Raw genomic sequence first — 144,179 nt, forward strand, 5'->3', positions numbered from 1 at the left:
TTCACAATAAAAAATATTTTGCATCTTCAAAGTGGTAGGCATGTTGTGTAAATGAAATGATACAAACCCCCCAAAAAATCAATTTTAATTCCAGGTTGTAAGGCAACAAAATAGGAAAAATGCCAATGGGGGTGAATACTTTCGCAAGCCACTGTATATCCGGCCGAAAACTACAACCCTCTGTCCCGAGAGCCCACAGAGGAGGATCTTCAGTGGCTAAGGAACCGTATCAGAGGCAGGTTCAGTGGAATGTCTCCTTAAACCTGAGCCAGAACAACCGCTACCCTCGCCGTCATCCTTAAATGTACCGGACATTGTTAAAAAACAAGGGCACCTGGGGTATGCAGGCTTCCTGGCTGGCATGGCGCTGTCGGTGGAGCTGCAGGAGGCTATACGGCAGGCAACAGTTAGACAGTGCACCAACCCCAACTGTCACACCATGAGGAGAGGGAGGTTGACGGCCAGCAATTATGGAGCAGTGGTTAGGGCCAAGCACGTTTCTCCGTCGCTGCTAAAAGGGGTCCTTAGATCAGTCGTTGGGTGGGGTGTTGTCTGTAAAGTGGGGCACAGATAACGAAGATGATGGCATCAAGGCATTCAAAATGGCTACAGGGATGGATGTGCAGGAGTCAGGGCTTTGGGTCATGGGGTCTGGGATCCTGGGTGCCTCCCAGGATGGTCTGGTGGGCACCACAGCAGTGGTGGACGCCAAGTGTCCTTATGGTGCAAGGGACCTTACCATTGGAGGGAGCGAGGGTATTACAGCCTCCGTGAAGACCATCCTTACTGGCACCAGGTCCAAGGTCAGCTCCACATCACTGAAAGAGACACCTGCTTCTTCGTTGTGCGGACCAAAGCCTCCATCACCATCCCCATCCAGCGTGACGACCTCATATTGCTCCTCCTGTCAGTACCTGTTTTCAGGGAAGCCAATGGTCCAAAAATATTCCACATAGTTCATACACACACATTAGGCTCCCAGAATAGGTTATATTACATACAGGTTTTGCTCAAAGCAGCCCACTAAAGTAATGTAGTTAACTTTATCATGGCACAGTGGGAATTTATATCTGTGATGTTCAAATGATTTCTTACCCCCTGTGTCTTACTTGCTGAAGGCCCCAGTCATCCCTGCCTGTACCTGACATTGTTGAAAAACAAGTGAACAATGAATAAAAATCATACACAAACAATAGAATCCTAGAATAGGTTATATTACATTCAAGTTTTGCTTAAAGCAGCCAACTAAAGTAATGTAGTTAACGTAAGTTCAATCACAAAGGCTGGTCTGAGTGCATCTCCTCAGTTTCACTCAGTAGTACAACACAATTCACATTGCATTTTATCATGGGCAAAGTGGGAATTTATACAGTGGGGGAAAAAAGTATTTAGTCAGCCACCAATTGTGCAAGTTCTCCCACTTAAAAAGATGAGAGAGGCCTGTAATTTTCATCATAGGTACACGTCAACTATGACAGACAAAATGAGAAAAAAAAATCCAGAAAATCACATTGTAGGATTTTATATGAATTTATTTGCAAATTATGGTGGAAAATAAGTATTTGGTCAATAACAAAAGTTTCTCAATACTTTGTTATATACCCTTTGTTGGCAATGACACAGGTCAAACGTTTTCTGTAAGTCTTCACAAGGTTTTCACACACTGTTGCTGGTATTTTGGCCCATTCCTCCATGCAGATCTCCTCTAGAGCAGTGATGTTTTGGGGCTGTCGCTGGGCAACACGGACTTTCAACTCCCTCCAAAGATTTTCTATGGGGTTGAGATCTGGAGACTGGCTAGGCCACTCCAGGACCTTGAAATGCTTCTTACGAAGTCACTCCTTCGTTGCCCGGGCGGTGTGTTTGGGATCATTGTCATGCTGAAAGACCCAGCCACGTTTCATCTTCAATGCCCTTGCTGATGGAAGGAGGTTTTCACTCAAAATCTTTCCTTTACACGGATCAGTCGTCCTGGTCCCTTTGTAGAAAAACAGCCCAAAAGCATGAAGTTTCCACCCCCATGCTTCACAGCAGGTATGGTGTTCTTTGGATGCAACTCAGCATTATTTGTCCTCCAAACACGACGAGTTGAGTTTTTACCAAAAAGTTCTATTTTGGTTTCATCTGACCATATGACATTCTCCCAATCCTCTTCTGGATCATCCAAATGCACTCTAGCAAACTTCAGACGGGCCTGGACATGTACTGGCTTAAGCAGGGGGGACACGTCTTGCACTGCAGGATTTGAGTCCCCTGGCGGCGTAGTGTGTTACTGATGGTAGGCTTTGTTACTTTGGTCCCAGCTCTCTGCAGGTCATTTACTAGGTCCCCCCGTGTGGTTCTGGGATTTTTGCTCACCGTTCTTGTGATCATTTTGACCCCACGGGGTGAGATCTTGCGTAGAGCCCCAGATCGAGGGAGATTATCAGTGGTCTTGTATGTCTTCCATTTCCTAATCATTGCTCCCACAGTTGATTTCTTCAAACTAAGCTGCTTACCTATTGCAGATTCAGTCTTCCCAGCCTGGTGCAGGTCTACAATTTTGTTTCTGGTGTCCTTTGACAGCTCTTTGGTCTTGGCCATAGTGGAGTTTGGAGTGTGACTGTTTGAGGTTGTGGACAGGTGTCTTTTATACTGATAACAAGTTCAAACAGGTGCCATTAATACACGTAACGAGTGGAGGACAGAGGAGCCTCTTAAAGAAGAAGTTACAGGTCTGTGAGAGCCAGAAATCTTGCTTGTTTGTAGGTGACCAAATACTTATTTTCCACCATAATTTGCAAATAAATTCATTAAAAATCCTACAATGTGATTTTCTGGGTTTTATTTTTCTCAATTTGTCTGTCATAGTTGACATGTACCTATGATGAAAATTACAGGCCTCTCTCATCTTTTTAAGTGGGAGAACTTGCACAATTGGTGGCTGAATAAATACTTTTTTTCCCCACTGTATATGAGATGTTTAAATGATGACTGACCCCCAGAGTGAGAGAGTGAGAGAGTACATCACTTCCAGCAGATGTCCTTGCTGAGGGTGGCGTTGATCATGCACTGCTTCTCGTGGGTTGAGCCTGATGTTCCACATATCACGCATCATGTCTAAAAAAAAGGGGGGGAGGGGAAAGGGGACATAGTCACAATTTCAATGCATCTACAAATTCAATGTTTCACACAATATTGCATCATATTTGATGAGTTACTGATCTGTCCGTCCACAGGCTCAATGTGCTGTAGTCTCCACAACTGTTTTTCTACATTCAGGTCCTAAATCTGTGGCATACGATGTTTGTTAAGGCAACATTTCACTGCTGTGTCAGGCTAGTTTGGCACATTTTCTACTAGCCACTTCACTGCTGTGTCAGGCTAGTTTTGCACATTGTCTACTAGCCCAGTCTGAAAAGTACTAGCCTCGGTCTAGCATAATTTCTATCCCTGCTGACACGTATAACTGACTTCACAGGTCATTTGATTAGTCATGTACAACAGATGCACTCGTGGAACAAAACCGTTTGTGTTTTGTATGGGGAAAACATTGAGCCCACAAGTCCTTTTTGAGCTAGCTAGCCAACTTCAGCTAACGTAGCCAACTAGCCAACCAAGGTGCCTAACTAGCTAGTTAACATTAGCTCATGGTTCGTGTAGTCAGACTTCTCTAAGTGGTGACATGCTAGCTAATCAACTATCCTTGCCATGGGGCCGGCCTGACATTAACTAGCAAGTCTGACTACACAAACAGTGAGTTAACGTTAACTAGCTAGCTAAATATCCCTTCCCTGGTGGGCTAACGCTAGCTAGCATGTCACCATGTGAAAAAGTATGACTACACAAACCGTGAGCTAACGTTAACTAGCTAGCTAACTAACAAGAGGTCACAACAGTCATTATACTGGCCTATGCTGGTTTTATTTTGCATTGTACACGTAACTACAGTCGGTGGTTATCTATCCAATTGTCATAAGCACCTAGATAACCACAGATGTTTGACCTAACCAAAATAGCTTCTTAGCAGTTAGCGAACAGGGCTTACCTTATCACACGGCTCCAGCGATGCCTCTCAATTAAAGAGGTCGGAAAAAAAATAAAAATGCACGTGTGCTTATCGGAGTAGTGGTTACAGTCCGGTACATACCACAGAACCATCCTTGCTTCTGATCGATGGAGAGACCTATGGTTAGCTAGTTCGCTACAAAGGCCAGAGGGTAATTCAAAATAATTAGAGTAATTTAAAAATGCTAAAAGGTAGAAACTAAAAAAAGTATATAATACTTGCTAGGTTACTTAGAAATGTGCCTTGAGGGATGACATCAAAGCTTGCGACAGGATGTGTAGTTCTGTATGATAGCCACATTAACGGCTAATTATCATTTCAATTTTGGGGGGTAATTACAGGCGAATTGATAAAAGTTACCTTGTCCGAGAGAGATTTGCGCGGTTATCAAAACGTCACGCCAGGGTAAGCCTACACGAATCACAGACCTTATATGAAGTAGTTCTAAAATCCCCAATGGAAAAATTAATGGTGAGAAAACGATTGGAACCATTTCCGGGTTTTACCGCTAGGTTTTATGGGTATTATGACTCTTCTTCTTCTTCTTCTTCTTCTTCTGTGGGTTATATGGCGGACTACAACCCAAAAACCCAACTGGACAGGGTTGAAAAAACAAGGTAAAAAGAAAATCCATACGTGATAGGGAAAGATAATCCTCCCACCCAAATAAAAATAGTACATTGACAAAAAACGAAACTTCAATTTATTCCGTCCTTCAAATCTCCATATCTCCCTTTTCAGGCTCTAGGGCCTGAGAGGGTGGTACGGCTTGTAACAAAACTCCATGCAACTCCTCCGCCGAGAAGTCTTTCAGTCTCCGCATCCACAATGATATCTATTTTCCTGGACTTCCTCTCCACCTTGGCAGTGCCATTAATCACCATAGCTATAAACGCCACAAAATCAACCTTCTTAATATCTGGGTCCTGCTGGTGAAAGGCAACCCCTGCAGCCTGCAGTGAAGGCCAATCCACCACCATGGACTCTTCCGGAGCACCATTCGAACCCTCAACCCTTTTAACAGCCACTGCACATGAAATGTTCTGGACAGCCCTGCCTTTGGCCACCTTATTCTCTTTCACCCTTGTCTGGCATTCCAAAGAAGCGGCTGCATGGTTCCCACCACAATTGCAACATGTCACATTTTCATCACTTTTAATACACAATATGATATTTTCCACAACTTCGACATCTCGGCTTCTCCCTTCTGCAAACGCTTGAAACATTTCCAAAAGCTTTACAGTGATTACACTGCATTGGTCTTGGAATAAATTATCTGACTCTGTAGTTTATATACCCCAACTGCACTTGAGTAGGGAGAGACTCCATATCAAAAAACAAAAGAACAGATAGACAACTTTTTCTTCATTCACCACACGATTCATCTGACGTGCATCAATCACTCCAGGAATATTTTTCATCTCTTCAATATCGACTTCCCACGAGACGCCAGATATTAACCCCTTGAGGGGTGCCCTGTTCCGAAGAGACAAACACGACACGTCATACTTTTCAAATCGGGTGAGACGCAACACACGTTCCTTTTGATCCTCAGAAGTACAAACAATCTAATACAAGCTCGCCTCTCGTGATCCTCACAGCCTTTACTTTACCCAGCACTCTCTCCACCAGTTTGGATATCTCAAATGGATTCTTCAAGATTGGTAATCCGATCAGCTGCTCCTTATTAACAAACCATACTCCTACAAGATACAAAGGGACATTCTCAGTACTGCACGCTACTTTGCTCTGTTTTTCATTCTTTTGGACAATATTCTATTGGGGCTTACTGCCCCAATAGATCCACAGACAATGCAATCGCCATCACACTGCACACTGCCCTATCCCATCTGGACAAGAGGAATACCTATGTAAGAATGCTGTTCATTGACTATAGCTCAGCATTCAACACCATAGTCCCTCCATGCTCATCATTAAGCTCGAGGCCCTGGGTCCTGTGCAACTGGGTCCTGGACTTCCTGACGGGCTGCCCCCAGGTAGTGAAGGTAGGAAACAACATCTCCACTTCCCTGATCCTCAACACTGGGGCCCCACAAGGGTGCGTGCTCAGCCCCCTCCTGTACTCCCTGTTCACCCATGACTGCGTGGCCAAGCACGACTCCAACTCAATCATCAAGTTTGCAGATGACACAACAGTAGTAGGCTTGATTACCAACAATGACGAGACATCCTACAGGGAGAAGGTGAGGGCTCTGGGAGTGTGGTGCCAGGAAAATAACCTCTCACTCAACGTCAACAAAACAAAGGAGATGATTGTGGACTTCAGGAAAGCAGAGGGTGCACCCCCCTATCCACATTGACGGGACTGTAATGGAGAAGGTGGAAAGCTTCAAGTTCCTTGGCGTACACATCACTAATAAACTTAAATGGTCCACCTCAGGAGGCTGAAGAAATTTGGCTTGGCAACTAAAACCCTCACAAACATTTACAGATGCACAATTGAGAGCATTCTGTCGGGCTGTATCACCGCTTGGTACGGCAACTGCACCGCCCGTAACCGCAGGGCTCTCCAGAGGGTGGTGCGGTCTGCTGAACGCATTACCGGGGGCAAACTACCCGCCCTCCAGGACACCTACAGCACCCGATGTCACAGGAAGGCCAAAAAGATCATCAAGGACATCAATGACCCGAGCCACTGCCTGTTCACCCTGCTATCATCCAGAAGGCGAGGTCAGTACAGGTGAATCAAAGCTGGGACCGGTAAAAACAGCTCTATCTCAAGGCCATCAGACTGTTAAATAGCCATCACTAGCACACCAGAGGCTGCTGCTGCCTATTGAAATCACTGGCCACTTTAAGAAATGGAACACTAGTCACTTTAATAATGTTTACATATCTTGCATTACTCATCTCATATGTATATACTGTATTCTATAATATTCTACTGTACCTTAGTCCATGCCGCTCTGTCATTGCTTGTCCATATATGTATATATTCTTAAATTCCATTCCTTACTTAGATTTGTGTGTATTGAGTATATGTTGTGAAATTGTTAGATATTACTTGTTAGATATTACTGCACTGTCGGAGCTAGAAGCGCAAGCATTTCGCTTCACCCGCAATAACATCTGCTAAACACGTGTATGTGACAAATAAAATTTTATTTTATTTTATTTATTCCAATTCGCCTTGATTCCACCGCCATTAGATTCACAATCCACATCAGTATCCGCTTACGCTGTCTCCACCCCGTATTATGACCACAGACAGAACAATGAGACAGATATTTCACCGGATGTATAACTTTTTTTAAATTATAATTGTTTTTTTGTTTTTTTTATTATGAACAATAAAACAAATACAAAACAGAAATATACAAACAAAAGTACATAAACCTAAGAGATACATTTTCAATTTGTTAAAAAGTTTTATGGTAGGTGTAAAAACGGCCAACTCATCTCCTTTCCAAGACCCCAACTTTCTTTTGGTTTTCCTATTGGAATAAGGTCACGCCAATCATCATAATTTTATTAGCCAATCAGCAGACTTTTTTCCCCGGGACTTAACATAATACCAGACCAGGCCTCAGGCAGTCTGTAGTTTCCATTCTGATGACCAACCTGTTTTTCTCTCCTGCTTATTCTACCTCCTTAGATGAAATTGCTTTTTTTTCTGATGTTTATTGTGCGTGCAGCTAAACAACCACAATTAGTATCAGAGAGAGTGGTGTTGTATGTGTGTGTGTGGATCTTCATTCAACCTTGAACTGGAACTACTGCTTCCTCGTGTTCTGAATGGACACCCTGTGGTGGTTGCTACCGGCCTAAAATCCAGCGCCTACGTTTTTTATCCCTTTTTTATTGGTCCTTCGAATTCATGAACAACCCGTATTTTTCATGGTCCTTTGAGCCGGATTCAGTAACTTCCAGAGTTCAAGGCTGCCAGTCTCCAGAGAAGATCCTCCACAAGTTGTGGTTCGTCCCCGCCGTCAGACTTGCCCCCCCACATCGTCTGGTGGACTATGAGGTAAGCTACGAGTCAAGGCAGACACAACACACAACAACACAGCACTCCAACGAGGGACCACGAAGGAATTACTCTCACAACAAGACCAGCAGCAGCTACCCTCCTGTACAAGATGAGAGAGAAACCCGTTCTTCTTCCAGAACAGTCGTAACGTGCTTAAAGCTGATAGGAGAGGAAACTGAGAAGTTGATACGGAGATACTGGAGCTATCGGAAGAGCTAAATTCATCCGCTTCAATGGGTCCCCAACAGTTCAAGTCACTACCCAGGCTAACCCGCAACAGTGAGGATGGAACCTCACCTTCATCAATGGCCAACTCACCAGCCCCCCATAGCAGGCGCACCTCGACTAGAGATTGTCATCATCAAAGTCAGCCTGAGCAGGCACAGCTGGTGACAACCAGAGATGATAAACTGCAGTCACAAAGGCAGTGTGATAAGATAGAGCAGCTCATTGAAAACCTTGGGATCAGAGGGCTCTCCTTCTCAGACCAGTCATCCTCACCGTCATCATCTACTCAGTCAACCCATCGATGTCTTGAGCCATCGCACCAGCGAGACCGGTCGACTTCTCATTGCAGAACTCGTAGCCCTACAGTGCCACCTAGAGGGCTGACTTCACAGGATCGCCAACGTCATTCCTCACCTAACTGCTGCGGTCAGCCTACACCTGATCGCCGTCGTCAGCCTGCACCTGACCGTCGCCGCCACGACTACTCACCTGACCGTTACGGTCAGCCTACATCTGATCGCCGTCGTCAGCTCGCACCTGACTGTCGCCGCCGCGACTACTCACCTGACCGTTGCAAATAGTCACTGGAGTAATGGACAGACAGAACTGAGGTGTGGCTCATACTTCTTCCGCCACTTAGCTAAGTTACCACAAGACCTAAGAGCCAGCTTCAAGAGATGTGTGAACCCCATCAAGACACCCATTCCAACCCTCCTTCACCTGGCAGAGTGGCTCGAGTAAGAGGTGAGAGTGCAAGTAGAAGGCACGCAGTTCAGTAGCGACCAAAGCAGGGACCACCCTAGCTCACGCCGAGATCAGCGTAAAGACAAATCCTTCCCCAAGACCATCACCATCCTCCATGGAGTTGAGCAGAGAAAGGACGAAGCCGAACTCTCTGCACAGAACCAGTCTCCGGAGGAAAGCTCACGGGAGAAACCAAATAAGTATTGTCCGTTCTGCAACACCACGCAGCATTACATGAATCAATTTTTTTCTTTTGGAAAAGTTTTTATTTGTCAATTCCTTTAAAACAGCTCACATTTGAAATTCATTTACACACATAAAAACGGCATAAAGTGCATTAAAACCAGCATTACATTACAATTACATTTTAAAAGGTACATGTTGTTTATTTAAAACAATAAAACAATCCTACATAAAAGTACCTATTCTTGTAAAAGCCGATTACTAAAAGCCATTTAAAATGTGCATAAATGTTTTAACAAAGTAAAAACAATTTTAAGACATAAAAAGCCTGTCAAAAAGTCACTTTGTTAAAAAGCTGTCTTCGGTCCTTTGTACAAAAACGGGGTGAGTCCTTATCAAAAAAGCCTCCTCTTGCTCTTCCTGAAACGACTCCGTACCCGTCCGTCGGGGCCCAGAGGAGACTCCTCCCCTAGGCGCATCGCCCTAGGCGCCGCAGCGCTGTCAGGCCGTGGCCGCCGGGACCTTGGGTGTTGTGGGGGACCCTTCGCCTGGGGTCGAGGCCCCCTGTCGTTCGTACCACCCCAGGGCTTCCGTGGCTACCAAAGCCACTGCCTGGGGGGTGGTCTCAACCTGTTTCCCTACCAGCAGGTTGCGGGAGGACCACAGTGCGTCCTTCAGACACGTGAGGGTGGGCCAGAGTTGTGTGAAGGCCTTTGTTGTAATAGGCCTTCGGCCCACCCCATACAGCACGAGCTGGGGCGTTAGGTCCTCCCCTGCTGGCAGGCGTGGGGAGATCAGGGGGCCTGCTTCCTTCCACAGGTCCCGTGCGGCTCTGCACTCCCAGAGCAAGTGCCTCACCGACTCTTCTTGGCCGCAGCCTGGTCGGGGGCACGCGGATGTCCTCGCCATGCCCCGGGAGTGCATAACGGCCCTGACCGGGAGGATCTCGTGGGCGACCATCCAGGACAGGTCACGGTGCCGATTCAGCAGAGCAGGATGGGACACGTTGCGCCAAACCGTTGAGGGCTCGCCTATAGCAAGCCCGCGCACTGGACACACCGGTTCCCGTTCCTGCACAAGAGAGAGAAGAGAGCGGTGTTTAGTTAAAACAGTGACAGGCTCCTTTTCCAGTTTAAAATGTCTTAAAAACGTTTTGAGCTGGACGTAGTGTGTGGGGAGCAGGAAAGAGACTGGGGCTCGCAGGTCGACTGGGATCAGCCTCAGAGACCTGAGGTAAGATCCCAGCCAGAACCGTGCGAGGGCCTGGGTCTTGTTGTTGACCGGGGAGGTGGCAAGAGTAAGATGTAACGCTGTATAGCGGCTGCCCAGGAACAAGTAGAGGTCAGGCAAGCCTTTCCCCCCCTTGAACCTGGGCCTCTTTACCACCTCCCTCCTCAGTCTCTCCCACTTGCTTCCCCACAGAAAATAAAATAACATCCGGTCCAGAGCTAAAAGAGTTGTTCGTGGGGGGATAAAAACAGAACTGATCAATAAAAGGACAGGTAAAATCACAGCCTTGATGATTAAAACCTTGCCCTCCAAAGTCAGCTGTCTCAGTCCCCAAAACCCTAGTCTCTGTCTAACTGTCCCTAACGTCCCGGTCCAATTCCCACTACCACCTCCCTCCCTGTCAAATTTAACCCCTAGAACCCTAATGTCCGTCATCCTAACAGTCAGTGGTAGTCCTGTCAAGTCTGAGTCTGCCCACGGTCCGAAAAATTGGGCCTCTGTCTTGTCTCTGTTCAGTCTCGCCCCAGAGGCTCGTCCGTACCAGTCAGTCCTGTCCAGAGTCCTGTCAACAGATAAAAGGTCAGTGCATAAAATGTTGACGTCGTCCATGTAAAAAACGCACTTGGCGGTCATCCCCCCACTCCCCGGGATACCCACCCCACTGATCCGTTGGTCCCTTCTCAAGACCTGTGCCAGTGGTTCTATGCAGGCCACAAACAGGAGGGGAGATAATGGACATCCCTGACGGACGCCGCAGTGTACTCCCACTGCTCTTGACAAATGCCCATTTACAAGGATTCTGCTGGTGATGTCCCCATACAGCAATCCCACCCAAGCTAGAAACCTTTCAGGGAACCCCATTTTTTGCAGTACCTTGAAGAGGTACTGGTGCGAGACCCGATCAAAGGCTTTCTCAAAATCTAAATTTAGGACTATAAGCCGCATGTTTCTGTCTCTCGCATAACAGATGGCATCTCTGATCAGTACTAGGCTGTCCGTGATCTTCCTTCCCGGAATGGCACAGGCTTGATCCGGGTGGATCACCTCCCCTAAAACAGAAGACATTCTGAGTGTTAAAACCTTGGTAAAAAGTTTATAGTCAAAATTTAAAAGGGTGATCGGTCTCCAGTTTTTAAGGTCAGTCCTGTCGTTTTTCTTATGTAAAAGAGTCACTATCCCTGTTCTAAAACTGTCTGGTAGTTTGTCAAGATGTTCAAAGTCAGTAAAAACAGTCAGAAGTTCGTCGGCTAAAACATCCCAAAAGGTCAGATAAAACTCCAAAGGGAGGCCGTCCTCCCCCGGTGATTTTCCCCTTTTAAAATGTCTCAGTCCTTTGTCAAGTTCGGTCATTGTCAAGTCTTTAGTTAGGTTGTCTGTATTGGGTAAAATGTTGTCAATGTATGTTAAAACGTCCCCCATGGTTTCCTCGCACACGTCTTTTTCCCCAAACAGTTCCCCATAAAAATCCTCGACTACCTCTTTTATTCCCTCTGTGTCTGTTTTTAAAAACCCATCTTTGTCTTTTAACCCTACCATAACCCTACCCTTACTAACTATCTTCTTAAAAAAGTACCTCGTGCATTTCTCCCCCTCTTCTAATTCCCTTTCCTTGCTTCTTAAAATAACCCCCTTGCTCTTCTGTTCTGCTAAAAATGCCATTTCTTTCTTTACTTCTTTAATGTCTTGGTTAAAATCAAGGCCTTGTTGGTTTAGATTAAAATAACGCTCCAGTCGCTTCTGCAGTCCCAACATGCGTCTATCTTTTTCCTTGCTTTTTCTCTTTCCTATCTCTCTAAAGAAGGTCCTCGTCTTACCCTTCACCATTTCCCACCACTGTGCTCGTGTATCAAAAAAGTCCTGTAGCGTCTGCCACTGGCTGAACTGCTCCCTGTACTGGCTAACTACTCTATCATCTTCTAAAAGGGAGCAGTTCAGTTTCCAGGGCCCTCTTCCTACAGTCACACCCGAAGTTAGTGAGAGGGTGCACGTCAGCATCACGTGATCTGAGAAGAAAGCAGGGGTTATTCTAGCATCAGTTGGCGGGCAGTCGCGGGTAAACAGATAGTCAATGCGAGAGGCTCTGGTGCCGTCACCACTGGTCCAGGTGAAGCCCTCCTCTCTTGGATGCAGGGTTTTAAAACAGTCCGTTAGTTTAAAATCCCTGCACAACCCTTGCAATAAAACGCTAGACCTATCTACCTTAAAATCTTCTCCCGCTCCTCTCCTATCTGCTCTACTTAAAACACAGTTAAAATCCCCACCCACCACTAGAGGATCCCTCCCCAGCATGTGGGACTGCAGGTCCTCTAAAAGTGCGCACCGGTCATGTTTGTTATTAAAACCATACACATTTAGCACGTTAAAATCCCTCCCCATAAAAGTACATTTGGCTAAAAGAGCACGTCCCCCAACCACCACTGTGCTCCCCTTCACCACCACCTGTGGATTCTTAAATAAAATAGCAACACCATCATTTTTGTTAAAATTGGATCCACTCCAAATGGAGGGCCCATGTTGCCACTTCTCCTCCCATTTCCTGTAGGAGGTTAAAAAAGGTAGACCACACTCCTGCAATAAAAACACATCTGAATTAAAACTTTCTAAAAAGGATAAAACAGATTGTGCTCTTAAATCGGTCTTGATGCTCCTAACATTAATGGTGGTGATGTTAAAAGCCATAAAAGAGGTTAGTAAAAACAGTGCTGAAAAGAAAAGAAGGCATTAAAACAGTTTAAAAGGGGTTATTTAGAAACTTTCTCTCTCTCCCTGCGGGGTAAGGGGGGGTGGCAGGGAGAGGAGGTAAAAACAGGGTTTAAAAACGATTCTTGGTTGGGGGAGTTTGATGGGAAGACCCTGGACTCATCCTCCCCCTGGGAGCTCTCCCACTCCAACTTTCCCTTCTTCTCCTCGCCCTGTTCGGGGTCGGAGAGCTCCTCGGCGTTTCTCTTCCTTAGGGGAAGGTGTTCGCCCAGGGTCTCTCCCACCACTCCTACACTCTCCTCGCTTGACAGTGTCGTTTCCGACACTGTCATCATGCTGTCCGACCCACTTGGGGAGCTCTCACTCACCATTTCTCCAGAGCCGTCTTTCTCGGCCCTTTCTCCTTCAGAGGTCGCTTCAGTCTGGGGCGGGGGGGTTGGGGTGGGGAGGGTTTTTGCCTCCACTCCCACTTCTCCCACCACCGCACCTTCCGCGCACTCCACCTTCTCTACCACTTCCTCCACTACTGCCACCACTTCCTCCACAACCGCCACCACCTCCTCCACTACCGCCACCACCACCTCCTCCGCTACCGCCACCACCACCTCCTCTACCACCTCCTCCACTACCGCTACCTTGGCAACTGCCGCTTCCTTCTTCTGGCGCTCGGAAGCCCGGTCCGCAGCCGCCGCCTCCATCCTGCCAGCCCTGACCTTATTGGCCCAGGAGGAGGGGCAGCTGCGGATGAGGTGGGACCGCTCGCCACAGAGGTTGCACGACCTTCCGTTCGTGCACTCCTCGTAGCGATGGCCCACCTCCCGGCACTTCATACAGACCACCTTGTCACAGGCGTCTGCTAGGTGGCCATGTTCACCACACTTACGGCACAGCTTTGGCTGGTCCTGGTAGTGAACATGGCCCCTGTTCTCTCCGAGGACTATGGTGGATGGGATGGCTTTCAACCCACCATAGCCCCCGGGATCCTCCCTCTGCTGGACAGTCACTCTCCAGGCCCCTGTCCAGATCCCATCGGGATCCTTCACCTGGGTCAGGGGCCCCTTCACGTTGCAGTACCTGCCCAACCATACTGCAACGTCCTCCGGCTGTACCGTCTCATTGTACATACGGACAATAACAGTTTTCATGCTGTTGTCCGTCAGCTTGATCACCTCAAACATTGCTGCGAGGGATCCCTGCTTGTTCAGGGAGTTCTGGAGTTTCCCCAGAACTCCCTCAGAAAGCTGGCGCCGCGAAACTGACATCGAAACCTTTCCCATAAGGGAGGGTTAAAATGCAGTTCACCTGCGCAGGTAAGAAACGGAGTTCCTTTTGGAGGAATTTCCTGGAGAAATCCAATCGGGATAACTCCATTAATTTCCCTCCCTTCTCCTTTAACAGGAGGCGCACGGCGTGGTGCCTCCGCATGCCAGCCTGTGCTGCTGACATGATGGAGGCCCACTCCCTTTAACCCAACACCAGTGATAAATAAAAAGACACAATAAAATAGTGGGGGAGGCTGGCAGGCCCAGCTATGCTAAGCTAACAGGGCCTACCAATTCCCAGGACACAAAACAAACTACCTAGCACAGCACCCAACTAAACTTATCAACAATAGGGAAAGACTGTGGGGGAAGGGGTTTAAACTAAACACAAAAGGACACGAGGGGAGGATGGGAAAAATAATAAAAAACACACCAAACAAACAAATTTACAGGGGCTAGGAGGCTAGCAGGCCGCACTAGCAAGTCAGACTAAACTGACAAGCTAGCAGGCCGGGTGCTAAAACCTCCCAGTTGACAAAACAAACAAACAAACAAGCAAACAAGAGGGACACGAGGGAAGGATGGGAAATATAATACAAAAAACACACCAAACAAACAATGTACAAGGGCTAGGAGGCTAGCAGGCCGTGCTAGCAAGTCAGTCTAAGCTAACAAGCTAGCAGGCCGGATGCCAAACCTCCCAGATGACAAAACAAACAAGAGGGAAAAAAAGGGTATAAAACGAGGGAACTAATGTGGATGGGGTGACAGGACACAGAAAAAACAAACAAATACTCACAAGACAAGCCAAATTGAGGGGCGAGGAAGGCTAGCAGGCCTCACCAGCAGGCCAGACTAAGCTAACCAGCTAGCAGGCCGGCCAGCCAACAAAATGGCCCCCCAAGTGAACACAAAAGTCAATAGACAAAAAACCAAGACAAGGGAAAGTTCAGGGGATGGAAATACAATTTGAGGGGGGTATGGATGGGTTACAGGGGAGGTACAATACGAACAGAAAGGGACAAACAATGCCTGCCAAGCCTAAGGGGCGAGGAGGCTAGCAGGCCAGCCAAGCTAAAAGCTAGACAGGCCGGCTAGCCAGCAAGCCAACCAAGCTAGCAAACACAAACAGAAAACAAAGGGATAAAACTGAAGGGAAACTAGGGCTACAAGAGGATGGGGAAACACAAAGAACAAAAAAGAAAGATAAGAATAACAAAAGAAACAACAACGAGCAAACACAGAACAGATAATATTTTTTTTTTTTAAAGTAAACACAAAAAACACACAACAACAACAACAAGCTAACACAAAGAAAAAGAATAAATAAAGAAAGGAAGAAAACACTTAACTCACCCTACAGATGCTGGTGCACCTGTAGTCCACCACCAAACCACCACCTACCAGGACAAAAAACAATAGTGAAACAGAAAAAACAATTTTTAACAAAAGCACAATTTTCCGATCGCTTCTCAAAATCAAGCCCAGTAAGATACTACACTTGATCTTAGCCAAAAGGCCGAGAATCAATGCACCAACTTTCAGCTCCTTTCCAAAGAACAGAAAGAATCCTGGATCAAGACAAATGAAAGATGTTGGAAGTGTGGACGTGAACACCAAGCAGGGGGTGTGGCATATGGCCAATATACCATGGCTAAGAGCTGTTCTTAAGCACGACGCAACGTGGAGTGCCTGGATACAGCCCTTAGCCGTGGTATATTGGCCATATACCACAAACCCCAGAGGTGCCTTATTGCTGTTATAAACTGGTTACCAACGTAATTAGAGCAGTAAAAATAAATGTCCTGTCATACCCATGGTATACGGCCGGTATATTGGCTGTCAGCCAATCAGCATTCAGGGCACGAACCACCCAATTTATAAATATATACAGTACCAGTCAAAAGGTTGGACACACCTACTCATTCCAGGGTTTTCTTTATTTTTACTATTTTTTACATTGTAGAAATAGTGAAGACATCAAAACTATGAAATAACAGATATGGTATCATGTAGTAACCAAAAAAGTGTTAAACAAATCTAAATATATTTTATATTTGAGATTCTTCAAATAGCCACCCGTTGCCTTGATTACAGCTTTGCACACTCTTGGCGTTCTCTGGCTATTTGAAGAATCTAAAATCTAAAATATATTTTGATTTGTTTAACACTTTTTTGGTTACTACATGATTCCATATGTGTTATTTCATAGTTTGATGTCTTCACTATTATTCTACAAGGTATGACAAAACATGTATTTTTACTGCTCTAATTACGTTGGTAACCAGTTTATAACAGCAATAAGGCACCTCGGGGGTTTGTGGTATATGGCCAATATACCACGGCTAAGGGCTGTATCCAGGCACTCCGCGTTGCGTCGTGCTTAAGAACAGCTCTTAGCCATGGTATATTGGCCATATGTCACACCCCCTCGGGCCTTATTGCTTAAATTGGCCAATACTACTATCCACCTAACAATTTTATGAAGTTGGCTTCATATTATTTCTGATGGGAGTAGTTCTGGGGTTAAAGCCCCAAATTATCCTTTATTATTCTTAACCAATAAATAAACATTTTAAAAAGCAAGAACATTTTAAAAAGCACTCTTTTGTATGATTTTTACTAAGACTACCACATTATTTTCTTATAATACACTGCTTCAATCTACTGGATTGAAATGGGATGAGCATAAATTACATCCACGAGTGGTATCCACGAGCTCATCTGATTTTGGGGAAGTAGATAAAGGACCTCATTGCCAAAATTCCCGAACTATCCCTTTACTGACCAATCATAGCTGTCCTGATTTGCATATTCCCAGGATGCTTCACTCTAGTTTGTCTGATTCTGCTATAGGAACAGAAACAAACACAGACAACTGTACGTAGGTGGGATTTTTAATAGAAATAATATATATGAAAAATATATACTATACTCATGGTTCGTTATAAAAGGTCATTTTAAACGTACTTATAAAACCGTAATAGAGATTGTCGGGGCTGATGTCACACTATATAATAACACCCACTCTTCCTTACTATTGTGGGTGGAAGCTCATTGTAGAGGTCACGTGCAGAGTGCTAGTCACTCAACCAATCACCTTGGGGAAGGTCTGAGACAAGAGCCAATCACTGCCCTAGCAGGGTATCACCTGATCTGGGTGAGTGAGTGCACAGAGAATGTGGGCCATTGTGAGTTGTCTTCACATAAGAAACCAGCTAGTGCAGCTCTCCAGCACTACTGGTGGATGTGACCTCACTGGCTTGGAAACACTCATGGCTGGCATATGAGTGCGATGTGTGAGTTGGAGTATACCTCCAGAACCCAATTCAGACTACTCTCCCCCCACACTTTTACTCTCTTTAAATAAACAAGCACTTTTACATTACATTTATATTTATGTCATTTAGCAGATGCTCTTATCCAGAGTGAGTGCATACATTTTTCATACTGGCCCCCCATGGGAATCGAACCCAAAACCTTTTACTATCAAACTCTCTCCTGATAGTTACTATTAGACTTTCATTACTATACCGCCCCATACACTTTTACTATCAAACTACTCTCCCCCTGTCATAGTGTTTTTCAGCAATCTTGTAGTTAATTAGTGACTGGACTACAACTAACGTCTCTGTCTGTGTGTGCGAGACTGAATCAGATATGAAGGCAACATAATGTATTCACAAATAACACACAGTACAGACTGTAAACACACATATGTCTTATAAGATCGCTTGGTTGAGGTCATGTGACATAAATAAAGAGCGACCTTCGGCTGAATAACAGGTTGTGTACTCCCACAGCCTTTTATAGCGTCAGATAGAAATGACCTCCAAAAAGGATTCACAAACGGACGAGAGGCCAGACTACCACCACCCCTGAGATCTGGACTGAGCTGAAGGAGCTGAGAGACATGGTGTGCAACATGGGAGCCACTTTGGTGGAGCAGAGTGGAGCTGGGGAACATGGAGGACAGACTGAAAGACAGTAAGGACCAGACAGCGGAGCAACAATTGCTCTTGCTTGCTTGTTTCACTTCTGTGAGAGCATATTGATTATGATTAGCATCTGAACAGGGGGGTAAACATCAAATATCTCTTGGCCTGAGTTACACCATCTATTTCAATGAGCCTAGAAATCAAATTCACTGTTTATTACATGCCACAGAAATGTGAGAAATGTCACATTTGATTCCTGGGAGAGAGCGACCTCTACTAGCATTTCTTGGATGACAACCGCCGTTAAACCTAATCAAAGAAGATCTCTACAGTCGTGGTCAAAAGTTTTGACAATGACACAAATATTAATTTTCACAAAGTCTGCTGCCTCAGTTTTTATGATGGCAATTTGCATATACTCCAGAATGTTATGAAGAGTGATCAGATGAATTGCAATTAATTGCAAAGTCCCTCTTTGCCATGAAAATGAACTTAAACCCCCAAAAACATTTCCACTGCATTTCAGCCCTGCCACAAAAGGACCAGCTGCCATCATGTCAGTGACTCTCGTTAACACAGGTGAGAGTGTTGACGAGGACAAGGCTGGAGATCACTCTGTCATGCTGATTGAGTTAGAATAACAGACTGGAAGCTTTAAAAGGAGGGTGGTGCTTGAAATCATTGTTCTTCCTCTGTTAACCATGGTTACCTGCAAGGAAACACGTGCTGTCATCATTGCTTTGCACAAAAAGGGCTTCACAGGCAAGGATATTGCTGCTAATAAGATTGCACCTAAATCAACCATTTCTCGGATCATCAAGAACTTCAAGGAGAGAGGTTCAATTGTTGTGAAGAAGGCTTCAGGGCGCCCAAGAAGGTCCAGCAAGCGCCAGTACCGTCTCCTAAAGTTGATTCAGCTGCGGGATCGGGGCACCACCAGTGCAGAGTTTGCTCAGGAATGGCAGCAGGCAGGTGTGAGTGCATCTGCACGCACAGTGAGGCGAAGACTTTTGGAGGATGGCCTGGTGTCAAGAATAATAATATAATATATAATAATAATATAATATGCCATTTAGCAGACGCTTTTATCCAAAGCGACTTACAGTCATGTGTGCATACATTTTTACGTATGGGTGGTCCCGGGGATCGAACCCACTACCCTGGAAGGGCAGCGAGGAAGCCACTTCTCTCCAGGAAAAACATCAGGGACAGACTGATATTCTGTAAAAGGTACAGGGATTGGACTCCTGAGGACTGGGGTAAAGTCATTTTCTCTGATGAATCCCCTTTCTGATTGTTTGGGGCATCCGGAAAAAAGCTTGTCCGGAGAAGACAAGGTGAGCGCTACCATCAGTCCTGTGTCATGCCAACAGTAAAGCATCCTGAGACCATTCATGTGTGGGGTTGCTTCTCAGCCAAGGGAGTGGGCTCACTCACAATTTTGCCTAAGAACACAGCCATGAATAAAGAATGGTATCAACACATCCTCTGAGAGCAACTTCTCCCAACCATCCAGTTTGGTGACGAACAATGCCTTTTCCAGCATGATGGAGCACCTTGCCATAAGGAAAACGTGATAACTAAGTGGCTCGGGGAACAAAAGATCGACATTTTGGGTCCATGGCCGGGAAACTCCCCAGACCTTAATCACATTGAGAACTTGTGGTCAATCCTCAAGAGGCAGGTGGACAAACAAAAACCCATAAATTCTGACAAACTCCAAGCATTGATTATGCAAGAATGGGCTGCCATCAGTTAGGTTGTGGCCCAGAAGTTAATTGACAGCATGCCAGGGCAGATTGCAGAGGTCTTGAAAAAGAAGGGTCAACACTGCAAATATTGACTCTTTGCATAAACTTAATGTAATTGTCAATAAAAGCCTTTGACACTTATGAAATGTTTGTAATTATACTTCAGTATACCATAGTAACATCTGACAAAAATATAACACTGAAGCAGCAAACTTTGTGAAGACCAATTATTGTGGCATTCTCAAAACTTTTGCCCGCGACTGTACTAGCTACATCGCTGCAGGACTTTCACAGTGCGCATGCGCTTTTTTTTTGGCTATTCACGCTGACAACATGGCGGCGAAACGAATCGAGATGTTTATTTGAGTTTATAAAACGCATTCGACGAGGATAGCAACTAATTGGCTATATTTCTGAAAATAATTCTGAAATAGAGAGGTAATTGTTTATATATATATTTGTTTGTACTATTTTGTGAAAAAATGAATTGTACAACGAACGTAGTGCAGGTGACGAACGTGTCGCCAAGCACAACATCCGAGCAGATGCGAATGCTGTTCGGGTTTCTTGGAACCATTGAAGAACTCAAATTGTTTCCACCAGAGTAAGTAGCTGCTTCATATTTGTTTAACGGTTGTCGCTAGCTAGATACAGTTGTTAATTTAGTTAATCACTTCCTACCAGTTTGTGATTTGATTTTTTTCAATGTAGTATTATTAACAATGCTAACGTTAGCATCAGGAGGCCCCATTTCTGGCGGTCTAAGGCGAAACATTAACTAATGTTAGTTGGCTAACAATAGGTTGGTTAGATACTTCGGGGATGTTTTGCTATATACAATCGACTATGCTGTCGCTAGCGAACTAACTAGTTAACTACAGAAACGTTTTTTATTGCAGTGAATCGCCTCTGCCAGTGACGTCGCGTGTGTGTTTTGTGAAGTTTCAAGAATCAGAGTCGGTGGGGGTGTCTCAACATCTGACCAACACCGTCTTCGTGGACAGGGCGCTGATCGTCGTCCCTTTTGCCGAAGGTTGGTGTTTTGTTCTCCCGCTTCTGTATGAATGATCCTTGATTGTATGGATTGTATGACGTAGTGATGGGAGAGTGAAGCCTGACGCCCCATTGATTTCAGGATGGAGTTCTATGAGCCTGTGGTTTTAACCACTATTAAGCATGTATCCTAACTATTTCAGATTATATTTATTTCACTTGCTTTGGCAATGTAAACATATGTTTCCCATGCCAATAAAGCCCATTGAATTGAATAGTATCCATTTTTTATCTGACAAGCCTATCTGATTCTGTGATCAATGATGCCATGCCACTCTCCTTGTCCTATCTTGTACGATCCTTCTGTTAATTGCAATGAGAGAGGTGTCTATACCGGCTCTCTCAACCCAGACCCTTGATATACTGTGGAACTAAAGACCAAACCTATAACCATACACATATTATGTCATGTATAAAGCTTCTGCCACACTGTAAGGTCATAATGCCATCCATGATGCATTATTAATCCTTGTAGTAATCACCAGAGCCAATTCTTTGTACCCCCTCCACCAGTAAGCACAGTATACCAAGGTCTGCTTTAGGGACTGGGACTTGCTCCGAAAGAGAGGGCTGAACAAGCCCAGACCACGGGCAGACAGACGCACCTCCTCAAAAGAAAGCTGAGATTAACTTACATGTATATAAAAACTTAACCATGCTTTTTATTTTCTCCCCCATATTGGACTATCCTCTAAACTTCTCTCTGTTATTTGTGTGTGTGATTTGTTGTAGTGGAGAAGGCAAAAGCAGAGCCCCCTCCTTGATGGCTGAAAGTGGTCCTCTGCCTGCCAACAGGGGATTGTAGACATTTACAAAAGGCCAGCAAGCGTTCAAGCAGCCCCCCCAGACCCTTCTCTTTCTCTTTTTTCCTGTGTCTTTTCTTCTCTCTTTCTCTCTCATTTTCTCTTCTCTAGGGTATTTTAGTTTACATTTAATGCGGTAGCATAGATATTACTGTTAATGCTATAATGCATATCACATGTATTACACAACATTTTACTTGACTGCTCACAAGTACATATTTATCAAAATAGGTGTGTTAATAATCTGACCTGTATAATGTCCAATCTGGTTTTCTCATTTTATCCAAGTGGTAAGAAGAAAACCATAGCAGAATAACTGAACAGTAAAGTATACACATCTCAATAACACAGCTATTGGTATACCTACATTTCCTACTTTTTTCACCTTTAGCGTTAAGGCACTTCCTGGTTTTGGGAATTGGGTGACCAATATAGTATCCAATTTAAATTGAGCAAAAATTACATGCACTCACTCACCACGCTGTCCCTGAAATTGGCATATTCAAATAGCTAGTCTGTGTGTTTTCAATGTTGACCAGTGATACTGTACTTTAAGGTTCCTGACTGTATCTAGTTGTTAAGATATCCACCCCACATGGCAATGGCAACTGGTTCAGTGCTCTCTCTTTAACAGTGGTCTTTCTTTTTTGTTGTTGTGTTTTACAGTTATTTTTCCTGGCTCAGCCAGTCCTGTATACCAGGCCCCGCTGAAAATACCACCCAACCGTTTTGTCTCCTGCAGCTAAATTCTCTCCCCCATGTGCCCTTTTTAAATGATTGTTTGTGTGTGTGTGTATATGTATGTATGTGTGTGTGTCTTCTGTAAAAAATGTTACTTTTGCCATTGTGTCTTGATTAAGATATTGTATGTTTTCTTTTTTAGGTAGCAATGGCAACATTGAGATCTGAAACCATATATATGTATATATTTTTTTTTTCTGAGCCCTATGTTAGGCAAACAAGCTAATATAATGTTGCCAAGTTGATTTTACACTTAATCAAAAGGCATTGGTTCATTTGTTGCATATTTGATACAGTGACAGGTAAGGTTATTGGGGAGCGTAGATATCACCTACCCAAAATGTTAATGCTAGCTAGGTTATTTTTCTACTTATTACTGTATTGCTGGTAAGTAGTAGAAACTGTCAGACTGTGCAGTATTCACTGTTGATCTCCAACTCTCTGAAACTCTTTTTGTTTTGTGTATCTCGATTTTTCTCTGTGTGCTCCTTAGTAGTGAAGCCGCCAACGTGAGTCGCTTGTTCAATCTATATGAAAATTGAGAGCACACCCCACTGGAGAAGCCGCTGTGCTAGCTAACGTTTGGTTCATGACTTAAAAAACACGTTCAGGTGATACAATCTTGGCAGTGTTCACTGGAGTAGTGTGTATTGTGATATACTAGTTTCCCAATCTTAGTTATTGTTCTATCTACAATGATTAAAAGAATAAAGGGAACAAACCTTCTCAAATCTAGCAGCTATCAAAGGTAACAGTATTGAAACCTGTACAAATGTTTGTTTGAAGAATACTTGAGCAAGTCATCTTTGTTTTTTTTGTTTTGTTTTTCAAAATGTCTCCTTTTTAGTAGAGTCTAGACGTAGACGTTCCCTTCTTCCCCTAATGCCTGTTTGGTTTTTCTGTAGGTGTTATCCCGGAGGAGGCTAAAGCTTTGTCACTGCTGGCGCCAGCAAATGCTGTTGCAGGGATTCTGCCCGGGGGAGGTCTCCTTCCAACACCAAACCCCATGTCTAATCCACAGGTAGGACTTCTCCCAACACCAAACCCCATGTCCTATCCACAGGTAGGTCCTCAGCACAGAGATACAATGTGTAATTGTTCTATTTAAATTCTGTGATCCTTAAGTTAATAAAATTAAACATCTGTCTTAATGACTATATCGACAATGAAAGGGTTAATGATGTGCTGTTGTTTTTTTAGATGGGTGGCAATCCTTTCGGTGGTCCCTCCATGGATGCGATGGCAGCGTTCGGGTTTCCAAACCCCAATATGAATATGAACCCCCAGGTGAGTGTTGGCTTGAAATCTGGTGATATTTTTGTGTGTACACACAAATGCTGGTGTTGAAGGGAGATGTTTAAATTATATCAGATTTCTAACTTGTATATTATATATTTCACACTTCTTCCCCACAGTCTTTTCCTACTGACCAGCTTCTGAAGTTTATGTCGCAGGTGGATCCAAAGTAAGTCATCATGCCTCTAGAAAATTACCATTACAAGACATCAAACTAGCTGGCATCCCGTGTGTTCTAATTAAGCAATAAGGCCTGAGGAGGTGTGGTATAGAGCCAATATACCATGCCTAAGGGCTGTTCTTATGCATGGAGTGCCTAGATACAGCCCTTAGCAGTGGTATATTGGCCATATACCACAAACCCGGGGTGCCTTATTGCTATTGTAAACCGGTTACCAACATAAATATGACAGTAAACAAGTACTTTTGTGTCATACCCATAGTATATGGTCTGATATACACACGGCTGGAATGCCTATCAGCATCTAGGACCCAAACTACCCGCTTTATAATCACCACTAAATAATGTCCTCTTCTTCAGAATGAACCACATGGGTGTAGGGATGAACATGAACATAAACATGAATCCGGGCCTGAAGGCAGACTCCTCCAACAAAGAGATAGAAGAGGCCATGAAGAGGGTCAGAGAGGCCCAGTCACTAATCTCTGCTGCCATCGAGCCTGGGAGTGAGTAGTCAAAGCATTGCATCTCCAAAAGACACATTACATCTCTGATAAATTACTGGTAGCCCTAGCTAAAAGCTATTATTTGCTGTACCAAAGTAATTTAATGTTTTGTTTATGCAGACAAGGAGAGCAAGAGGAAGCACTCACGTTCCAGGTCCAGGTCTAGACGCAGAAGGTCCCGCTCTCGCTCCAGACACAGGTGAACACAAACTCTGTTCTGACAAATCATTTGGATTGTGTTAAAAATAGAGTACGTATTTTTTAATAAATGTTTCATATTGAGGGTAGAGATTGATGTTGTGTTTGTGTGATCTGCAGGCGTTCAAAGAGCAGGTCAAGGAGACGCTCGCACTCCAGGAGCAGGAGACGCTCCAAGAGCCCCCGAAGGAGGAGTGGGAGGTCCCACTCCAAAGACAGGAGCAGACCATCACCAAGCAAATCCAGGTGAGCCACAGAGCACAGACTTGACCCATTCTTAATCCTAAAGCTGCACAATCAGAACTTCCGAGACAGCCCTGCGATTACTGTCTACCTCCTAATCACAACTCTAATCCCAATATATACAATAACAAATATTGATCAGATGTAACTAACTTGTGTCTCTGATCCACAGGGATAGGAAGAAAGAGGAGCGGGATAAAAAGCGCTCTAAAACACCTCCGAAAAGCTACAGTACTGCCAGGAGGTCTCGCAGTATCGATCGGTTAGTGCAGCTTTCATTGGTCAGAGCCACATGTCTGACTTGTGGCTCTGTTTCACCATGCTGTCCCAACATGTTGTTGATTGGTCAGATATTTACAAAAATGTTTCATGCTGTTGAGTATAGAAGGCGGAGAAGGAGTCGCAGTGCCAGCCGATCTCCTAAGAAATCCCCCAAGAGGAAAGTCTCCAGGACTCCCTCTCCTAGAAGGTTGGTGTTTTGGTGATCTCGATCCTCGTGATTCTCATAGAACGAGGATTTCCTAAGTCAACACATTTTCAATATAATGTCAGTAGTATTTTATTGCTATTTTGAGACTGAAACTGATAAGACATTTTGTTTACAAAGTGTAACTGTAAATGCCCTCAGAACAATCAAATAAATACTTTTTTAGATTTTAATTTCAAGTTTTTTTAAAAAGTAACCTGGAAATAAGCCATTTTAGACTGTCTACTACTACACTTATCTTTGGATTTGGAGACTTTGTTTCAGAAGCTTTTAACTCTACTCTCCCTACAGACATAAGAAGGAGAAGAAGAGGGACAAGGAAAGAGAGAAGGACCGTGAGCGCAGGAGCGATAAAGACCGCAGTCGGGATGAACGGAAGGAAAAGAAAGAAAGGTGTAAAGACAAGGAAAGAGAAAGGGAGAAAACTGATGGAGAGAAAGGAGATGTGAAGGTCAGCACCAATGACTGAAAATGATTTGTCTTATGTTATACAAGTTATGTAAGATGTGTAGGATGTCCATGTTGATTTTTACTCCCGCTTTCTTCCTTCTGTATTTTCACCTCTGTTAGAGATCTAGCGTTTACTCGCTGTATTTGAAAGAATAACAAGTCATATGAAATGAGTTTCCAAAATAGTAAACTTAGTCATTTCAAATTTCCTTAGATGTCTTTGCAGGTCACCAGAGACTATGATGAGGAAGAGCAGGGCTACGACAGTGAGAAGGAGAGGGAGAGGCTGGACAAGAAGGATTCCGACCAGGACTCCGGAGCCCAGTCTACTCACTCGGTGGAAGGCAATGGCACTGGGTTTTCCAAAGTCAATGGAGACGATCATCGCGAAGAGGACGACATGGATGTCAGTGATTGAGTCACCCAATAATAGAGACATATGCATAGATCTCTATGTACCCAACCCTCCATTGTACCAAACCCTCCATGCCCCATTGAGCTTACTGTATACATGCTTCAATCAACTCAACTCCATCCCTCTTTATCTCAATTTAATTGTTTGTTTTTCTTTTGGATTGACTAGACAAAATAGATCAATTAGAAGATTAACTGAAAGAGTAACCTTAAGATTTTTCTGTTTTGTCATAATTTTCTGTATGTATTATAATTATTTTGTCCTATTTTGTTGGTGAAAAAAGTATGGTTGGTTGAAAGGTTGATTGCTGTAATTTGAAAGTGGATACTATTTGATGTGTGCAACCTGCAACTTGATTTTCTTTTTTTAAGCATATGGCTTACATGATGATAATGACATTTGCGTATCTAGTTTCTACACATTGCTAGGAGCAGAATCAGCCAGTTACACTGCTTGACATTCACTATGTCCATTTTCATCAGACAACATGGCTGCTATATAGAACAGTTTGCTGTGGACTTAGCTTTTTATTCTTGAGCGTCTGTACTGAAGTCGCCTCAATAAATTCACCATCTACTATTTTCTGTTACTCCTATACGTGGTATATTGTGTTTATATCCCATCCGTTATTATACGGAAGATGTATACTTATACTGAGTCTTGTGGTGCTATAATAACCTGTCCATATCTCACCTATTCACAATACCCAGTAGATCTAATGCTTGTTGCTATTCTTATAAGTTTGTATTGTTTTATCAGTGATGTTCTTTTTTATGTACAATAAAAACCTGGGAAAGATTTGATTTATTTTGTTTAAAATTCAGGTGCTCTGTCCATTTAGGTTTAGGGCGAAGTTTTAACATGGGCCCTTGTATGACCCAGTATCAAATGCTGAGCTTTCTGTGGCCTGAATAGTATGATTGATCAATAGAGAATTAGGCCAGGGGCTCTATTCAATCCGTTTGTGGAAGTTCAGCGTGATTTAATTTTAAAGGTGATGTTCCTGCGTTGGTGGAGACTGCATTCACGGTGAACACTACATATGTTGGCTGATCAGAAATTACCTTTACATTTTTATCGCGCTTCAGTGATAGATTGAATAGAGCCCCAGGATTCAATCAGATCAGCAGTAACCGATATATGCATAGTGTATCATTGCTTTTATTTAGGCCGTGTCACAGAGGTGCAACTGCATTGGTGCTGTCAAATTCACAAGCAGCTCCCTGCGTTACACCGATCACAGACATTGCACACTGGATGCGCCGAGTCGCATTAGTAGAAATCCCATGCAGCCGTGTTACAAGTTCAAACACTGGAATGTGTGTAATCTACACCTCGATAAGGCTGATATAAATGATTATTTTCAATTTGAGTGTCATTTCTATATAGCCTACATTTTCTAGTTGTGAACTTCTAACACGGGTGGGGTATAAGGACCACAAGAGCAGCGGTTCACCAATTTCACAGCTCCAACGTAGTTACACCACAGACACAAGTATTAAGGTATGCATATGTCGGCTACCGTGGGTTAACGCTGATCTGATTGAATCCTGGCCTTAGTCACAAATTATACTCCATTGGATTCCCATTATGGCCAATATCTTGGAGGCTTGACTCCATGGATTCAGAGACACCAAGCTACAGTCTGCTGGAGACTACAATTCAAATTCCACTGAATAAAAGACAAAGAAGCTGAGACATGATGGTGCTTTATTTAAAGGGATGGGAAAGCTGCAATACATTTATAAATACCAGTAGGCCCAAGCCAGATACACATCCTTATGAGCCAAACTGTTACCCACTGCTGGTCACATCTAATTTCAAAAACCATATGGATTTTACAGGTTGATAGTCCAACTGTATAAGCTCATTGAAATGTAATGTAGTTGAGTCTGTAGTGTAATATGGACAGGGGAAATGAAGTATATACTCAATGAAAGAATGTTGCAGTTAAAGCACCTAAGTACATTTAGGTTTTAGTGCGATTACAATATTTATACGTTAGAAGTTGGTCTTCCTGAATAATCAGAAAGGATAGGGAGATGGTAGCATGTATAACAAGTGTAGGAAATATACGCTCAAGAGTACACAAGTAATCCAATTGGGTCAACATAGCATGCGATTAAATATACTTAATGTCAGTGCAGTATCAAACTAGAACAGCTTTCCTGATACCCATTTGGGTTACACACACACACACACACACACACACACACACACACACACCAACAACCCTTTAAAGTCCTCTCTCGCACACAAAACAGATTAAATTCATACTATCACTTGAAACAGACAGTGATAGCCAGGAGGTAAGATAGATGAGCTAACCTGAAAATACAGGAGTTTGCATCCTGCACTAGAGAGAAAAGGCTTGGGCGTTGATATCTTTGTAAGAATGGAGTTTTACACCATACTTTCTCCCAGCAGGTTTAAAAAAACATTCTTATGTACTGGAAATGTATTGCTACACAGTGTTGCTCCTTTGACTATATATATTGTACATTTGGTACATTATTTTCTCAGTTCAGTTATGACATCTTTATATTTCTAACACTTCATTTATACCATAGTCATTTACAGGCAATGAATGTCAGTGCACTTCTTCCAAGGGTACTTAAACATGTTGAGAAAAGGGCAATCCCCAAAGGGCAGACGCTAGATAAACTGGGTGCAGTGAGTGCTAAACCTGGAGAAGTGCACGCTGAAGACGTCACAGATGAAGCCAACTCCATAACGTTTCACAGGAGCTGGTTTGCAGTGATCACGTAGTTGGTGAACAATAAGCTGTTACGGAGATGACATAAAATATTTTTCTATATCTCATCAATTCTTCTCTTCTGGAGTTTGACCTTGTGCTGTTGTTGCTACACATCTGAAAATTGTTGTGGTGCACTATGATTCTTGTTGGCTATAAAGGAAATATCTACAAAAGGAACAAACTCAGGGCCAAGAGACAATTCCCTTTTTTCATCAGAACACACAGACAGACATCAAATAATAAGATGGCATCCTCTTATTTAATCTCAACTGTCTTTAGTTGGTTATTTTCCTTTTAATAGTGTAGGTAGGTAGAGTTCGTTTCTCTGTCAGTTTCCGAGTGTGCGTTGCCGGGGCACCTCTGGTTGCTACGACAACCAGGTCAGAGGTCAGGGAAGCGGCTGGGATCCTCCTTGTATTCCGCTGGGATGGAGAAGATGGACTCGTCAAAGTCTTCGTAGCGGAACTCCTGGAAGGTGACCGTTGCTGTGATAGTGGGGAACACAGGGATGTCTGGAACACAGAAATAGGAGGGGTTATTTAGAGCGTTTAATATTTGTCAGTTTCTTCATTATTTCACAATATTTCACTTTATTTTTAACTTAAAAATAAAATTGCCATGTGGCCACACAATGTACAGTAGATGCATACCAAGCTTGACTGGGAACCCAGGAGGAAGCTTCATTTGAACGAATTCTCGGAGTTTGTTGAAGTGCTTAAATGGGGCTATGACCTCCAACACATTCAATAACCTGGAAGAAGACCGAAAAAAAAAAGGGTCAGTGCTAAATCATTAGGGTCAGGGTAAATCAAAAATGTTCTTACAGTACATTATTTGATGAGGTACCATTTAAACAATAAAACCAATAAGTAATACAAAAAAAAATCAAGAGGCCTTTGAAAAGCATTAGCTAGACACGAATCTGCAACAGCCTAATGTACATTTAATTAGAACCTGTGTGCACAACAATGATCAATACATGGACGTTTCCAATAGCACTGCAGTCAGTGATGAGACTGACGAGAGACTATTAGCCAATAAGAGGAGGGATTCTACTCACGACTCAATGCCCAGAGGGAAATCCTGGCTCATGGCTACGGTCGCTTTGAAGTTCTTCTTGCTCTCCTTACACACAAGCTCTCTCCCAAGATGAGGTGCCCTGGGGATGAACACACACGGGCTAAGTCAGCATCATTGGCGTATACGTTTGGAGGGTTAAGAGTAAGCCACTGCTAGTAATGAGCTTCAATGCACTGACATGTCAATAACTCAATAATAAACACAGTGGCTTGAAATTCATCAGGATAGTAGTGTCATCTGTGACCTTTCCTAAAAGGAATAAAGCAGGGCTTACTTTCCGTGCTCTGCAGAGATGTACTCCTCCCAGGAGATAGTGTTGGGATCTGGAGCCAAGAGGGACAGCCTTCTCTGAGGCTGAGGGAAAGACAGAGAGGGAGATGATCACATGTAGGCTTACTTTTATATCCATATAATGTGCACCACACCCACCACTGAAGAAGAGACTAAAGACCCAAAGCCTCCCTCCATCCTAGTCCCTCCCTCCCTTCCATTCCTCACCTCATAGTTCTGCTCCACCAGGTTGCCTCCTTTGCTCAAGCTCTCCATGACTGCCTTGTTCCTCAGGATGTCCTCCTCACTCAGGTGCTCCCGGCGCTTCCTGGACTCCAGCACCAGGCCGTTCACAGAGTAAAAGTCCGCCAGGAAGTTACCAACCCTCTCCTTCAGGGACAGACACAAGCCAGACGTATAATAAACACTGGTGGCTGAGTTATGACACCCTATTCCCAATACAGTGCACAGATTATGATCAGAGACCCATTGTATTATTTGCTTTATATTCCAGTGACTGGCCTAATTTGACAACAGGGTCGTGTTCAGTAGGACACACCATGGGAAAATGTTTTGCAACCGGTAAAACAAATCTGCGCTCTTATTGGACAACTCCAGGTAGAACCCCATTTCAACACATTTTGTCCCTACTGAACAGCACCCAGGACAGGGTGGGGTGCTTACTGTCTTGTCCTCTCTGAAGAGCCAGCCGATCTGACTGCGGGAGAAGGTGATGGACTTGGTGGACAGGGTGGCAGAATAGACGTCACTGCTCATCAGGATGTCCACCTCTTCCTCAGTCTCCATCTCAGACTCCTGCAGGGACACAACAACAGTCAGTCAGATATTATCATGCTGGATGGTGACATGACTTCTGCACAATATAGAATCTATGCAAATGTTTATTTTACTGTGACAATGGCAGAGCTTTCAGTCAATACAAGCATTTGCAATAAAAGCATTTCTGTAAGAGCGGTTGGCTTGGAGGATGGTGATGATGTTAAATGTAAACCAGATAGCTCACCTCGTGATGTATACGCTGGTACACCTTCTGCTCATTGTCCAGAACATAAAAGGACTTAGCGGGCGGAGCGTCTCCGTTGAAGATGAAGTTGAGGTCTCCTCTCTGACACTTCATATCCGTGAAGTCTACCAGAGTGGTGTCCAGTCTGTCAGAGGAGAGAAAGAGTGTAATGAGTTAACTCGGAAGGTGAGTGGTTGCAGACGCCAGCTATACTCCTCACAACCTGTGAGGAGTATAGCTGGTGTCTGTGTCAGACGTGTATTTGATGCCTTACCTGATGTTGATCCCCTGCTTGTAGATCTTGCAGTTATCAGATGGCAGAATCCGGGAGAGCAAGGGCACTATGAGACAGGAAAATATAACAATGTAATGATCCACAGTTGATGAATAAGATGAACTAAGAAACTGCAGAGATAATACGTGGTATCATTATGTGGTATATAAATGAACACGGCCGTGGCTAGGCCCTGAATCCCTGAGCTGAGAGACAGAGAGCCCCAAACCCACTAAGCAATTAACACATCACACTCACAGCCAGGATAGAATGGGAACAGAACACTAATTATATTGGAGAATGAAACTACTTGGCTAAGGTGTCCTCCACTAAGAATAACAATGAATGGAGACAGAGCGTGTGAAAGGAGATGTTGGCTCATCGTTGTAGCTTGTTATTTTACTGTATTGCATATGATGTAGAGTCGACTCACCCCAACTTTGAAAGTCCCAGTGAAGCTCCAAGTAGAAGTCACCAAGCTATGAAGAAACAAAACGTGACACATTATTATCTTGTCATGCAAGCCACATAACACCAAACTAAATCCATCAATACTTTTTCTTTATAGCTGGAGGCATAACTTGTTAGACCATTTTAATTAGGGAAAGAGTGTGTTTTGGTGAGAGGTAGGGGCTGTTACATTGGACAGATGCTGATGTTTGAGAGAAGGGGTAAAGGTATCGCAAGATAGTGGTTGTAAACTGAAACTTGTTATGGAGTGGACCAGACCTGGGTCAAATGCATATCAAATCCGTCCAAATACATTTGGGACTATTCAATTTATTCCACTGTACCAGGCAAACTAAATCAAGCGCAGCTCAAGTATTTGACATATGTATAGAGTGCACAGATCCTATTTCTAACCAGACACTGTAGTAGTCCCTAGTCTAGTTGGCTGTCAGAACCTCACCTCTTTCAGTGCTCTCAGCAGCTTGGGCCTCTTGTCCTCCACACTCTCTCTGGACTGCTGTTTCAACTTCCGCAGCAGAGCCGTAACTGAGGAGGGGAGAGGAGGGAGTTTAAAACAAAGCCTTAGCAAGGCACTACACCACACAAAACAGCGAATATATTCTATAGCCCTAGATATTCTACGTGTGTACGTTTCTCCATACACAGCAGAAGGGATTCCAAGGGCAGATGATCTTGTAAAAAAGCAATATGCAGTAAACCTAAAAGTGAAAAACGAGCTTTGCAAACCCACACTTCAATAACAGTGAAAGTCATGAGCCAGAGAAGAAAAGGGAGAGGAGAGATACCCAGCCAGTCAATGAGCGATAAATCAGTCAACCAAGTGATATACTGTAACAGTAATCCGATGGGGTTTAGGCTGATACTACTCTGACAGTGTAAGTGAGAGTTAAGGTGACCTCAGATCTTCACTCTAAAGCGTGTCACGTCACTGCATGTCATCATGAAACACCCGTGTGTGACTGTTACATGACATGAATGCTCAACACTGATGCAGCCAGCAATCCGGGCCGTGGATTCTTGGTGCAGCAGAGTATTCAGGGGAGGCTGCGCATACTCGTTCTAATATGCAATTTAATACAGGCTGAACCTCAGTTATATAACCCCACTCAGGCCTTATGAGTTTTTGGATGGATTGCTAAATGTGCGCTATCTTGCAATGAATTATAATTGGGGTGATAGCTCTATCTTCTATCCAGTAATCTTGACCAGTGAGAAACATTAGAATGGGGATTTTGAGTGTGAGGAAGTGCTGACAAAGCAAGCGCTCGCTGCAGGGGCAGAGCAGTGTTGCACGGTGGATATGGACATCTAGAGTGAGCTGCTGTCGCAGGGCGTGTGTGTGAGAGAGATGAAAGCCTAGTTACTATGACATTATTTGATCTTATGCAATTGAAATAGGAAAAATCAATAGGCTCCATCTATACAAGATTACTTTCTTTCTCTCCCTCTCTCAATAATAAGCCCTAGTACAGTGGTTCCCAACTCCAGTCCTCCAGTACCCCCAACAGCACACATTTTTGTTGTAGCCCCAGACAAAAAACACCAGATTCAACTGGTTGAGGGCCTGGTGATTAGTTGACAAGTAGAATCAGGTGTGCTTGTCCGGGGCTACAATAAAAATGTGTACTGTTGGGGGCACTCTAGGACTGGAGTTGGGAACCACTGCCCTAGTATACGCTGCATTATTTTTATTTTACCACTACTAGTACTGCCCCAGTCACTGGCCAGAGTTTGGCTGCCTTTGCGTGTCCTTGCTGTACTGTGTGGCTGGAGCCATGCTGTCCTTTCCTCCGATCCCTGCCCCCACACCGCGATCTGACCTTCCCATGCCTGACCTCTGTGTCCCCAGTCTGCCAAATCATCCCTACTGCTGGACTGGAGCCGCATACTAATACATGCTGGGGTGACAGGGTCATAGCGCTAACCCGCTCAACATATAACAGGGAATTTAATAGGCGGGAAATAAAGATTTGTATACTGAACAAAAATATAAAACATGTAAAGTGTTGGTCCCATGTTTCGTGAGCTGAAATACAAGATCCCAGAAATGTTCCATATGCAAAAAAAAGTATTTCTCTCAAATTGTGTGCACAAATTAGTTTACATCCATGTTAATGAGCATTTCTCCTTTGCCAAGATAATCCATCCATCCACCTGACAGGTGTGGTATATCAAGAAGCTGATTAAACAGCATGATCATTACACAGGTACACCTTGTGCTGGGGACAATAAAATGCCACTCTAAAATGTGCAGTTTCTCACACAACACAATGCCACAGATGTCTCAAGTTGAGGGAGCGTGCAATTGGCATGCTGACTGCTGGATTGCACTGATGCCAGAGAATTGAATGTTAATTTCTCTACCATAAGCCGCCTCCAATGTTGTTTTAGAGAATATGACAATACGCGCAGACCACGTGTAACCACGCCAGCCCAGGACCACCACATTCGGCTTCTTCACCTGCGGGATCGTGTGAGAACAGCCACCTGGACAGCTGATAAAACTGAGGAGTATATGTCTGTAATAAAGCCCTTTTGTGGGGAAAAACTCATTCTGATTGGCTGGGCCTGGCTCCCCAGTGTCTATGCCCTCCCATGGCTGCGCCCCTAACCTGTCATGTGAAATCCATAGATTAGGGCATAATTTATTTATTTAAATTTACAGATTTCCTTACATGAACTGTAATTCCGTAAAATCTTTGAAATTGTTGCATATTGCGTTTATATTTTTGTTCAGTATACATTATCAGTATCTTTGGGTATTTTTTGAGTAAATTGATTTGCCTAACGTAACAATTACTTGCATGGAATTTTTTATGAACTAGCCTATTTATAATATTATTTTAATTTATGCAGCTTATGATTTCTTTGCTAACAAGGCATTAAAACAGAAAAAAAACAGAGCAAGCTAGTAAAGCCCATGGGGAAAACATGGCATTTGATTCAATCCTCTACACTACTCCCACCATTTCAAAAAGGACACTCCACAACTGGCATTCCTAACAAACATTCAAATAATCAATACACATAAAACATATATTGAGGCCTCTAGTGTTCAGTGTTAAAAGCATTAGGATGGGGCATTAAATGTGAACAGAGAGAGGAAGCCAGCCAGCTGTAAAGCTGCTCAGTGCCCTCGCAGTCATACTAAGCCCTGGGCCAGGCTGGGTTCCGTATGAATGTGGATAGAGCGCTCAGAGAAAATCCCCTGCATGGCTTTGGCTGGCTGGGACAACCTACAACCCAACCTCTCATCAGCATCAGAGAGCAATCAGAGTTAGTCTACAGCCGGACAGCCCAGGAAGGATCCAATTAGGACAGAGACAAACAAATACAGTACAAATAGAGGGAGGACCATGACATGAGAGAACCTGAGTGTAAATGTGTACTCAAATACAGGATAAACTCAAATCTATGTAAAGAAAACTCAGGGACGGAACATGACTGTTCAATGATACATTATCTATAATATAAAATAATAGCCTTCCGGTACCGTGTATAAAAAAGGATATAAAATACCCCATATCCTTACTCATCTGTCGGTCTCCATAGCTGATGGCCTCTGCCAGGGGGCTCCAGCCCTGTGCATTCTTCACCTTCACAGGGGCATTATGGGCCAGGAGCAGGAGGGCACACTCTATAGCACAACAAAAAAAACACACAAACAGAATTTAACAAACATCAAGCTGCTTTTAGATGAATTGTTTTTGTTTTCAAGCCTACTACCTGTCTCCATGGTCTTTGTACTTGGACAGTGAATTCTCATTACCATCCTTAATTATGTTACCAGTACATTACATTTTGACAGTTAATTTACTGTGTATGACCTTCACATAAGAGAGATGCTGCTTTGCATTTGAGTCAGACTAATCAATGGGATTAGGGGATCATGTGGACCTGTCCCACCCATGGGACAGCCACTGCCATGCTGCTATGAGACTACTAGACTATGTAACACACTGCAGTCTGCAGAGGTCAGCCAGGATAAGCTCAGTACAGCAGGACAGAAAGGGGACTTATCCCAGAAAAAAAGCCACATGGAGGACTTATTAGAGGAGAGCTAGAAAACATGGTGATTATGTTATGTGAATGGCTGGGCTTAGGTTTAGGCCAGAGATGAGAATATGAGGCAAACCATCCTGTCAAACTCTGGTGCTATGTGATGTTTAGAGAAAAGTAGTACAGATGTACTGGTCATTCTGCTCCCAATGGGAAACAACGCTGTTTGCATGTCTCTGTCCCGTTCAAGTAGGCCTATGTATCTGTTATTCTCCATATCAGATATTCTTGATTACAAAAGTCAAAGCCCTTACCTTTGTGGCCCATCATCACAGCTAAGTGAAGAGGTGTGTTTCCTGGAAAGATAGACAGAGAACTGTTATGAGATAATTGATGTCACAGCAGGTGCACATGGACAATGTTTGTTTAATTCAACATACGTTTTGTGAGCAAGCACTGGTTGGTCACATGATTGTCAGCTAATATTTAATGGATCCAGAAGTAGAAGTGATAGCCTAGTTATGTGATTTTCTAGCTCAATTACATGTACTACGTTTGGGTTCCCTAGCTCTTGAAAACCCTTATTATCCGTAGCAGTTTCAGTAGTTCTCATCGCCCACGGTTGGCTGCATGTAAACTACAATTCTGAGGCTGTGTTTTAACGTTTAGAAACATCAATCATTGCTTGCAAAACGGTTTTCAAAACATATGCCCTTTATCTTTCATATCAGCTAGAAATAATCATTTACTGTAGCAGTGTTGCACAGATCCATACCCTGTGTGCCTCCAGCTGACAAGCTACACTTCCTCCCCAGTTATGCTTACACACAGGTGTTCAGCAGTGTTGCCAATTTAGCGACTTTGTCGCTATATTTAGCGAGTATTCAGACCCCTCTAGCTACACATTTTCAAAAAAGCGACTAGCGACTTTTTCTGGTGTTATTTGAGACTGACGTGAAAGCACGTATCGTTCTTACTCTTCTCAACGAGCAGCGGGTGCAGCGGGTCCCACCCCCTCCCAAAGCACTCAAAGGCGGCCCAGTCATCGCGCAGCTTTTTACTCACGTTTTGTCTCACCCACGACGTTATTCCTCTCTCCTACAGCGTCCATCACACTTACATGCACATTGGCAATTATGCAAGTTATTAAACTTCTAGCGACTTTTAGGACAGCCAATAGTTACTTTCCTTACTGAGGAGTTGGCAACACTTCAGAGCATGCAAGATAGCTGAAGCCCAGGTGGTGGTCTTCCATAAACAAGTGCTGTAACATGGAGATATGGCTGTGTGGGAACACTAACCTTATTAAAAAGGTGTGTAGTAATTGATCCTTTTGTTTTTTGACAATCATATATTGCTGACATGAAAGATAAGTTACTTATGTTTCCAAAACCACACAGCAAGCGATGCATTTTAACGATCACAACGAGCGTTCGGGCCTCTTAACAAAACTCCCCTGGACAGAAGATACTTTCTATCATCAATAGGCGCTAAAGGTAGTTAGCGTCTATGAATGGGTAAGGGTTACCATGCACACTCACCATGTACATCTTTCTGGGAGATGTTCTGGGTCCGAATGAGTGAGGACAAGCGACGCACATCTCCTTTGAACACACATTCGTGAACAGGGAATTCCAAATTCAAGTCCTCATTGCCATTGGTCAGAATGATGGGGTTCTTGTTATTGTCATCGATGATGGCGACAACTGATTGATTGCCATTGATGTTGTTTGCATTGATATTCGACAGCTGCTGCAGTACCAAAGGTTTCACCGTCTTGTTATGGTTCTTGTTTGATTTGTACATGATGATGGTACCGTTGGGGGTTGGAGATGACATTGTCACATTTGTAGATTCATCATAGGTTTCCATTATATCCCCATCCTTAATACTAGGCTTGTTATGGTCTTTCCGTAACGTGCGAATCTTTTCCCCGGTCATGATTTAACGTAACTAACCAACAAACAGACTACCTAAAATAAATTTTGTATTAATGATGTGTTCTGATTGTCAACGACACCTGCAATTGCTACCTTACTAACAGTTACTATTTAGCTAACCTAGTTAGCAGTTTTGCTAGCATAGAATGGATGTGGGTAGAGGTGCGGTGTTAACAACAACAGAAACAACACAGACGTAAAAACAAAGCAGATGAAAAATATACTCTCACGATTGTAACAATCGATTAAGAATGGAAATACCAAATATTTCGGCTACATCCTTGAAAATACTCCTTTCAAAAATGTTCCCGTTGCAGCTTGCACTGCGGTTGTTTGCTTGCTAAAAAGCAAGATGACCGAGTGAAAAGACCATCTGCCATTTTCCGCTTAGTATCTCGCGAGAATGACAAACATCAAACCACATTCCCCTCGCTATTGCGATAATTAGTTGTGCATCATCTATTTAGAAAAGCGAAATACATATTTAAGGCACACAAAATATATTGTTGTAAACTCATGATACATGCAATGTGAAAGGACCAGCGTTGGGTATAATTTACAGTATTTGTTCTCACATTTTAATCTGGCAATATTTTCGACGCCTACTAGGGGTCTTGAAAAAACACATCTACATGTTCCGTGTTTTACTTCTTTCCCAAGCTTTCAGTAATTTTGTTTTGAAACTCAATTAAAGAATGCCTCCAAAAAATAAGCAGAAGAAAGTGATACATCAAGATGAACTGCGACGGTTAATGAGAGCGAAACAAAGGCAAACGATAGATAAGAATCGTGTCGAATCCCCATACGCCAAGTACAACAGTCTCGATCACCTTAGCTGCGTACTCTGCAACGAGCGGGTAAAGAATGAACTATTGTGGCAGACTCACATTCTTGGAAAACAGCACAAGGAGAAAGTTGCCGAGCTCAAGGGGTCTAAACAAAGTTCTACAAGTCAAGGACCCCAGCCCCCGCTGAAAAGGAAAGCATTTGATTCTGAAGACACGAATGGGAAGAAGTCTAAACCAGTGGCAGGTACAGAGAAGTCATCTACGTCAAGGCTGCCTGATGATTTCTTTGCGAAACCTGCCCCGCCAGGGCCGAAGAAACTAACTGGAATTTTGAAAAAAACGACATCTGCTGGATTGAGTCTGCTGGCCGGAGTCTATGATGAGGACGACAATGATGAAGATGAGGCTGGTGACCAGGGGGCAGCCTCTAGCTTGGTTGTGCAGAAGGGGGCACCTGCCCCAGGACTCCCACCTGATTTCTTTGACAACAGCACCATTCCAGCAGTCCCAGCTGCTTCTCATTCGGGGTCTATCCTCAAACCAGATGAAACTGAGAAGAGTGTGGAGAAGAAGGGAAATACACCTGAAGCACTACCAGAAGGCTTCTTTGACGACCCAGTGAGAGATGCCAAAGTCCGTAATGTGGATGCCCCCAAAGATCAAATGGATAAGGAGTGGGAAGAGTTCCAAAAGGAAATGCGGCAGGTGAACACCAAATCAGAGGCCATTGTAGCTGAGGATGACGAGGAGGGTCGTCTTGAGCGTCAGATTGATGAAATTGATGAGCAAATCGAATGTTACCGGAGGGTTGAGGTATTGAGAGATAAGCAAGATATGGTGAAGAAGGTTGTGAAGGAGAAAACAGAAAACCAGGAAGACTCCAGCGGAAGCGATGAGGACGAAGAAAAACTTCTCCACTTGTTGTCAAGGGACTGGCGGGCCAAAGGGGCCCTTGCTTAAAATCCCCGGGGCCTTTCGACCCTAACTTGGTCAAAAGGTTTCTTCAGATTATAAATAAAAAAGTGAAGTTGCAAAGGAAGCCACTTCTTTCCTCCCTCCATGTCAATGATAAACCTTTGTTGAGGATATTGAATGTCTAAAAGTGTTGTCTAATACAGTTTTTATGTATATAACTTGCTTTTGTGGTAAATGGTATTTTTCTACTGTCAGACTGTCGCACATTTGCAGAAATCTTAATCTGTATGTGAAATACTGTACTATCAGCACTCATTAAAAAAATAATTGGGAGCCAAATCCTCAATTCTCATTCCTGGAGCCCTTACACACAGCTCAACACAAATCAACCCCATAATTAAATGCACACTCATTTAGTTTCCGCCATGGTTGCACAACGAATATACAATCACAGCTAATTCCAAAAAAAAAAACGTATTCGATTTACACCCATCTGTTCCTCCTTATCGGAACCTGGTGCATACTGGTACTTGATACACTGCATTCCAAAACAAAAACTACAGAGTCCTCCTTTATGAGAACCTTGACTTAAATACCATCTAACGTTTGAAAAAGTATGGAAACTACAGATTGTCAAATCCTGTTAATCCACATTTTCATTTATTCATTAGTGCTCACACAAAACATAAAATTCCCAAAGCACACATCTTTATAGGGACAATATTCCTGTCGGAAATCTAAATGACAATTCAAAATCAGTTTGACCTAATTGAGTTCCAGAATTCCACACCATTACCCTGCAAAACTAAATTACTCTCAAACAGTCCTTTGTTAAATTACACATTTATTCATGTTACATTAAGAGAAACATGCAAAGCACAACTTCATAAAATCATTTCCATTACCATGTACAATGCTGAGGATTTTCTACAGTCCTCTAGCTATATAAAACAGCCCCCCCCAAACAAGTCAATCTTACAGGATGCCATATAAAACAATTGTACCATATTTACATCATACAACAGTGTTGAGTGATTTGACATGTCCTGATTTGTACATTTGCATTTAATGTAAAGGCCCACACAAAATGACAGAATCAAGTAAAGAGGAATCAGTGCTTCTCTCACTACCTGTTACATCATCACAGCCAGGTGTGCCTACTTATGTATTTTTTCATCTGTACTACACACAACACTTATATACTGCAAATTGAAGTTAACACTATACTCCGCTAGTATAAGCTCATTTACATTGTATTATTGCTACATATGCTTCAGGACAATCAAGGTGATTCATTCTGAACTAGTCAAAAGTGTGTCTTTATAGCCCTTCAAATCTTGCAGATTTAAAAAATAAAACAAAAATCTACAGTGTTACATTAAAATCCAAATAAAAATGCAGACAATAACTCAAGACTTACCACAAAACATGTATAAAGAAAATACAGAAAATAAGCAAAGACAAACTGAAGTGTGTGGTAGGTACTACATTATGATAAGTGATATTTGGGTGAAGTCATGATGTCCCTATTCAATGATTCATTTGACATCAACTGGTCATAAATAAAAATATTTCTGAAAAGTACAATTTGTCAACTTATAAGAAATATCAAAGCTTGGATATGTGTTGCTTACTGTAGCTTAGGTGTGTAGGACCAGTGAGGTGTGCAGGGGGGGCATGCCAGTGCCACGGTTCCACATTCAGCTTATTAAATATTCAGTTCAATAAAAGTGCAACCATCATTACTGTGAGGCACTCCACACACACCAGAGACTTCCTCTCCTTCCACTGCTGCCTCTGCCACTCCTCTTCTCACAGACCTGCAGCAGCTTTCATTTCAGCCAGTGAGAACCTCTGGTCCCCATCTTTGTCGTAGCATTCCAGGCTACGGGGGTCTGGTGTTGCTGTGTCAAAGAGTTTCCTCAAGACTTGGTAAGACATTCCCTGAGAGGCGGGGTCGGTCCCTGAGCGCTCAAAGAGCTCTTTGAGATCTATTGGAAGTAGAAGAGGTTTCAAGTAATTGTTAATTGGCCACAGAATAAAATGCAATCTGACTTTTACGTCTGCATTTCTCCTTGTATATGCAGGATACTCTGTAAAGAAGTACATTTCCATACACAGTTTTTATGTGAGTAAAGTCATGCAGTATAAAACAAAATCACAACAGGTGTGATGGAAACAGGAAGTGTTGGTACGATGTCAAATGTCGAGAGACAATTTGTTCGTTCAACATGGTGGGATCTTTTTGTGTCTGTAAAATCATTATGCATCAATTGTCGTGGAAACTCCTTTAGGTGCAAATATTGATATAATAAACCATCATGTTGAAGTAAACTTGGGAGTCACAGGATGAAATACTATGTTGTACTACCACTAAGACGTGAAACGCATTAAGAGTTTATAGACAGATTAAATACGTTTTGATGAACTTAATAGTGGTTAAGTGATGCACGGCGATGAACTTTTGTTTTTAATGCTGGTGACATGATCAATGTTTGGCTGCCAATGATCAAATAAAAATGATATTGCTCTTGTCCATATCTCATATAACCTACCCTGTCCACTTTATCAGCGAACTGTTGTCTAGAGAGCATGCGCCAAAACCAGATTGGGCAAGTTATCACAACAGTTTTTGTGAAAAAAACATCGGTAGAGTTGAAAATGCGATGGAAACACATTGAACCTGCTTTTTATTCGGTACATGAAACTTAAGCCCAAAAATGCTTTTTATGTTCACTTTATCATTACGCACAGCATTTTATCCACAATTAGTCAGTTTGATGGAAACATACATTGGGAAAATGTGCATTCTGTTAATGCAGATTTTAGGATATTCGCATGAAAATGTGTTGCCAATCTTATGACCAGTGGTGTAAAATACTTAAGTAAAAGTACTACTTACACTGAACAAAAATATAAGCGCAACATGCAACAATTTCAAAGATTTTACTGAGTTACAGTTCATATAAGGAAATCAGTCAATTGAAATAAATTCATTAGGCCCTAATCTATGGATTTCACGTGACTGGGAATACAGATATGGATCTGTTGGTCGCAGATACCTTTAAAAAAAAGGTAGGGGTGTGGATCAGAAAACCAGTTAGTATTTAGTGTGACCACCATTTGCCTCATGTAGCGCGACATCTCCTTCGCATATAGTTGATCAAGCTGTTGATTGTGGCCTGTGGAATGCTGTCCCACTCTTCAATGGCTGTGCAAAGTTGCTGGATATTGGCAGGAACTTGAACACGTCGATCCAGAACATCCCAAACATGCTCAATAGGTGGGTGACATGTCTGGAGAGTATGCAGGCTATGGAAGAACTGGGACATTTTCAGCTTCTAGGAATTGTGTACAGATCATTGCAACACATGGGGCCGTGCATTATCATGCTGAAACATGAGGTGATGGCAGCGGATGAATGTCACAGCAATGGGCCTCAGGATCTCATCACTGTATCTCTGTGCATTTAAATTGCCATAGATAAAATACAATTGTGTTCATTGTCCGTAGCTTATGCCTGCTTGCCCATACCATAAACCCATCGCCACCATGGGACACACTGTTCACAACATTGACAAACCACTCGCCCACACGATGCCATACACGCAGTCTGCCATCTGCCCGGTACAGTTGAAACCAGGATTAATCTGTGAAGAGCACACTTCTCCAGTGTGCCAGTGGCCATCGAAGGCGAGCATTTGCCCACTGAAGTCAGTTACGACCCCGAACTGCAGTCAGGTCAAGACCTTGGTGAGGACGACGAGCACGCAGATGAGCTTCCCTGAGACGGATTCTGACAGTTTGTGCAGAAGTTCTTCGGTTGTTCAAACCCACAAGGTTTCATCAGCTGTCTGGTGGCTGGTCTCAGATGATGCCGCTGGTGAAGAAGCCGGATGTGGAGGTAGGTCCTGGGCTAGCGTAGTTACACGTGGTCTGTGGTTGTGAGGCCAGGTTGGACGTACTGCCAAATTCTCTAAAATGACGGAGGCGGCTTATAGTAGAGAAATTAACATTAAATTCTCTGGCAACATTTCTGGTGGACATTCTTGCAGTCAGCATGCCAACTGCACTCTCCCTCAAAACTTGAGACATCTGTGGCATTGTATTGTGTGACAAAACTGCACATGTTAGAGTGGCCTTTAATTCTCCCCAGCACAAGGTGCACCTGTGTAATGATAATGCTGTTTAATCAACTTCTTAATATGCCACACCGGTCAGGTGAATTATCTTGTACTTTTCACGCCATACATTTTCCTTCAACACCCAAAAGTACTCGTTTCATTTTGAATGCTTAGCAGGTTAGGAAAATGCAACTTACACACTTATCTAGAGAACATCCCTGGTCATGCCTCTGATCTGGCAGACTTACTAAACACATACTTTGTTTGTAAATTATGTCTGAGTGTTGGAGTGTGCCCTGGCTAAAAAACAACAACATTGTGCCATCTGGTTTGCTTAATATAAGGAATTTGAAATGATTTATACTTTTACTTTTGACACTTAAGTATATTTCAAACCAAATACTTTGACTTTTACTCAAGTAGTATTTTACTGGGTGACTTCCACTTGAATCATTTATTAAAAACCCATAGCAGTCTAAGCCTACTAATAAGCTACATATAATTATTTTAAGAAAGTCATAACAAGGACCATTTTGCTATTTTATTTAAAATATTTTTTGCAGTAGCCCATACAAACGCATTGAATAACAGATCCACTACATGGAACAGATAGTCCCCCCCCAAGAAAAAATTACTTCAAGTGGAAGTCACCCAGTAAAATACTACTTGAGTAAAAGTCAAAGTATTTGGTTTGAAATATACTTAAGTGTCAAAAGTAAAAGTATAAATCATTTCAAATTCCTTATATTAAGCAAACCAGATGGCACAATGTTGTTGTTTTTTAGCCAGGGCACACTCCAACACTCAGACATAATTTACAAACAAAGTATGTGTTTAGTAAGTCTGCCAGATCAGAGGCATGACCAGGGATGTTCTCTAGATAAGTGTGTAAGTTGCATTTTCCTAACCTGCTAAGCATTCAAAATGAAACGAGTACTTTTTCTGAAGTGTCTGTCCTATATCTGAGAGATCCACTATATACAGTGCATTAGGAAAGTATTCAGACCCCTTGACTTTTTCCACTTTGTGATGTTACAGCCTTATTCTAAAATAGATTAAATAGTTTCCCCCCCCTCATCAATCAACACACGATACCCCATAATGACAAAGCAAAAACAGATTTACATAAGTATTCAGACCCTTTACTCAGTACTTTGTTGAAGCACCTTTGGCTGCGATTACAGCCTCAAGTCTTCTTGGGTATGACGCTACAAGCTTGGCACATGTATTTGGGGAGTTTCTCCCATTCTTCTCTGCAGATCCTCTCAAGCTCTGTCAGGTTGGATGGGGAGCGTCACTGCACAGCTATTTTCAGGTCTCTCCAGAGATGTTCGATCGGGTTCAAGTCTGGGCTCTGGCTGGGCCACTCAATGACATTCAGAGACTTGTCCCGAAGCCAAGTCTGGGCTCTGGCTGTGTGCGTACGGTTGTTGTCCTGTTGGAAGGTGAACCTTTGCCCCAGTCTGAGGTCCTGAGCGCTCTGGAGCAGGTTTTCATCAATGATTTCTCTGTACTTTGCTCTGTTCATCTTACCCCTCGATCCTGACTAGTCTCCCAGTCCCTGCCGCTGAAAAACATCCCCACAGAATGATGCTGCCACCACCATGCTTCACTGTAGGGATGGTGCCAGGTTTCCTCCAGACGTGAAGCTTGGCGTTCAGGCCAAAGAGTTCAATCTTGGTTTCATCAGACCAGAGAATCTTGTTTTTCATGGTCTGAGAGTCTTTAGGTGCCTCTTGGCAAACTCAGAGGGCTGTCATGTGCCTTTTACTGAGGAGTGGCTCCCATCTGGCCACTCTACCATAAATGCCTGATTGGTGGAGTGCTGCAGAGATGACTGTCCTTCTAGAAGGTTCTTCCATCTCCACAGAGGAACTCTGGAGCTCTGTCAGAGTGACCATCAGGTTCTTGGTCACCTCCTTGACCAAGGCCCTTCTCCCCTGATTGCTCAGTTTGGCCGGGCGGCCAGCTCTAGGAAGAGTCTTGGTGGTTACAAACTTCTTGCATTTAAGAATGATGGAGGCCACTGTGTTCTTGGGGACCTTCACCAGATCTGTGCCTCGACACAATCCTGTCTCGGAGCTCTACGGACAATTCCTTCGACCTAATGGCTTGGTTTATGCTCTGACATGCACTGTCAACTGTGGGACCTTATATAGACAGGTGTGTGCCTTTCCAAATCATGTCCACCAATCAATTGAATTTACCACAGGTGGACTCTAATCAAGTTGTAGAAACTTATGTATGTATGTCGCACATGCAGCTAACAAAAACATATGGAGATGTCTGCTCTACCCAAAATTACAACCAAATAATTGCAGCCTTACCGCAAAAGTGGAAGAGGAAAGTGGAAGGGGGAGAAAGTAAGGAACTTGTCTGTCGGCCTTGCATTAAAGAACATAATTGGTTAAGGAAAACTGTGATAAATAAAAAACTATATCAGTTTCACTTCAGGACCAAAGGATTGACAGCCGTCCCATATAAATTGCAAAATAGTTGGGAAGAGATTTTTGACGTACCGATCCCATGGCATAGTGTTTATGAACTGACACGCAAAACGACACCGGATTCAAAAATTTGAATTTTTCAATTTAAATTATTATATAAAATTCTTGCTACCAATAGAATGTTATTTATATGGGGGATACAATCTTCCCAGCTCTGCAGATTTTGCTGTGAAGAGACAGAATCATTAGATCATTTGTTTTGGTTCTGTCCATTTGTAGCTTGTTTTTGGACACAGGTCCAGGAATGGCTAAAGGATTGCAATATTTACCTGGAGCTAACCTTGCAGATAGCATTACTGGGTGATCTGAAAAGTCATAGTCAATCGATCAATAATATAATAATACTTTTAGCAAAAATGTTTATTTTTAATTCACAATCTGTAGAAGCAATGAGAATAGAAAGGTTCAGAACATTTGTAAAACATCACAGTACGGTTGAAATATATATGGCAAATAGAAATCCTATATGGATGGTGTTAAAAGATAGATGGGAGGTATTGAATAGAGTTGAAGGATGGGACTAATAACAAATAACAACAAATAATAAGATAACTAATAATGTAAGCATACTGTGTCCATAATAAGTATATAGGTTGTATGTTGGGAGCTTTTGGGAAAGAGCACAGTTAGAAAGATATGGCATATAGAAGCAAACCGGATGGACATCATGAAAATGATCGGAGAGGTTGAGAGTAGAAGATGTTCAGGAGCAAAAACAAATAAAATAGAATTATTGTAAAATTGACTGTGTCCATAAGGTGTAGATAGTAAGTATAGGCTGGAAGTAGAGGCCTGGGCATTGTTGTTCACTAATTTACCCCAAGTAGGGAAAGGATGGCGGGGTTGAAAAGTAATAAAGGGGAGTATATATATAAAAAACATGGGGGATTGGAAGTGATGCAGACAATTACATTGATGGAAGTTACAATCTATCTTTAATATTAAGCTGATCTATCCCCCCCCCCCCCAAAAATAAATAAAAATAAAAAATAAAAACTTTCAGGGACCATCAATGGAAACAGGATACACCTGAGCTCAATTTCGAGTCTCATAGCAAAAGGTCTGAATACTTTTTATTTCTTATAAATTTGCAAACATTTCTAAAAACCTGTTTTCGCTTTGTCATTATGGGGTATTGTGTGTAGGTTGATGAGGACATTTTTATTTAATCCATTTTAGAATAAGGCTGTAACGTAACAAAATGTGGAAAAAGTCAAGGTGTCTGAATACTTTCTGAATGCACTGTTTACATAAGTATGTGGACACCCCTTCAAATTAGTGGATTCGGCTATTTCAGCCACACCCATTGCTGACAGGTGTATAAAATCGAACACAGCCATGCAATCTCCATAGACAAACATTGGCAGTAGAATGGCTTTACTGAAGAGCGCAGTGACTTTCAATTTGGCACCGTCATAGGATGCCACCTTTCCAACAAGTCATTTAGTCAAATGTCTGTCCTGCTAAAGCTGCCTGGTCAACTGTAAGTATTGTTATTGTGAAGTGGAAACATCTAGGTGCAACAACGCCTCAGCCGCAAAATGGTAGGCCACAAGCTCACAGAATGGGACTGCCGAGTGCTGAAGCGCGTATCGCGTAAAAATCGTCAGCACAAGAACGGTTTGTCGGGAGCTTCAGTAAATGGGTTTTGCAGAGCAGCCGCACACCAGCTTAAGATCACCATGTGCAATGCCAAGCGTCGACAGGAGTGGTGTAAAGCTCGCCGCCATTGGACTCTGGAGCAGTGGAAACTCGTTCTCTGGAGTGATGAATCACGCTTCACCATCTAGCAGTCCGACGGACAAATCTGGGTTTGGCGGATGCCAGGAGAACGCTACCTGCCCCAATGCATAGTGCCAACTGTAAAGTTTGGTGGAGGAGGAATAATGGTCTGGGGCTGTTTTTCATGGTTCGGGCTAGGCCCCTTAGTTCCAGTGAAGGGAAATCTTAATGCTACAGCATACAATGACATTCTAGATGATTCTGTGCTTCCAACTTTGTGGCAACAGTTTGGGGAAGGCCCTTTCCTGTTTCAGCATGACAATGCCCCCGTGCACAAAGCGAGGTCCATACAGAAATGGTTTGTCGAGATTGGTGTGAAAGAACTTGACTGGCCTGCACAGAGCCCTGACCTCAACCCCATCTAACACCTTTGGGATGAATTGTTACGCCGACTGCGAGCCAGGTCTAAATCACCCAACATCAGTGCCAGACCTCACTAATGCTCGTGGCTGAATGGAAGCAAGTCCCCGCAACAATGTTCCAACATCTAGTGGAAAGCCTTCCCAGAAGAGTGGAGACTGTTATAGCAGCAAAGGGGGGTACAACTCTATATTAATGCCCATGATTTTGGAATGAGATGTTCGACAAGCAGATGTCCACATACTTTTGGTCATGTGGTGTATTATTATTTTTGGCACTAAACTATCTCCATATATATGTCCATTAATTATTCAACTGGTACCGGGGGACCTTCAGACAAGTCTTGTGAGGCCTGTGGGCGTCCTAGAGCAAAACAACCGACATGTACGTGTTCGTAGCCCAAACTGTTCGGACACTACAGACAGAAGTTGTCAGATCGGCTGTACCGGCTTCAAACAAGTGCCAAGGTGCTTGTGGGGGTCGTAGAGCAAAACGGAGAACACCATCTTGTTCGTGAGCGTCTTATCTTTCCATAGAGTGGGCATAATAAACTCAGCAAAAAAATTAACGTCCCTTTTTCACGACCCTGTCTTTCAAAGATAATTCGTAAAAATCCACAGATCTTCATTGTAAAGAGTTTAAACACTGTTTCCCATGCTTGTTCAATGAACCATAAACAATTAATGAACATGCACCTGTGGAACGGTCATTAAGATACTAACAGCTTAGAGGGTAGGCAATTACGGTCACAGTTATGAAAACTTAGGACACTAAAGAGGCCTTTCTATTGACTCTGAAAAACACCAAAGGAAAGATGCCCAGGGTCCCTGCTCATCTGTGTGAACGTGCCTTAGGCATGCTGCAAGGAGGCATGAGGACTGCAGATGTGGCCAGGGCAATAAATTGCAATGTCCTTACTGTGAGACGCCTATGACAGAGCTACAGGGAGACAGGACGGACAGCTGATCGTCCTCGCAGTGGCACACTACGTGTAACAACACCTGCAAAGGATCAGTACATCCGAACATCACACCTGCGGGACAGGTACAGGATGGCAACGACAACTGCCCGAGTTACACCAGGAATGCACAAACCCTCCATCAGTACTCAGACTGTCCGCAATAGGCTGAGAGAGGCTGGACTGATGGCTTGTAGGCCTGTTGTAAGGCAAGTCCTCACCAGACATCACCGGCAACAACGTCGCCTATGTGCACAAACCCACTGTCGCTGGACCAGACAGGACTGGCAAAAAGTGCACTTCACAGACGAGTCGCGGTTTTGTCTCACCAGGGGTGATGGTCGGATTCGCGTTTATCGTCGAAGGAATGAGCGTTACACCGAGGCCTGTACTCTGGAGCGGGATCGATTTGGAGGTGGAGGGTCCCTCATGGTCTGGGGCGGTGTGTCCCAGCATCATCGGACTGAGCTTGTTGTCATTGCAGGCAATCTCAACGCTGTGCTTTACAGGGAAGACATCCTCCTCCCTCATGTGGTACCCTTCCTGCAGGCTCATCCTGACATGACCCTCCAGCATGACAATGCCACCAGCCATACTGCTCGTTCTGTGCGTGATTTCCTGCAAGACAGGAATGTCAGTGTTCTGCCATGGCCAGCGAAGAGCCCGGATCTCAATCCAATTGAGCACGTCTGGGACCTGTTGGATCGGAGGGTGAGGGCTAGGGCCATTCCCCCCAGAAATGTCCGGGAACTTGCAGGTGCCTTGGTGGAAGAGTGGGGTAACATCTCACAGCAAGAACAGGCAAATCTGGTGCAGTCCATGAGGAGATGCACTGCAGTACTTAATGCAGCTGGTGGCCACACCAGATACTGACTGTAACTTTTGATTTTGACCCACCCTTTGTTCAGGCACACATTATTCAATTTGTTAGTCACATGTCTGTGGAACTTGTTCAGTTTATGTCTCAGTTGTTGAATCTTGTTATGTTCATACAAATATTTACACATGTTAAGTTTGCTGAAAATAAACGCAGTTGACAGTGAGATGACGTTTCTTTTTGTGCCGAGTTTAGTTTGTAGCTAAACCGTTCGGACACTACAGACGATTTTGTGAGAAGACCTATTTGTGATGTGTCATGGTCTGACAAACACCGCTCTAGTTCTGTCACCTTTCACCCCAGATAAGGAAGAGCGACATTGGCGGATGCAGTGGATTTAGACGCATCCAGTGAAAGACCCCAGATATCTCTAGCTTAAACATATTTATCTGGATTGTTGTATTATGCTAATTCGACTTTCACAGGACATTGACTCTAGGGGGTTAAGGTATGTTTACTTTTATTCAAGTACAGTGGTGAAAGTAGATTTAACTTCTTAGCGGTACGGGACACCCAAGTGCGCGCACACTTTCTTTTTATACTGCAAAAATTACAGGGTAGCTTACTCTGCTGACTGACAAACAGATCAATAAAAACGATGTCTGATCCATATAATCGGCCTATGAAAATGGGAGACACAAATACAATATGACTTCCATCTAACCTGGAGGAGGAAATTATTGTCCAAAAACAAAAGTTGCACTGACCCACTGATAAAGACAGTAAATGTGCACACTCACCAAGGATATGGCAAATGTTCTCCGCTGGTGCTAATAAGATAGGCTACTGTTCGCTCAATTAAGTTAAGAATTTGGATAACTAAAAGACAGATTGGAGTGTTTTCATTGTCATCTCTTCTCAGCAATAGCCATTTGCTTTCCAAACAGTTTCTCCGCGATTGTATTTTTAAATATTGCTATATGCCTGGCTGGGTCTCTGCTTTTCACTGATGGTTGCAACTCAACAATCTAATTGGTATTTGCAGCGCTGCCCAAATTGCGGGCCCTTCCGACTGTAGGCTATGTGATTTAAAACAATCCACAGCTTTTTTTTTTTTAAGCTAATGATCCTTTGTGGTCAAATCATGCTTTCTGGTGTAGTAGCCTATTTTGAATGATTTATTTCTGTATAGACAGGAGTAAGCCAATTAGGCTATATAATTTTGTTAATTTAATTTACTTCAGGGAAAGCTTCCCCTAGCCTTATGGACACGCCACCTATGCCTTTTAATGTGGCATAAACACAACCAGTCATTATGTTTTCATCTGATTGTCAAACAATCACTTAAAGGTACTCATGTAGGCTACTCCTGTTGGCTACATTCTGCGATTGTCATTAGGCCTACATTTGTAACCTCAATCGATGCATCCACTGTTGTCCACGCGCGCCTCGGTCTTCGCCACTCATCTCCGCCTTAACAAAATGTAAGTGTTCTCCTCGAACCACAACACAATTTGGAGCGTATACCACCCGGTTTCCAGTCAATTCGCGAATTTTTCCATGCAGCTGACATGCAGTAATGTTAAATAATGGTGTAATAGCCTATAGTTTTTTGGGCATGTTGTATTAATTGTGATAGGCTCACGTTTTACTGGTACGGCGTACCCCCACTATTTATGTTGCCCGGACGCCATACCGGACCGCCTTACTATCACCCCTGCTCAAGTATGACAATTGGGTACTTTTTCCACCACTACTTATGACTAAGATTTTTATGTATGATCACAGATATGAAACTTCATAACTAAAAAAAATGTATCCAATACCTTTCAGAGAGCTGACTCCAGGGAATGACACAGTCTTTGGGCTTTCTGTTCCAGACTCTCTCTTGGTTCGGTTTGGAGTCAAAAACCGTGGACGTCTCGTTGGCTTTGAACCTGTGGATTTTTCTGGAGAAAGAACAGGAAAAAGTCATCCAAAGGTAACATTGTACATCACTGTACTTATTTTTTATGAAAATGTAATAGACAATTACGTTTTCTTGTCTTATTTATACCATGTGTAGCTTCTGAAGTTGTTGCTTTAAGTCCATCTGAATTGGTGTCACTCTCTGTGACCGGGTCCTTTACTGGTACATCTCCACTGACAGGCACTGGTTCAACTACCTCCACAAGGTCCTTAAAGAGGTTGAAATTTAACTTAATTTTTTATATACAGTGCATTGCCCTTTTCCACATTTTGTTACGTTATAGACTTATTCTAAAATTTATTAAATAAATGTTTTTCCTCATCAATCTACACACAATACCCCATAATGACAAAGTGAAAACTGGTTTTTAGAAATTGTTGCAAATCTATTAAAAATTAAAAACTGAAATACCTTATTTACATTAGTATTCAGACCCTTTGCTATGAGACTCGAAATTGAGCTCCGGTGCATCCTGTTTCCATTGATCTGGGGAAGGGTACCAAAACATTTCTGCAGCATTGAAGGTCCCCAAGAACACAGTGGCGTCCATCATTCTTAAATGGAAGAAGTTTGGAACCACCAAGACACTTCCTAGAGCTAGCCGCCTGGCCAAACGAAGCAATCGGGGGAGAAGGGCCTTGGTCAGGTAGGTGACCAAGAACCCAATGGTCACTCTGACAGAGCTCCAGAGTTCCTCTGTGGAGATGGGATAATCTTCTAGAAGGACAACCATCTCTGCAGGACTCCACCAATCAGGCCTTTATGTGAGAGTGGCCAGACGGAAGCCACTCCTCAGTAAAAGGCACATGACAGCCCGCTTGGAGTTTGCCAAAAGGCACCTAAAGGACTCTCAGACCACGAGAAACAAGATTCTCTGGTCTGATGAAACCAAGATTGAAGTCGTTGACCTGAATGCCAAGCGTCACGTCTGGAGGAAACCTGGCACAATCCTTACCGTGAAGCATGGCGGCAGCATCATGCTGTGGGGATGTTTTTCAGCGGCAGGGACTGGGAGACTAGTCAGGATCGAGGGAAAGATGAACGGAGCAAATACAGAGAGATGCTTCAGAGTGCTCAGGACCTCAGACTGGGGCGAAGGTTCACCTTCCAACAGGACAACGACCCTAAGCACACAGCCAAGACATCGCAGGAGTGGCTTTGGGACACATCACTGAATGTCCTTGAGTGGCCCAGCCAGAGCCCGGACTTGAACCCGATCGAATATCTCTGGAGAGACCTGAAAATAGCTGTGCAGCGACGCTCCCCATCCAACCTGACAGAGCTTGAAAGGATCTGCAGAGAAGAATTTGAGAAACTCCCCAAATACAGGTGTGCCAAGCATGTAGCGTCATACCCAAGAAGACTCGAAGCTGTAATCGCTGCCAAAGGTGCTTCAACAAAGTACTCAGTAAAGGGTCTGAATACTTATGTAAATGTGATATTTCCGTTTAATTTTTATTTTATACATTCGCTAAAATGTCTAAATAACTATTTTTGCTTTGTCATTATGGGGTATTGTGTGTAGATTGAGGTTGAAAAACAATTGAATCCATTTTAGAATAAGGCTGTAACGTAACAAAATGTGGAAAAAGTAAAGGGGTCTGAATACTTTCCAAATGCACTGTATATATTTTTTTTACAATTAAGTGATCATAGCATAATTGACGGTATTGTAATACATGCGAGCACAACTATAAATCATGAACGGCCCAATTTGAAATGCATCTCAACTCCAGTGCAGTAAGAACAGTACTTATCATCTGGGCAAAAAGCCACTGAGCGTCAAGCAGCTCTTGCTACATCTCATCGGTCTGTGTGCCATTACGTGACTTTCCAGGTGAACCAAAAGGAGAGTAATCATTGATAAACTCAATCAGAAATAAAATCAGGTTTATTACAAGTTGCAACAGGGAGACAACTCGAGAACAGAACCAGAGAAAATGTCTAACGGGCCTTTATATTCTAATCAGAAAGTGACAAATGTCCTCTAAACCTCAGCCTGAGAGGCTTGTACCTTGTACAAAGTCAAAACAAAAGACAATGACTTTGCCAGCTGCTACAGAATCAGTGTTCATAATGTCATCAATACAATAATCAGTGTGTCCTCGGTCCATTGTACCTTCAGTAACTCTGTCAATAAATATCAAACGATTTGGGGCGATTCCACAGCAGGAAGGCCCAAAAATATTTTAGCCATCTCAGAGTGTTGTGGCAAGTCTCACATTGGGAGGAAGGCGGTTTGATATGCTTTTTACATTTGTATCACAAACTATTTGAGAGAACCATGATGAAAGTGGCCATTTTAGGCCCCTTTTAATACCTATACATGCCTCCTATAAGACCCTGTGATCCGTGAACCGTACATGATACAGACATCTTGGTGTCATTAAAATATAGAGTATGTCTAGATTCTGAAATAAAAATGTATATTAATATCTCAAAATTACCCTTTATGATTTTGTAAATTTTTTGACATATTGTAGTAAAAAATACTCCACAAGTACATCACATTTCCAGAGTGGGTGCTCTGTTACAGTACTTCTGAAGTTATGATACATTTATGAGCACCACCACAGTGAATGGGAAAATGGATTCAAAGAGAACTCCCTCTGCTGGTGATTTGTTGAATGTGACTGGTTAATGACCTATAATGTCAATTTCTATGTGAAGAGTTTCTTTCCAAAACGCTATATATCCATGTTCAGAAATGTTTTTACTATCTAATCATGGCATGGGGTTGCTCAATGACAGACATGTATTTGTTTGAAATCTATCACTTCATAGTTTCATTTCAGAGACAAATATTCATTTTTATTTTTTGCAAAACACTATATATATCCACCTCATTTTCAGATAAATAAGTAGTACTGCTAGGTTTTACAGTCAAATGTAACAAATAACTACACCTTTAATAAAGATCTGTACAAATGATACATTTGACATCAATATTATTAGAAATGTTTTATTATTATCATCAATACAGTAATATGAGGAATTTTAGTCATTTAGCAGATGCTCTTATCCAAAGCGACTTAGTTTGTGCATTCATCTTAAGATAGCTAGGTGAGACAACCACATATCAATCAAATATACAAAATTTATATTCCAGCTAAACAATGGATATATAGCGTTTTGCAAAATAATATTGTAATACACACCTAAAATCTATGAATGAAATATCAGAAAACAGTAATATTTTACACCTACATGAAGGTAAACATAAGCAATCATTTCTGGTCAAAAAACACTAATGTGAAAAATGTGTGGATATAGCGTTTTAGAAATAAACTCGTCATGTATCAAATGGGCCACATCTTCAAAAGTTGCAGAGCACCCACTCTGAAAACGTGACATATTCGAAGAGTATATTGTTCCAAACAATACATTTAAAAAAAATAAGCTAAACCAAAAAGGGTACTTTTGAGATATTCATATAAATATTTTTCATGTTGAATACATTTTTGAAGTGTTAATGACTGAATATGAACTTTATTAATCGTAACGATTCCCATTACACCATCCATCTGATTACTCACTCTGTGTGGTGTTGTCTGGGGAGAGCCCTGCTCCATAGGAAACACCCTCTGAGTGAGGTTGGACACAGCGTTTTGGAGACTCTGGATCTGGTCACCGGTCCAGGAGTGGTACAGCTCTTGGGTCTTGTTAACCTCGCTCACAACCTCTCTCAGGTGAGTTACGTCCTGTAAGAATACAACACGAATAAACAAATATATATTATTTCTTCATCTGATTGATGGACATGTGTGAAAAAGGAATATTTGATCAAGGAATTGATCAGCACAGCATATATATATATATATATATATATATATATATATATATATATATATATATATATATATATCATAATGGGTGAGAGGCTACCACCAGTCCATTTTCATTAGATACAGATGTAAGAAACTGACTTTATGAATTCCTGATTTATCGAAAAATTTAAATCACATGAAATGAACCACCCTCTATTTAAACCCAACAAAGTACTTTTGTGTGAGAAAATAAATCCATATAAAGATTCCATATCAAATATTCAGTATTCCATCCTTCATAAATGGAATGCTTTGAAAGGGTATGAGAATGGAATTTATCAACAGTAAGAGTAGTGTACCAGTACCTGGTTTTGAGCTAATGTTGATGAGCAGTTGCTTGTTTCTTTTTCAAATGAGGCTGTCGATTTCACATTTGATTCTTTAGCCTCAGCATTCTATTTTGCCCAAAGAGAATAAAACAGCAAGTCTTTAGTTGATCTGACAGAAACTGACCCAGATTCACTTTGCAGGCTGGCCTGTTTTATATGCCAAAAAAGGGATCAGCACTTGTGCGGATACTGTTAGATTGTTTCATGTAATGTGGATGACGCACGCACACATAATCCCATCCATGTTACATATTATACATAGGGACCCATGTTTATTTCACCTATAATCTGCTAAAACATTCAAAAGGTGCACAATAAATCTGTGGGCAGAATTGCTAGTTCTGGAAGCTAAAAAAAAACAACTAAAAACTGTAGCTAGTTCAATGATAGATTAGTGTACTGACCTCAGTTACTTCTTTCTATTGGTCTAGATGTTGTATAATCTGTCATCTAGATCATTCTGCAGCTCATGCATTTGGACACAGGTACTGCTAACTGGCTCAGATTAACTAAAGGCAGGCATAGGATCAAGCTGAAAAGAGTTGAGTGTAAAGAAAGTTGTGTCCTCCTCCCAGAGTGCAAAGAGCCTTGGCGTGACCCTGGACAACACCCTGTCGTTCTCCGCTAACATCAAGGCGGTGACCCGATCCTGTAGGTTCATGCTCTACAACATTCGCAGAGTACAACCCTGCCTTACACAGGAAGCGGCACAGGTCCTAATCCAGGCACTTGTCATCTCCCGTCTGGATTACTGCAACTCGCTGTTGGCTGGGCTCCCTGCCTGTGCCATTAAAGCCCTACAACTCATCCAGAACGCCGCAGCCAGTCTGGTGTTCAACCTTCCCAAGTTCTCTCACGTCACCCCGCTCCTCCGCACACTCCACTTGCTTCCAGTTGAAGCTCGCATCTGCTACAAGACCATGGTGCTTGCCTACGGAGCTGTAGGGGAACGGCATCTCCGTACCTTCAGGCTCTGATCAGTCCCTACACCCAAACGAGGGCATTGCGTTCATCCACCTCTGGCCTGCTGGCCCCCCTACCTCTGCGGAAGCACAGTTCCCGCTCAGCCCAGTCAAAACTGTTCGCTGCTCTGGCACCCCAATGGTGGAACAAGCCAGGACAGCGGAGTCACTCACCACCTTCCGGAGACACTTAACCCCACCTCTTTAAGGAATACCTGGGATAGGATAAAGTAATCCTTCTACCCCCCCTTACCCCACCCCCCAAAAAAACAAAAACAAATATTGTAAAGTGGTTGTCCCACTGGCTATCATAAGGTGAATGCACCAATTTGTAAGTCGCTCTGGATAAGAGCGTCTGCTAAATGACTAAAATGTAAATGTAAATGTAAAGCTAGTATTTCTATGTTTTTTACCATGATCTTCTTTAGATTGTCTGTTTCTTTCTTCTGGTCCTCAAGGGCTGTCTGCATTGTCTTGACATCATGCTGCACACTGGTTAAAGTGCTGCCGATTGTAGCCACACTCTGCAAATGAAAACATTGAAGCCTTACTTTCCAGATGCATACATTTTTTTTTATGGCAATTTGACAACCCAATAGAGACTGTGGGTGAATACTGGGCAATATTGATGGCAATAATTGCAAACAAACATGGCAAATACTTCTGAATATACATTTGAGAAACCTTACTTGTCTCTCTTTTGTGTCTCAATTATGCTTCAAATGCTTGCATTCTGTATATCTCACAGAAGTGATTAAAGTTTAGACCTACTTTTTGGAGCTCTTCAACTGTAGTTGGAAAGTTGATTAAGTCTGAGGCTGATTTGATGTTGGCCTTTAGATGGTTCACTACAGTGTCCAGAAAACTGATCTAATGGGAGAGAAGCATTCCAGAACACAGAACATTCAATTACACTTGGCAAACATACTTCCCTTTCACTCTACAATCATAACCTTGATTTAACCTGCCATGGTGAGGTTTCATAACAACTGGACAGATGACAAAACAAGATAGTTCCACAGATAACATCACTTTCCCTTTAACACTTTACCTTTCTGTTAATCTCTGTAAGGTTGGACCACAGTTTGTTCAGACCCTTGTCTCCACTTTCAATATCCTCCAGCTTTCTCTGCTTTGTCTTCAGATCTTCACTTAGTTTTGGTATTTCATGTGATGACACCTTCTGGCCGGATTCCACTGTAGAGATAAGATACATGAATAAGCATACAACGTACTAAAACTGTAGTCACTGGGCTGTATGATTGTAAAACTCAGCCATAAGCAATGGATGTGCAAAGATTAGCCTACTATTTATTGCAAAGTAAAGTGGGATAGTGTGTACTCTTGTGGCTGAATGTATGCTTGAACCTGAAGGCCTTTTCTAAAGGTTGACAGGGGATAGATGACAGGTTGCGGTTTGTCTGATGGCTTACTTGTATGCAGCTTTTCTTTGAGGGAGTCTAGATCTTCTTTCAGGGCAATCTGCATCCATATCAGTCCGGCACAAGCCATAACACAGGCAGCCAGTATGATGAACAGGAACAAGGGATAGCAGACATTGCAGCACCGCACATAACTTATTCTATGATGAATGAGAAACAGAGTTTGTATTAATATTTTATATTCACAAGCTTTATGCATCATAGGCCAATAATGAACTAAAGGAGCCTAACGTTACTCCTTATAGTCCAAGGACCTTACACGTTCTGTTCAGAGGTGAATTGGCTCCATCAGCCAAAACAGCCAAATACTCCATCTAAACGTGAATGGATGCTCAATTCTGATACAGTTCTAGAAACATAAATCCCTCTAATTTCATATCACATTAAATAATTTCACAAATGCAAAATACACACTTACTGTACACTGTTTTAACACAGTTGCAGCCGACAGTATTTTGCAGTGACAACATGTTTGTGGTGTCTGTCTTCCACTCGAAGACGCAGATAGCTAATTAGCACAGTATATGCCTCATGTCCACCAGATAAATCAAACTCTTTGAATTCCGACGGAAGTCATGCATTGTCAATGGAGCAATCCGCCAACGCTACATTGGGGGTGCCGCACTATGCCATGTCTACCAGATGCGCATGCGTTTTGCCGTATGCTGTTTTTGCCAGATGTCTAGCCTGCATTTTTGCTTCGCAAGACTGCAGAACGGTTTGCCGCATGGAGAAGATCATTTTCACCCTCTTCGACCAAAGCTAATAATTAGAACAGATTAAAGTTATTCTCCTATTGACCTATTGGTTTCATAGACCGGCAGAACTACCAACAGACTGGTGCGCACAAGGGCGCATTACAACAATTCATCTAGTTTGTTTCTATTCTTCTGTCACCCATCTCAAGCAACATCAATACATTGAACTGGTTATTCCCATATAGAGTACGGATTTCAAATCACTAGCTTGCTAAATTACACACAGAACAGTTTTGTGCGTATTAATTTTGCACGCCATTCTGTTGGCTGGTTTCGTGAAAACTGTGTAGTAATGATGAATTGTCCTAGTGTCATTCTTACCGGAGACACATTTCCAGTCGTTCAGCCGGTATCTTCTCGACTCTAACTACACAATAGTCATCATACATTTGGCCTCTGTATGGTGCCACCCCATGGGAACTTTTACGAACTTCCGTTTGTACCACCGCATGGTAATGCAACGCACAACCGCCAAAAGAAAACGCATATGGTGGACATCGAGCATAGTCCACTCTGCCCTCCGTCTGTTTTCCGTAAACAAGCGCTATAACATGTGCATGTGGGAACCATAGCCCTATAAAAAGGTGTGTATCAATTTAGCCTTTTTAAACATTTGTTTGATTATTTCTCACTGATATGAAAAATAAGTTCCGCAAGCAATACGTGTTAATGTTCAGACCGAGCATCAGGGCTCTTAACAAAACTTCCCCGTACAGAAGAAGCCTACGTCCAATGACTTGTGTAATGTAAATGTAACTAAGAGTCATGATCAAGGAGTGCTTCATGCATCATTGATAGAGATATGTGACCCGTTTCAAGAAGCAAGGCGTATGTCGCACGTCACTACTTCAGGAGAGGCATTTGAACTAAATGTGTTTTTAGGCAAAAATGCCTTCTGGAACATGTTAACTTTCATGTGTTTTAATAACAAACTTGTATGCCATCTGTTAATACGAATAAAACATGACAATTATGAGCCTAGTTGGTTTAGCCACGGAAAAAGACGGGAATCTTCCCGCTAGCCATGATTAGCTGAGATAATGGATGGGCTGGACTTGCCGAGCGATTAGTTTGGATTGGTCTGCCACGTAGCACGCTTCTGTCTATAACATGAGCTGCTCAGTATGTGTAGATAATCCTTGCCACTGTGGCTCTTTTGAAAGATATAACGTTAGCCATGGAGAACTGCAAAAGTGTTGCTACTGCTAAACAACATTGCTGCCCAGAATTTAGCAGGCGCTATCGACAAAGATCAGCGGGGAAAAGTTGTGATGGACTACTTTCTGCACATGGTCAGTGTGAACATGAGTGACTTGACACAACAGGCCAAACAAGCTGTAGCTAACTGAAAACTGAAAGACACACTGCCGTGGAGCGTTCATCCTTGTATACGGTTAAGAGTTTAGTTACATTTTCAGATATTATACGTTTCTAATTTTATCAGAACATTTTTTTCATTGCAAGTTAAAGTGTACAGTTAGCTAACTAGGGAATGTTAGGTAGCCTCCTTGCTCGCTAGCTAATGTTACGTGTATGGTCTGTGTAGTAATATTATTTGTATCTCAGAAATCCATTTGCATTGCTAGTTATAGCCTAATGTTAGCTAGCTAGCTAACATTAAACCTAGTTGGTTAGCTTTAGCAACCTGCAGATTCATACTACAGCATTTCATGTGGCTAGCTATGAAAATCAGTTTGTATTGCTAGCAGTATGGGTTGTGATTATGGTTAATTGTTTAGCTAGCTAGCTACATGTCTAAACAAAAGACTCCACTTCGCCAGATGATTACATGACCCATCAAGTTAACCAGGTGTGTCTGGGGGTGATTACGGCCATTATTGTATTTCATGAACATGTGTACATGTCTAGACAAAAGTGAACCATCCACTTAGCTAGATGTGGCTGGGGGTTGGTTATAGAATTTCCTTCACATTACCCATCAATTTAGACAAGTGTGTCTGGTAGGGGTGTGCCGACATGGCCATTTTCATAATCATGTCCGTAAATTGACAGTTGATAGTCGGATAAGATGGTAGTCGTGATTGGAAAAAACTGAAGTGTTTTAATATGCGTAAATAGATGTTGGCAAAATACCTCCCTGCATGCTCACTGCAAAAAGGTTACAGATTAGGAGCAGCGCGTGGATGGGTGTGTGTGTCCTCAATTTGCAGCGGGCAGCCAGGTTTACTGTCACTCAGTCAGAATGCGCATTAGAGTTATCTTTTTTCCCTACCCTTGCCACACTTGTTAGATATTATGCACATTGACAGCTTGATAGCAAACGTTCTCGCAATGTGATTTATCATAGTAACAGGCAGCAGCAATCTAAATGATCAGACCGAAAACAAGCGAGGAAAAGTGATTGGGTGAAATTATGAAGCGAGTAGCCAGGACAAATACAGCTACACTCTATCCAATCGGAGCAGCAGGATCAACGTACAGCCACCCCTTCTCTTTACAGACAGGCAAACTAACCAGTTGAGTTATTTCGACCACGCACATGACTGACTCAGACAGTACAGTATGGTTTACTGGACTGACACGAGAAACATGCTTGCTGGCACCCATTTTAATTATTTTCCCCGATCATAGATAATTACAAAAAATACTCTGATCATAATCGTATCCAGAAAATTGCCCACATTCGTTACGATACTCGTTTTGTCCGACTACTCGGCACACCCCTAGTGTCTGGGTAAGCATAATCTAATAATGATACAATATTTTTATCTGGACAATTTCTATTTTTGATATTGCTACTATGCAAATAACCATTTCACTGTACTGTTTACACCTTACCTTCTGTATCCTGTGCATGTGACAAATAAACTTTGATTTTATTTGATAGTGTGTTTATGGCGTTAATGTGAAGAACAACATGACCTGCACCAAAGTCAGATTAGGATATTGGACTAGATAGTGTATTTTTACCAGGAGTTGTTCCTTATTGTAGGCTACTACTTTCACCACTTTTAGTCTTGAAATCTTCGGTTGTTTACACTACCTTACTCCCTCTATTTAGCACATGGCCTCACATGTGAATCCTTAAAGTTAGAGTTCATCAATGATCTTGACGCCTTGATAAGTTCCTTTCCTGAGGATGGCTCACCCCTCACAGTTCTGGGTGACTTTAACCTCCCTACGTCTGCCTTTGACTCATTTCTCTCTGCCTCCTTCTTTCCACTCCTTTCCTCTTTTGACCTCACCCTCTCACCGTCCACCCCTACTCACAATGCAGGCAATACGCTTGACCTCATCTTTACTAGATGCTGTTGTTCTACTAATCTCACTACAACTCCCCTCCAAGTCTCCGACCACTACTTTGTATCCTTTTCTCTCTCGCTCTCCTCCAACACTACTCACTCTGCCCCTACTCAGATGGTAATGTGCCGTCGCAACCTTCGCTCTCTCTCTCCCGCTACTCTCTCCTCTTCCATCCTATCATCTCTTCCCTCTGCTAAATCCTTCTCCCTCCGATCTCCTGATTCTGCCTCCTCAACCCTCCTCTCCTCCCTTTCTGCATCTTTTGACTCTCTATGTCCCCTATCCTCCCGGCCGGCTCGGTCCTCCCCTCCTGCTCCGTGGCTTGACGACTCATTGCGAGCTCACAGAAGAGGGCTCCGGGCAGCCGAGCGGAAATGGAGGAAAACTAGACCTGTCATCTTTTCACTCCCTCCTCTCTACATTCTCTTCCTCTGTTTCCGCTGCTAAAGCCACTTTATACCACTCTAAATTTCAAGCCTCTGCCTCTAACCCTAGGAAGCTCTTTGCCACCTTCTCCTCCCTGCTGAATCCTCCTCCTCCTCCTCCCTCCTCGTGGAGGACTTCATCAATGAAGGTTGACGACATCCGATCCTCATTTATTAAGTCAAATGACACCGGTGGTCCTGCTCACACTGCCCTACCCTATGCTTTGACTTCTTTCTCCCCTCTCTCTCCAGATGAAATCTTGCGACTTGACCCGCTTGACCCTATCCCCTCCTCTCTTCTCCAGACCATTTCCGGAGACCTCCCTTACCTCACCTCGCTCATCAACTCATCCTTGACCGCTGGCCATGTCCCTTCCGTCTTCAAGAGAGCGAGAGTTGCACCCCTCCTCAAAAAACCTACACTCGATCCCTCCGATGTCAACAACTACAGACCAGTATCCCTTCTATCTTTTCTCTCCAAAATTCGAGCGTGCCGTCTCTAGCCAACTCTCCTGCTATCTCTCTCAGAATGACCTTCTTGATCCAAACCAGTCAGGTTTCAAGACTGGTCATTCAACTGAGACTGCTCTTCTCTGTGTCACGGAGGCTCTCCGCACTGCTAAAGCTAACTCTCTCTCCTCTGCTCTTATCCTTCTAGACCTATCCGCTGCCTTTGATACTGTGAACCATCAGATCCTCCTCTCCACCCTCTCCGAGTTGGGCATCTCCGGCGCTGCTCACTCTTGGATTGCGTCCTACCTGACAGGTCGCTCCTACCAAGTGGCGTGGCGAGAATCTGTCTCCGCACCACGTGCTCTCACCACTGGTGTCCCCCAGGGCTCAGTTCTAGGCCCTCTCCTATTCTCTCTATACACCAAGTCACTTGGCTCTGTCATAGCCTCACATGGTCTCTCCTATCATTGCTACGCAGACGACACACAATTCATTTTCTGATAACCAGGTGGCGAATCGCATCTCTGCATGTCTGGCAGACATATCAGTGTGGATGTCAGATCACCACCTCAAGCTGAACCTCGGCAAGACGGAGCTGCTCTTCCTCCCTGGGAAGGACTGCCCGCTCCATGATCTCGCCATCACGGTTGACAACTCCATTGTGTCCTCCTCCCAGAGTGCAAAGAGCCTTGGCGTGACCCTGGACAACACCCTGTCGTTCTCTGCTAACATCAAAGCGGTGACCCGATCCTGCAGGTTCATGCTCTACAACATTCGCAGAGTACGACCCTACCTTACACAGAAAGCGGCACAGGTCCTAATCCAGGCACTTGTCATCTCCCGTCTGGATTACTGCATCTCGCTGTTGGCTGGGCTCCCTGCCTGTGCCATTAAACCCCTACAACTTATCCAGAACGCCGCAGCCCGTCTGGTGTTCGACCTTCCCAAGTTCTCTCATGTCACCCCGCTCCTCCGCACACTCCACTGGCTTCCAGTTGAGGCTCGCATCTACTACAAGACCATGGTGCTTGCCTACGGAGCTGTGAGGGGAACGGCACCTCCTTACCTTCAGGCTCTGATCAGACCCTACACCCAAACGAGGGCACTACGTTCATCCACCTCTGGCCTGCTAGCTCCCCTACCTCTACAGAAGCACAGCTCCCGCTCAAAGCTATTTGCTGCTCTGGCACCCCAATGGTGGAACAAGCTCCCCCACGATGCCAGGACAGCGGAGTCACTGACCACCTTCCGGAGACACTTGAAACCCTACCTCTTTAAGGAATACCTGGAATAGTATAAAGCAATCCTTCTACCCCCCCTCCCCCACAAAAAAAAAGTGGTTGTCCCACTTGCTATCATAGGTTGAATGCACCAATTTGTAAGTCGCTCTGGATAAGAGCGTCTGCTAAATGATGTAAATGTTAATGTTAAAGAGATGGGTGGGGCTAAGGCTTAAGAGGGTGTGAACATGCTGAATAGGTGTAGTCAAAGCAGAGCTCTCTAGTAGGTGTACCAAAACATTCAAGGGCCATTTTCTCATAAGTGGGGTTACAAGTTTATCAACTTTCAAAGCGGAATTACTTTCCCATTGTTCCCCAACTGCAGTGTATGATATACCACGTTGTAGCTCTGAGTCGCTACTTTTATCCTATGTAAACATATAAACAAATGTTGCTACATAAGACCGAATCGAGGCAGTCAGTCACATATTTGGAATATACATTGTGTCAGCAGGGAATACAGTACAGGTTTACTGAGGCTAAGTAGCTAGATCGATCACTTACTTTCCAAAAGCAGCGACTGTGCTGAATTCATCATCATCATCTGAGCTTGATTCGGATTCGGAGTCTAGTGGAGGTTCGGTTCGGAGGAGCCTGTGACCGGACCCCTTTTTGGTTTTCTTCCTTTTACTGTCCCCAAGTCCGATCAATGCATTGAGTTCCTTCCTCTTTTTCATCTTCTTTTGTGGGGTCAGCGAACCCGCTGAGCCCGACTTAAACCCAACCAAATCCAACGTTTTGTCCAGTTTGGTTGTTGTAAATAAAGTATTCTAGGTAGCTAGCCAATACTACTAATAGCTACAGTTGATTATCTGATTGGCTTGTTGTTAGCCAACTAGCTAGTAGCCTGGCTATCTAGCTACCTGGCTAAACTTAACGAGCTAACTTCGTAATTTGAAACAGGCTAGCTACCATGAACTACCAAGCATGTAGCTATGCTTGTTAGACAGCTAGCATGCTATTTTGAAAGCTTGTTGTACTGGGTCAACGTCTAAAATAGTGAGCTACCCAGAGGTTAGCTAATAGTTAGCAGCTACTTGACACTGGTCTCGCACCAACCGCCCCAGGCACAACCAGAAGTTAAAATGGCGATTTCGAGATAGCTACTGAGCGAAAGACGGTGTACAGTGTAAGCTATAGATCAGGTTACTTTTAGTATCACGATCAAGATAGTATAAATCTAACCAAAATGGTTTAAACGTCTGTGCAGTCGTAAATGCATCTGACGCGCTAATAATTTTGTTCTGATGGTGAACATCTGACAAGGCGTCCCAGATAAGCACCTGCTTTGATTTTCTTTGGTATCATGATGGCGTTCGCACATTTGTTTGTGCATGTCGCCACCTACTGTGCAGGAGTGTGTGGTCGATCACGTTACATTTTGTGATAAAAAAATAGTAAGTAACGGGGAAAGGAATAAATTGCACCACCAACCAACCCTACACCTATACACCACTAATATTTTTTTTTTCTAAGAGCAAACACTACCCCATACCACTACTTTGAGCCTTTTCTGATTGCCATGGTTATCAATTGTACCGCAGATATGGAATGTAAATCACAGAAAATAGATGGTGGCAGCTGGCAGAGAAGTACATGGGTGTACTAGGTTTTACTGCAGAAGAGTTAGAAGGTGTGTTGAACGAAAGAGTTGTACACCCAAGTGCTTCTCTGCAGCTGCCACCACAACATCTACTTCCCTGCAGCTGCCACCACAACATCTATTTTCTTTGATTTACGTTCCATATCTGCGGTACAGTTGATAAACATGGCAATGAATGCTAACCTTACTGAAGCACAAATTTGTATCACTCTGTATTGGCCGAGGCCTACTACTCACCCTTGACCCATCATCCTCTACTCTCTTCACTGCCTCAGCATACGACACCTTCTGTTCTACTCTGACCCTGGCAACCTCAACCTGTCTCTCTTGCACCGGGCACTTCTGATCCCCAGCAACATGGGCATCCCCACAATTGACACACACAGTTTTTTCCACCGATACTACACATTCCTTTGTCCCATGCCCTCCTGCACACTTCTTACATCTCGGACACAGGGAATCTTCAATTTCAGTTGTGCCACCATCACTTAACACCACCCCAGTAATCACTCCTTTCAAAGGCTCACTGCTCCGAAGAGTAAAGCATGTCACAGGTCTTGTCCCCAGGCGCGTGACACGAAGTGCCCGCTCCCTCTGGGTGGAAGAAACACAGAAAATCATCAGAAGTCCACTTCGAGCTACCTTCACCAATTTAACAGTTCCCAGTTTTTTTTACACAGTGTTATGATTTAACTGGATAAGAACCCAAATGCAGACAAGTACACCAAGCCAGAGAAGTTTTAACAGGTTTATTTACAATGTTCAAAGTCCAGGTTTCCAAATATATGGGAAGAGCAAGTCCAGGTACAGGGAGGGTAACAGATCCAGATCAGGGCAGGTGTGGTACCGTAATGTCCTAGTGTCCGTGGTGAGTCCAAAAGAGAGGTCCGGTAATGGAGAGCAGGATGGTGGTGGCAGGAGTGAAGCGGAGGCAGGAGTCAGGTTCCAAATATCTGTGGCACAGGAGAAAAAGTAAATAGAACAGACCAAAAACACAAAGAGCAAAAATAACCAGGTTGAGTCGGCAGCGAGACTAACATGGTCGTCTTGACTATGATCTGACGATGAGTGGTAAGTTTGACCGGGTCTTAAAGGCTGAGGTGATATGGTGAATGAGCTGCAGCTGGAACCCTGACTCCCGCACACCAGACTTCACTCCTGCAATCAAGGACAGACAGAGGGGAGGGAGAGAGCAGAGAGAGCTACCTATCAGCAGTAGGCCTAACAGTACCCCCCCCTCTACGGACGCCACCTGGCGGCCGACGGGGTTTATCGGGATGTAACCTATGAAACTCTCGGACCAGATCAGGATCCACAATGAAGCTCCTGGGCACCCAGGAACGTTCCTCGGGACCATAACCCTCCCAATCCACCAGGTACTGGAAACCACGACCTCGGCGGCGAACATCCAGAAGTCGCCGGACAGTGTAGACCGGACCCCCACCCACGATCTTGGGCGGAGGAGGGGGACGAGAGGGCGGGCACAAAGGGCTAACCGACACAGGCTTAATCTGGGAAACATGAAAGGTGGAATGAACCCGTAGGGAGGCAGGAAGCTGTAGCTTAACCGCGCAGGGGTTAACAATAGACAGTATCTTGAATGGTCCTATAAAACGAGGCGCCATCTTCTTAGACTCCACCTTCAATGGAAGGTCCCGTGACTTCAGCCATACCTCTTGACCAGGAGAGTAACCGGGGAGCCTGGGACCGGTGACGGTTGGCTTGCCTCTGCATGTACGCCGAAGCTCGGGACAGAGCTACCCTGGCCTTCCTCCAGACCTTGAAGCAGCGGCGCATGTGGGACTGCACCGAGGGTACCGCAAGTTCCCTCTCTTGGGAAGGGAACAGGGGAGGTTGATAACCCAGAGCACACAGAAAAGGAGACAAACCAGAGGAAGCGTTAGTCAAGGTGTTATGAGCATATTCCACCCAGGGAGCATGGAGCTCCATGACCCAGGGTTAGACCCAGTGACACAGCGAAGTGCGGTCTCCATCTCCTGGTTCGCTCTCTCGGCTTGCCCGTTGGTCTGGGGGGTGATATCCAGAGGACAGGCTAGATGTAATGCCCAAAGCTTTACAGAAAGCTTTCCACACCTGGGAGACAAACTGGGGACCCCTGTCAGAGACAATATCCGTGGGTAGACCATGAGAGCGGAACACATGTTCAACCAAAATATCAGCCGTCTCTCTGGCAGTGGGCAGTTTAGGTAGGGCCAAAAAATGAGCGAACTTAGAAAAACGATCAATCACCGTAAGAATGACAGTCTTACCAGATGAGGGGGGAAGTCCAGTGACAAAATCCATAGCGATATGCGACCAGGGCCGGCTGGGTATAGGTAGAGGTCGTAGATGACCAGCGCTGGCCTGGGTGGAGTTTTTACTTCGTGCACATACCGTACAAGCAGCAATGAAGGCTCGAGTGTCCGCCTCCATCGTGGCCCACCAGAACTTCCGTCGCACAAAGTCAAGGGTCCGCGAAACTCCAGGGTGACAGGTAAGGGGAGACGAGTGAGCCCACTGAAGTACCTGGGAGCGAGCAGACTCAGGGACAAACATCCGGTTAGGAGGACCCCTCCCAGGGTCAGCTTGATGATGTTGAGCCTGTCTAACAATCCCCTCGATGTCACATGTGATGACTGCAATACTGCAGGTAGGAGGCAAAATGGGTTCAGGGTTACTACCAGTATCAACAGCCGAATGAACACGAGACAGGGCGTCAGGCTTGACGTTGCGTGACCCAGGACGGTAAGACAGAGAAAAAATTGAATCTCCCAAAAAATAGTGCCCACCTGGCTTGACGGGGGTTGAGCTGCTTCGCTGACTGGAGGTAAGCCAGATTCTTATGATCCGTCCAAACGATGAAGGGTTGTTCCGCCCTCAACCAATGTCGCCACTCCTCGAGAGCCAGCTTAACGAGCGAGCAGTTCACGATTTCCAACATCATAATTCCTCTCTGCCTGAGAAAGTTTCCTTGAGAGAAAAGCACAGGGATGCAGTTTGTTATCTTCAGGAGAACGTTGTGACAACACTGCACCTACCCCAGTGTCGGATGCATCCACCTCCACGACAAACTGGCGGTCGGGGTCCGGCTGCATCAGAATGGGAGCCGAGGCGAAGCGATGTTTCAGTTCTTCGAACGCTGATTCGGCCCCTTCATTCCAAGCGAACGGTCGTGAGATGGAGGTGAGAGCGGTGAGTGGCGCCGCAATGCGGCTGTAGTCCTTGATGAACCTCCTATAGAAGTTCGCAAACCCCAGGAATCGTTGAAGTTGTTTTGCGGGTAGAGGGAGCTGGCCAGTCCGTGACAGCAGAGATCTTAGCTGGGTCCATCCGCAGCTCCCCCTGAGCTATGATGTAACCCAAAAAAGAGGTCTCAGACACATGAAATTCACATTTCTCCATCTTCACAAACAGTTTGTTCTCCAACAACCTTTGCAACACCTGGCGCACATGCAGTTCATGTTCCTGGGAGGACTCTGAGAAAATCAAGATATCATCCAGATAGACAAAAACAAACCGATTCAACATGTCCCGAAGGACATCATTGACTAGTGCCTGAAAAACAGCAGGGGCATTAGACAACCCAAAAGGCATAACCCGATACTCAAAATGTCCCAAGGGTGTGTTGAAGGCAGTCTTCCATTCATCACCCTTACGAATGCGCACCAGGTGATACGCATTTCGTAGATCCAGTTTCGTAAAGATGGTAGCACCATGAAGGAGGGGAAAAGCAGAATTAATCAAAGGCAGAGAATACTTGTTCTTAATGGTGTTGTTAAGTCCACGGTAATCAATACAGGGTCTGAGGGTCTTATCCTTCTTAGCAACAAAAAAGAATCCCGCTCCTACAGGTGACGAGGAAGGACGCATAATACCTGCCGCCAAGGAGTCCCGAATGTAGTTCTCCATAGCCTCCGTCTCCGGCCGGGAGAGATTGTAGCAGGCGACTGCTGGGGAGCGGGGCTCCTGGCTGGAGGTCAATGGCGCAGTCGTAAGGCCGGTGAGGAGGAAGAGAAGTAGCTCTGTGTTTGCAGAAAACGGATGCCAGGTCATGATACACGTCAGGAACAGCAGAAAGATCCATGGACTCCAGTGGAGGTTGAGGCACAGTACTGGCAGGAGTCTGAGCAGAACACAAACAATTCACATGACAAAATGTGCTCCATGAAACAATGCTACCTGTCACCCAATCAATGTGTGGATTGTGTTTTATGAGCCAGGGGATACCAAGGACCAGGGGAGTCTGTGGGCAGTCAATAATATGGAATTGAATGTTCTCCTGATGATTTCCCGACACTCTAAGACAAACAGGAACAGTCTGATGGGTAATGCGGGTCAACAATTGTCCATTTAGACCCTTAGCCTGCAGCGGACAGTCCATAGGAACAGTCTCCAAATCCATTTGTTGAGCCCACTCTCTATCCAAAAAGCTTTCGTCGGCACCAGAGTCAATCAGCGCACTAACAGAGAAATTCTGGGACTGCCACTGGAGGGATGCCTGGAGCAGAATGCGGGGAGAAGAGGAAGAATCCGCTGCTCGGCTCACCAAAACTTCTCCCATTAATGATGAGCCGGCCCTTTTCCCGGACGAACTGGGCAGGAAGGAACGAAATGACCAGCTTCTCCACAATACAGGCAGACCCGAGCCTGAATACGACGTGCACGCTCCTCTGAGGACAACCGTGCACGACCCACCTCCATGGCTTCGGGTTCAGTGCTCCTCGTATCGACTCGGGAAGACACGGCTCTCTCCGTAGGGGACGATGCAGGGAGGAGTTTGTTGATGACAGACAGGTTGCTTGGAACTAACACTCCTCTCCCGGCGGCGCTCCCGAATCCGATTATCCAACCTGATAGTGAGTGAAATAAGATTATCCAGCGTAGGCGATTCATCATATGACACCAATTCATCTTTTAAGGTCTCAGACAAAGCATTGATGAACACTCCTTGTAATGCCTCGTCATTCCAACCACTCACTGCTGCTAAAGTCCGAAACTCCACTGCCATCTCCGCCACACTACGAGCCCCCTGCCGAAGAGAAAACAGCCGTTTCGCAGCCTCCTTGCCTCGTACGGGGTGGTCAAAAACCTTCCTCATCTCCGTGGTGAAGGCAACGTAAGCGTTGCAAATGTCCGACTGACTCTCCCAGACCGCGGATCCCCAGGCACGAGCGGAACCGCTAGTAGAGTTGATAAGGTAGGCAATACGGGCTCTTTCTGAGGCGTAGGTGAGGGGCTGTTGTTCAAACACTAACGAGCATTGAGTCAAAAAATCGCCACAGGTTCCCATGTTCCCGTCATAGCGCTCTGGAGCAGGAACAAAAGGCTCTCTGATCTGGGCTGAAGGGGTAGTAAGGGCAGATACTTGATTGGAGAGTAATTGAACCTGATTAAGCAGCACCTGACTGTCCTCAGCAATCGTTTTAAACAGGGTATCATGTTGGCCAAGTAAAATGCCCTGATTGGCTATGGCAGTCCAAATTTGAGTGCACTCTGGGGTGGTATCCGAGCTACTGTCTGCTGGGTTCATGTTGGTCAGATCATACTGTTATGATTTAACTGGATAAGAACCCAAATGCAGACAAGTACACCAAGCCAGAGAAGTTTTAACAGGTTTATTTACAATGTTCAAAGTCCAGGTTTCCAAATATATGGGAAGAGCAAGTCCAGGTACAGGGAGGGTAACAGATCCAGATCAGGGCAGGTGTGGTACCGTAATGTCCTAGTGTCCGTGGTGAGTCCAAAAGAGAGGTCCGGTAATGGAGAGCAGGATGGTGGTGGCAGGAGTGAAGCGGAGGCAGGAGTCAGGTTCCAAATATCTGTGGCACAGGAGAAAAAGTAAATAGAACAGACCAAAAACACAAAGAGCAAAAATAACCAGGTTGAGTCGGCAGCGAGACTAACATGGTCGTCTTGACTATGATCTGACGATGAGTGGTAAGTTTGACCGGGTCTTAAAGGCTGAGGTGATATGGTGAATGAGCTGCAGCTGGAACCCTGACTCCCGCACACCAGACTTCACTCCTGCAATCAAGGACAGACAGAGGGGAGGGAGAGAGCAGAGAGAGCTACCTATCAGCAGTAGGCCTAACACACAGCTTGAGACTACATATGGGTCAGCCAAAAGGCAAGGATCCACTTTCTCAAAAAATGTCACTCCTACTGGGCCAGAATCATCCTTTGCATAACCATCAGGGCGAGACTCGAACTCGGAGGTCTTCACCACACCTGCCACCGCAAGTAATTCATCCTCACTCTTGATCAGCTTCAATTTCTGAGCCATCAGAGACAGCAGAGTACGGTTTGTAGTACTTGGCTCCATTCTTCCTCAAGACACATCTTCCCTCTGCACTCTGCTCTTCTCCTTCTTCCTCGCTTTCCATAACCACGTCTATCCGTTCACCACGCTCATGCCGCACCTTCATCCGCTGTACTGTTTACAGAACATGCACTGATGGCCTTTCTCCAATACCCAGCTTCTGTTCCTTAGCCCAATGTACTAGTCTAGCTATATCTGGCCCCTCCATGCTCTCAAATCGTCGGTAGTCACTCGGCTGGCACCTTCTTCTTCTTCTCTGGTATAATGGCATTCGCAACGCTACTCGTTCACGCGAATGCTCCTACCACTGTCTCTCCCAAGCATCTTCGACCGGTATTTTGGCTTACTGCCCCGCATACTGCTTGTATCCACAGCACTAACTTGCGAGTTGGTGATCTCCCTCTCACTTAGTAAAGTGCAGCCAGGATCCATACAGTAAGTAAGTTCTCCGCCTTCTCTCTGTTTATCGTACTGGTGCATGTTTGATCAAGTCTGTGTTGCTTGTGTTTGCCATTTCCCTGGCGGAGCTTGTTTTCGGGAGGCGGGGTGTGGGTTGTGTTTGCAAACTCATTTTAGCTCACATTAAGCTTGTAGCATGGCTAATACTAGACAGAAAAACACAGCAAAGCTCAATGCGGAAGAGGAATACGTATCAAGCACTACACTCCATGAACTACTCGATCAAGAAAAATAGTTATATAAAGATTGAATAGATCTGCAGGAAAATAACTTTAAGTCCTTCCTGTAACTCTTTATGGATTATACCAACAAAATGGTTGATGATCTGTTTAAGGATGTAATGGAATTTAAGCACAGTTTGGAATTTATGCAGTCAGAGGTAGGGGAGCTAAAGGGCGCAAATGTCACCAGCCAGACTGCATTCAAAACCATGTCTGAGGATTTTGAAATTTTCCAAATATCACTTGACAAGCACTCTTCCAAAGGAGACTAGCTTGAAAATCAATCGAGGTGCAATAACATTTTAATCAATGGAATTGAGGACGTAAAGACTGAAACTTGGCATGACACAGAAGTCAAGGCCAAGAAACTCCTGGCAGATCAACTCAAACTGGACCCTAAACTCATGGTTTTCAGAACCCTTTACTTTTTCCACATTTTGTAACGTTACAGCCTTATTCTAAAAATAATTTAAAAAAACATGTTCTCATCAATGTATACCCAATACCCCATAATGACAAAGTGAAAACAGGTTTTTAGATTTTTTTGCAAATGTATTAAAAATAAAAAACGTAAATACTTTATTTACATATGTATTCAGACCCTTTGCAATGAGACTTGAAATTGAGCTCAGGTGCAACCTGTTTCCATTGATCATCCTTAAAATGTTTCTACAACTTGATTGGCCAAACTGAGCAATCGGGGGAGAAGGGCCATGGTCAGGGAGGTGACCAAGAACCCGATGGTCACTGACAGAGCTCCAGAGTTCCTCTTTGGAGATGGGGGAACCTTCCAGAAGGACAACCATCTCTGAAGCACTCCACCAATCAGGCCTTTATGGTAGAGTGGCCAGACAGAAGCCACTCCTCAGTAAAAGGCACATGACAGCCCGCTTGGAGTTTGCCGAAAGGCACCTAAAGTCTCTCAGACCATGAGAAACAAGATTCTCTGGTCTGATGAAACCAAGATTTAATTATTTGGCCTGAATGCCAAACGTCACATCTGGAGGAAACCTGGCACCATCCCTACGGTGAAGCATGTTGGTGACAGCATCATGCTGTGGGGATGTTTTTCAGTGGCAGGGACTGGGAGACTAGTCAGGATCGAGGGAAAGATGAATGGAGCAAAGTACAGAGAGATCCTTGATGAAAACCTTCTCCAGAGCACTCAGGACCTCAGATTTGGGTGAAGGTTCACCTTCTAACAGGACAATGACCCTAAGCACACAGCCAAGACAACGCAGGAGTGGCTTCGGAACAAGTTTCTGAATGTCCTTGAGTGGCCCAGCCAGAGCCTGGACTTGAACCCGGTCGAACATCTCTGGAGAGACGCTCCCCATCCAACCTGACAGAGCTTGAGAGGATCTGCAGAGAAGAATGGGAGAAACTCCCCAAATACAGGTGTGCCAAGCTTGTAGCGTCATACCCAGGAAGACTCGAGGCGGTAATCGCTGCCATAGGTGTTTCAACAAAGTACTGAGTAAAAGGTCTGAATACTTATGTAAATGTGATATTTCCGTTTTTTTTACTCACCTACTTCGGATAAAAGCCTGTTTTTGCTTTGTCATTATGGGGTATTGTGCGTAGATTGATGAGGGGAAAAAAACAATTTAATCAATTTTAGAATTTTTATTTATTAATTTTATTTCACCTTTATTTAACCAGGTAAACCAGTTGAGAACAAGTTCTCATTTACAACTGCGACCTGGCCAAGATAAAGCAAAGCAGTGCGATAAAAACAACAACACAGAGTTACATATGGGGTAAAACAAAACAAAGTCAAAAAAATACAACAGAAATACATATATATACAGTGTGTGCAAATTTAGCAAGTTATGGAGGTAAGGCAATAAAATAGGCTATAGTGCAAAATAATTACAATTAGTATTAACACTGGAATGATAGATGTGCAAGAGATGATGTGCAAATAGAGATACTGGGGTACAAATGAGCAAAATAAATAACAATATAGGGATGAGGTAGTTGGGCGGGCTAATTTCAGATGGGCTGTGTGCAGGTGCCGTGATCGGTAAGGTGCTCTGACAACTGATGCTTAAAGTTAGTGAGGGAGATAAGTGTCTCCAGCTTCAGAGATTTTTGCAATTTGTTCCAGTCATTGGCAGCAGAGAACTGGAAGGAATTGCGGCCAAAGGAGGTGTTGGCTTTGGGGATGACCAGTGAGATATACCCGCTGGAGCGCAGACTACGGGTGGGTGTTGCTATGGTGACCAATGAGCTAAGATAAGGCGGGGATTTGCCTAGCAGTGATTTATAGATGGCCTGGAGCCAGTGGGTTTGGCGACGAATATGTAGTGAGGACCAGCCAACAAGAGCGTACAGGTCACAGTGGTGGGTATTATATGGGGCTTTGGAGACAAAACGGATGGCACTGTGATAGACTACATCCAATTTGCTTAGTAGAGTGTTGGAGGCTATTTTGTAAATGACATCGCCGAAGTCAAGGATCGGTAGGATAGTCAGTTTTACGAGGGCATGTTTGGCAGCATGAGTGAAGGAGGCTTTGTTGCGAAATAGGAAACCGATTCTAGATTTAACTTTGGATTGGAGATTCTTAATGTGAGTCTGGAAGGAGAGTTTACAGTCTAACCAGACACCTAGATATTTGTAGTTGTCCACATACTCTAGGTCAGACCCGTCGAGAGTAGTGATTCTAGTCGGGTGGGCGGGTGCAAGCAGCGTTCGGTTGAAGAGCATGCATTTAGTTTTACTAGTGTTTAAGAGCAGTTGGAGGCTACTGAAGGAGTGTTGTATGGAATTGAAGCTCGTTTGGAGGTTTGTTAACACAGCGTCCAATGAAGGGCCAGATGTATACAAAATGGTGTCGTCTGCGTGAGAGGTGGATCTGAGAGTCACCAGCAGCAAGAGCGACGTCATTGATATACACAGAGAAAAGAGTCGGCCCAAGAATTGAACCCTGTGGCACCCCCATAGAGACTGACATAGGTCCAGACAACAGGCCCTCCGATTTGACACATTGAACTCTATCTGAGAAGTAGTTGGTGAACCAGGCGAGGCAGTCATTTGAGAAACCAAGGCTATTTAGTCTGCCAATAAGAATGCGGTGCCAATTTAGTCTGCCAATAAGAATAAAGCTGCAACGTAACAAAATGTGGAAAAAGTAAAAGGTTCTGAATACTTTCTGAATGCACTGTTAATTGACAGTGGCTTGCGAAAGTATTCACCCCCCTTAGCATTTTTCCTGTTTTGTTGCCTTACAACCTGGAATTAAAATGGATTTTTGGGGGGTTTGTATCATTTGATTTACACAACATGCCTACCACTTTGAAGATGCAAAATATTTTTTCTTGTGAAACAAACAAGAAATAAGACAAAAAAAAACAGAAAACTTGAGCGTGCATAACTATTCACCCCTTCAAAGTCAATACTTTTGTCAAAGTGCGACGTGAATGCGGTAGGCGAAGTCAAACGCAGGACAGCGAGCTACTGGAAACGTACTTTTACTAACAAAGTAACCAGAGTACAAAACAACCTCCAAACAGGGAGGAGAATACCCGCACAATAGCAACTGCCGAAAATGACGAGAACAATCACACACAACACACAATGAACGACAGAGGGTTATATAGGGAATACAATACAACGTAATAGGAAACAGGTGTACACAATCAAGACAAAACAAGTCAAACACAGAAACATAGATCGGTAGCAGCTAGTACTCCGGGGACGACGAACGCCGAAGCCTGCCCGAGCAAGGAGGAGGAGCAGCCTCGGCTGATTCCGTGACAACTTTGTAGAGCCACCTTTTGCAGCAATTACAGCTGCAAGTCTCTTGGGGTATGTCTCTATAAGCTTGGCACATCTAGCCACTGGGATTTTTGCCCATTCTTCAAGGCAAAACTGCTCCAGCTCCTTCAAGTTGGATGGGTTCCGCTGGTGTACAGCAATCTTTAAGTCATACCACAGATTCTCAATTGGATTGAGGTCTGGGTTTTGACTAGGCCATTCCAAGACATTTAAACGTTTCCCCTTAAACCACTCGAGTGTTGCTTTAGCAGTATGCTTAGGGTCATTGTCCTGCTGGAAGGTGAACCTCCGTCCCAGTCTCAAATCTCTGGAAGACTGAAACAGGTTTCCCTCAAGAATTTCCCTGTATTTAGCGCCATCCATCATTCCTTCAATTCTGTCCAGTTTCTCAGTCCCTGCCGATGAAAAACATCCCCACAGCATGATGCTGCCACCACAGTGCTTCACTGTGGGGATGGTGTTCTCGGGGTGATGACAGGTGTTGGGTTTGCGCCAGACATAACGTTTTCCTTGATGGCCAAAAAGCTCAATTTTAGTCTCATCTGACCAGAGTACCTTCTTCCATTTGTTTGGGGAGTCTCCCACATGCCTTTTGGCGAACACCAAACGTGTTTGCTTATTTTTTTCTTTAAGCAATGGCTTTTTTCTGGCCACTCTTCCGTAAAGCCCAGCTCTGTGGAGTGTACGGCTTAAAGTGGTCCTATGGACAGATACTTCAATCTCCACTGTGGAGCTTTGTAGCTCCTTCAGGGTTATCTTTGGTCTCTTTGTTGCCTCTGATTAATGCCCTCCTTGCCTGGTCTGTGAGTTTTGGTGGGCGGCCTTCTCTTGGCAGGTTTGTTGTGGTGCCATATTCTTTCCATTTTTTAATAATGGTGCTCCGTGGGATGTTCAAGTTTCGGAAATTGTTTTATAACCCAACCCTTGATCTGTACTTTTCCACAACTTTGTCCCTGACCTGTTTGGAGAGCTCCTTGGTCTTCATGGTGCCGCTTGCTTGGTGGTGCCCCTTGCTTAGTGGTGTTGCAGACTCTGGGGCCTTTCAGAACAGGTGTATATATACTGAGATCATGTGACAGATCATATGACACTTACATTGCACACAGGTGGACTTTATTTAAAACTAATTATGTGACTTCTGAAGGTACTTGGTTGCGCCAGATCTTATTTAGGGGCTTCATAGCAAAGGGCGTGAATACATATGCACACAACACTTTTCCGTTATTTATTTTTTTGAATTTTTTGAAACAAGTTATTTTTTTCATTTCACTTGACCAATTTGGACAATTTTGTGTATGTCCATTACATGAAATCCCAATAAAAATCAATTTAAATTACAGGTTGTAATGCAACATAATAGTAAAATGCCAAGGGGGATGAATACTTTTGCAAGGAACTGTATATAAAAGTTAGAAACACTCTGTCACGCGTGCAGTAGGTGGGTGTAGTGGTGGAATCAAACGCAGGACACCGAAGTATAGTCCAACAGACTTTAGTAACTCTCCAACAAGGAAATACGAGAACACTTGCCCGAAGGCGAAATAACGCACGAAGGCGCACAAAACAAATGCGCACTACACAGGTGCGTAAAACACTCCACGCAGTGGAGGGAAGCTCAACCGAGCGAAATAGCGAACATCAGCCCTACACACGACAGACAAAAATCAATAACACACAACACCTGACAAACACAACGAGAACTAAATAGGACACTAATGACACTAAATGAAAACAGGTGTGACAACAATCAGACAAAAGCAAACGAACATGAAACATACAACGGTGGCAGCTAGTATTCCGGAGACAACGAACGCCGAAGCCTGCCCGAACAAGGGAGAGAGGCAGCCTCGGCCGAAACCGTGACAGTACCCCCCCCTTGACGCGCGGCTCCAGACGTGCGCCGACTCCGGCCTCGGGGACGACCCGGAGGACGCGGAGCAGGGTGCGTCGGGTGCCCACGATGGAATTCCGTCAGGAGAGACGGGTCCAAAATGTCTCTCCTCGGCACCCAGCACCGCTCCTCCGGACCGTACCCCTCCCACTCCACTAGATACTGGAGACCCCCCATCCGACGTCTCGAATCCAAGATGGACCTCACGGAGTACGCCGGTGCCCCTCGATGTCCAATGGGGGCGGAGGAGTCTCCCTGATCTCACTTTCTTGGAGTGGGCCAGCTACCACCGGCCTGAGAAGGGACACATGGAACGAGGGGTTAATACTTTTATATTCAACAGGTAGCTGTAATTTATAACAGACCTCGTTCAACCTTCCCAGGACTTTAAATGGCCCTACAAACCGCCGACCCAGTTTCCGACAGGGCAGGCGGAGGGGCAGGTTCCTGGTAGAGAGCCAGACTCGATCACCAGGTGCGTACACCGGTCCCTCACTGCGGTGGAGATCGGCGCTCGCCTTATGACGTCGGAGGGCCCGCTGCAGGTGGACGTGTGCAGCGTTCCATGTCTCCTCCGAGCGCCTCGCCCACTCATCCACCGCAGGAGCCTCGATCTGGCTCTGCTGCCAGGGTGCCAGAACCGGCTGGTAACCTAACACACATTGGAAAGGGGTTAGGTTAGTGGAGGAATGGCGTAGGGAATTCTGGGCCATTTCGGCCCAGGGAACGTACCTTGCCCACTCCTCCGGTCGGTCCTGGCAGTATGTTCTAAGAAACCTGCCCACATCCTGGTTTACACGTTCCACCTGCCCATTACTCTCCGGGTGGTAACCCGAGGTGAGGCTCACCGAGACCCCCAACCGCTCCATAAAGGCCCTCCAGACTCTGGAGGTAAATTGGGGACCTCGATCAGACACAATATCCTCGGGTACCCCGTAGTGCCGGAACACATGGGTGAATAGGGCTTCGGCAGTTTGCAGGGCGGTAGGAAGGCCCGGCATGGGGAGCAAACGACAGGCCTTAGAAAACCGGTCCACAACGACCAGTATAGTGGTATTCCCCTGTGAAGGAGGAAGGTCAGTAAGGAAATCCACCGAGAGGTGGGACCATGGTCGTTGTGGCACGGGCAGGGGTAGTAACTTACCCCTAGGCAGATGTCTAGGCGCCTTACACTGGGCGCACACAGAGCAGGAGGAAACATAAACCCTCACATCCCTTGCCAACGTGGGCCACCAGTACTTGGCACTAAGACAGTGCACTGTCCGGCCGATACCCGGATGTCCAGAGGAGGGTGACGTGTGAGCCCAATAGATAAATCGATCCCGAACCTCGAGCGGAACGTACTTCCGACCCTCCGGGCACTGTGGTGGACTAGGGTCGGTGCGTAACGCCCGCTCGAGCTCAGCATCGACCTCCCACACTACCGGTGCCACCAGACACGACTCCGGCAGTATGGGAGTGGGCTCCACGGACCTCTCTTCCGTATCATACCGCAGAGACAGCGCATCTGCCTTACCGTTCTGGGACCCAGGGATGTACGTGATCTTAAACGTAAACCGGGTCAAAAACATATTCCATCTAGCCTGCCGAGGGTTTAGCCTCCTCGCTGCCCGGATGTACTCCAGGTTACGGTGGTCCGTCAAAATGAGGAAAGGGTGTTGAGCCCCCTCAAGCCAGTGCCTCCACACCTTTAGGGCCTGTACCACGGCTAACAGCTCCCTGTCCCCTACGTCATAGTTTCGCTCCGCCGGACTGAGGCTTCTTGGAATAAAAAGCACAGGGGCGGAGTTTAGGTGGCGCGCCTGATCTTTGTGAAAGCACGGCTCCTATACCGGCCTCAGACGCGTCCACCTCTACCTGAAATGGTAAAGAGGGATCCGGATGCGCCAGCACTGGAGCCGAGGTAAACAGGTCCTTCAGACTCCCAAATGCCCTGTCCGCCTCGGCAGACCACTGCAGACGCACCGGGCCCCCCTTCAAGAGAGACGTGATGGGAGCTGCCACCTGTCCAAAACCCCGGATAAACCTCCGGTAGTAATTCGCAAACCCCAAAAACTGCTGCACCTCCTTCACAGTGGTTGGTGTTTGCCAATTACGCATGGCTGACACCCGGTCTACCTCCATCTTCACCCCTGACGCAGACAACTGATACCCCAAAAAGGAGACCGACTCCTGGAAAAATAGACACTTCTCTGCCTTAACATACAGGTCGTGCTCCACCAGCCTCCGCAACACTCTGCGCACCAGGGCCACATGCTCGACACGGGTCGGCGAGTACACGAGAATGTCATCTATGTACACCACGACCCCCTGCCCCTGCATGTCCCTGAAGATCTCATCCACGAATGATTGGAAAACTGACGGAGCGTTCATCAACCCGTATGGCATGACAAGATACTCGTAATGGCCCGAGGTGGTACTAAAGGCTGTCTTCCATTCATCGCCCTCCCTGATGCGCACCAAGTTGTACGCGCTCCTGAGATCTAATTTAGTGAAGAAACGCGCCCCATGCAAGGACTCAGTCATGGTCGCAATCAGCGGGAGTGGATAACTGTACTTCACCGTGATCTGATTGAGACCACGGTAATCGATGCATGGGCGCAAACCACCATCCTTCTTCTTCACAAAAAAGAAACTTGAGGACGCAGGGGAAGTGGAAGGCCGTATGTATCCTTGTCTCAGAGATTCGTCTATGTAAGTCTCCATAGCTTTCTTCTCCTCCTGAGACAGAGGATACACATGGCTCCGTGGGAGCGCAGCTCCTGCCTGGAGGTCTATCGCACAATCTCCCTGCCTATGGGGCGGCAATTGCGTTGCCCTCGACTTACTAAACGCAATAGCCAAATCCCCATACTCAGGGGGAACGTGCAATGCGGGCACCTGGTTTGGACTCTCCACCGAGGTAGCCCCTACGGAAACGCCTAAACATCTACCCACACACTGGGCAGACCACTCCATCAGAGCCCTCTCCTGCCATGAAATAGATGGGTTATGGGTACTCAACCAGGGCATGCCCAGCACCACCGGATACGCAGGAGAGTCAATCAGAAATAGCTGAATCATCTCCTGATGACCCCCCTGCGCACACATCCTAAGTGGCGCAGTGACCTCCCTGATCAAGCCCGCACCCAACGGACGGCTATCTAGGGCATGAACGGGAAAGGGACATCAACAGGAAGAAGGGGAATCCCTAAAGCTAAACAAAATTTCTTATCAATAAAATTCCCAGCCGCGCCTGAATCTACCAGCGCCTTATGCTGGGAATGAGGTGCTACCTGTGGAAAACTCACAGGCAAACAGAAATGTGCAATAGAGAGCTCTGGGTGAGTGGGGGCGCCTACTCACCTGGAAGGAATCCCCAGTGCGGGACCTGTCGTCCTCTCCCCTAGGAGGCCATCCCCAGCACCTAGCCGCGGTGTGTCCTCCCCGACCACAGTTGGTGCAGGGGATGGACCCCCTAGTAAGCCGACCCCTCCTCTCTCTAGCGCCAGCACCCCCGAGCTCCATGGGACACGGCTCGGAGGCGCTGGAGGGTGAAATGGACGGACCCCCTCGGAACGTCCGCGGGTAGCTAGTAGGTTATCCAGCCTGATGGACATGTCGACCAACTGGTCGAACGAGAGGCTGGTGTCCCTACAAGCCAGCTCCCGACGGACGTCCTCTCGTAGACTACACCTGTAGTGATCGACGAGAGCCCGATCATTCCACCCTGCATCTGCCGCTAGAGTCACGGAATTCGAGGGCGAACTCTTGCGCACTCCTCCTCCCCTGCCGGAGGAAGACCAGACGCTCCCCCGCCGCTCCCCTCCGGGGGGATGGTCAAACACCGCCCTGAAGCGGCGGGAGAACTCGTCGTACGTGATGGTGTCCGCGTCGATCTTCCTCCACTCCGCGTTGGCCCATTCCAATGCCTTCCCGGAAAGGCAGGAGATCAGGGCGGACACGCTCTCATGTCCCGAGGCGCCCGGGTGCACGGTGGCCAGGTACAGCTCCACCTGGAGAAGGAATCCCTGACACCCGGCCGCGGTTCCATCGTAGGACCTCGGGAGCGAGAGTCGGACTCCTCGGGGTTCCGGTGCTGGAATGGGCGGACTGGCCGATGGTGCTGGCAAGGAGGGTGGCGGTGGAGGCGTTCCCCAGCCTCGAATGGTGGTGATCACCTCCTGCAGTGCGGTCCCCATCTGCAGGATCTGGTCCCGTTGTTCCCGAACCTGGTCCTCCAGCGTCGTCTGGGCTGCTGCGGCTCCTGCTGATTCCATTTTAAGGTGTATTTTTCTGTCACGCGTGCAGTAGGTGGGTGTAGTGGTGGAATCAAACGCAGGACACCGAAGTATAGTCCAACAGACTTTAGTAACTCTCCAACAAGGAAATACGAGAACACTTGCCCGAAGGCGAAATAACGCACGAAGGCGCACAAAACAAATGCGCACTACACAGGTGCGTAAAACACTCCACGCAGTGGAGGGAAGCTCAACCGAGCGAAATAGCGAACATCAGCCCTACACACGACAGACAAAAATCAATAACACACAACACCTGACAAACACAACGAGAACTAAATAGGACACTAATGACACTAAATGAAAACAGGTGTGACAACAATCAGACAAAAGCAAACGAACATGAAACATACAACGGTGGCAGCTAGTATTCCGGAGACAACGAACGCCGATGCCTGCCCGAACAAGGGAGAGAGGCAGCCTCGGCCGAAACCGTGACACACTCACTGACATCTGACTTTTTGATTAGTATATGCTCCAGCTATCTGTATCCCCTCATCTATAAGCCCACAGGAGTGACCAGTTCATCTGTCACCCTTATTGATAATATTTTTACACATTCTTTGAATAATGTGCTTAATACAAGTGTACTTTATACTGACATTTCTGACCACTTTCCAATGTTCCACTTCTCTTTGGCAGCTGGAAATAAACAGATGGGAATGATTAGTAGCATTAAATGTAGAATATTTAACAAAAGTAATTGTGAGCGCTTTAAGATGTTGATTGATGATATATCATGGGAAACTGTTTATAATCAGGCTGATGTGGAGTCTGCTTACCAGACTTTTCTCACCTTTCAACTCTGTATTTCACCACTGCTTTCCCTTAGTTAAACCACGTAAGCGAGCAGCAGAAGGGTTATGGAAACCTTGGTTTACAACCGGTCAAAGAAAAATCCTCAGTTTAAAAAAAAAAGTTCTATAAAAGGTTTCTCACAAATCCCTCTCCCCTGAATTCTGCAAATTACAAAAAGTATAATAACAAATTTACTCACCTACTTCGGCTATCCCAAAAAATATATTTTACTAACACATTCCAAGAATCCTTAAATAATATAAAGTCAACTTGGAAAATCATCAATCAACTGTTGAATTAGAAAAAGGCATCTACAACTATCCCATCTCAATTTATTGTTGGAAATAAGACCTATAGTGATCCTGATGTTATTTCATGTGAAATAAAATTTAGAAAACTGGTAGAATTCCCTTGGTTTACATTAAGGGACATTTCCTTCTCTGCTTCAGTTTGATCCTCCTGATGTAATGGAGGTGATGGAGGTAATGATGAGATTGGTGCCTCTTTGGTGAAATCAGTGTCTTCCTCGATCACTGAGCCTCTAACGTATATCTTCACCAAATCTATGCAAACTGGTATTGTTCCTAAAGATTTGAAAATTGCCAAAGTTATCGCCCTCTATAAATCTGGGGATCCAAGATCTTTTACAAATTATCGCCCAGTATCTGTACTACTGTCACACCCTGGCTCTGGGGACTCTATATGTTGAGCCAGGGTGTGTAGATTCTATGTGTTTATGTTCTGTGTGGGAGTTCTAGTTTGTGTATTTCTATGTTGGCCAGAGTGGCTCCCAATCAGAGGCAACGAGTGTCAGCTGTTGCTGGTTGTCTCTGATTGGGAGCCATATTTAAACAGTCTGTTTTCCTTCGTGTTTGTGGGATCTTGTTTCCGTTTGGTTTGTTTCCGTGTTAACCGTAGGACTGCACGTTTCGTTTATTGTTTTGTTGTTTTATTATCACTAAAGATAATAAAGTTAAGTATGTTTGCAACTAACGCTGCGCATTGGTCTACTCCGTATAACGATCGTGACAGAAGATCCCACCATACCAGGACCAAGCAGCGTGTCCAGGAGCAGGCAGCCTGGACGTGGGAGCAAATATTGGACGGGCAGGGGTCCTGGACCTGGGAGGAAATCCAGGCCGGGATGGATCGCCGTCCATGGAGTGAGACGGTAGAGGCGCGACGGAGAGAGGAGCAACGGCGTCAACAATGTCGTCGTCGGACGGACGAGAGGCAACCCCAAAACATTTTTAGGGGGGGGCATACGGCATGGGCGACGGGGCAGCAGGAGGCAGCTACAGGGCATAGTAGGAGGTTAGGTGAGGAGGCCACCAGGTTAAGGGGGCTATTGGCGCAGAGGGAGCAGGAGTTAGTGGTGCAGAGGGTGGAGCTATTGGAGGCGATAAGGGAGAAGGTGAGAATTGAGGCACGGCGAGAGGAACTCGGTAGGCAGCTGAGGGAGCGGAGGGTTATGACGAAACCCAGTCCCGCTCCTCACACCAAGCAAGTGGTGTGCATCACCAGTCCGGTCCGGCCCGTTCCTTCTCCCCGCACTAAGTGGATGGTGCGCGTCTCCAGCCCGGCCCGGCCTGTTCCTGCCCCTCGCACCAAGCCTACGGTGCGCGTCGCCAGCCCGGCCGTCCTGCTCACCTGCCGGTGGGGCGCCAGCCCCCACAGCCAGGGCGTCGCAGCCCGTGACGCACAATCGCCGAGCCCGGTCGGCCCGTTCCTGCTCCACGCACCAAGCCAGGGGTGCGCATCGTCGCCGTCCGCCCGTTCCTGCTCCACGCCGCCAGGTCGCGTCGCCACGCCAAGCCAGGGGTGCGCATCGTCAGTCCGGTCCGCCCGTTACTGCTCCCACGCTGCGGCCAGGGGTGCGCATCGTCAGTCGGTCCGGCCCGTTACTGCTCCACGCACCAAGCCAGGGGTGTGCGTCGTCAGTCCGGCACAACCCGTGCCTGGGTCACCGGTGCCTGGTCAGGTGCCTGGTCAGCTGCTCCACACCGGAGCTGAAGCAATCCGCTCCTACGATGTCCAGTCCAGCTCCAGCCAGCGGGGCGAGTCCGGACCAGGGGCGCTACGGGGGGATTATTAGAGGGTGGTGGTCAAGCCCGGAGCCGGAACCGCCTCCGAGGAGGAATGCCCACCCAGCCCTTCCCTGGTTTATTTATGTGGAGGCGCGGTCGCAGTCCGCGCCTTTGGGGGGGGGGGTACTGTCACACCCTGGCTCTGGGGACTCTATATGTTGAGCCAGGGTGTGTAGATTCTATGTGTTTATGTTCTGTGTGGGAGTTCTAGTTTGTGTATTTCTATGTTGGCCAGAGTGGCTCCCAATCAGAGGCAACGAGTGTCAGCTGTTGCTGGTTGTCTCTGATTGGGAGCCATATTTAAACAGTCTGTTTTCCTTAGTGTTTGTGGGATCTTGTTTCCGTTTGGTTTGTTTCCGTGTTAACCGTAGGACTGCACGTTTCGTTTATTGTTTTGTTGTTTTATTATCACTAAAGATAATAAAGTTAAGTATGTTTGCAACTAACGCTGCGCATTGGTCTACTCCGTATAACGATCGTGACAACTACCATGTTTTATATCTGTACTACCATGTTTTATATCTGTACTACCATGTTTTATATCTGTACTACCATGTTTTATATCTGTACTACCATGTTTTATATCTGTACTACCATGTTTTATATCTGTACTACTATGTTTTTCTAAAATCCTAGAAAAGATGGTGTATAAGAGAATGTCGAAACATTTAAATCAACATTGTATTCTATATGAGCACCAATAGTAAAAACTATTCCGCAGATATGGCTTTTTTGCAACTTGTGGAGAAAATATTTACAGACCTTAACAACAATGAATATGCTCTTGGCATCCTTTTAGATTAATCCAAAGCGTTTGACAGGGTTGATCATGAAATATTTATTTCTAAATTGCATTATTACGGTTTTTGAGGAGTTTTGACTGATTTCATGTCAATGCTTATGAGGCAAAAATTCGCTAGCTAGCTAACCAACAACTAACGATGTATTTGAGAGACAACAAGTGCTCATAGTGCAAATGTATATAGCGTACATGTTGTCAACAATCTAAGCCAACCTTGTCTGTTTTGCCCCATAGTTGTGCACGCGTCGGTTTTGTTGCTAAACAATCAACCTGTCTATGTGACCATGTATGGAAATTGTCTTTCTGGGCCGGGCATCAGTTAAACTGCAGTACCGAAGCAAAACTGTATGAGCAGTCAAAATTGTACTTCCAGACCAGAACCATGGCCCCTTGATGGTAACTAGTGACGACCATCAAGGTCGCCCGTCGTCTTGTTTCAGCATTAAAGACTGGCGCCTGATTGGATGAATTCACTTTCCTGTCTTCTTCTTCTTCTTTTTCTTGTTCAGCTTCTTCTTCGGTGGAGTTTTACAGCAGACTAGATCCTATAATGGTGTATTGCCATCACTTACTGGGTGGGGTGGTAACTGAGAAACTTTAACGCAAGGGTGAAAACATACTCATAATATTTCCCTAAAAACCTCAATCAAAGAGCCAACAAAAAATTATTCATGTCTACTCAGATCCCTACAAAGGCTCTGGGGCCTGAGAGAGGGGGAACTTCTTCGGAGAGTATTCCCTGCAATGTTTTTCGGCCATGAAGTCCTGGAGATCCAAAACCCTTTTAGCTGCCTTCACAATGATATCCAGTTTCTTAGACTTCTTGTTAGTTTGGCCAGTATAATTTATCATCTGCGCAATAAATGCAAAAAGTCCACTTTCTTTACGATCAGTGTTTCAGGATTCCTCAACTGCTGAACAACATTCTCAGCATGCTGCAGGGACATCCACTGCAATGTCTTCCTCATCTCCATTCGGTCCTTCAACTATTTCCACTGCTTACATCTTACACTTGCGACATTGTAGTGGGTTTTGCACATACACTCTCACCCCGTATCTCACATACCCCAGCATTACGTGTCGGGAGAACATCATGAAACATCACTAAAACCAATAGGCTTTCATTCCTTTTCCATCCACCATACGAGTCAAACGTCACTTCCCTGTGTTGATTCCAGGGATACTTTAAGTAACTTCTTAAAGTATCCCTGTTGGTACTGCCCCCAAAAGGTCTGGCAAATCACAGAATTATGGCCATCTGTACATTGTTCATAATTTCTCTGCATGAGGAAGCATCACTCCTCTCAATGAATACGAAAGATTGTAAATTTACTACCATCTCTTTGAATACTTTCTCTGACATAAACAATTTCTTAAACTAAAAAATGTCTTAAACAATTTCTTGAATTTGAAATCATATGGTTTTGGGCACACGTTTAGCAATTACACTGGAACATCTATGGTTGAAGTCTTCTTCACTTTTCTTCTGGTACTTAAATGGTTTAACACTTTTGCTGTTTCATGCTACTGCCTCTGAAATTAGTGAGTTGATAGAATGAAGACATGCATTGGGTCTATATGATCTAATTAGCACAAGTGCACTGTAGCCTATAGTGCAGTAGTCCATAGAGGCCGAAGGGTCAAGTGCAAAAAGGTCAGGGCAATTCCAGCCAGGAGGTTCACAGTGGGGTTCCACTCTAGAGGAGATAGGTACAGGCAAAGCTCAAAGTTCACTCAACAGGGCCTTGGCAGCTTCGGCTCAGCTCTGTCAGTTCCTGACCCTGTTCAACATGCCCAGAATCAGAACTGTTGGCTCCCCACTGATGCTATGTCGGGGAAGATAAACAGAGAAGAGAAAATGCATAGCCTGCACGAAATGCAAATACGGGTACATCACTCACATTCCAACTTAAGTGATTGATACCGCTACCACACTGTTCTCTCTGTACACCAAACCTGCAAAGGTCGGGGGTAAGAGGTCAATCAAACATCTATTGGAGCTCAGCAGATATGGGTGTTAAGGATCATCAAACTGAGGGGTATGGTAATGCTGCTTTCATCAATTTAGAAGTTGACCTTCAGGCCATGGAAGGTCATAATGCCATCCTTTCAGTATATATCTCGCCGCCATTGGACTCTGGAGCAGTGATGAATCATGCTTCACCATCTGGCAGTCCGACGGACTAATGTGGGTTTGGTGGATGCCAGGAGAATGCTACCTGCCCCAATGCATAGTGGCAACTGTAAAGTTTGGTGGAGGAGGAATAATAGTCTGGGGCTGTTTTTCATGGTTCAGGCTGCTTAGTTCCAGTGAAGGGAAATCTTAATGCTACAGCATACAATGACATTCTAGACGATTCTGTGCTTCCAACTTTGTGGAAACAGTTTGGGGAAGGCCCTTTCCTGTTTCAGCATGACAATGCCCCTGTACACAAAGTGAGGTCCATACAGAAAATGGTTTGTCGAGATTGGTGTGGAAGAACTTGACTGACCTGCACAGAGCCCTGACCTCAACCCCATCGAACACCTTTGGAATGAATTGGATCGCCGACTGCGAGCCAGGCATAATCGCCCAACATCAGTGCCCGACCTCACTAATGCTCTTGTGGCTGAATGGAAGCAAGTCCCCGCAGCAATGTTCCAACATCTAGTGGAAAGCCTTCCTAGAAGAGTGGAGGCTGTTATAGCAGCAAATGGGGGACCAACTCCATATTAATGCCCATGAATTTAGAATGAGATGTTCGACAAGCAGATGTCCACATACTCTTGGTCATGTAGTGTACTATGATACTGTGCCTTTGTGCAGCAATGGGAATGAACAGGATAGAAAATATTGTGCGCAAGCAAATACATCCAGTATAGCAGTAGAGACATGTAGGTGGTAGAGTAAACATTTAATCAGAGGCTCACCTCTACTTAGAACACCTGGTGAGGGGACATGCGTCACGCTGTGGGTCTTTGCTAAACCCCCAGCATGATGCTCCAATTCAAAGCATCTGGGAATGTTTAATCTCTTCGCCAGATTTTTCACTTTTTCATCTCGGGTTAAGACTGAAAAGGATGGCATTTTAACATGCCGTCTAGTCACAGCCACGAAGCAGGGATTGGGGGGTATTACCAGTCTACCGTACTCTTGATTACAATAAAACACTTGTTTTCACACTTTGTTCACAGTAGGGGTCCCCCTATTCTCACAAGGACTGATCCCCACCAACGCAACTGTCTGTCTGGCATTGATCTCTCTGGTGCGATGAGAGAGAATGTAAATTGTTGGCATGATGGGAGATACTGCATAGAATTGACTACTAATTGAATGCTTTCATCTGACATGACAGACTGTTTGAATACAGATTAACAGCGTCGGTTGGTGGAAGGGCCGCTCCTGGAATACTGATTCTGCTCACTCGGGGCTATGTTACCCATTTATTGTGGTCCACGGACCATTATGTTTAATAGCTGTATTCATACATCTCCATCAGGAATTATATTCGAGCCTGTCTTATTGTCTGTGATGCAAGGCCTAAGGCTAAAACAGTATGTGGTACTCAGTTGAAGAAGAGCTACACTGAACAAAAATATAAATGCAACATGCAACAATTTCTAAGATTTTACTGAGTTACAGTTCATATAAGAAAATCAGTCAATTGAAATAAATTCATTAGGCCCTAATCTATGGATTTCACATGACTGGGAATACAGATATGCATCTGTTGGTCACAGATACTTTAAAAAACAGTAGGGGCATGGATCAGAAAACCAGTCAGTATCTGGTGTGACCACCATTTGCCTCATGCAGCGCAACACATCTCCTTCACATAGAGTTGATCAGGCTATTGATTGTGGCCTGTGGAATGTTGTCCCGCTCCTCTTCAATGGCTGTGTGAAGTTGCTGGATATTGGCGGGAACTGGAACACGCTGTCGTACACGTCGATCCAGAGCATCCCAAACATGCTCAATGGGTGACATGTCTGGTGAGCATGCAGGCCATGGAAGAGCTGGGAAATGTTCAGCTTCCAGGAATTGTGTACAGATCCTTTCGACATGGGGCCGTGCATTATCATGCTGAAATATTAGGTGATGGCGGCGGATGAATGGCACGACAATTGGCCTCAGGATCTCGTCAAGGTATCTCTGTGCATTCCAATTGCCATCGATAAAATGCTAATTGCGTTCATTGTCCGTAGCTTATGCCTGCTCTACCATAACCCCACCACCACCATGGGGCACTCTGTTCACAATGTTGACATCAGCAAACCGCACGTACACACGACACCATACACCTGTCTGCCATCTACCCGGTACAGTTGAAACCAGGATTCATCCGTGAAGAGTACACTTCTCCAGCGTGCCAACGGCCATCGAAGGTGAGCATTTGCACACGGAAGTCGGTTACGACGCCGAACTGCAGTTGGGTCAAGATCCTAGTGAGGACGACGAGCACGCAGATGAGCTTCCCTGAGACGGTTTCTGACAGTTTGTGCAAAAATCCTTCGGTTGTGCAATCCCACAGTTTCATCAGCTGTCTGGGTGGCTCGTCTCAGACCATCCCGCAGGTGAAGAAGCCGGATGTGGAGGTCCTGGGCTGGCGTGGTTACACGTGGTCTGCGGTTGTGAGGCCAGTTGGACGTACTGCCAAATTCTCTAAAACGACAGTGAAGGTGGCTTATGGTAGAGAAATTAACATTAAATTATCTGGCAACAGCTCTGTTGGACATTCATGCAGTCAGCATGCCAATTGCACACTCCCTCAAAACTTCAGACATCTTTAGCATTGTGTTAGAGTGGCCTTTTATTGTCCCCAGCACAAGCTGCACCTGTGTAACGATCATGCTGTTTAATCCTTAAGAGTCTATTGACACACCCGTGCATCAATTTAAGTAACATAATAAAAAAATCCCCATCAAAATCCGTCAGTTTAAGGTAGAGATATCCCCTCCACCCCTACTATCCCCTCCACCGGATAGTAGGGGTGGAGGGGATAGTAGGGGTGGAGGAGATATTGCTAGATTTATTGCATGGGCTGTGTCTCAATCTGCCGCATCCGCCTATGGCGACCTTCCACATCTGCGGTGGAAGGTGGCCGAGCTACAGCAGTGTCTGTCAGACCATGAGAAATCCCGAAAATCGTTCTTCTCACAAAAACGTCTGTAGCGTCCCAACGGTTTGGCCTACCAACTAATATGACCCCACGAACACGATGGTGTTCTCCACAAGTGCCACGGGACTCATCTGAAGGTAACCCATACAAATTAATAGAAGTATGGAGTTAGTTTTGTGCCAACAAAAATAAGGGGTTAAATATGTGTAAAAAATATATATATATATATATATATATATATATATATACGCTGCTCAAAAAAATAAAGGGAACAATAAAATAACACATCCTAGATCTGAATGAATGAAATAATCTTATTAAATACTTTTTTATTTACATAGTTGAATGTGCTGACAACAAAATCACACAACAATTATCAATGGAAATCAAATGTATCAACCCATGGAGGTCTGGATTTGGAGTCACCCTCAAAATTAAAGTGGAAAACCACACTACAGGCTGATCCAACTTTGATGTAATGTCCTTAAAACAAGTCAAAATGAGGCTCAGTAGTGTGTGTGGCCTCCACGTGCCTGTATGACCTCCCTACAACGCCTGGGCATGCTCCTGATGAGGTGGCGGATGGTCTCCTGAGGGATCTCCTCCCAGACCTGGACTAAAGCATCCGCCAACTCCTGGACAGTCTGTGGTGCAACGTGGCGTTGGTGGATGGAGCGAGACATGATGTCCCAGATGTGCTCAATTGGATTCAGGTCTGGGGAACGGGCGGGCCAGTCCATAGCATCAATGCCTTCCTCTTGCAGGAACTGCTGACACACTCCAGCCACATGAGGTCTAGCATTGTCTTCCATTAGGAGGAACCCAGGGCCAACCGCACCAGCATATGGTCTCACAAGGGGTCTGAGGATCTCATCTCGGTACCTAATGGCAGTCAGGCTACCTCTGGCGAGCACATGGAGGGCTGTGCGGCACCCAAAGAAATGCCACCCCACACCATGACTGACCCACCGCCAAACCGGTCATGCTGGAGGATGTTGCAGGCAGCAGAACGTTCTCCACGGCGTCTCCAGACTTTGTCACGTCTGTCACGTGCTCAGTGTGAACCTGCTTTCATATGTGAAGAGCACAGGGCGCCAGTGGCGAATTTGCCAATCTTGGTGTTCTCTGGCAAATGCCAAACGTCCTGCACGGTGTTAGGCTGTAAGCACAACCCCCACCTGTGGACGTCGGGCCCTCATACCACCCTCATGGAGTCTGTTTCTGACCGTTTGAGCAGACACATGCACATTTGTGGCCGGCTGGAGGTCATTTTGCAGGGCTCTGGCAGTGCTCCTCCTGCTCCTCCTTGCACAAAGGCGGAGGTAGCAGTCCTGCTGCTGGGTTGTTGCCCTCCTACGGCCTCCTCCACGTCTCCTGATGTACTGGCCTGTCTCCTGGTAGCGCCTCCAATCTCTGGACACTACGCTGACAGACACAGCAAACCTTCTTGCCACAGCTTGCATTGATGTGCCATCCTGGATGAGCTGCACTACCTGAGCCACTTGTGTGGGTTGTAGACTCCGTCTCATGCTACCACTAGAGTGAAAGCACCGCCAGCATTCAAAAGTGACCAAAACATCAGCCAGGAAGCATAGGAACTGAGAAGTGGTCTGTGGTCACCACCTGCAAACCAGTCCTTTATTGGGGGTGTCTTGCTAATTGCCTATAATTTCCACCTGTTGTCTATTCCATTTGCACAACAGCATGTGAAATGTATTGTCAATCAGTGTTGCTTCCTAAGTGGACAGTTTGATTTCACAGAAGTGTGATTGACTTGGAGTTACATTGTGTTGTTTAAGTGTTCCCTTTATACACACACACACACACACATCTCCTGAGCTTTCTTATATCTCCTAGATATAGGACATGATTCATTTTTTGACTGTCTTTTTTTCCATTTATGGATGTGTTATTCAATGCGTTTCTATTTTTTTTATATACCTAAAGGGGTCCTATAATTCAAAATCAAATAGCTAAATGATCCATGGTATGACCATCTTAAAACAATTCCATATGTTAGCTTAGTACCCTTAAGGATTAAACAGCATGATCATTACACAGGTGCAGCTTGTGCTGGGGACAATAAAAGGCCACTCTAAAATGTGCAGTTTTGTCACACAACACAATGCTAAAGATGTCTTAAGTTTTGAGGGAGATATTTTTGTTCAGTATATGTTGGGTCTATAAGAAATATATCTATTAAGATCATTGGTCTCTACACAGTATGCTTCAAGCTACTGGTGTATATGCTGTTGATCATTCATTGACATTCATCTTGTACTGCACATTGTTTGGTTCATGGAAGATTTAGCCTCATGAGACATTTGAGACATCCAATTGGAGTTTACTAAATGGAATATTAGAAACCAGTACATGGGTATTTCGTCCTATACCGGCGCTATTCAATCACAACCTTGGAGGACCACATCACTGCTGGTTTTTATTATTTCCTTAAGGTTCCACAATGTGGAATAATGCTGCGTTGATAACCAAGTGGAAAGTGGTAATTACCAGTTGCGAAATATGAGTTGTGTGCATTCAAGTTTTGAACTGGGAAATACCATCCAATATGGAGGTAATTTGAAGGCCTGTGATGAACAAAATCAATTTTGTATCAACAATTTGTATTGTGTTCTTACCATAAACAACAACTGCTGAAGATGCTTGCTGTCTTTTTGTTGACAAATGACATCAGAGAGGTGCAAGTAGGAAACTCGGACCACAGGGATTATAGACGGGTTTCCCACAAGTAATTACCAATTGGAGGGGCATTTAAGTACATTTTTCCCAGTGGTATGCTGGTTTTTACAAAATTACGAGATGTTGTGAACGTAGCATAAGTCCAAGGATCTTTGATAGGGCCTAGGATTTGATCAGCCAATCAGAAATTTTTTGTAATGTTATTTACTCTTCTGTTTTTAATAGTATTTGCTGGTGTATATCAGCAGGGGGCAATGTTCTCATATAATACAACTGACTCCTGCCATGCCTGTCATATAGAGCATGGCAGAGTTAGTGTGCAGTGCAGAGTTGACTACCCAGCAAAAAAAGGTCAAGCTTGCAGATGGAAGTATTGTTATTGAGGTGTCAGCAAAATCATATGGCAGTTTGATATTGATTTCATTTGAATCATGTGATCATCAATAATGAATTAGCATATTTGTTGATGATCAATGGCAGGCATATTGATCATCAAATATTTACATATCTGTCAGTGTGTCTGTAGTTTGAACATATGTGAATAAATTCACACATACTTGTGTACACATGAGTATACGTTTGTTTTACAAAGTGTTAGGAGAGTAAAAGAGTAAAATATAGATCTAAACAAAGAGAATTACAGAAAGACCATGTTGTGTGTAAACAATGTTGGCCATATCATTTTATTAAATCATGAGACTGGAATATCTTTACTACAGTAAGTATATAATGTAGAATGCAAAGTTAGTCTCTGGAAGTTACAAATATTCTATAATCATTCACATACATGGGTGATTCTCATGAAACCAACTAAAACCATGTCTGTGATGAATTCAGCTATATAGCCTCTAAAAAACATGACTAATTTACTATCATATTATCACTATGCTTAGTTTCTGGCTATTTAACTTGTTTTGGGCTTAAATCTTATTTGTGTGTTTTTTACTCACAATCTCATTACTGTAATATGTCCCGATCAATTTTGTAGGACTTTACATGCATTTAATTGATTAAAATAACTAACATACACTGAACAAAAATATAAACGCAACATGTAAAGTGTTTGTCCCATGTTTGATGAGCTGAAATAAAAGATCCCAGAAATGTTCCATACACACAAAAAACGTGTTTCTCTCAAATTCTGTGCACAAATTTGTTTACATCCCTGTTAGTGAGCATTTCTCCTTTGCCAAGGTAATCCATCCACCTGACAGGTGTGGCATATCAACAAGCTAATTAAACAGAATGATCATTACACAGGTACACCTTGTGCTGGGGACAATAAAAGGCCACTCTAAAATGCGCAGTTTTGTCACACAACACAATGCCACAAATGGCTCAAGTTTTGAGGGAGTGTGCAATTGGCATGCTGACTGCAGGAATGTCCACCAGAGCTTTTGCCAGGGAAATTAATATTAATTTCTCTACCACCATCGTTTTAGAAAATGTGGCACTATGTCCAACCGGCCTCATAACCGCAGACCAAGTGTATGGTGTCGTGTGGGCTAGCGGTTTGCTAATGTCAATGTTGTGAACAGAGTACCCTATGGTGGCGGTAGGGTTATGGTATGGGCACGCAAAAGCCATGGACAACGAACACAATTGTATTTTATCGATGGCAATTTGAATGCAATACCGTGACGAGATCCTTAGGCCTATTGTTGTGTCATTCATCTGCTGCCATCACCTCATGTTTCAACATGATAATGCACAGCCCATTTTTTAAAGGTATCCATGACCAACAGATGCATATCTGTATTCCCAGTATGTGAAATCCATAGATTAGGGCCTAATTTATTTATTTCAGTTGACTGATTTCCTTATATGAACTGTAACTCAGTAAAATATTTTTATTTGTTGCATGTTGCGTTTATATTTTTGTTCAGTATATTTAATTAAAACCAATTAAATATTGTTTAAAGTGTTGCATATTTAAAGACAGTTATCATTTCTGGGTATTCACATTACAAACTGGTCATATTTTAGACAAAAAACGTGTCTAAAATATGACCATTACCGTAGCACGTGTTTCTCATTACCGTAGCATTTCTTCAAGTTCCTGTACAAAGTACAGTGTTTTTTAAAATAATGTTAAAAAAAAAAACATAACACATTTCTAACAAGATCAAATATGGCTACAAGGTAAGCTAGTGTTTTCTCTTTTATTATGTTTAAATTGAATAATTGTCCTTGTACACCCCATTTACCCATTTTAGATTATCATTACTATAACTGTGTAATACTTGATCTTTGAGCAAAATTATTGATTTAACTATTTACAGTATAATAGATTAGAAAGAGCATGAACTGATTATGTATTATTTTTCTGCTAAATCATAATGGCATCTGCCATTGTTATCTAAATTTGCTAAGGGATTCTCATTACCATAATGCCAATTTCTCATTACCATGCCATATGGTTGTCTGTCACGGTAATTAGAAGTTCAGTTACGGTAATGATAAAAACTGTTTCTGATACAATGTAACTCCATCACACCGCTAACCAAAGAACAGTGCTAAGTGCATGCACACCTGAATTAAAGGGTAACTACACTACAAAATATATATTTTTATGTATTTGTCCCAGACCGCAAAAATTGTCTCCTGATGTGGTTTAAGCATTTAAATTTTTTTTTTTAGAAAGGTGTGACAGAGTGAACACCTGAAGAAAATAAATCTGAACAACCACCACCCATTCCCCGACCCTTTCGTGTACCACCACTGCTAGCAAAAATATATAGGGGAAACACTGAGCTACCGTTTATAATTAGGCTTTTTAAAGGCACATTACACTTAAATATCTAAAGTTTATTTACAGAACTCAAAAGTGGTCTTCTGTTAACAAATGTCCCCATCCTAGACCATCTGTTTTGTAGATCCAGCTGTATGCAAACAATCCAAAATGAAAGGAAAATATGAGCACCAAATAATTTCCAGACTTGTGGTGCTTATCTTTTTCACTAAAGACTAAACTTCTTGGTGTTATATTAGATTGTACACTGTCATGTTCAAAGCATATTGATTCTATTGTTGTAAAGATGGGGAGAGGTTTGTCTGTGATAAAGAGATGCTCTGCTTTTTTAACATCACATGCAACCAAACAAGTCCTGCAAGCTCTGGTTTTGTCGCATCTTGACTATTGCCAAGTTGTATGGTCAGGTGTGGCAAAAAAGGACTTAGAAAAGCTGCAGCTGGCCCAGAACAGAGCAGCACGTCTGGCCCTCAAATGTACACAGAGGGCCAATGTCAATCACTGGCCACTTTAAGAAATGGAACACTAGTCACTTTAATAATGTTTACATATCTTGCACTACTCATCTCATATGTATATACTGCATTCTATTATATAATATTCTACTGTATCTTAGTCCATGCCACTCTGTCATTGCTTGTCCATATATGTATATATTCTTAAATCCCATTCCTTACTAGTTTTGTGTGTATTGGGTATATGTTGTGAAATTGTTAGATATTACTTGTTAGATATTACTGCACTGTCGGAGCTAGAAGCACAAGCATTTCGCTACACCCGCTATAACATCTGCTAAACACGTGTATGTGACAAATAACATTTGATTTGATTTGAATAACATGCAGGTCAGTCTCTCCTGGTTTAGGGTGGAGGAGAGATAGACTGCATCACTATTGGTCTTTGTAATAAGTATTGACATGCTGAAAGTACCAAATTGTCTGTTCAGCCAGTTAACACACAGGTCAAAAACGTATACATACCCCACAAGACAAGCAATCAGGGGTCTCTTCACAGTCCCGTCCTCAAGTCCAGAACAGAGGCTGGGAGATGCACATTACTATATAGAGCAATGACTAGATGGAATTCTCTTCCACCTCAGGCAAGCAATAAAATCTGTTTAAAAAAACATAAAATAACACCTCAAGGAACAATGTGGACTGTTGACACACACACACACTTCTTAGTGTTATTCATTTATTTATTTTAATTTTATTTATTTTATCTTTCTTATTAATATTAATATTAATATTTAAAATAGTATTGTTCTTTAGTCGTAGTGTTCTCATGTTGCTGTTCCTGTCCATTAGTGTTCTGTATTTTGTCTTGTTCTATGTTTTGTGTGGACCCAAGAAGAATAGCTGCTGCTTCTTCAACAGCTAATGGGGATCCGAATAAAAATAAATAAAATCAGTCATTTGGGGTTGAGGCATATAGCATGATGTTCTAATTGTTTGCATGTGAAGTGGACTCTTGACATTACACTACTTTTTAGGTCTGAAAACATCTAACAAACTTTGATATAAACTGTTAAAGGGGCATTACACTCAAAAATTCAAAGATGAATTGTCAAGATGAATACAAGATGATGCCGAAACGTTGGTGGTTTACTCATAGACATTACTGGGAGCTTATACATAGAGTGTGCGACTATCTTTATTTTTAAAGCCTACAGCTTACTCATCGTTAATCAGCACCTCTACTAACTGTTTTGGGTGTGTGCCAGCTCATGCTTTTTACAAGATAAATACACACCCCATACCATTGATTGCGTAGAGCCAGCTGTATGCCTCAAAACCAACAGGAAAAGATGAACATCATATGATTTCCAGATCATATTGGGTGCTTTTCTTTTTTTATTCATTTTGGGGTTTTGCATATAGGTGTATCTACACAATTAATGGCCTGGGATGTGGACTTAAAGGGATAGTTCTCACAAATTACAAAATTACGTATTGGTTTCCTTACCTTGTAAGCAGTCTATGAACAGGATAAGACTGCAAGCCATGCTTGGGTTTTGTTTACCTTGTCACTGTCTCCAGCTTTTTAGCATTTATAGCACAAAACCAATGTAAGTGAATATCCCTGATATTAGCATTTTTCGCTTTTCAATTCCAAATCATCTTCAAGTAACTTTATTGAGCTATACAATCAATTGTTGACACTTTGGGATGATTTGGACATGGAACGTGAAAATGCTTATATCGAGGATACCCCTTGCATTGGTTTTGTGCTATGAAATGCTAAACAAATCCAAAGCATAGAATGAGGTCTTACCTTGTCCAATGACTGCTTACAGGCTAAGGAAACCAATGTACCAATGATGCAATTTGGGTGAACTATCCCCATAAGACTACTTTTGAGATATCAAAACATCTGACAGACTTAAAATGTTTCGAGTATAATACCCCGTTAGGGGTTGTGTAATAATGTAGGAGTCTAATAAACAGAACAATTTGATTAATCTAAACTTCTTGTTATTAAGACTGGCATATAAGGAAAGAGGGCTGCATCAAAAACTAGGGTGGAGAAATCCAGAGCTGCTTGAGGAGTACAGAAGAAAGGAAAGAGGTATATAGAGAGGAAAGTTGCAGACAAGAGTGTTTTTGATGACTCACTTGTCCTTACAGAAATGTTTGGTAACAATGCACGACATCGCTTTTATACCTGTGTTGTAACCAGGGCTCTTTTAAAAATGTTCATCGGTAGCACTGTTTTTCATTGGTAGAAAAGTTAGGAGCACCACATACAATTTAGAAGCACCAGAGAAATAGATTTTTTAATTGATTGAGATATAGCCTACATTGGGTCTATGTGAATCCTACTTACTTTTGAAGCTCATCTCCTGAAGAAGATAGCCATTTTCCTTTCTTTCTGTGCCACCAAAAGTTTGCATATACTGTTAAAGTTACCAGGTTGTTAGTAGGGCTGCATGATATGGGCAAAAAATCTAAGTGCGATTTTTCAACCAAAGATTGCGATTTGACTTGCGATATAGATCAGAACACTTGGGTGAACTGTTGTAATCATAGAAATATATTGATTATTCTAATTTTATGGTTGGTGTTGTTTGGCATTACAACAAATGAAAAAGCCACCTAGGGGTAATGATAGGGTAGGTACCAAAGTGTTGGCCGGTGTTTCACAGGGGACCCTAATCACATTTGAATAGCATTTAGACAAAGATTTTAGAATAGGCTATCTGATTCAAAACATGCCATTGCATAAACAACATGCTGATCGACACCACCACTGGTAGCAAACTGTATTAGAGCTAATGTTTGCTTCGCCCTAGCTAGTGCAGCTAGCTAGTTAGCGATTAGGATTATTTTAGGCACTGGTTGTAACACTTTAAGCCTACACTAGTAAAACTGTAATCATGTTATTGCATTGTAATTGCATTCTAATGGAGTTTAGCTGTTTATGTAATTACACATGAGTAATAGGGAGGGACTGTTCATAAAAAAAGAGAGTGGCTATCATTAAATTTAATTAGATTAATTTCCATATTTTCACAGATATCAAAAACGAAAGAGAAATGGACTTCTTAAGGCTGTGGTGGTAGACTTGACTCCTAAAGAACACAAAAAACATGAAATACTGGGAGGGAGGGTGGGATGTGGTGGAGCTGGGCAGTGGTGGGGAGTTAATGATTAATTTGTTGTGATGATTAAAGCATCGCTTAATGCTTCAGATGGTTAATATGTTTCAAAATTATATATTTTTGGCTCTTGATGAGGTACTGTTTGCTCATTTGCTTATTTCCATAATGTGGTCTCTCATCTACTGTAACATGGATCTCATTACCGAAATGCAACATCAATGACAAAATATTCCTATAATAATATTACATAATTCAACATATTTGAGCTGTGCATAAAATGTGTAATTTGCTCTTTATATTTGTGTACTTTTAAAATAATAATAAATAATAATAATAATAGTTTAAAACAAAATAATAAAAAATCCAGGTTATGAACATGCCACACGTTACAGTAATGAGATCTGATTAAAATGGAAATATACTTAAAACCAAGATGTCATTTAAAAAAAAATGAAATATTGTTTTAATGACTCTCCAGTATCTTAGGCAATTAAGAAGATTACTACATTTTCACCTTGCTATGTTTTTTTTCTAACTTTACAAGTGTTACGGTAAAGAGATTTTCTTGTGCATGGTCTTGGAAAATGTGTAAAAAAAAATCATTAAATCTGAACAGTTAAGATGATTAATTTAACATGGACAATAACAGATGGTATTTAATCCATGACAAAAGATGCAATTTTTGTCTTTGTCTTTTCAAAATGTACCAAGAGTAATATCAAGTTCGTGAGAATCACTCACAAAGTATAATAAAGACCATCGATGGAGTTTTAGGAGTAGGTGACCACAGCACGGTGACACTTTCTGTAGACAGCAATTACACTGATACAGCAAAGGTTGGATAACATCTCAGATGGTTGAAAGAGAATAGATTAATACATTTAGTAAATGAAAGAGGAGAGGGAGATAGAGCGAGAGGCATTTGATTCATGGCAAATAAAATAATTTAATAAGCCTATCAGCCCCCTGATGTATTGCATTTAAACTTTTATTGGTGAATAATTTCATAGATTATGCTCTTAATTCATCACTCAGTTAGACATTTAAATATACAAGACATTTAATACACATAGCGAAGAGCCTGCTGAGAAGCAACCCCATGGTCATTTTGTATGGTGCTAATTCAAAGGTATGCTTGAGCATCCACAGGTAAAACACACAGAGAGCGTCAAACACTGAGCATGTGTAATCAATATAGAGATAATAAATAGTTATTAGAAATACAGGTGTTATAAAGTGAGACATCTTCTACCAATTAATATTTACTTAATAATCTTGACAATAATACATTCATTTGAAAATAAATGAATTCTTATGCAATGGTAAAAAAAAATTTGACATTCATTCTGACGTTTTAGATGCAATCTGCAAGCCACTGCAAGAAAAAGAACCAGGAAAAAGGAGTATTAATACTTGCTATTAGGTGCGAGGTTTATTTTTTCCTTATAGCTCACGCCTTGTTGAATGTGATTTGTAATTCTATTGTTGTGGTAGAGAAAGTGGCATCCCTGTTTGGGTCTTCCTGTGTTTGACTGTATTCATGTACTGAGGTTGATCAGGGATTCTCTTTGTATAGGCTTCTCTCCCCGCACAGCTTAACAGGCCAGACACAAAGAGAGAGAGAAAGAAAGAAAGAAAGAAAGAAAGAAAGAAAGAAAGAAAGAAAGAAAGAAAGAAAGAAAGAAAGAAAGAAAGAAAGAAAGAAAGAAAGAAAGAGAAAGAGAGAACCCTTGATGAGGTGCAGAAGAGGGAAACCAGCACATGTGGGTATAACCAATGTTTTTCAAAGCATTCTCAGTGAACTGAACAGCTAGAGGCACAGAAAACAGCCACACTGCACGTTGGGAAAGTGAAATGCCATATTTTGTCATCGTATTTTGTGTGTTAGGACTCTAAGGTCTAGTGTTACTCTCAACAACATGAGTGTGAAACTGCGGCAGAGTGCCAATATAAATAGAAGAATATATATGCTGCTAATGAGATCAAGAGCAAAGGGGAAAGGCATATTTACAGGATAAAAGGAGGAAGAGAGGATTAGGAGTGGATGTATATGTAGCCTCCCACTAAGACAAGCATGTCCTGCTGGGGAGTGCCCTGTAGATGGCAGGGCAGGGGGTGGAGAGTGCTGGGGAGTGCCCTGTGGATGGCAGGGCAGGGGGTGGAGAGTGCTGGGGAGTGCCCTGTAGATGGCAGGGCAGGGGGTGGAGAGTGCTGGGGAGTGCCCTGTAGATGGCAGGGCAGGGGGTGGAGAGTGCTGGGGAGTGCCCTGTGGATGGCAGGGCAGGGGGTGGAGAGTGCTGGGGAGTGCCCTGTAGATGGCAGGGCAGGGGGTGGAGAGTGCTGGGGAGTGCCCTGTAGATGGCAGGGCAGGGGGTGGAGAGTGCTGGGGAGTGCCCTGTAGATGGCAGGGCAGGGGGTGGAGAGTGCTGGGGAGTGCCCTGTAGATGGCAGGGCAGGGGGTGGAGAGTGCTGGGGAGTGCCCTGTGGATGGCAGGGCAGGGGGTGGAGAGTGCTGGGGAGTGCCCTGTAGATGGCAGGGCAGGGGGTGGAGAGTGCTGGGGAGTGCCCTGTGGATGGCAGGGCAGGGGTGGAGAGTGCTGGGGGAGTGCCCTGTGGATGGCAGGGCAGGGGGTGGAGAGTGCTGGGGAGTGCCCTGTAGATGGCAGGGCAGGGGGTGGAGAGTGCTGGGGAGTGCCCTGTAGATGGCAGGGCAGGGGGTGGAGAGTGCTGGGGAGTGCCCTGTAGATGGCAGGGCAGGGGGTGGAGAGTGCTGGGGAGTGCCCTGTAGATGGCAGGGCAGGGGGTGGAGAGTGCTGGGGAGTGCCCTGTAGATGGCAGGGCAGGGGGTGGAGAGTGCTGGGGAGTGCCCTGTAGATGGCAGGGCAGGGGGTGGAGAGTGCTGGGGAGTGCCCTGTAGATGGCAGGGCAGGGGGTGGAGAGTGCTGGGGAGTGCCCTGTAGATGGCAGGGCAGGGGGTGGAGAGTGCTGGGGAGTGCCCTGTAGATGGCAGGGCAGGGGGTGGAGAGTGCTGGGGAGTGCCCTGTGGATGGCAGGGCAGGGGGTGGAGAGTGCTGGGGAGTGCCCTGTAGATGGCAGGGCAGGGGGTGGAGAGTGCTGGGGAGTGCCCTGTAGATGGCAGGGCAGGGGGTGGAGAGTGCTGGGGAGTGCCCTGTAGATGGCAGGGCAGGGGGTGGAGAGTGCTGGGGAGTGCCCTGTAGATGGCAGGGCAGGGGGTGGAGAGTGCTGGGGAGTGCCCTGTGGATGGCAGGGCAGGGGGTGGAGAGTGCTGGGGAGTGCCCTGTAGATGGCAGGGCAGGGGGTGGAGAGTGCTGGGGAGTGCCCTGTGGATGGCAGGGCAGGGGGTGGAGAGTGCTGGGGAGTGCCCTGTAGATGGCAGGGCAGGGGGTGGAGAGTGCTGGGGAGTGCCCTGTAGATGGCAGGGCAGGGGACAAGGGATTAATCTAACGTTGGGCTGTTTAGAATGGAAGTGATTGACAGGCAAAGACAAAAAGCTGTAGAACACATGCAAAATGTCAACTATTGTTGTGATGGCGACAGTGATGTTGATGGATAGGGGTGATGGTAATGATAGTAGTGAGGGTGAGGGGCTGTCTTTATGCTGCTGGAGGCTAACTACTGAAAGTGTACCATGTGTTCTATTTAACCTGTGTTTGTGTGTCACAGGAAAACATTTATTATGAGATGCTCCATTCCATATTCTGAAAACAATTGGCTTTGATGTTCAACAGAATAACACTCAAGGCAGTTCAGACGGTTCTTTTAACTCTCACTAATAAGAGATGATGAAGTTAAGACTTTGCCCTTCTGGGATATTGCCGCAATGAAACCTAGCAGCAGCCTCATGCATATTCATGAGATGTTGATGGTTATCAATTCATCACAATCAAAACAAACATCCAGGGCCATCGTTTTTGGTTTCTAAATTACACTGCACCAGGAAATGGGACCAAAACAACTTAGCACCAGATGGAATCCTCAAAGCACTGTGAAATTTGACAAGGAAAACCATGTTGTGTTTTTATTCGGGGAACTATCCATTGGTCTGTATTGATCAGAAAAATATATTTCTGATGAAATCTCACATAATCTATGCAGAATGTGTTGTTTAGGGGTCCAAATGTGTTGTTTAGAGATGATAGCAAGTATTTTTTCTCAGCATGGCAATTGAAATGAATCGAGTTAATGGGATAACAAATAGATCAAAAACAACTCAAATATCAAGAAAACTGAATCTGAAAATTTAAATGACTAAATAGCAGTGTATTTCAAGGGTTTGACTTGCATCAACATTGGTCTAAATTTGACCAATTGGACCCCAAAAGTATGATTTGAAAGGTCACTGTTATTATAATGGTTACAGATAATGCCACACATGAACCAGAAACGAGCATAAATGTTTAACTTACAGTGCACCCCAACATTCCTCCTACTGAACTAGTAGGTGTTTAGATCTAAAGTTTATGTCCAACTTTCCTAATTGGAGCAATTACTATGCTGAAGGAAAAGCATTTTGGCTGACTTTGAAACAGGTCCAGAGATGTAAAACCATATCCTTATTATTAAATCAAGGTAATAATAGGCTTGATTGATATTGGCAATGCGAAAATTAACAATTTTATGGAAAATAATGATAGTATACGATACACTGTATATTGCCTATAAAAATAGGCAATTGAAAGTGCAGTTACTTATTAAAAGTACACTTACTGATTTTGGCCAAGACCAGTACTGCTGTCCGGAAATAGTACAGTGGATAAATAAATAAATAAAATGACTGAAAATCCATTATTTCTGTGTAGGGAGGTTTTACAGCGGAATAACGGTGACATCATTGTTCCAACATATTGTAAAATCTCCCTCACCATGCCTCAAACAGTTCCTTAAATCGTATCAAATCAGACCATTTCAGTTTTTCCTGCAGTCTTCAAATGCTTATCGGGTTGACCACCCTACCAATTACTGCTCAGCCATGCTGCAGGGCCTCATACACCAACACCACACAGAACACATCATAGAGTCAGAAATACATTCAGAAATACACACTCCACTCAAAACATAGTGACAGGTTCTTTACTAACACAGGTCTTACATGACAGTTCCATTTGGATTACACAAAATTATCATAAATGGACTTCACTGTATGTAATATAATCACGTCTTCATTGGTAGTTGTTAGTGAAGGGAAGTGGCTCATCCAGGTTAAAAGTATGCTAAATATATTCAACACATTCATTTTCTACTTATAAAGTCAGAGCTATTTAATCGGGCAAAAATATGAAACGGAGTGATTCTGCACAGTGTATATAGTGAGTAGGAAGATACTTCTCATGATAAAATATGCCATTTTCAATTAACCAAAACCACCTGTTAAACAGTCTGTTTGGCTGGATAATGAAACAAATCGCCATGGTGACACAGAGGCAATGAGGATGAAGGAGGAGGATGTACCCTGTTTCCCTCAGTGTCTACCAGTGTGTGTGGGTTTCAGTGTGTGGGTTTCAGTGTATGTACAGTCTCCTCAGTTACCCAGAGGGATTACCAAGGGAGAGGAACGCTTATGCCATCCAATACATGTTTCATAAATTACTGCTTCTTGGGTCATTTCCAGGGGGAAAAGTGGGCCTGTGGCGTGTCTAATTCTCCTATAGTACCTCCAGAAATAGAGACTCTCTTCCCAGGCAGGATCCCAGCTCGCCTTTGTTTGACATTCTGTAAGGAAAATTACTAGAAAACGTTTAACAACTTCCACACTGGGCCATTTTCAATCAAACTTGCACTGCAGAAAAATCATATAATTTACATCTAAATGTGTTTTGTTTTATTTTAAAATTGCCTGAGCTCCACAAGTTCGATTGAAACCTAGTCTGTAAGTGGCTCAATTAAATCCAACTTGTATTGCGGTTTTGACACAGTAGCTCAACCTTCATCACAGATTGGTTTTTGGTTATATAAAACTGTAACAGGTGTATATTTCAAATTATGAAGACTGTGTTTTGCTCATTAAGATTCGTTTTTAAATTACATTCAAATAAAAGAAGTGTCATGAATATTAGCTTAAAGGGAAATTTCAGAATTGTTCAACTTCATATTCATCATCTCCAGCACCACCACATCAACATATTTGAAAATGGCACGTTTCTATGTTTTGTGGAAGATTGAAGTGTTTCCAATGACATCGGTATGCATCAAGTAATTTTAAGCAATTATGAGTAGGCACTGCCTACTAATTGGTTGATGATGTCATTAGAAACACTTATCTTCCTCAATCTTTTTGACTACAAAACATAGAAACGCGTTATTTTCATATATGTTGATGTTGGGGTGGTGCTGGAGATGATGAATATGAAGTTTCTCTTTAAATATAAAAGCTGTGGATGGATTATTTAATGATGGATTTTAATGTATTTAATGTGTCCTTGATTATTCCAGTCACAACACAATAAGTTGACTCCAGATTTATCATAACCTAATGTAAAAAAGTTTGTTGATGCTGAAATGTAATTCCTCTGAATTTGTCAATCACTTTCCAATGTCTTTGAGCTATTCTTAGAGTCATGTGACAATTCTCTTTAGCTTGATACTCTTAGAATTGAGAGCCCAACCTTCTCACATAACATGGTTTATATAAGGGATGTGAGGTCACTTTCTCATCCTTGAACTATACCCAAAGGGATTTTTTGTAAAACTCTGTAGGAAGGCTGCATGGAAAGACAGTCTCTCAGGTGTCATGTCAATCATAGCAGGGATCATGGTCTGACATCCATTTGACATGTGTTTGCATTTTCTCAATTTCCCTCCATTTTGGAGAGCAGATCTACTTAATGATAATGTCCTGGAGTCAAACTCTAATACCCTTGATGCCCATAGATTCATCCTGTGATTCCTCCTGTGAACTACAATGTATATATAGTATGACAGGTAATTTCTTATTTATTTTTGTCCAATAGCTATGCATGGTTGAAGCACACACTAATAATAGTATTAATAAAAAACTAACTTCATTAATATTATTTCAGTAATTATAACACCAACACTAAGAGTCCAGATTAATTTGGGCAAAACTTTTAAATTATAGAGGCATTATAAGGGAAAGGATTTATGTAATTACAATGCACCAGGTATCTTATAATAGTCTGTGGCATAATACCTGGCTAATGTCTAACTAAATGCAAACATATGAGATCAAAAGTGATAAGTACAGCCACAACTGTAAGTTATTACTAGCTTGTTACAGTAATTACAAAGGTTATTAATCTGCAGTTACTCAGCTATAAGTCAACATAGTTGAACTCTGCCTCATTTTTTCTAAATATTCAGATCAACAACAAATATTTTATTTTATCAGTTGGTCAGAGAGCCATGTGAAGTGCTTGAATGTTTCATATTGATATTTCATATGGAATTCCTATTCATATCGAGAGGTTTAAGGTCTGAACATTGCTTCAGCATACACTCAGTAGATAAATGTGTATCCTTCACACAGGAGATGCTCTCAATGGTAGGAGTCATTACCTTCCCATTCCCATACAGTTGTCTCCTCTACAGAGGCCAACATATGATATATTTCGCACTCTGCTTTGATTCCCTGTAAGCATTGAAGGTTGTAATAATTTATTGCCCATTTTAATTCTTATAAGGCAGAAAATAAGAAAACACAACCGTGGTAAGCCAGCCAAAGGAAGGAACACACTATCTGTCTGAAAGTGACACACTAGAGACAATTGAAAACAATTATTTTCTGACAGAACACCATTGGGAATATCAGGTAATATCAAGACCCTTATTTGTGAGACCATATGGTTTTGATATATCATCATGGCTTAAAAATATTTTTTATAGGATGTCATGTATGACATTTATATAAAGCAATTATGTTATAATGTACTGTATACCGTCATAGGATGTCACCTTTCCAACAAGTCAGTTCGTCAAATTTCTGCCCTGATAGAGCTGCCCCTGTCAACTGTAAGTGCTGTTATTTTGAAGTGGAAACGTCTAGGAGCGTCTCAGCCACGAAGTGGTAGGCCACACAAGCTCACAGAACGGGACCGCCGAGTGCTGAAGCACGTAGTGCGTAAAAATAATCTGTCCTCGGTTGCAACACTCACTACCGAGTTCCAAACTGCCTCTGGAAGCAACGTCAGCACAATAACTGTTCGTCGGGAGCTTCATGAAATGGGTTTCCATGGCCGAGCAGCCGCACACAAGCCTAAGATCACCAAGCATTCTCTGGAGTGATGAATCACACTTCACCGTCTAGCAGTCCGACGGATGAATCTGGGTTTGGCGGATACCAGGAGAACGCTACCTGCCCCAATGCATAGTGCCAACTGTAGGTATAATGGTCTGGGGCTGTTTTTCATGGTTCGGGCTAGGCCCCTTAGTTCCAGTGAAGGGAAATCTTAACGCTACAGCATACAATTACTATCTAGACGATTCTGTGCTTCTAACTTTGTGGCAACAGTTTGGGGAAGGCCCTTTCCTGTTCCAGCATGACAATGCCCCCGTGCACAAAGTGAGGTCCATACAGAAACGGTTTGTTGAGATCGGTGTGGAAGAACTGGACTGGCCTGCACAGAGCCCTGACCTCTACCCCATCGAACACCTTTGGGATGAATTGGAACGCCGACTGCGAGCCAGGCATAATCGCCCAACATCAGTGCCCGACTTCACTAACGCTCTTGTGGCTGAATGGAATTAAGTCCCCACAGCAATGTTCCAACATCTAGTGGAAAGCCTTCCCAGAAGAGTGGAGACTGTTATAGCAGCAAAGGGGGGACCAACTCCATATTAATGCACATGATTATTGGATTGAGATGTTCGACGAGCAGGTGTCCACATACTTCTGGTCATGTAGTGTATGTTGTATGCACACAAAAACAAGGGGAATTATATTATTTTATACCAATACAAGTATTTTTCTTCTAAAAAGGTAGGGCTCAAATTATTGATTTTGTTGCCAATGAACAATTTTTTGTGGATTTTGATGTGTGCTTGGGGTGATTGTTTTGCTGGAAGATCCACTTTTTCTAAAACACCCTGCGGGGCTAATCAGGATGGCCTACTTTTCCTGTCTTCATTTTTAAGCCCTCTTAATGGATTTTTATATTTTATTCTAATCCTCTGATTTTTCAGGAGTGAGGACGAGATCCAACTGTCACTGTGAGACCGAGACAGGTCTTTAAATTAAGGTATATTTTGGCAACAATGTGCATATTTTAAGGAACTCACACTGAGATTTACGTATACAACCAGTAAGAAGTTGTATGATCTCATGAACAAGCTGGGAAATGTAGATACATTTGTTTTTCAGGGGGAAGTCGAGGACATATTTTGTCATGCTTTTTAATTATTTGGTCTGTTTGGGTGGGCAAACCAAACCTATATTATCTATAATCTGGGGGGCACTGATGTCTGTCTTATAAATCTTGTTGATCCCAATTCTGGAATTCTGTGGAATCCAAATGTTTATGCAATTGTGTCAATAATTTGCATAACATAGTAAGGTAATAAGATCCCTGGGAGCTATTGCAACAGTGACCAAACCACAATAATTGTGACTCAAATCCTTTTTGACACTTGTCTTGTGTTTAAGGCCAGTCCCAGAAAGCATATTCCTTGGGTGTATAATTCTCCCTACACTCTGCCAGCACAATGTTCTGTGTCATGCTCATCACGACACAACGCATTTGTCAGACACTCTCCACCTCGATTCCTCCATCCATCAGCCTGTGTTCGTATAAACATTCAGAGTGGCCAGGCACATGGAAATACAGCTGTCAATGGACTACAATTACAGTTTCAGCATACACAACAGCAGTTTACACAATGACAACACCACTCAAAACAGAACAAGTTTGCCAAGCCAAGAGAGAAACTGTTGCCACTGGGAAGTTGGACAGTAAAACGAAAGGAGGATGCCATAACAACATATCCAATTGACTGACATTAGTGTCAGGTCGTATGTGAAGGCTTTTGGGTACACAGTTACAGAAATGTCAAGTAGTGCACACTACTTTACATGGTTACATGGTGCCAGAACATGTCCAGTACACAAGAGCAGAATTTGTATAATAGCTGCTAGCTCTGGGTGACTGGTGCCCTGACTCTGACCATTGATAAATGGCTTCAAATCAAATCAAATTGTATGTCACATGCACCGAATACAACTAGTATAGAAATTACAGTGAAACGCTTGCTTACGAGCCCTTCCCAACAATGCAGAGCTTAAAATAAAAAAATAGTAACACAAGAGGAATAAAATAAAATACACAAGAGGAATAAAATAAAATACACAAGAAAGGAGCGATATACAGGGAGTGCCCGTGTGATGATGAGATGTCGAAGGAGTCAGGCGCAGGAGGGTAAATCACAGAATAACAGGCTTTATTCCGCAAATAAAGAGTCACGCAGAAATGCGTCAAACACTCTAGTGCGCAAAACAGGCAAATACCCCGGCGATACAAAATACACGGCGCTCCACCGAACTTAGCTATCCTCCACAATAAACAATCACACACAAAGACAAGGGGGCAGAGGGAACACTTATCCAGGTACTGATGAGGGGATATGAACCAGGTGTGTGTAAAAACAAGACAAAACAAATGGAATGATGAGACGGCTAGAAGGCCGGTGACGACGAACGCCCAAGCCTGCCCAAACAAGGAGAGGAGGCAGCTTCGGTGGAAGTCGTGACAACCAGTACCAGGCTTGTCCTTATGTCAACACTTCTAACGGAGTTCCGATAGTTAATTTGGAATTCTATCAAATCCATGTTGACTGAAGGATCACTTATTCAGAAACACAAAATACTGGAAAAAGCCATACTATGGAACTAACTTATCATATAATCATATTTGTATACACTATGCCAATAGAAATAGACAGACCATCACCATCATTGTCAACGTTCTTGCTTGTGACAACAGGACAATGTGAATTTAGAAACATGACCAACTACTGAGCTGCTGTCTTGGGGAATATGACATAATAGGAAGGTACAGGGCTGGCGTTATGGGCAGCCCTTAGGGGGCCTGGCCCACCCTACCGTTCCTCCTTGCCCATCCAAATAAAATATTGATTTTGACTGAGACACACGCTGACAGAAAGACGCATCAATCTCCGATAAAGTATCCGAGCAAGCGCAACAGTGCCACTCTGTCTCAGTATGTGTAGACCATGGCTGTGTTCCAAAATGGCCACTTGGATTCTCCCGTTCTTTCAAGGATGATCTTCTAAGAACATCTGAGAGAGTATATCGTCTAGTATGGGAGAATGCAGAGCGCTTAAAATCAGATAAATTTGAAACGTACTTCGACATTACCTATACCCTAAACAGGAAACTGCATCATCACGCAGCCGGCATCAACAAAGTTAGCTTTTATCCTAGCTAGCTAGCTACGTCTGTTTACATGGTACCAATGAGCAGCGTGAGCAACTAGTGCTAGCAATTCAGTGAACAACTATCCCAGAATGGAAATATTTAACACAAATAACAATTAACATAATCAATTTTCTCAGTACCTGTCAGTGAATTAAGCTGACACCGAATATAATGGTTTTACGTAGGGTCCTCCTCTCGCAAATTGCTTCATCTGCTGCTACATCATTGTGGTCTTATGACAGGTAAGCCTTCATGCATTGTACAAAAGCTGAAGCTAAAAAATAAATATAGCGAAATAAGCTATTTTGCTTACTGTTTAATAATGATAAATAGCCAGAATAGTGGTGTTTCACTGTGAAGCTAATATTGTGTTGCATTAGGACTGCTGGTGTTTTATTTCCAATGAGCAGGCTTGCATTGTGATAAAATCATACAACTATAACACCCATGCATATTATTAAATGACACTGATGTTCAAGATAGCTTGGTTTTATATTCACATTATGCATTGACAACTAATTGATAGGCGATATGATGCAACTAGATTAGAAGGCCTAGACTACTTCATCCTAATGTAAGCTAAATGCATTGGATACAAAACAAACACTGGCATATTATAAAGGAGAACATATCCAATTTAATTATATGCATTCATGTCAAACAGGAATATACAGTGCATTCGGAAAGTATTCAGACTCCTTCACTTTTTCCACATTTTGTTACGTTACAGCCTTATTCTAAAATAGATTAAATTGTGTTTTTTTCATAATCAGTATTCAGACCCTTTGCTATGAGACTCGAAATTGAGCTCAAGTGCTTCCTGTTTCCATTGATCATCCTTGAGATGTTTCTACAACTTGATTGGAGTCCACCTGTGGTAAATTCAATTGATTGGACATGATTTATAAAGGCACAAACCGGTCTATATAAGGTCCCACAGTTGAAAGTGCATGTCAGAGCAAAAACCAAGCCATGAGGTCGAAGGAATTGCATAGCTCCGAGACAGGATTGTGTTGAGGCACAGATCTGGGGAAGAGTACCAAAAAATATCTGCAGCATTGAAGGTCCCCGAGAACACAGTGGCCTCCATCATTCTTAAATGGAAGAAATTTGGAACCACCAAGACTCTTCCTAGAGCTGGCCGCCCAGCCAAACTGAGCAATCGGGGGAGCAGGGCCTTGGTCAGGGAGGTGACCAAGAACCCGATGGTCACTCTGACAGAGCTCTAGAGTTCCTCTGTGGAGATGGGAGAACCTTCCAGAAGGACAACCATCTCTGCAGCACTCCACCAATCAGGCCTTCATGGTAGAGTGGCCAGACTGAAGCTACTCCTCAGTAAAAGGCACGACAGCCCGCTTGGAGTTTGCCAAAAGGCACCTAAAGACTCTCAGACCATGAGAAACAAGACTCTCTGGTCTGATGAAACCAAGATTGAACTCTTTGGCCTGAATGCCAAGCGTCACATCTGGAGGAAACATGGCACCATCCCTACGGTGAAGCATGGTGGCGGCAGCATCATGCTGTGGTGATGTTTTTCAGCAGCAGGGACTGGGAGACTAGTCAGGATCGAGGGAAAGATGAACGGAGCAAAGTACAGAAAAATCCTTGATGAAAAACCTGCTCCAGAGTGCTCAGGACCGCAGACTGGGGAGAAGGTTCACCTTCCAACAGGACAATGACCCTAAGTACACAGCCAAGACTACGTAGGAGTAGCTTCGGGACAACTCTCTGAATGTCCTTGTGTGGCCCGGCCAGAGACCGGACTTGAACCCAACGAACATCTCTGGAGAGACCTGAAAATAGCTGTGCAGCAACGCTCCCCATCCAACCTGACAGAGCTTGAGAGGATCTGCAGAGAAGAATGGGAGAAACTCCCCAAGTACAGGTGTGTCAAGCTTGTAGCGTCATACCCAAGAAGACTCAAGACTGTAAATGTGATAATTCAGTTTTTTATTTGTAATACATTTGCAAACATTTCTAACAACCTGTTTTTGCTTTGTCATTATGGGGTATTGTATGTAGACTGATGAGGGGAAAAAAGCAATTTAATCCATTTTAGAATAAGGCCGTAACGTAACAAAATGTGGAAAATGTCAAGGGGTCTGAATACTTTCCGAAATGCACTGTATATTAAATTAAATGAATACACAATGTAATATTATGAATGCCTTTTTCTCTCGTTGCAGGGGATTAGACAGATGAACTGCAGCCCCGAGATGCCCAAGTATCAAAACCAGAACCCTGGGGAGACATCAACACTTCTCATTTTTTATAAATATTAACCCTTTTATTGTTTTTCCTGTATCTGTGCATTAATCCTTAACACAGTCCATTGTACAAAATAAGTCAAGTTTCAAGTTTAGTTAGTCGTATGTACAGGATACACATGGTCCAACGAAATGCTTACTTGCAGGTTTCTTCTTGACAATGCAACAACAAAAATAAATAATAAAACATAAGAATACGAACATAAAGTAAATGGGTCAGTAGAATAAACCTTTTAGTATCTCCAAGTGAGGGACATCAAGGAGATTAAGATTCAAAAGCTTGTTCAGTACATGAGGGCAAATGTTGTCATGACAGCCACAGGTTTTTACACACAGGACAGGAGCTCACATGTTTTTGTTCCAGCCTTTTACTAACACCTCATTCAACTAATTGTGGTCTAAATTGTAGACAATTAATATTTGATCATGGTGTTTGCTGGGAAGGAATAATGTCACGAGAATTTTGTTATCTCAATGTTTGAAGTCAACTACTTCTCAAGCTTTGAATAATTCCCAGAGGTTGTAAGGCTCTAGTTAATAATGAATTAAACAAAGTCCCATTCTGCAAATAATCAGTTCTTTATTCATGAGAGCTATGGCCTCTCAAGTTATACACACACGTCAGACGAAAATCCCACCCCACTTTAGGCAGGCTGTATTTTTCCACTGTACACATATATTGTTATCATATTCTGCAACATGTTTCATAATCTTCTCCGAGCCTAACAGTTTCTCCCTTCCCTGAGTTGGAAGGCCTATTTCCTATTATTGGTTTAACAGTTGTCACAAGTTGTCTGTCGACAGTTCTCCTTCTCCTTTGTTGTCTGACTATCTCCTGCTTATTTTGCTAAATAGTAACACAATGTCATAATCTTAACTTGTCCTACGCACACACATTATTGGATTATAGTCTTATAATTCTAATATATTTCACACCATTATACAGTTTCAGGGTGGAATACTTTAGTCACTACTTTTACCATTTAAATCTTCTATCAAATAAAAATTGCACAGCGCAGTACCCTGGGGCAGAAATCACCCACGTCTATTTTATAATGAGCTACAATAAACTGACAATTCTGCATGATAGAGAATAACGTGTGGATCTACTTCTAACATTATGATGTTGCACACTGCTGAATAAACTCCTGGGATAGGGTGATTTTCCTGGTTCTTACATCTGTCTGGTTGATAGGGTGGGATATGCTTCAACCTGAGGAGAACAGAGCCGAAACATAAGGCCAAGGGAGGAGAAATTAACCTCACTGCTCAAAAAGTACCTTTGTTAACGTGCAATGGTTTTGTAAACAGTTTTGCATATTCATAGGCTTCAAGTTGACTGATTTACTTTTAATTGTCATTTCATTATTCAAAAACATTTCTTTATATGCAGTGGTGAAACACGAAGTGAGGGGAAAGTGACAAGAAGGAAGTTAACTAACGTTAGATACACAGACACTGAATGCATGTATTGACTGATCATGTAAGAATGCACAAATAACTTGGCTGCCTAGCAAGCCCAGATTGAGCAGAACACAGCTACAGTGAGGGAAAAAAGTATTTGATCCCCTGCTGATTTTATACGTTTGCCCACTGACAAAGAAATGATCAGTCTATAATTTTAATGGTAGGTTTATTTGAACAGTGAGAGACAGAATAACAACAACAAAATCCAGAAAAACGCATGTCAAAAATGTTATAAATTGATTTGCATTTTAATGAGGGAAATAAGTATTTGACCCCCTCTCAATCAGAAAGATTTCTGGCTCCCAGGTGTCTTTTATACAGGTAACAAGCTGAGATTAGGAGCACACTCTTAAAGGGAGTGCTCCTAATCTCAGTTTGTTACCTGTATAAAAGACACCTGTCCACAGAAGCAATCAATCAATCAGATTTCAAACTCTCCACCATGGCCAAGACCAAAGAGCTCTCCAAGGATGTCAGGGACAAGATTGTAGACCTACACAAGGCTGGAATGGGCTACAAGACCATCGCCAAGCAGCTTGGTGAGAAGGTGACAACAGTTATTCGCAAATGGAAGAAACACAAAATAACTGTCAATCTCCCTCGGCCTGGGGCTCCATGCAAAATCTCACCTCATGGAGTTGCAATGATCATGAGAACGGTGAGGAATCAGCCCAGAACTACACGGGAGGATCTTGTCAATGATCTCAAGGCAGCTGGGACCATAGTCACCAAGAAAACAATTGGTAACACACTACGCCATGAAGGACTGAAATCCTGCAGCGCCCGCAAGGTCCCCCTGCTCAAGAAAGCACATATACAGGGCCGTCTGAAGTTTGCCAATGAACATCTGAATGATTCAGAGGAGAACTGGGTGAAAGTGTTGTGGTCAGATGAGACCAAAATGGAGCTCTTTGGCATCAACTCAACTCGCCGTGTTTGGAGGAGGATGAATGCTGCCTATGCAACACCATCCCCACCGTCAAACATGGAGGTGGAAACATTATGCTTTGTGGGTGTTTTTCTGCTAAGGGGACAAGACAACTTCACCTCATCAAAGGGACGATGGACGGGGCCATGTACCGTCAAGTCTTGGGTGAGAACCTCCTTCCCTCAGCCAGGGCATTGAAAATGGGTCGTGGATGGGTATTCCAGCATGACAATGACCCAAAACACACAGCCAAGGCAACAAAGGAGTGGCTCAAGAAGAAGCACATTAAGGTCCTGGAGTGGCCTAGCCAGTCTCCAGACCTTAATCCCATAGAAAATCTGTGGAGGGAGCTGAAGGTTCGAGTTGACAAACGTCAGCCTCGAAACCTTAATGACTTGGAGAAGATCTGCAAAGAGGAGTGGAACAAAATCCCTCCTGAGATGTGTGCAAACCTGGTGGCCAACTACAAGAAACGTCTGACCTCTGTGATTGCCAACAAGGGTTTTGCCACCAAGTACTAAGTCATGTTTTGCAGAGGGGTCAAATACTTATTTCCCTCATTAAAATGCAAATCAATTCATAACATGTTTGACATGCGTTTTTCTGGATTTTGTTGTTGTTATTCTGTCTCTCACTGTTCAAATAAACCTACCATTAAAATTATAGACTGATCATGTCTTTGTCAGTGGGCAAACGTATAAAATCAGCAGGGGATCAAATACTTTTTTCCCTTACTGTAGCTGCATTTCCTATGTTTTTAATAAGATGTTGTTAAAATGTCTTACCTCCAAACCAGTTGGGCATTACTATTTTGTCCTGCCAAGCCAATGCCATGGAGTGAAATGAACGCATCAGTTGCCATATGTTCTTGAAAACAAATAATTGAAAAAACCCTGATTTGCTACATTTGTCATTTGCTGGCTAGCAAAGTTCACCAATTCAGGATTAAAAAACTGTCTGGGTCTTCACAATTGACACTGCTGATTTTACAATTAGTTAGTTTAGTTGTTCATCCCTAAACAGCTGATAACCAGCAGGACGAGATCGCCTGCTAGGTAGCCATCATCGCGTCCGATGAGCTAACTTAGCTTGGCTAGTGGGCAGATAAACAGCAGTGAATCAACATTTGAATTCAAAATTCATATGAAAGTAATTTGTTGATCATTTTAACATAATTTGGTGAATAAATAAACATAATACTTACATTTTACAAAGTTATTCCTTTGGAAAATGTTCTCCCAAGCAGGGACAGTCTGACATTAATTCAGAAGTTTTAGGAATTTTCGCTGTGTCGCAAGGTGTTATGGGATAGCCTCCCCGGCGAAGGGAACAAAAAGGTTTGCTCCCATGCGTGCTTTGTTTTCCCGACCTCCCAAGTACACTTATAGAACTTCCGGTAAACTTTGTACATACTTGCCTTTTCGCGTTCTTATGTTTGGAATCGCACTTGAAAAATGACAGTTGACTTCTGTACTCGCTATACGCTCTAGATAGAACACAAGTATGCATTTTGGAAGACAGCCAATGTATCTGACGCTGTCTGGACCAAAAAGGTATGGCATGGCATAATATTTCTGGCCAGACAGCATCAGATACATGGGCTACATATAGTAAGACAGATGGGCGCTGTTTCGTGCACTTGGATGCTTTCTCCAGTGAGAGAGTTTTATGGAGCGAGATACCTGCCAAAAGGTTGAACATATGTATTGTTAGGATCGTAAGAAAATCCATACATAAATTGTTAGGATAGTAAGAAAAACCATGTGTGAAACATGAAACGTAAATGTGAAATTTCATCTGTGAACATACAAACACCATGTTACGATTACGGACTCAGGAGGCGTGCACACCATCCACCGCTTCTGAGTATATTACTCGCTAATGTTCAATCCCTGGACAATAAAGTAGATTAACTCAGGGCGAGGATCTCCTTCCAGAGAGACATCAGGGACTGTAACATACTCTGTTTCACAAAATCATGGCTCTCTCCGGATATACTGTCCCTGTCCATACAGCCAGCTGGGTTCTCAGTACATCGCGCAGACAGGAATAAATAACTTTCCGGGAAGAAGAAAGGCAGTGGTGTTTGTTTCATGATTAACTACTCATGGTGTGATTGTGATAACATGCAGGAAATCAAGTCATTTTGTTCACCCGACCTAGAATACCTCACTATCAAATGCAGACCGTATTACCTCCCAAGATAATTCTCTTTGGTTATAGTAATAGCCGTGTATATTCCCCCTCAAGCCGATACCATAACGGCCCTCAAGGAACTACATTGGACTTTGTGCAAACTGGAAACCACATATCCTGAGGCCGCATTTATTGTAGCTGGGGATTTTAGCAAAGCAAATTTGAGGAAAACGCTACCGACATATTGCCTGTAGTACTCCCGCTTCAAAAACTCTCTACCATTGTTACTCTCCCTTCCAGGATGGCTACAAGGCCCTCCCGCGCTCTCCCTTAGTCAAATCGGATCATGACTCCATTCTACTCCTCCCTTCCTATAGGCAGAAGCTCAAACAGGAAGTACCTGTGCCAATGGTCTATTCAACGCTGGTCTGACCAATCGAAATCCATGTTTCAAGATTGTTTTGATCACGTGGACTGATATATGTTCCAGGTTGCCTCTGAGAATAACATTAACATATACACGGACACGGTGACTGAGTTCATCAGGAAGTGTATAGGGGATGTTGTTCCCACTGTGACTACTAAAACCTACAGAAACCAAAAACCGTGGATAGATGGCAGCATTCGCGCAAAACTGAAAGCGTGATCCACCGCATTTCACCACGGCAAGGTGACTGGGAATATGGTTGAATACAAACAGTGTAGTTATTCCCTCTGTAAGGCAATGAAACAGGCAAAACATCAGTACAGAGACAAAGTGGAGTCGCAATTCAACGGCTCAGACACGAGATGTATGTGGCAGGGTCTACAGACAATCACGGATTACAAAGGGACAACCAGCCACGTCGCAGATACCAACGTCTTGCACCTGGACAAGCTAAACACCTTCTTCGCCCGCTTTGACGAAAACACAGTGCCACCGAATCGGCCCGCTCCCAAAGACTGTGGGCTCTCGTTCTCTGTGGCCGATGCGAGTAAGACATTTAAGCGTGTTAACCCTCGCAAGGCTGCTGGCCCAGACGGCATCTCTAGAGGCGTCCTAAGAGCATGCGCAGACCAGCTGGCTGGAGTGTTTACGGACATATTCAATCTCTCCCTCTCTCAGTCTGCTGTTCCCACTTGCTTCAAGATGTCCACTATTGTTCCTGTACCCAAGAAAGCAAAGGTAACTTAACTAAATGACTATCGCCCCGTAGCACTCACTTCTGTCATCATGAAGTGCTTTGAGAGGCTAGTTAAGGATCATAACACCTTCACCTTACCTGACACCCTAGACCCACTTCAATTTACATACCGTCCCAATAGATCCACAGGTGATGCAATCGCAATCGCAATGCACACTGCCCTATCCCATCTGGACAAGAGGAATACCTATGTAAGAATGTTGTTCATTGACTATAGCTCAGCTTTCAACACCATAGTACCCTCCGAGCTCATTATTAAGCTCGGGGCCCTGGGTCTGAACCCCTCCCTGTGCAACTGGGTACTGGACTTCCTGATGGGCCACCCCCAGGTGGTGAAGGTAGGAAACAACACCTCCACTACGCTGATCCTCAACACAGGGGCCCCACAAGGGTGCGTGCTCAGCCCCCTCCTGTACTCAATCAATCAATCAATCAATTTTATTTTATATAGCCCTTCTTACATCAGCTAATATCTCGAAGTGCTGTACAGAAACCCAGCCTAAAACCCCAAACAGCTAGTAATGCAGGTGTAGAAGCACGGTGGCTAGGAAAAACTCCTAGAAAGGCGAAAACCTAGGAAGAAACCTAGAGAGGAACCAGGCTATGAGGGGTGGCCAGTCCTCTTCTGGCTGTGCCGGGTGAAGATTATAACAGAACCATGCCAAGATGTTCAAAAATGTTCATAAGTGACAAGCATGGTCAAATAATAATCAGGAATAAATCTCAGTTGGCTTTTCATAGCCGATCATTAAGAGTTGAAAACAGCAGGTCTGGGACAGGTAGGGGGTTCCATAACCGCAGGCAGAACAGTTGAAACTGGAATAGCAGCAAGGCCAGGCGGACTGGGGACAGCAAGGAGTCACCACGGCCGGTAGTCCCGACGTATGGTCCTAGGGCTCAGGTCTCTCAGTTGGCTTTTCATAGCCGATCATTAGGAGTTGAAAACAGCAGGTCTGGGACAGGTAGGGGTTTCGGAACCGCAGGCAGAACAGTTGAAACTGGAATAGCAGCAAGGCCAGGCGGACTGGGGACAGCAAGGTGTCATCATGCCCGGTAGTCCTGACGTATGGTCCTAGGGCTCAGGTTCTCAGAGAGAAAGAGAGAACGAGAGAATTAGAGAGAGCATACTTAAATTCACACAGGACACTGGATAAGACAGGAGAAGTACTCCAGGTATAACCAACTAACCCCAGCCCCCGACACATAAACTACTGCAGCATAAATACTGGAGGCTGAGACAGGAGCGGTCCGAGACACTGTGGCCCCATCCGGAGAAACCCCGGACAGGGCCAAACAGGAAGGATATAACCCCACCCACTCTGCCAAAGCACAGCCCCCGCACCACTAGAGGGATATCCTCAACCACCAACTTACAATCCTGAGACAAGGCCGAGTATAGCCCACAGAGGTCTCCACCACAGCACAAACCAAGGGCGCCAACCCAGACAGGAAGATCACGTCAGTAACTCAACCCACTCAAGTGACGCACCCCTCCCAGGGACGGCATGAAAGAGCACCAGCAAGCCAGTGACTCAGCCCCTGCAACAGGGCTAGAGGCAGAGAACCCCAGTGGAGAGGGGAACCGGCCTGGCAGAGACAGCAAGGGGCTGTTCGTTGCTCCAGAGCCTTTCCGTTCACCTTCACACTCCTGGGCCAGACTACACTCAATCATATGACCTACTGAAGAGATAAGTCTTCAGTAAAGACTTAAAGGTTGAGACCGAGTCTGCGTCTCTCACATGGGTAGGCAGACTGTTCCATAAAAATGGAGATCTATAGGAGAAAGCCCTGCCTCCCCGCTGTTTGCTTAGGAAATTCTAGGGACAATTAGGAGGCCTGCGTCTTGTGACCGTAGCGTACGTATTGGTATGTACGGCAGGACCAACTCGGAAAGATAGGTAGGAGCAAGCCCATGTAACGCTTTATAGGTTAACAGTAAAACCTTGAAATCAGCCCTTGCCTTAACAGGAAGCCAGTGTAGGGAAGCTAGCACTGGAGTAATATGATCAAATTTCTTGGTTCTAGTCAGGATTCTAGCAGCCGTATTTAGCACTAACTGAAGTTTATTTAGTGCTTTATCCGGTAGCCGGAAAATAGAGCATTGCAGTAGTCTAACCTAGAAGTAACAAATGCATGGATTAATTTTTCTGCATCATTTTTGGACAGAAAATTTCTGATTTTTGCAATGTTACGTAGATGGAAAAAAGCTGTCCTTGAAACAGTCTTGATATGTTCGTCAAAAGAGAGATCAGGGTCAAGAGTAACGCCGAGGTCCTTCACAGTTTTATTTGAGACGACTTTACAACCATCAAGATGAATTGTCAGATTTAACAGAAGATCTCTTTGTTTCTTGGGACCTAGAACAAGCATCTCTGTTTTGTCCGAGTTTAAAAGTAAAAAGTTTTCAGCCATCCACTTCCTTATGTCTGAAACACAGGCTTCTAGCGAGGGCAATTTTGGGGCTTCACCATGTTTCATTGAAATGTACAGCTGTGTGTCATCCGCATAGCAGTGAAAGTTAACATTATGTTTTCGAATAACATCCCCAAGAGGTAAAATATATAGTGAAAACAATAGTGGTCCTAAAACGGAACCTTGAGGAACACCGAAATGTACAGTTGATTTGTCGGAGGACAGACCATTCACAGAGACAAACTGATATCTTTCCGACAGGTAAGATCTAAACCAGGCCAGAACTTGTCCGTGTAGACCAATTTGGGTTTCCAGTCTCTCCAAAAGAATGTGGTGATCGATGGTGTCAAAGGCAGCACTAAGGTCTAGTAGCACGAGGACAGATGCAGAGCCTCGGTCTGACGCCATTAAAAGGTCATTTACCACCTTCACAAGTGCAGTCTCAGTGCTATGATGGGGTCTAAAACCAGACTGAAGCATTTCATGTACATTGTTTGTCTTCAGAAAGGCAGTGAGTTGCTGCGCAACAGCTTTTTCTAAAATTTTTGAGAGGAATGGAAGATTCGATATAGGCCGATAGTTTTTTATATTTTCCGGGTCAAGGTTTGGCTTTTCAAGAGAGGCTTTATCACTGCCACTTTTAGTGAGTTTGGTACACATCCGGTGGATAGAGAGCTGTTTATTATGTTCAACATAGGAGGGCCAAGCACAGGAAGCAGCTCCTTCAGCAGTTTAGTAGGAATAGGATCCAGTATGCAGCTTGAAGGTTTAGAGGCCATGATTATTTTCATCATTGTGTCAAGAGATATAGTACTAAAACACTTAAGTGTCTCTCCCGATCCCAGGCCCTCGCAGAGCTGTGCAGATCCAGGACAGCTAAGCCCTGGAGGAATACGCAGATTCAAAGAGGAGTCCGTAATTTGCTTTCTAATGGTCATGATCTTTTCCTCAAAGAAGTTCATGAATTTATTACTGCTGAAGTGAAAGCCATCCTCTCTTGGGGAATGCTGCTTTTTAGTTAGCTTTGCAACAGTATCAAAAAGAAATTTTGGATTATTCTTATTTTCCTCGATTAAGTTGGAAAAGTAGGATGATCGAGCAGCAGTGAGGGCTCTTCGGTACTGCACGGTACTGTCTTTCCAAGCTAGTCGGAAGACTTCCAGTTTGGTGTGGCGCCATTTCCGTTCCAATTTCCTGGAAGCTTGCTTCAAAGCTCGGGTATTTTCTGTATACCAGGGAGCTAGTTTCTTATGACAAATGTTTTTCGTTTTTAGGGGTGCAACTGCATCTAGGGTATTGCGCAAGGTTAAATTGAGTTCCTCAGTTAAGTGGTTAACTGATTTTTGTCCTCTGACGTCCTTGGGTAGGCAGAAGGAGTCTGGAAGGGCATCAAGGAATTTTTGTGTTGTCTGAGAATTTATAGCACGACTTTTGATGCTCCTTGGTTGGGGTCTGAGCAGATTATTTGTTGCGATTGCAAACGTAATAAAATGGTGGTCCGATAGTCCAGGATTTTGTGGAAAAACATTAAGATCTACAACATTTATTCCATGGGACAAAACTAGGTCCAGAGTATGACTGTGGCAGTGAGTAGGTCCAGAGACATGTTGGACAAAACCCACTGAGTCGATGATGGCTCCGAAAGACTTTTGGAGTGGGTCTGTGGACTTCTCCATGTGAATATTAAAATCACCAAAAATTAGAATATGATCTGCTATGACTACAAGGTCTGATAGGAATTCAGGAAACTCAGAGAGGAACGCTGTATATGGCCCAGGAGGCCTGTAAACAGTAGCTATAAAAAGTGATTGAGTAGGCTGCATAGATTTCATGACTAGAAGCTCAAAAGATGAAAACGCCATTTTTTTTTGTAAATTTAAATTTGCTATCGTAAATGTTAGCAACACCTCCGCCCTTGCGGGATGCACGGGAATATGGTCACTAGTGTAACCAGGAGGTGAGGCCTCATTTAACACAGCAAATTCATCAGGCTTAAGCCATGTTTCAGTCAGGCCAATCACATCAAGATTATGATCAGTGATTAGTTCATTGACTATGACTGCCTTTGAAGTGAGGGATCTAACATTAAGTAACCCTATTTTGAGATGTGAGGTATCACGATCTCTTTCAATAATGGCAGGAATGGAGGAGGTCTTTATCCTAATAAGATTGCTAGGGTGAACACCGCCATGTTTAGTTTTGCCCAACCTAGGTCGAGGCACAGACACAGTCTCAATGGGTATGGCTGAGCTGACTACACTGACTATGCTATTGGCAGACTCCACTAAGCTGGCAGGTTGGCTAACAGCCTGCTGCCTGGCCTGCACCCTATTTCACTGTGGGGCTAGAGGAGTTAGAGCCCTATCTATGTTGGTAGATAAGAGGAGAGCACCCCTCCAGCTAGGATGGAGTCCGTCACTCCTCAGCAGGTCAGGCTTGGTCCTGTTTGTGGGTGAGTCCCAGAAAGAGGGCCAATTATCCACAAATGTTATCTTTTGGGAGGGGCAGAAAACAGTTTTCAACCAGCGATTGAGTGCTGAGACTCTGCTGTAGAGCTCGGCCACTTCCCCTAACTGGGAGGGGGCCAGAGACAATTACTCGATGCCGACACATCTTTCTAGCTAATTTACACACTGAAGCTATGTTGCACTTGGTGACCTCTGACTGTTTCATCCTAACATCGTTGGTGCCGACGTGGATAACAATATCTCTATACTCTCTACACTCGCCAGTTTTAGCTTTAGCCAGCACCATCTTTAGATTAGCCTTAACGTCGGTAGCCCTGCCCCCTGGTAAACAGTGTATGATCGCTGGGTGATTCGTTTTAAGTCTAATACTGCGGGTAATGGAGTCGCCAATGACTAGGGTTTTCAATTTGTCAGAGCTAATGGTGGGAGCCTTCGGCGTCTCAGACCCCGTAACGGGAGGAGTAGAGACAAGAGAAGACTCAGACTCAGACTCCGACTCGCTACATAATGGGGAAAACCGGTTGAAGGTTTCTGTCGGCTGAATGAGCGACACCGGTTGAGCATTCCAACAGTATTTCCCTCCAGAAGCCATGAGAAAGTTGTCCGGCCGCGGGGACTGTGCGGGGGGATTTATACTAACGTTACTGTCTGTACTTACTGGTGGCACAGACGCTGTTTCTTCCTTTCCTACACTGAAATTACCCTTGCCTAACGATTGCGTCTGAAGCTGGGCTTGTAGCACAGCTATTCTCGCCGTAAGGCGATCGTTCTCCTGTATATTATGAGTACAGCGACTGCAATTAGAAGACATCATGTTAATGTTACTACTTAGCTTCGGCTGTTGAAGATGTTGACGAACCATGTCCAGATAAAGCGTCCGGAGTGAAAAAGTTGAATAAGGGAAAAAAAAGTTGCGATGGAAAAATGGAAAATAAAGTAAAATTGGCAGCTAAAACGCACAGGAAAATGACTCTTCTGTCTCGGGATAAAACGGGATAAAACGTCCGGGGTGAAAAAGTTTAACGAAAAAAGATGAGTGAGGACAAAACTAAAAAGTTGGTAAATTTGTTGAACACAGATATTGATTAAACGTTTATTAAAAGTAAAACGTGAATAGTTTGGCAGGTAGCCAAGTAGCAACAAACAGCACAGCAGCACGGAGACAATGCGGAAGCGAGACGGAAGTCCCTGTTCACCCATGACTGTGTGGCCACGCACACCTCCAACTCAATCATCAAGTTTGCAGATGACACAACAGTAGTAGGCCTGATTACCAACAATGACGAGACAGCCTACAGGGAGGAGGTGAGGGCCCTGGCGGAGTGGTGCCAGGAAAATAACCTCTCCCTCAATATCAACAAAACGAAGGAGCTGATTGTGGACCGCAGTGGAGAAGGTAAAAAGCTTCAAGTTCCTCAACGTACACATCATTGGCAATCTGAAATGGTCCACCCACATAGACAGTGTGGTGAAGAAGGCGCAACAGCACCTCTTCAACCTCAGGAGGCTGAAGAAATTTAGCTTGGCCCCTAAGACCCTCACAAACTTTTACAGATGCACAATTGAGAGCATCCTGTCACTGACACTGCCTGCCCTCCATGACACCTACAGCACCCGATGTCACAGGAAGGCCAAAAATATCATCAAGGACATCAACTACCCAAGCCACGGCCTATTCACCCTGCTATCATCCAGAAGGCAAGGTCAGTACAGGTGCATCAAAGCTGTGACAGAGAGACTGAAAAACAGTTTCTATCTCAAGGCCATCAGACTGTTAAATAACCATCACTAGCCGGCTACCACCCGGTTACTCAACCCTGTACCTTGAAGGCTGCTTCCCTATGTACAGTGCCTTCGGAAAGTATTCAGACCCGTTTACTTTTTCTACATTTTGTTAGGTTACAGCCTTATTCTAAAATGGATTAAATCATTTTTCCCCTCATCAATCTACACACAATACCCCTTAATGACAAAGCAAAAAGAGGATTTGAGAACATTTTGTTAATTTATTACAAATAAAAAATGGAAATATTAAAATGTACATAAGTATTCAGGCCCTTTACTCAGTACTTTGTTGAAGTACCTTTGTCAGTGATTACAGCCTCGAGTCTTCATGGGTATTCTTCTCTGCAGATCCTCTCAAGCTCTGTCAGGTTGGATGGGGAGCGTTGCTGCACAGCTATTTTCAGGTCTCTCCACAGATGTTCGATCGGGTTCAAGTCCGGGCTCTGGCTGGGCCACTCAAGGACATTCAGAGACTTGTCCCGAAGCCACTCCTGCGTTGTCTTGGCTGTGTGCTCAGGGTCGTTGTCCTGTTGAAAGGTGAACCTTCACCCCAGTCTGAGGTCCTGAGTGCTCTCGAGCAGGTTTTCATCAATGATCTCTCTGTACTTTGCTCCGTTCATCTTTGCCTCGATCCTGACTAGTCTCCCAGTCCTTGCCGCTGAAATTCATCCCCACAGCATAATGCTGCCACCACCTTGCTTCACCATAGGGATGGTGCAAGGTTTCCTCCTTGTACCATCCCTATGGTGCCACGACCACTAGAAGTGACGCTTGGCATTCAGGCCAAAGAGTTCAATCTTGGTTTCATCAGACCAGATAATCTTGTTTCTCATGGTCTGAGACTCTTTAGGTGTCTTTTGGCAAACTCGCTGTCTGTCATGTGCCTTTTACTGAGGAGTGGCTTCCGTCTGGCCACTCTACCATAAAGGCCTGATTGGTGGAGTGCTGAAGAGATGGTTGGCTTCTGGAAGGTTCTCCCATCTCCACAAAGGAACTCTAGAGCTCTGTCAGAGTGACCATCGGGTTCTTGGTCACCTCCCTGAACAAGACCCTTCTCCCCCGATTGCTCAGTTTGGCTGGGCGGCCAGCTCTAGGAAGAATCTTGGTGGTTCCAAACTTCTTCCATTTAAGAATGAGGGAAGCCACTGTGTTCTTGGGGACCTTCAATTTTGCAGACATTTTTTGGTACCCTTCCCCAGATCTGTGCAATTCCTTCGACCTCATGGCTTGGTTTTTGCTCTGACATGCACTGTCATCTGTGGGACCTTATATAGACAGGTGTGTGCCTTTCCAAATCATGTCCAATCAATTGAATTTACCACAGGTGGACTCCAATCAAGTTGTAGAAACATCTCTCAAGGATGATCAATGGAAACAGGATGCACCTGAGCTCAATTTCGAGTCTCATAGCAAAGGGTCTGAATATTTATGTAAATAAGGTATTTCTGTTTTTCTTTTTAATACATTTGCAAACATTTCTAAAAACCTGTTTTCTCTTTGTCATTATGGGGTATCGTCTGTAGATTGATGAGAAAAAATAATAATTTAATCAATTTTAGAATAAGGCTGTAACATAACAAAATGGGGAAAAAGGGAATGTCACACCCTGGCTCTGGGGACTCTATATTTTGAGCCAGGGTGTGTAGTTTCTATGTGTTTGTGTTTCTATGTCGTGTTCTAGTATTGTATTTCTATGTTGGCCAGTGTGGTTCTCAATCAGAGGCAACGAGTGTCAGCTGTGGCTGGTTGTCTCTGATTGGGAACCATATTTAAACAGTCTGTTTTCCCATCGTGTTTGTGGGATCTTGTTTCCGTTTGGTTTGTTCCGTGTCGGTTGTGTTAAACCGTAGGACTGCACGTATCGTTTGTTGTTTTGTTTATTGTCCGTATTTATCACTAAAGATAAATAAACATGTTCGTTCATCACGCTGCGCCTTGGTCTACTCCGTTTCACGATCGTGACAGAAGATCCCACCATACCAGGACCAAGCAGCGTGTCCAGGAGCAGGCAGCCTGGACGTGGGAACAAATATTGGACGGGCAGGGGTCCTGGACCTGGGAGGAAATCCAGGCCGGGATGTATCGCCGTCCATGGAGTGAGACGGTAGAGGGGCGACGGAGAGAGGAGCAACGGCGTCAACAGGGTCGTCGTCGGACGGATGAGAGGCAACCCCAAAAATTTTTTAGGGGGGGGCATACGGCATGGCCGACGGGGCAGCAGGAGGCAGCTACAGGGCGTAGTAGGAGGTTAGGTGAGGAGGCCACCAGGTTAAGGGGGCTATTGGCGCAGAGGGAGCAGGAGTTAGTGGTGCAGAGGGTGGAGCTATTGGAGGCGATAAGGGAGAAGGTGAGAATTGAGGCACGGCGAGAGGAACTCGGTAGGCAGCTGAGGGAGCGGAGGGTTATGACGAAACCCAGTCCCACTCCTCACACCAAGCAAGTGGTGTGCGTCACCAGTCCGGTCCGGCCCGTTCCTGCTCCCCGCACTAAGTGGATGGTGCGCGTCGCCGGCCCGGCCTGTTCCTGCTCCTCGCACCAAGCCTACGGTGTGCGTCGCCAGCCCGGCCCGGCCTGTTCCTGCCCCTCGCACCAAGCCTACGGTGCACGTCGCCAGCCCAGCCCGGCCTGTTCCTGCTCCCCGCACCAGGCCTACGGTGTGCATCGCCAGCCCGGCCCGGCCTGTTCCTGCTCCCCGCACCAGGCCTACGGTGTGCGTCGCCAGCCCGGCCCGGCCTGTTCCTGCCACTCGCACCAAGCCTACGGTGCGCGTCGCCAGCCCGGCCCGGCCTGTTCCTGCTACTCGCACCAAGCCAGGGGTGCGAGTCGTCAGCCTGGTAAGGCCTGTTCCTGCTCCCCGCACCAAGCCTACGGTGTGCGTCGCCAGCCCGGCCCGGCTTGTTCCTGCCACTCGCACCAAGCCTACGGTGCGCGTCGCCAGCCCGGCCCGGCCTGTTCCTGCCACTCGCACCAAACCTACGGTGCGGCGTCGCCAGCCCGGCCCGGCCTGTTCCTGCCACTCGCACCAAGCCTACGGTGCGCGTCGCCAGCCCGGCCCGGCCTGTTCCTGCCACTCGCACCAAACCTACGGTGCGCGTCGCCAGCCCGGCCTGTTCCTGCCACTCGCACCAAACCTACGGTGCGCGTCGCCAGCCCGGCCCGGCCTGTTCCTACCACTCGCACCAAGCCTACGGTGTGCGTCGCCAGCCCGGCCCGGCCTGTTCCTGCTACTCGCACCAAGCCAGGGGTGCTAGTCGTCAGCCTGGTAAGGCCCGTTCCTGCTCCACGCACCAAGCCAGGGGTGCGTATCGTCAGCCCGGTCCGGCCCGTTGCTGCTCCACGCACCAAGCCAGGGGTGCGCATCGTCAGCCCGGTCCGGTCCTTTCCTGCTCCACGCACCAAGCCAGGGGTGCGCGTCGTCAGTCCGGCACAACCCGTGCCTGGGTCACCGGTGCCTGATCGGGTACCGGTCAGCTGCTCCACAACGGAGCTTAAGCATTCCGCTCCTTCGATGTCCAGTCCAGCTCCAGCCAGCGGGGCCAGACCGGACCAGGGGCGCTACGGGGGGATTATTGAAGGGTGGTGGTCAAGCCCGGAGCCGGAACCGCCTCAGAGGAGGAATGCCCACCCAGCCCTCCCCTGTTTGGGTTTTGTTGGGGGGGGGGTACTGTCACACCCTGGCTCTGGGGACTCTATATTTTGAGCCAGGGTGTGTAGTTTCTATGTGTTTGTGTTTCTATGTCGTGTTCTAGTATTGTATTTCTATGTTGGCCAGTGTGGTTCTCAATCAGAGGCAACGAGTGTCAGCTGTGGCTGGTTGTCTCTGATTGGGAACCATATTTAAACAGTCTGTTTTCCCATCGTGTTTGTGGGATCTTGTTTCCGTTTGGTTTGTTCCGTGTCGGTTGTGTTAAACCGTAGGACTGCACGTATCGTTTGTTGTTTTGTTTATTGTCCGTATTTATCACTAAAGATAAATAAACATGTTCGTTCATCACGCTGCGCCTTGGTCTACTCCGTTTCACGATCGTGACAGGAAAGGGGTCTGAATACTTTCCAAATGCACTGTAGACACTACTGCACTGTTGGAGCTAGGAACACAAGCATTTTGCTACACCTGCAATAATATCTGCTAAATATGTGTATGTGACCAATACATTTAGATTTGATGTGCCCAAATTTGCAATGTCTGATTTCTGATAGTCTTAACTCACCACGTCCACCACTAATAAGCCTAACTTCTCAGTAATTGATTCTTCACCTCACACATTGTAAAATACAGTTGAAGTCGGAAGTTTACATAGGCCTTAGCCAAATACATTTAAACTCAGTTTTTCACAATTCCTGATATTTAATCCTAGTAAGAATTCCCTGTCTTAGGTCAGTTAGGATCACCACTTTATTTTAAGAATGTGAAATGTCAGAATAATAGTAGAGAGAATGATTTATTTCAGCTTTTATTTCTTTCATCACATTCCCAGTGGGTCAGAAGTTTACATACACTGAATTAGTATTTGGTAGCATTGCCTTTAAATTGTTTAACTTGGGTCAAACATTTTGGGTAGCCTTCCACAAGCTTCCCACAATAAGTTGGGTGAATTTTGGCCCATTCTTCCTGACAGAGCTGGTGTAACGGAGTCAGGTTTGTAGGCCTCGTTGCTCGCACACGCTTTTTCAGTTCTGCCCACAAATGTTCTATATGATTGAGGTCAGGGCTTTGTGATGGCCACTCCAATACCTTGACTTTGTTGTCCTTTAGCCATTTTGCCAAAAATTTGGAAGTATTCTTGGGGTCATTGTCCATTTGGAAGACCCAAGCTTTAACTTCCTGACTGATGTCTTGAGATGTTGCTTCAATATATCCACATAATTTTCCTTCCTCATGATACCATCTATTTTGTGTAGTGCACCAGTCCCTCATGCAGCAAAGCACCCCCACAGCATGATGCAGCCACCCCCGTGCTTTATGGTTGGGATGGTGTTTTTCACCTTGCAAGCCTTACCTTTTTTCCTCCAAACATAACGATGTTCATTATGGCCAAACAGTTCTATTTTTGTTTCATCAGACCAGAGGACATTTCTCCAAAAAGTACGATCTTTGTCCCCATGTGCAGTTGCAAACCGTAGTCTGGCTTTTTAATTGCGGTTTTTGAGCAGTGGCTTCTTCCTTGCTGAGCGGCCTTTCAGGTTATGTCAATATAGGACTCGTTTTACTGTGGATATAGATGCTTTTGTACCGGTTTCCTCCAGCATCTTCACAAGGTCCTTTGCTGTTGTTCTGGGATTGATTTGCATTTTTCGCACCAAAGTACGTTCATCTCTAGGAGACAGAACGCGTCTCCTTCCTGTGCGGTATGACGGCTGCGTGGTCCCATGGTGTTTATACTTGCGTACTATTGTTTGTACAGATGAACGTGGTACCTTCAGGCATTTGGAAATTGCTCCCAAGGATGAACCAGACTTGTGGAGGTCTACAATTTTCTTTCTGAGGTCTTGGCTGATTTCTTTTGATTTTGCCATGATGTCAAGCAAAGAGGCACCGAGTTTGAAGGTAGGCCTTGAAATACATCCACAGGTACACCTCCAATTGACTCAAATTATGTCAATTAGCCTATCAGAAGCTTCTAAAGCCATGACATGATTTTCTGGACTTTTCCAAGCTGTTTAAAGGCACTGTCAACTTAGTGTATGTAAACTTCTGACCCACTGGAATTGTGATACAGTGAATTATAAGTGAAATAATCTGTTGGTAAACAATTGTTGGAAAAATTACTTGTGTCACGCACAAAGTAGATGTCCTAACCGACTTGCCAAAACTATAGTTTGTTGACAAGAAATGTGTGTAGTGGTTGAAAAACAAGTTTTAATGACTCCAACCTAAGTGTATGTAAACTTCCGACTTCAACTGTAAATCTGTTTTTTTAACATCCATTACAAATGATAGTTCCTCTGTATTTGATTTTTGTTCTCCAAAACTCCCGGCCACGATAATCACCAAGCCTCGGTGTGAATGAGCAAAATGTCATGATCTGATGATCCCATATATCCAGTGGAAATGTCATAAAAAAAACAGCTGTCTGTCCCGAGCTCACTGGCACGGGAAACTCTGAGGGCCCGGAATAGGCTGGTCGATACAATGTTGCAAGTTTGCTAGCAACAGCTTCAGGCCAGATCCAGTTCATCGTTTGATACAAATGTTGCACTTCACTAGCAATAGCTCAAGTCAAGACAGATAGAAAGGGAGGCTGACAGGCTGAGTAGAGAGATGAATGTGGTGGTAAAGAACCAGAATTTTCATCAAGATATTGCCTACTGTTTTTATTTGTTGGCTTTAGGCCTATGTATTTTACTTAGCGAGTTGACGATGTAAGTTATAGGCCTACTGTTGCATTGGCCTATAGGCTATCTCTGAGATCCATGCGCTCATTTCTTTAGCTGGCAATGGATCACGTTGTATCAATGTGTCCATATGGCAGAGGCTGGTGCTCTCGCCTTAGTTTAATTTTAACTTTGAGATTTGTATCATTTTACTTCCGATGTTTATGATTAACCACGTGACAATGATTTTGAGAAACTAAAACGTTATTATTGAATTGAAACTATTCCACGAAAATGCGCATATAAAAATAACTTTCACACAGATCGGTAGAAATGGAAGGATACATTTTAAGCTTCACCAAACCTGAAACTCATGAGCTGCATATGGTCTTTACTATAACGCAAGCCCGTGCACACATAGGAGGTCCCGTGAAATAAAAGTGCCCGCCTATGGATATCAGAGGCCCGTCCAACTGATTCGTTCTGGCGCCGGCCCTGGGTAGGTAGCATGAGGAGAAAACTACGTGATAATCCCTAGTACATTAAATCCAAAGTAATACGAAAATAGTCTGCCAGAAAAAGTCAGTGGGGAGTCGACTGGTGAGAGAAAATAAAGTTATAATAAATGGTAGAGGGCCTGTACTGTACAGTCAGACAAGAAAACACAACACCTAATCAGATACATGTAATTGAGAATTGAGTCCTGAAATAGAGTGAACAAATTCCCTGCTTGTTTATGTTACAGAAAAATGATAACAGTGTAATTTGGATTTAAAGACATAATAAAATTCCAGGAGGGTCTGGTCCAGCCTTAACTTTCAATCAGATAGGGGGAATATATCTATCCTAAGTAAATGGCATGCAGTGCAGTCCAGATTGAACAGCATATTACCAACCACAAGAGATAACCAAGGCAACATATTTCGTAGAGTGGTCACTCTCAGATAGTGTCTAGTAATGGATATATTTGTTGATTTAAAACATTATTGGACAATATCAGATATGTTTCCATTCCCAGCAACATTCCCCCAAAAATTACGAATCTACCAGGGCCTTTTAAAAATGTTCTCAATGTCAGGAGAAAAGTTTATTCTCCTAGAGCACTTCCATTCTTTAAAACAGGTTTAACCTATACAATAATATACATATTACTTTATTCCTAGCCTATATACAATAGTATACATTTTACTGTATTGTGTATCTTTGTAACCGACAAGGTTCCATGGTTCCTTGAGATGTGTATAGGCTGTGGGTTGGAGGTCTTAATGGGTCCACCCAAACCTGATTACACAGGGCCCGACCTGGGACCCGAACCGGGTCGGGTCCAAAGTTCTGTAGTTGACCCTCGGATCTGGGTTAAATTTGATCTGATTGTCATGGGTCTCAGGTATGTGTCATTATAAATTATTTGAGAAATGTTAAGGACCCGTACAGACCCGAAGGCGACTGCTGCAGTAGAGAGAGAAAATTGTATATTTTATGCTGCTGCGCAAAGGGGACTGTGAAGAGACACAGCCATTTTATATATCTTGTATTGTAATTTGCATTGTACTATGTATTAGACCTAGCTATTGTGTGTATGTACTGATATGTAGGCTATGTGTGACGTTTTAAATGTATGTATTATTGACTAATAATGTTCTGTACTATGTATTATGTCATGTTTCATGTGGACCCCAGGAAGAGTAGCTGATGCTTTTACAGCAGCTAATGGGGATCCTAATAAATACCAAATACCAAGGAGTGTGGCGCCTGTAGCTTATTGTTGTTGTTGTCTTGGGCCAATGACAAGTTATCAAAGCGGCACTAGGCTCTGGCTCTGTGTGTACTGTGGTAAGCAAGTAAGGAGATCATTGGAAGATGGAATGAAAATGACGGAATTCAAAGTTAAAGGTCCAATGCAGCCGTTTTTATGTCAATATCATGTAATTTCTAGGTAACAGTTTAGTACCTTACTGTGATTGTTTTAAATTAAAATGGTCAAAAAGAAACAAAAATAGCTTCTTAACAAAGAGCAATTTCTCAAGTAAGAGTTTTGATAGGATTGTCTGGGAATGTTTGAGTGGGGAGGGGAAAAATGAAAATGAGCTGTTATTGGCAGAGAGGTTTGGAAGTCTCTTTCTTATTGGTCTATTAACTAATTTACTGCATGGTAATGTCACCATGGAAGGCCAATACTCCCTCCCTCCAAAACAGGCAGACATTTTTCAAACAGCTCTTACACTAAAAGGGCATTATGATAATTTTCACAATTTCACAGTATTATTCTAACCTCATAGTGTGGAAATATATATATAAAACACAGGAAAATTGTGTGTTTTACTGCCCTGAGCCTTTAAATGAGAAGGATAGGCTACAACCAGGGTGTGAATTACGGAGGAGCCAGGGGGGGCTCAGCTCCCCTGAATGAGGCATGAGCTCCCCTAAAGTCTAACTTTGGGGGGTCTCTAAATAATGACAATTTGAGTATTGGTGATACACTGGTGATATAAAACACTACTGCAATCGTTGTGAGATCTGATATTCTGCGCAATGCAACTTAAATAGACAAGACGTAGGCCAACACATTATATCGTCATCCAATAACCAATAAAATACAACTAGCAATATAAAAAATAACAATGCGATCTACTGTATAACCCATGGAAAACCAGAGAACTCAGTGAAATATTTCATATGTATTTATGGACTGATTGTGAGAAAGATAAACAATTATGTGAGTAAATTGTTATTGACTACCAGCTGGTAGAGCACGGCGCTTGTAACGCAGGGTAGTGGGATCGATCCCCGGGACCACCCATACACAAAAAAAATAATGCACGCATGACTGTAAGTCGCGTTGGATAAAAGTGTCTGCTAAATGGCATATTATTATAATAAAAAAATGATTTAGTTTTGTTTGACATGCTTTGGACAATTGCTATTTGTGTCTCATGTAGAGAGTTGTGTCTATTGTTTTTCAAAAAACTAGCATTTGTATTTAGTGTGAAAAAAATGAGAAATGACTATGCTAACTGGATATAAGGTTATGTCGATCCCAGTTTCCTTCACAGTGTTCAAGGAATCGAGAAAAACTGCAAAGCTGCCCATGAAACTGAAGTGGGTTTGCCAAAACAACACATTTCTCTTGCAAAATGTACTAACACCATCAAAACTTAAAATACTACTTACAAAATGTAAATCAATCCATCAAAACCGTATAATTTGTCATCTAATGAGAATATTTATTTTGTGAAATGAACCAACACCCTCAAAACTGTTATTGGCAATAGCTTTGCATACAACACGCTGTAGGCCTCACATGACAGTGATGTCAGGCCTACAGCGTGTTCTCTACTAGGATCTGTACCAAAGTCCGTATATTGTATCCTTAAGTACACATGATATTGATTTATCTTGGTCGTGAACACGCTGTAGGCCTAACATGTCATTTATGATTGGTGATCCAGGCCAGAACTTGCTTCAGGTCAGGTATGGCAGTTGCATAGTGTGCAACTTCGAATACATGTCTCAAAACAGTATAATTTGTCAACTAGTTAGAAGGTAGCCTAGCGGAGTGTTGGGCATGTAACCGAAAGGTCACTGGTTCGAATCCCTTGGCCGACTAGGGTGAAGCAGAAGAAAAAAAACGTTTATGTGCCGTGAGCAAGGCACTTAACCTGTGAGTGTCTGCTAAATGACCCCAAAATAAATGTTGTCTCACCATTAATTACATAATAGCACAACAATTATTACTGCTTGTTTCTGGATTCAGGATTCACAGTTAAGGCAGCCCACTAAACTGAAGTGTGTTTGCCAAAACAATACGTTTCTCGTAGAGGGGACAAATAAAAGTAGAGTCCGCTGATTGTCACGGTATAATTCGCACTCTGGCTACAACGACCAATCACAAACAGGTAGTCTACTTAATTTGTAATTGTGTAGCTAGCTAGCGTAATTAGCTTCTCTTCTCAGTTTGAAGCAGTCAAAACAAGTACTACGTGATTGGATTGGATGATAAATAACCTAGCTTTAGCAGCTAGAAGTTAGTAACTATTGTGAGTTGGCGTGGTTGCTGCTCTCTCTCCCTCCTCCCTGCTGCCTGCACCCGTGCCACCAGGGTTGCCAGCTCAAGCTAAAATTTCTAGCCCAATGACCTCAAAACCCACCCAAAAGGCCTGAAAACTAGCCCAGAGGAGTTGCCATATCTATACAATAAGCCCTTTTTCCATAACGTTATCGAGCCAATTAAGAAGGAATATCCTAGAAACTTGTAACGACTTTAGAAGCTAAATATGGGTGTCCTCAAAATAATAATTATTGCAAGCTATGACATGACGTAATAAAGCAATTTGAATATGTGACAAGAGAAAATATAATTTGCACTTATTAAACTCGCCAGATCATTGTCCATCAATGGATGTCGATTTAACTCGCTTGACTGCTATGATTAAGCAATAAGGCACAAGGGGGTATGGTATATGGCCAATATACCACGGCTAAGGGCTGTTCTTAAGCACGACGCAACGCGGAGTGCCTGGATATAGCCGTTAGCTGTGGTATATTGGCCATATACCACAAACCCCCGGGGTGCCTTATAGCTATTATAAACTGGTTACCAACGTAATTAGAACAGTAAAAAGTCATGTTTTGTCATACCCGTGGTATATGGTCTGATATACCACGGCTTTCAGCCAATCAGCATTCAGGGCTCGAACCAGGTTTATAATTGTAAATAAATCCCCTTTGCGCATGTGCATAACTATAGATAAATCCGACAGGAGAGTTTGAGTGATGAAAGTTGGACAGAGGATCTCAAAATCTCTGCGCGAGAAACACTTGGATGAACATAAAAAATAACTAATGTTAGGCTATTTTCTGGCAATTGTGCTGTTATTATGTGCCAGATGTTAAAACTACAAACCGTTATAAAAGGCCCATTTGCGAGATTAACTTGTCATTTCAATAGGCATAGGCTACAGACTAAAATCTGGGTTTATGATAACATTTTGCCATAGTTTGCTTAGATAAAGGCAGGTAGCCTATAGCCCCTGATAGGCCTACATCTCATTTCAGATAGTCTACAGTAGCCTAGACAAGATGTAGGCAAGATGTAAACTGAACGATTTAGCAACTTGCCTAGTTCAAATTAACAGACTGATTTATTCAACATGAATAGCGAGGCGATTTCGCAATAAGAAGTGCTTGTTTCGCCAATAGCCTGTTGGAATATGGATGGGGTCATAATTTCAATCACTGAATTAAATATTAAAAATATGTACATGAACTTAATATGCTTGTCAACAACAGCCAGTGTTTATTTTTTACATTTGTTTTACCTGTAGCCTAATCTGACTACTGTTACCGTCAATCGAATGCGTTCAGAACAACACAAGGCTACAACAACAATAAACTGAAGTTATAGGCTATTTATTCAAATTGGTTTGCCAGCTCCAGGTAGGCTACACAAGTGGCACAAATTGATTTGAATGACTCCAGTGAAATCTTAATTTCAACATATTTATTGTATCAAATGGTAGCCTACAATGGCATATACAGTGGGGAAAAAAAGTATTTAGTCAGCCACCAATTGTGCAAGTTCTCCCACTTAAAAAGATGAGAGAGGCCTGTAATTTTCATCATAGGTACACGTCAACTATGACAGACAAATTGAGAAAAAAAAATCCTGAAAATCACATTGTAGGATTTTTAATGAATTGATTTGCAAATTATGGTGGAAAATAAGTATTTGGTCACCTACAAACAAGCAAGATTTCTGGCTCTCACAGACCTGTAACTTCTTCTTTAAGAGGCTCCTCTGTCCTCCACTCGTTACCTGTATTAATGGCACCTGTTTGAACTTGTTATCAGTATAAAAGACACCTGTCCACAACCTCAAACAGTCATACTCCAAACTCCACAATGGCCAAGCCCAAAGAGCTGTCAAAGGACACCAGAAACAAAATTGTAGACCTGCACCAGGCTGGGAAGACTGAATCTGTAATAGGTAAGCAGCTTGGTTTGAAGAAATCAACTGTGGGAGCAATTATTAGGAAATGGAAGACATACAAGACCACTGATAATCTCCCTCGATCTGGGGCTCCACACAAGATCTCACCCCGTGGGGTCAAAATGATCACAAGAACGGTGAGCAAAAATCCCAGAACCACACAGGGGGACCTAGTGAATGACCTGCAGAGAGCTGGGACCAAAGTAACAAAGCCTACCATCAGTAACACACTACGCCGCCAGGGACTCAAATCCTGCAGTGCAAGACGTGTCCCCCTGCTTAAGCCAGTACATGTCCAGGCCCGTCTGAAGTTTGCTAGAGGGCATTTGGATGATCCAGAAGAGGATTGGGAGAATGTCATATGGTCAGATGAAACCAAAATATAACTTTTTGGGTAAAAACTCAACTCGTCATGTTTGGAGTACAAAGAATGCTGAGTTGCATCCAAAGAACACCATACCTACTGTGAAGCATGGGGGGTGGAAACATCATGCTTTGGGGCTGTTTTTCTGCAAAGGGACCAGGACGACTGATCCGTGTAAAGGAAAGAATGAATGGGGCCATGTATCGTGAGATTTTGAGTGAAAACCTCCTTCCATCAGCAAGGGCATTGAAGATGAAACGTGGCTGGGTCTTTCAGCATGACAATGATCCCAAACACACCGCCCGGGCAACGAAGGAGTGGCTTCGTAAGAAACATTTCAAGGTCCTGGAGTGGCCTAGCCAGTCTCCAGATCTCAAACCCATAGAAAATCTTTGGAGGGAGTTGAAAGTCTGTGTTGCCCAGCGACAGCCCCAAAACATCACTGCTCTAGAGGAGATCTGCATGGAGGAATGGGCCAAAATACCAGCAACAGTGGGTGAAAACCTTGTGAAGACTTACAGAAAACGTTTGACCTGTGTCATTGCCAACAAAGGGTATATAACAAAGTATTGAGAAACTTTAGTTATTGACCAAATACTTATTTTCCACCATAATTTGCAAATAAATTCATTAAAAATCCTACAATATGATTTTCTGGAGAAAAAAAATCTAATTTTGTCTGTCATAGTTGATGTGTACCTATGATGAAAATTACAGGCCTCTCTCATCTTTTTAAGTGGGAAAACTTGCACAATTGGTGGCTGACTAAATACTTTTTTTCCCCACTGTACATTAATAGGCTACTTGATGGCCAACAGAGGCAAATGCAGTGGTGGAAAAAGTACCCAATTGTCATACTTGATTAAAAGTATAGAATCCTTAATAGAAAGTTACTCAAGTAAAAGTGAAAGTCACCCAGTAAAACACTAATTGAGTAAAAGTCTAAAAGTATTTGGTTGTAAATATACTTAAGTATCAAAAGTAAATGTAAATGCTAAAATATACTTAAGTATCAAAAGTAAAAGTATAAATAATTTCAAATTCCTTATATGAAGCAAAGCAGAAAGCACAATTTTCTTGTTTTTTAAATGTATGGATAGCCAGGGGCACACTCCAACATTCAAACATAATTTACAAAAAATGCATTTGTGTTTAGTGAGTCTGCCAGATCAGAGGCAGTAGGGATGACCACGTGATCTCTTGATAAGCGCATGCATTGGATAATTTTCCTGTCCTGCTAAGCATTCAACATGTAATGACTACTTTTGGGTGTCAGGGAAAATGTTGGAGTAAAAAGTACATTATTTTCTTTAGGATTGTAGTGAAGTAAAAGTAAAAGTAATATAAATGTAAAGTAAAGTACAGATACCCCCCAAAAACGACTTAAGTAGTACTTTAAAGTATTTTTACTTAAGTACTTTACACCACAGGGGAAATGTATAATTCTCCACATTTAGCCTAATGTCAGTTTCATTGAGGACTTTTCCCCATAAAAAGAACCACGTGAGGGAGTTCCATAACTTCCATTAAAAATTTCCACTCGGGCAGCCCCCGAGACCCAAGAACTGAGCATGCATAAAGCACTTCGCTTCATACTGTTTTCTTTAATCAGTCAACATTAGAATGCAGTTTAAACCACCCACGAGTGGATTTATGTAATGTGCTCTAGTGCGCCCAAAATCGTTTTCCAGTGCTTTGTCTCTATTATTTCTTGATGTGCATCAGTTCTAGAGTATTAATATGTTTTATGGAAACAGGTTTGAAAATAGGTGTCTCCATAATGACAATCTAAATAGCTTACCTACAACTGGCAAAAAGTTGTCTCCTCTCGCTCACTTGAGTCAGCCAATAACTGTAGTGTTCTCTCAACACACACACACACACACACACACACACACACACACACACACACACACACCCTCCAGCTCTCCCCACCACTCACTCACTCAGCAACAGACTTGCCTGACAGTAAGGAGCAGGTAACAGTGATATATATATATAATTTTTTTTTTTTAAGAGAAATGCCTTGGCGGCCGCCCAAAAAACTGCAACCCGCGACCAATACATTTTCATCAGCGACATCATTTTCAAAGTAGCCCAATTTGCAGGAAAACCACGAACATGGCAACACTGTGTCACACTCACATGCTCACTGCCCCCTCGCCCGCCTGCTGCTATAGCTCCTCCATTCATCTCAATTAAATTAAATTTCAATTCAATTTAAGGGCTTTATTGGCATGGGAAACATATGTTCACATTGCAAAAGCAAGTTAAATAGATAACAAACAAAAGTGAAATAAACAAAACAAAAATAACTGTAAACATAACACTCACAAAAGTTCCAAAAGAATAAAGACATTTCAAATGTCATATTATGTGCAAATAGTTAAAGTACAAAAGGGAAAATAAATAAACATAAATATGGGTTGTATTTACAATGGTGTTTGTTCTTCACTGGTTGCCCTTTTCTTGTGGCAACAGGTCACAAATCTTGCAGCTGTGATGGCACACTGTGGTATTTCACCCAATAGATATGGGACTTTATCAAAATTGGGTTTGTTTTCTAATTCTTTGTGGGTCTGTGTAATCTGAGGGTAATATTGTCATACATTTGGCAGCTTAGGAAGTGCAGCTCAGTTTCCACCTCATTTTGTGGGCAGTGTGCACATAGCCTGTCTTCTCTTGAGAGCCAGGTCTGCCTTTCGCAATAGCAGGGCTATGATCACTGAGTCTGTACATAGTCAAATCTTTCCTTAAGTTTGGGTCAGTCACAGTGGTCAGGTATTCTGCCACTGTGTACTCTCTGTTTAAGGCCAAATAGCATTCTAGTTTGCTCTGTTTTTTTGTTGATTCTTTCCAATGTGTCAAGTAATTAGCTTTTTGTTTTCTCATGATTTGGTTGGGTCTAATTGTGTTGCTGTCCTGGGGCTCTGTGGGGTCTGTTTGTGTTTGTGAACAGAGCCCCAGGACCAGCTTGCTTAGGGGACTCTTCTCCAGGTTCATCTCCCTGTTGGTGATGGCTTTGTTATGGAAGGTTTGGGTATCGCTTCCTTTTATGTGGTTGTAGAATTTAACGGCTCTTTTCTGGATTTTGATAATTAGCGGGTATTGGCCTAATTCTGCTCTGCATGCATTATTTGGTGTTTTACATTGTACACTGAGGATATTTTTGCAGAATTCTGCATGCAGAGTCTCAATTTGGTGTTTGTCCCATTTTGTGAATTCTTGGTTGGTGAGCGGATCCCAGACCTCACAACCATAAAGGGCAATGGGTTCTATAACTGATTAAAGTATTTTTTAGCTAGATCCTAATTGGTATGTCGAATTTTATGTTTCTTTTGATGGCATAGAAGGCCCTTCTTGCCTTGTCTCTTGAACGTTCCCAGCTTTGTGGAAGTTACCTGTGGCGCTGATGTTTATGCCGAGGTATGTATAGTTTTTTGTGTGCTCTAGGGCAACGGTGTCTAGATGGAATTTGTATTTGTGGTCCTGGCAACTGGACCTTTGTAACACCATTATTTTTGTCTTACTGAGATTTACTGTTCTGTGCAGAAGATCTAGGTGCTGCTGTAGGCCTTCCTTGGTTGGGGACATAAGCACCAGATCATCAGCAAACAGTAGACATTTGTCTTCAGATTCTAGTAGGGTGAGGCCGGGTGCTGCAGACTGTTCTAGTACCCTCGCCAATTCGTTGATATATATGTTGAAGAGGGTGGGGCTTAAGCTGCATCCCTGTCTCACCCCACGGCCATGTGGAAAGAAATGTGTGTGTGTCTTTTTCCAATTTTAACTGCACACTGATCTGTTTCACCTGTCTTTGTGATTGTCTCTACCCCCCTCC

The 144,179-nt window shown here is 43.8% G+C and overlaps 4 protein-coding genes and 1 pseudogene across 11 annotated transcripts; 2 read left to right on the forward strand and 3 right to left on the reverse strand.

Moving 5' to 3' along the window:
- Positions 1–15,745: 15,745 nt before the first annotated feature.
- On the reverse strand, positions 15,746–15,917 carry LOC121564258 (annotated as a pseudogene).
- Positions 15,918–20,382: 4,465 nt separating this feature from the next.
- LOC121581021 (serine/arginine-rich splicing factor 11) lies at positions 20,383–27,246 on the forward strand. Of its 4 annotated transcripts, none has more exons than XM_041896319.2 (12): positions 20,383–20,679; positions 20,975–21,108; positions 23,578–23,735; positions 23,873–23,959; positions 24,088–24,137; positions 24,510–24,655; positions 24,776–24,854; positions 24,974–25,099; positions 25,269–25,358; positions 25,482–25,565; positions 25,875–26,034; positions 26,248–27,246. In XM_041896319.2, the coding sequence occupies exons 1-12, from the start codon at positions 20,558–20,560 to the stop codon at positions 26,449–26,451; spliced, it is 1,440 nt and encodes a 479-aa protein (XP_041752253.1). In that variant the 5' UTR covers positions 20,383–20,557; the 3' UTR covers positions 26,452–27,246. The 4 variants fall into 4 exon arrangements, with proteins under 4 accessions (XP_041752253.1, XP_041752254.1, XP_041752256.1 ...); XM_041896320.2 differs by having other exon boundaries at positions 23,578–23,693; XM_041896322.1 differs by lacking the exon at positions 20,383–20,679 and adding an exon at positions 23,166–23,283 and having other exon boundaries at positions 21,020–21,108.
- Positions 27,247–28,141: 895 nt separating this feature from the next.
- Positions 28,142–38,675, reverse strand: LOC121581018 (ankyrin repeat domain-containing protein 13C). Of its 3 annotated transcripts, none has more exons than XM_045224798.1 (13): positions 37,866–38,675; positions 36,639–36,680; positions 35,858–35,962; positions 32,765–32,850; positions 32,288–32,333; positions 31,855–31,921; positions 31,581–31,725; positions 31,241–31,372; positions 30,785–30,946; positions 30,561–30,640; positions 30,267–30,365; positions 29,857–29,957; positions 28,142–29,718 (listed from the first exon to the last, which is right to left on the reverse strand). In XM_045224798.1, exons 1-13 carry the CDS (start codon positions 38,263–38,265, stop codon positions 29,588–29,590), a joined length of 1,596 nt encoding a protein of 531 aa, XP_045080733.1. In that variant the 5' UTR covers positions 38,266–38,675; the 3' UTR covers positions 28,142–29,587. The 3 variants fall into 3 exon arrangements, with proteins under 3 accessions (XP_045080733.1, XP_045080735.1, XP_045080734.1); XM_045224800.1 differs by lacking the exon at positions 37,866–38,675 and adding an exon at positions 37,302–37,416; XM_045224799.1 differs by lacking the exon at positions 37,866–38,675 and adding an exon at positions 37,100–37,118.
- Positions 38,676–38,846: 171 nt separating this feature from the next.
- LOC121581020 (zinc finger protein 830-like) lies at positions 38,847–40,300 on the forward strand. Its single transcript, XM_041896318.2, has one exon. The coding sequence runs from the start codon at positions 38,960–38,962 to the stop codon at positions 40,010–40,012; it is 1,053 nt and encodes a 350-aa protein (XP_041752252.2). The 5' UTR covers positions 38,847–38,959; the 3' UTR covers positions 40,013–40,300.
- Positions 40,301–40,605: 305 nt separating this feature from the next.
- On the reverse strand, positions 40,606–66,530 carry LOC121581019 (EF-hand calcium-binding domain-containing protein 14). Of its 3 annotated transcripts, none has more exons than XM_041896315.2 (10): positions 65,729–66,530; positions 59,036–59,184; positions 58,654–58,799; positions 58,374–58,472; positions 58,016–58,126; positions 56,617–56,706; positions 56,021–56,185; positions 52,572–52,692; positions 52,342–52,464; positions 40,606–41,958 (listed from the first exon to the last, which is right to left on the reverse strand). In XM_041896315.2, exons 1-10 carry the CDS (start codon positions 65,899–65,901, stop codon positions 41,780–41,782), a joined length of 1,356 nt encoding a protein of 451 aa, XP_041752249.1. In that variant the 5' UTR covers positions 65,902–66,530; the 3' UTR covers positions 40,606–41,779. The 3 variants fall into 3 exon arrangements, with proteins under 3 accessions (XP_041752249.1, XP_041752248.1, XP_041752250.1); XM_041896314.2 differs by having other exon boundaries at positions 52,551–52,692; XM_041896316.2 differs by lacking the exon at positions 56,617–56,706 and having other exon boundaries at positions 52,551–52,692.
- Between the last annotated feature and the right edge of the window lie 77,649 nt (positions 66,531–144,179).

The sequence above is a fragment of the Coregonus clupeaformis genome, chromosome 14 (assembly GCF_020615455.1).
Source record: "Coregonus clupeaformis isolate EN_2021a chromosome 14, ASM2061545v1, whole genome shotgun sequence".
NCBI classification, from domain to species: domain Eukaryota; kingdom Metazoa; phylum Chordata; class Actinopteri; order Salmoniformes; family Salmonidae; genus Coregonus; species Coregonus clupeaformis.

Excerpts from the sequence above, each read along its gene's own strand:
- LOC121581021 (XM_041896319.2), top strand. The coding sequence starts at position 20,558 with ATGAATTGTACAACGAACGTAGTGCAGGTGACGAACGTGTCGCCAAGC. Across the intron at positions 24,138-24,509 it reads ATGTCGCAGGTGGATCCAAA|AATGAACCACATGGGTGTAG; the intron begins GTAAGTCATCAT and ends CCTCTTCTTCAG. Across the intron at positions 24,656-24,775 it reads TGCTGCCATCGAGCCTGGGA|ACAAGGAGAGCAAGAGGAAG; the intron begins GTGAGTAGTCAA and ends TTGTTTATGCAG.
- LOC121581018 (XM_045224798.1), bottom strand. The coding sequence starts at position 38,265 with ATGACCGGGGAAAAGATTCGCACGTTACGGAAAGACCATAACAAGCCT. Across the intron at positions 32,334-32,764 it reads TGCTGAGAGCACTGAAAGAG|CTTGGTGACTTCTACTTGGA; the intron begins GTGAGGTTCTGA and ends GTTTCTTCATAG. Across the intron at positions 30,947-31,240 it reads TCTTCAGAGAGGACAAGACA|GAGAGGGTTGGTAACTTCCT; the intron begins GTAAGCACCCCA and ends CTGTCCCTGAAG.
- LOC121581020 (XM_041896318.2), top strand. The coding sequence starts at position 38,960 with ATGCCTCCAAAAAATAAGCAGAAGAAAGTGATACATCAAGATGAACTG.
- LOC121581019 (XM_041896314.2), bottom strand. The coding sequence starts at position 65,901 with ATGAAAAAGAGGAAGGAACTCAATGCATTGATCGGACTTGGGGACAGT. Across the intron at positions 58,800-59,035 it reads CAAAGAAAAGCTGCATACAA|TGGAATCCGGCCAGAAGGTG; the intron begins GTAAGCCATCAG and ends TTATCTCTACAG. Across the intron at positions 52,465-52,550 it reads TATAAATAAGACAAGAAAAC|AAAAATCCACAGGTTCAAAG; the intron begins GTAATTGTCTAT and ends TTCTTTCTCCAG.